Source organism: Sturnira hondurensis, unplaced genomic scaffold (genome assembly GCF_014824575.4).
Source record: "Sturnira hondurensis isolate 20B ecotype Veracruz unplaced genomic scaffold, ASM1482457v3 Scaffold0008196, whole genome shotgun sequence".
In the NCBI taxonomy this organism is placed as follows: domain Eukaryota; kingdom Metazoa; phylum Chordata; class Mammalia; order Chiroptera; family Phyllostomidae; genus Sturnira; species Sturnira hondurensis.
In genome coordinates, this window is record NW_028080827.1 from 24,566,395 (window position 1) to 24,710,573 (window position 144,179).

At 39.1% G+C, this 144,179-nt stretch overlaps 1 pseudogene; it reads left to right on the forward strand.

Annotated features, from left to right (window-relative positions):
• Positions 1 to 79,991: 79,991 nt before the first annotated feature.
• LOC118992536 (KRR1 small subunit processome component homolog) lies at positions 79,992 to 80,935 on the forward strand (annotated as a pseudogene).
• The last annotated feature ends 63,244 nt before the right edge of the window (positions 80,936 to 144,179 follow it).

Below are 144,179 nucleotides of genomic sequence, written 5' to 3' on the forward strand. Positions count from 1 at the left end.
ATTTTAAAAAATCTTTAACAAGAAAGAAAGAAAATGTTCACAATGCAATGTTGAAAAATTGGCTTTTTTTCTGGCTTAAATGTTAAAACATAATTTGATGTTTAAATGTGTGAAAATTCATATCAGAGAAGAGTATAAATTAGAAATGCAGAGGTTGATAATGATCCTTTAAATTTGTTCCTTCTATTTGTATTATTATCTCCTTGTGCATTTGAAAAACATGTATGGGATTTAAAAGAAAATACATCAAGTGTGACTTCCACCCTCTATTGTTAATGAAAATAAGTTGTAGAAATTATGATGGGTCAAATTATTAAGTTTTAACCAAACCCAGGTAGAAACAGAATTTGAGAAATGGAACTCATCCTACCTCTCATTTTATAAAAGAGTGAGCAGAGCACCAGGGAGACCAAGTGACTACTGAAGGCTGCACAAGTCCTTGTGCAGAGTGTGTGCACAGTGGTCACTCCACCACATGGCACTGCTGGTCAGGAGAAAGACAGCTGATAGATGATGGATGCATAGATAGAAGATAGATAGATAGATGATAGATAGATAGATAGATAGATATAGATATAGATATTTTGATGGCATTAAAAATAAAATCAAATCAAGTAGTTTTTTTTCTCACAGACTTGCCCCTTCTGTCTTCATCTTTCCTCTTAAAGGACAATGATTGTCAAGAATAAAAAAATTCAAGGTGAGATTTTTCTTTTATGAATTTGAGCTATTTCAGGAAGGTTTCCTGAGTGCTTGATCAGATCTCTTGAAGTATATACTGATTGGCTACCTTTTCTCCTCTGTTTGCCCTGGTTCTATGCCTTCCCTCTTAGTCAAAGTTTTACTCCCTCGATTCCAATTTATTAAGCACCTAAAAGGTGCCAGAAGCTAGGGATTTACGGGAGAAATGGACCCCACCTCCACCAGATAGACGGTATGTACATCAGATAGCTATGAAAGCAAAGCACTCTCCTCCCCTTTCACACTCTTCTTCCCACGGCACAGAGGGTCTCAAACTGCTGAGCAGTGAATTCTCCCAGGCTGTGCTGGAGACATGTGGGTGCTCAGGTGAGCATAATAGTTTGGCATACTTTCAAGTACTGTTCTTTAGATAGTTTCTGGACACTACCTACAAGAGCAACTACATGCCAGAGAGAAGAAGAAAAAGGAGACAGGTATCCCTGTTCAGAGGTTCCAAGATCACTGGGCAAACTTTGTACATTGAGATGGCCAGAAGCTGGCTGTGGGTGGAGCCACAACTTACTTGTATATTTTATTAGACCTTTACTTGGATGAACATTTTCTCTCTGAGGGTATGTCATGAATTTGTGGTGTGTTTGATTATGTTGGACAATGTTATGACAGGATTCTATTCTATATTCTCTCATTCTCTCTCCTTTCAATTCCTTCCATAATACAGAAAGCTTCTATTTCTCTAGAAGTTAAATACTTTGAGATCTTGAGACTTTGATTTCTTAGGCAGGAAACCACCCCAGACTGGCTAGGTCTTTGATTTTCATAGCTATCTGGTATACACATATGACAAGCTATTTGGCTCCAAACAGGTCAAAATAAATACGTCCTTCTCTAGGCTCTTTACTGACATTCAGATGCTTGGTCTGACTGGTGCGCTTACATCACTGTGGTCCCTTGTGATGATGGACCTTGTTTTCTTATTACCAGATTAGAAATATTGTGTCCTCAGAGGGATCATGGTTTTCTTATTCTTCCCGCCCATCACACTCTCCACTCTTGCTTCCTGAAGATATACTTGTTCTTTTGGCTACACACAATCCCTTGGATAATGCAAGGAAGAAGTTGTCTCACAATGATCAAACTAATAAAGTATAAAAGGTTATTAAGAGAAGAAAATTTCTTAAGTATCTATAGGGCAATGGGACAATGGGCAATAGGCTTCATGAACATAATAATAAGACTTTGTATTTTTCATGAGGCCCTTTGAGTGCTTTATGTATTTGTCAGTATTATTAGCCTACTTTAAAGATGGAGACATTGACACATAGAGAGATGTACATTCCCAAGTTCTCACACTGAGTCAAGGGAGAGCATACACAGAGCAACAAACAGAGGAGTGAGCATGCAACCTATAAAGCCATGTTGAAACCAAGTGGGTTTTGAAAAGAGTAGAACAAGGTATGTGAGTGAAAACAAAGCTATTACAGTTATTAGCACTACCTCCTTCTCCCATTCCAGACAAAAGTCTGAGAAAAGAGTGAGAAGAAAGAAAAGAAAGAAACAATGTTAAAGTTTACAATATATGATGAAGAAAATGATATTTATCTGACTTTGGTGTTAAAACATTTTTAGGCTATACCTATGCAAATAATTCCACTAACCCCCCAAAATTGCATAGTTGAAAATCAACTTATCTTCCCCCTGCCGTTTAAATCTTACACAGCCCCACTGCCTCCACCAAATCCACCATGTGCCAATCACAGCACCATGCTTTGTATATATTGGTAGTTCACTTCTCTTCATTAGTGCCTGACACAGCACAATCACTCAAAGAGCCAGTGAATGAATAAATTATAGGTATATATTAATACCTAATATTAATGTTAATATCGATATTAATACCATTTTAGTGATGCGTGATGTCAGCAAAGAACAGTTAATTTGAACAGAGTCACACAATTAGTTAATGGCAGAGCTGGGATTTTTAATTCTTCCTCCATTTTATCAGGCTAAAGAGTTTATCAAGCATGTACAATATTTCAACTACATACAATACTTGTGTTAGAAGAAAGGCAGAAAATATAATATTCTCTATTTTGTTCCATTTCCAAAAATGTTCAGATATTTTATGATCTTTCTACTACCCCTCACAGTCTAGGTCCACCTTAAATCACTCAACTCATAAAGGAATGGTTTATGTCACTAGTTTAGCAATGACATAGCATTTTATTATGACATCTCTAGTGCAATGATTTCATGTAACATTTTGTAACTTTAGTGGTAGGTTCTTTGAAGGCAGAGGTCTTGTGCTATTTACATTTTTGCATTACTCTCAGAGTCTTGTATCATGTTATTCACTACTACAGTTATTTAGAGTTTTTAGCAAACTAAAATGAAAGCACATTATTGATGATGCTCTGTGACTGGACATTAAGAGACACGGGAGAGTTTTCTTTAATTCTCACAGCCAGCACCTTACCACTGTAAAGGTCACTAAAGCAATAAACCATGATCTAGACCTGGCCCTTTGAGACAGGCCCAGAATGATAAAGAAATCTCATGTACCAAGATGCAGTAGCCTCTACCACTTGCTCTTTCTTCTTCCTCAGTAAACAATGACACAAATTTGAGTAAAAATGAGATAATTAAAAAATTCAATACTTTATTGGTCTTGCTACAAATGAGAAATGTTGAGGCCTTTAGGACTACATATCCAAATGAGATTTTAAAAAATAGTTCATATATGTTATTTTGGTTAACCAAAAACCAAGTAGGAGACCATTTCTTACATCTATAACATTATGGGCTGTTTCCACCATCCTCAAAATGACAGGGAAGCACAGGTTGTACCCAAATGGTGCCACATAGCCTATGGGCCCGCTGAGCTAAGCACAAAAGGCAATTTACAAAAGTGTCTGAGGACTGGAAGACTCCAAGAAAGTCGGTGGGCCATGTTTGTTAAGTGTGGAACCTTCTTGCACAGGTACTGACAGCTAGTAATGAGATGCAGAAACTTTTACCGTGTCAGTAGCCCCAGTCCTTCCTGGTCTGGAGCTGTCCCAAGATCTGTGCCCTCAGCTACTGTGTTGACGACACACAGCACAGCCTGGGCTGCTGAACGTGCCCACTCTTCAGTTCTAGGGGTGCCCAACCATTGCTTCTGCATCTTCACTCACAAGAAGTCATTTTCTAAGTTCCTGGATGCTGGAATTGACCCAAACATAGCTCACTAAACTAATTTATCTTAGAATTTTTAAGTGCATGTGTATTTGAGCATAAACACTATCCATATGTTTCTGATTCATTTACACAGAATTCATCAAAGGGCTGTGTTGTAAGAGTTGTTTGATGTCCAAAAATACTTGAGGGTTTTTTTAATGGAATTTTATACTTTCTTTCACCATTTTCCTTAGGAAGTCAAATGTTGTTGAGAGTAAACAAACTTGGACCCCCAAGGATCTTGGGTTTACCTTATACTCAGAACTCAGGAGAATGTAGCTTGGCAGTTTGGCAGGAAAGGCACCCGTAGCCTTGCGTGTATCTTGGCACTATTCCCCAAGGACAGGGGGGCCTACTGGTGAGCAAGGAAACCCCAGTCAGGAGATCTTCTTTTCTTCGGTGGTTTATTCAATCCCCAAAGACCATCCCAGACACAACTCTTGGAAGCTACTTGGGGTCTCTCCCTTGAGTTCAAGAAGGCTTTATAATGCTGCTGCTGCAATCGCCCTTCTTTTTCTGGTAGGGATCCAAAGGAGGTTTTTCAGGAAAAGAGTATTTGTTCACCTGAACACATCATGCCCTACATTTATACACTAAGAAGACAAGACAAGCATCTCTGGCGACAGCTGAGAACTAATTAAAATTGCTCTTTTACAAGCATTATGTGGTTCACTCCATTCTTCCTTGATTAAGAACAAAAGAGAAAGAGAGTCATTTATTGCCATGAGTCACTTGAGGTATAATGGAAGGAATTCCAAGACGCTGCTGAGACAAAACAAAACTGACATTATGAAAGCCATGTCTAAACACTAATTTAAACTGTCAACTTACTACCAAGGAAGACTTCTGACAGATGAAGAATTAAAGCTTTAAAAACCTCATAAATCACTGAGGAGATTAGCAGCAGCGTGAATGAGTTGAAATACATTTCTGCCTTCAGAGAGTTAGAGCCGTTCAAAGCGATCCTCTAGGATTTAATGGGAAAATTAGTTGTAATAACTAGGAAGAGAAAATTTCTCAAATACAGCTTCTTGGGGATTTCAGAGTGCAAGCTTCACCCACCACAGTCATTTCAGGTACTTGAGTTAGTGAAATACAATATAGATGCTTTCAGGATCCAGCATAAAGTGACTTGAAAAATGTTAGAATTCAAAAGCATTATTTATAAGTGCCAAACATTTTCCCAACCCCTGCAACACTAAAAATATCTAAAATGTCAGCCTAGATGTATGACTCAGCAGTGGGTTTCACACCACTTTGTCCATCTCTTATTTCCTATGTGAACCTCTCTCTAAGAATCCTACTGCACACATATTTACTCTCAGCAAGACCCATCACCGCCTCCTCCGTTGGGTGGGGTTTCCAAGCTCTGTCATCAACCCTGAGAAGTTTTCAAAGAAAACTTTGGTAGGATTACCATCAGTTTTTATATTTAACTATTTCCTCTTCAGAGCTTTTGAGTTAAGAATAAAAACCTCTTCCTTAAAGCATCCTCAACCCCACCTACTGCTGAAAGCTCTTGATCCCCAGTGGTCTGAACCCACAGGGGCTGGGTCACTGCTATGAGAGAGGAGCTACTGAAAGTTATGCAAATTTTCCAGAGAGAACAGGCAGAGAAATGTGAACTCGAGTTAAATCACACTGTACTAACTCTTCTCCCCACATGTGAGGTCTCACAAACCATTTCTATATGGGTTTGTTCCCAAAGACCCCATAAACTCAAACTGTGTTTCCTAAGTCACTCGTGCACTCCAGATGATCTGTTCAGCTTGTATCTTATCACAACTCTGCCTGTCCAGGAATGGCTTCTGAAATGGGTGTGTTGATCTGGTCTCTCCTCTTCTAAATCAGAAACTTTTACATGCAGTAATTTTATCCCTTTCTTTGATTTTTTTCCCTTTTGGCTTAAATCAAAGTGATACTGAAATACACATGGAGAAGACCAGAACATAATTGCTATAGTCTTGGACTCAGACAGAGTCCATCCTTCTCCAGAACATAGCTGTTACATTCTCCTTTTTTCTGGAGCAATTGGCTTCTCTTCCTCTGCTCACAAATGGGTTTAAGTAGCCAGTATAGGACACCAACAGAACATTCAGGAGAAGCATCTTGAGGGTGGTACCAGTTGATTCAACCACACAAATCCAGCTATGGGACACTCACTCTCAACTTTCAAGACATAAAACTTAGACCCCCCCCCACCATCTTGGACACAAGTCTGAGGACCTCTTTAAAGATGAAAACAGTTCCAGAAACTTTTTGTCCAGGATTCTATCTGTGTTAGTCTTCTGCCCAATGGGCATCTTAGTTTAACATTTTTATGGTGCAATAGGGTTGAATGACACTCATGGTACTCTAAATTCAGTTCTTTAATGCTTAGACTTTATTCTTTTTTGGAAGAGAGGCAGTAAGTATGCAAGATAATCAAGTCCCTCCTTGGACTCCCCTTACAGCTTCCAGCATAGAACTCAGATCAGAAACTGCAGAAGTGGTTTCAATAAAACTTGTGAAAGGCATTCTGCTTCTTTGGAGGTAGACTTGATTGCATGCCCATCAATCCCCACAGACTCATGGACACATTCCCAAACTACTCTTCAGCTGATCATACGATGAAAAGCATGCAACTCCATCCCTCGCTCACAGCAAGAAGACCATCGCTCTGTCTCATGCCTCCTGAACCTGCTCCAACTGGCAACTGGTGATTTCCACAAAACTTGCACATGTAAATCAAAAGAGGTGTCTTGTCTAAAGATAGGCAGAGGGACTCAACAGTAAGATCTGCCCGAGTAAGACACCCTCAGAAAGAAACTAAATTATCAAGATCTACTATCTGCTTCTGAATATCATTGTCTGATTTTTACTGATCACTGGCTCTCAAGTCCAAAGCTGTGGGAAAACCCCGTTAGCCCGGTTCAAATGGCTTGCTGTTATTTCCAGGCTCTTAATTCATCATCAACACATATATATTTCTTGGCTCCTGTGGCTCTTTTTAAGCTTTAGTCCATAAAAAACTATACCAGGTATTAGGCAGAAACCCTGGCATCAGGAAGGGGCCAGCTTGCCAGCACTTGAAGTGCAGATGAATAATTTTATTTGGTTACACTATATAACACTCTGAGTTCAGGGAACACCTTGTGTAGCCAGAATCCATGCTTTCTGTTTATAGGTCAAATGACTAGCCACTTAGAGAATCATAAAGATCATATTTGGATTTGGCCATCTCTTGCTGACTTTTTTCCTGTGTTTGTAAACATTGCTGACTTTGACCCCAGTCTCTCCCAAATCCATGACCAACACCAAACAGACACAGAGGAGCTGTAGAACATAATGTGATTCTGTAATGCAAAACAGGATGGCTTGCTAAAGTGCAGGTCTGGAGAGAATTCCTAACATAATTCTTCTTACATCTTTTATGATAATCGTTTCCATCTTCAGAACACATGCACACAGTGCTCCCTTGGATATTGTTTCTAGAGGCTGGTCTGCAATCCTTTCTGGGTGAACTGCTTATGCTGAGGCACTGGGGCAATGCATCTGGGAGCAGGGCACAGTATGTCCTGCAAAAACAGAAATAAGCAAGGCAAACCCAGAACCTGATTAGCCGCAGAGATGCCTTTGCAGAAGGAAAATGTGTAAATCAGCAACCATTCTCCCTACAACTTGGAAATCAGCTTCAGTCATAATTTACTCGTCTGTGTACACACTTAATGATCATTAAATGAAAGCCTACTATATGTCACAAGTGCACTGTATAGAAAAGGACCGTTTTGAATTAAGGCCTATGAGTGGAAATTTATTTGTAATCCAACATTCCTGATACTCATGCCAAATGAAGTCTTACCCGGCAGAGCATAGAAATAGTCTTTACAGTAGACTGGGAGTGATTGTTTAAAATATCTTTAGCAGTTTTAAGAAGGTAAAAACTATAGAACACTGGAGAGGCTGAAATAGGAGGAGCCTAAGTTGATCAAGTACATGAAGGATAAAGAGTCGGATCTTGACGCCTACCTAGTCCATACACTGTAGAAATGCAGTCTAGAACCAACATTTCCCAACTTCAATTGTCAGGACACCTGGAGGGCTTTTCTCTGGGGAGTCTACTCTGTAAAGCAAACATGTAAAGATCCTTGTATCTTATACTAAAAACTCCAGTCTAGTGTACTTGTGGGAAAACCACAAGCAGGCACAAAGCCAAAGTCCTGAGTTATATAACGTGGGTCATATATCTGGTGGACTTTAAAGAGAATTTCATCCTTGGGTCAGTCATACAGTCTTACAGAATCCCATGAGAAAACAAAGGAATATGGATCTGATTTGGGGCAAGGATGCAATCATGGGCACGTTTTATTTCTATAGTTGTCACTATACTTCAGGAATGAAAGAATTTCAAATCTTGAAAACCTTATAATCAGTCTAATAGATAATAACTATTTCTTGAATTCATTGCTGAGTCATAATAGCAGTAAGTATAGCCTAAAACAATAGAGGGGGAGAAGTGGAAGCTTTGAACCTAAGGAAAAATATAATAATGTGATAATAACTGTCCATCATGTGTAGAACACCCTACTGTGTGTAGCGTTGTCTTTGTTTGTTTATTTACCACACATTATTTCATTTTTCTCATAACAATCTAGTGAACTAGACATTATTAATCATTTCTGGTAGATGGGAAAAGAGTCTGATGGAGATCCACCCTTGCCTAAAACCCCACAGACCCCACACTTAAAGCTTCTGATTCTACGACCTATACTCTTATAATGCATTATGAAAGGTGTTTTTGGAGACTTGGCACAGTAAACTATTGATATCAGGGCAGAGGAATATGATATGCAATGCAGGAAAGATATTTCGTATTATTTTACATAGCCATAACATCAGCAGCAGCAGCGGCAGCAGCATCCCTAATCCTGATGTGCATTGGGGATTCTAAAATACACAGTGAAAATCACTTCAGGACAGCAGTACAATCTCCGCAAACTAAGACCCAAGCAGGTAATGGTTTTTAGGTGAGAAATGTGTGGCAGAAGTGTGGGCTCAACAAAACTCTACAGATAATACTTCACTATTGACATATCTTTTCAGAAAACTAGATTCGGAATGTTACATAGATAAAAAGAAAGACATGCACTTGAGAGTAAGTAGGTAATTTGAGTTTTCAATTTTCATCATAGGAAATCCTAACATTAGATGTCATGACTTTGTGAAAAAGAAAAGGCTAAGCATGAGCTGAACCTGAAATTTAAAAAGCACTTGAGATGAGAAGCGTCTTCAATGTTCTTACAGACAGTGTGTCCCAAGTCTGCTAAAATGAATAATTAAAAATTTGGTTCAGCCCCTGGCTGGTGAGCTTGGTGGATTGAGCTCAGACCTGTGAAGCAAAGTATCACGGTTCAATTCCCAGTCAGGGCACATGCCTGGGTTGCGGGCCAGTTCCCAGTGGGGGATGCAGGAGAGGCAACCATACATTGATATGTCTCTCCCTCTCTCCTTCCCTTCCCCTCTAAAGATAAATAAATAAATAAATCTTTTTAAAAAATGGTTCAAGTTAACACATTCATAGTAATGACCATACCCAAAGAATTATGCCAGATGCTAAGTCAAAGAAAGGATGCAAAGAAGTTTAAGATTTATATATTGCCCTCAAGGAACTTAGAATCTATAAGAGAAGTGACTATCTTCTTTTTGCTCTTCTCTCATCTAGTAAAATATGATAACACATAGTCAGACCAATTTTAATCAATTCATCTAGCACAAAATAGAGGTGCGATTTAATGGGTAAAGTCTGAATAAATAATTTGCTGAATTAGAAGCACTGTATTTTTTCTAGTTTCCAGGGAAAAACCAATCACAAAGGTCAACACTTATTAAGCCTTTTAAAATTTTGCTTTTCACTTTTCATCTTTAGGATGATTTAAACAACTTATGGCACATCTTTTCTCTCATAATGAAATAGCTAAAACCTTTGAATTTCCTTTTCAATTGAAACTTTAATCAATTGAATGTAATTTAATCATCAATCAAATAATAATTGCCCAATTAAAAAACAGAAGGCAAGAAAAAGAGATCTAGACACTCTCCAAATTAAGTATGTGTAGATGACCTAATAATGACTGAATAGCTCTTCTCAGCTTGTAATTCCACTATTAAAGACTGATTCTTATTATATAAAATTATGTCATCACAACTATTCTGTTCAGATTTAGAGTTTGTCTCAAAATACTTATAATTTTACTCCACTAAAGAAAGGAAAATTTATGTAACCAAAGCTAATTGTTTAATTTACTTCTTGAGATGAAATGTGGAATTAAAAGTTGAATAAAATCCAACTATAACAGCAATATTGGATCAGATGTTAAGTTGTAATGACAACTAGGACAGGGAAGGTTAAAAATGGTCTGAAAAAACCTATATCTACCTCCAGAACTATAGACACATCCAGGAAGAATATAGCGTGGGGTGGGGGGAGGACACCAAACTGGGAGCTATGAGAATGTCAAAGACTCAGGAGTCTTCTTCTTCTCAAAGAGTTTACCATCTATTTGAGAACAAAAGGTAACATATGTGAAACGACCAAAGGACAACTATACAGAATGGAGGTGAGGTGGAGAGGGGGGAAGAGGCAAGGAAGAGACAATCAGTGGGCTCTGTCTTCTCTTTTCCAATAATGTCAATGAACTTCAAAAATCAGGGGCCAGTACTCAGTCATAAGAAAAAAAAGAATGAAATCTTTTAGTCTGAGATACCATAGATGGACCTGGAGTATTATGTTAAGTGAAATAAGTCAGACAGAGAAAAGTATATCCTGAATTATTTCAGTTATATGTGGAATCTAAAAAACAAAATATTGCAAAAATCAAAATAAAACAGAAGCAAACCCACAAATACAGAGAACCTATGATTGCCATATGGGTGGAAGATGGGGAAGAATGGAGAAGGAGAAGGGGATTAAGAAGTATAAACTTTCAGCCCTGGCTGGTGTAGCTCAGTGGATTGAGCACGGGCCTGCGAACCACACGATTGTGGTTCAATTCCCAGTCAGGGCACATACCTGGGTTGCAGGCCAGTTCCTGGCAGGGGACACACCAGAGGCAACCATACATTGATATTTCTCTCCCTCTCTCCTTCCCTTTCTCTCTAAAGATAAATAAATAAAATCTTAAAAAAAGAAGTATATACTTTCAGTTATAAAATAACTTACAAAAATGTAATATACAGCATAGGGAATAAAGTCAATAATATTGTAAGAACTGTGTGTGGTGACAGACAGTTACTAGATCTATTGTGGTGATCCTTTTGTAAACTGTACAGATGTTGAATCACTATGTTGTACATCTAAAAGTAATATTTTATGTCAACTATAATTTTAAATGAATTTCTTTAAAAATTGGGCACCAGTGGTAGAAGTTTCCTGGGACTTTGAGAAGGAAAGGGTTCAAAATCTGTATATAGATATGAATTTTCCTTATGGAACCCCAGAACAAATTATAATAATAGTAAACACCCAATAACTGGATACTTATTAATGGTGAAAGACAAATACCATATGATTGCACCTATAAGTGGAACCTAATCAACAAAACAAACAAGCAAGCAAAATGTAACCAGACACATTGAAAGAAAGAACAAACTCATAGTAACCAGAGGGGATGGAGGAGAGGAATAATGGGGGAAATAGGAGAAGGGTTATCAAGGAATGTGTATAAAGAACACATGGACAAAGCCAAAGGGGGCAGGGTCGAGGGTGAAAGGTGTGGGTGAGTGGGGTGGGGGAAATGGAGGTGGTAAAATGGAGGCAACTGTACTTGAACAGCAATAAAATAATTTTTGAAATAAATTTAAAATTTTTTAAATAAAAAAATGAACATAGAAGCAGTAAAAATCAGACTTATCCCTGTAAAAGTAAAATCTGTGATCCAGAAAGCAGAACTAAGAAGCTCTCTGTGAATGAAAACAAAAGGACAAGAATATTAAATCAAGTGAAGATAATAGGTAAGAAAATTAACAAAGGTTATCTAATTAAGACATAAACAATACAAATATATTACATTGAATAATGAAAATATAAAAGAAGATGAGAAAGTTATAATTATATAAGTTAAAATATCTCACCATAGTCAGATAAATTTAATGAAAAGAATATAGACCTAGACTTTGGTAAAAATTATAAATTTTAAGAAAAGAAATAAACAATCTTAACATTATTAAAGGAGAAAAAACTTATCTTTAAAAAATTGGACATTTTGCTTAACATTAAATGCTAGAAGACCATGGAGTGATGATATTTGAAAAAGGGTTCTGACCCAAGATTTTACACTTAGCTACATAAAGAGATTCATATCTCAGACATATACATATTTATAATTATACTGTTTACATGGTACATTTTATTCCAAAATTAAATCAAAATTAAAAATCAGAAAATATAAAAATATGCATTAAATGACTTCTTGTGACATAGAAAACATGCATAAAAGTAAATTAAATGATATCTGTCTTACTAAAAGCAGTATTTTAACAATAACTTACCTAATCATATAGTTCCATCATAAATTTAATAAAACTAAGAAATGGGATATAGGAGTTTTAAAGCAAATAAAAGTACATATTTTCTCAACATAACATATATTTATATGATATATTTATATGATATATTTATATATTTCTATAAATATAGTATTTATACAATACACAATATATTGTTTATTATTTGACTCTTAGTTGTTAAAATTAAATTCTAGATGAATTAAAATAACAAAACTTTAAATTTTAAAACTAAATAAAATTAATATGGCAAAATACTGATAGAAAATAAAAAATCAAGGGAACAGCCACAGAAGTATAAAACGAAGGAATAAGATTAAGAACAAACATGATTATAATAATAATGATTAAGCTATCATTTAAAAATATAACACCCACACTGGGACAATTTCTAACATTAGAGTTTATAAAATCTGTGAAGAAATAAACATGACAGTTTGAGAAATTTTTTAAGTAATCAGATGAACAAAGATACACACAGCTACTGTAAACTAAAACATAACACATCTCAATATTTACATCAGATGAAGTCAAATGCAAGTCAAAACACTTTTAAGGAGGCCAATTGAGTCATTTTGTGTTAATACAGAGTATGTTTCTCAATAAGAATATTGTTAATACTAATATGCTAAAAAATGCATAAGAAGAACAGAAGATAATACATGTCTGTCAGACTTCTTGATGGAGCAAATAGAGAAAAATAAACAAGAGTGAAAACAATCTGGATTATATAATTTTTAATGTTTTTATAATAAATACTTATCAAACTCTATTAATAGAAAATATACTTCCTTTTCAAGTGTCCAGGTAACATATACAAAAAATGACTTTATAGCAGGTGACAAAGAAAACTCTAATTTTTAAAAGGAGAAATTACATATTGTATTCTCTAACTACAGTGAAATAAAACATAAATTACTAACAACGTGTAAGCAAATCAAAATGTCAAAACTCTTCTTCTTAACCTAAAGTTCTATATCAAGTCAAACTGTAAATCACAAATGAGGAGGGCAAAATGAAGATATTTTCAGATATAGGAGAATACATGTATGGCCCAGAGGAGTTACAGCGAGAACCTTGTCCAGTAACCTGAGAGTTAACAAGAAAGAAGACAGCTTGAAATCCAAGGAGACCAATAAAGAGAAATCCAGAATGACTGTTGGACAACAGGCCTTGAAAGCAATTATTCTAAATTAGAACAGTTGGCTCCAAATAAACAGGAAATTATAAACCCCAAATATTTTGATTTAGCCTTGTTTAAAATTACTGGTGGAACTGTATGTCATGAGGCAAAATGGTATTTAAACTAGAACCATGAAAGCCAAAAAGATTGTTGACACAACCTTTTGTTTTAAAGACGAAGGAGAAGGTTGAAAAATGTGCATAGAGGAACAAAGACCCATAGCCAAGCAAGTGAAGTTTCTGTATAATTTAATTTATACTTATTTGTATCTTGTCATCAAAAGATTTAGTTTTTATCTAGTCTGTTTACCAAGAGGGAAAAAGTTTCCAACAATTTTCAAATAATCATCTCCCATAGACTGTGACCTGTGATCTCAGGACTGTGTATCTTTGTCACTGGAAACTGCACTTGTTGGAATGTTTTGTCCTTAAAATTGAATTTGCCCCCCCCAATCTTGTGATAATTAATCCACCAACTATGTCCTCATGGATCTTGTTATTTTTTACTCTAACTAGTATATAAACTAGATTGTCTTGCAAGTTAGGAAACATGTTTTTAGATTTTCCTTACCAGACATTTTGGAAATAAAATAAATTTTATGGCAGATTCATTTTAAAAATACAAAGCAAAGTCATTCACAACTCAAAAAAATTATTGTGAAAAAAAGAGTGGATTTTAAGCAAAAGGCAGAATAACTAAGGATCTGGATAATATTAGTGCATAGTGAATAAAGCATACTTCTTTCCCCCCACCAAAAAAAGAATGGCAGGTGGAAATTCAAGAAAAAATATGACTGAATAAGAAAGCTATGATCCCATTCTAAAGCAAAATCACTGTGAATCAATTGCGGACATTCAGTGGAATGCAAGAAGAGGTCGAACTCCAAACTCTATCATTTGCTATTTGTTGAGATATGGACATAACTTTGGATCATAGAGAGGGAAATAAAATACTAGCACACCGCTTGGCTCCATGGTGAACAATATTTATGTGGTCATAATATTGTATATAAACAACATAAATTTTAGGTCCAAAGTACGGAATAAGATTATAAGGAACTCACTCAAAGCAAGTGTAGTTACAGATCAAAATTTGACAACGTAAAATTAAAGCGATAACTGATAAGAGTATGGGAAATGGAAAGCAGAGTAGGGGCTATGACTGTGCCTATTCCAATACAAGAACCAAAAAGTATGAGTTTAAGAATAAAGGTATAATGCAAACTAATAAAACAACAAATGAAGTGATCAAAAATCACAATGAAGTCAGTCCTTTTTAGTTTCTCCAGTATGATGACCAGCAGGCTGGTTGATAAGCCCCATCCAGAGCTACAGAGCTCCTGGTCATTCTTCTAACCTCATTCATAGGTATGCACAGACAACCAAGGATCACCACCAACTTGAGGAAAATCTGCAACATCAAAGAAAAATAGATATGATCTCTAGAGCAATGAAGAAATCTAGATGAATTGGGGGAATCTAGTAGTAATTAGTATCCTTAGAGAGAGTCGAACAAATATTTTATCCATGAAATAAAAAGTATGTGAGAAATAACAACCCAAAAAAAATAAAAAATAAAGACCTTGAAAAAATTGGCAAGGTGAATACTAAAATAAAATAGTTTAAAGTTAAAGAAGAAAATTGAATAAATGTCCAAAAAACAGATCTAAAACATGAAAATGCAGAATATACAGGAGAGGGGAAATAAGATACATAGATATCCAATCCAAAATGCACAGAAAATTAATCCAGAAAAGAACAAGAAACTCAGAAAAGAGAAACTTCTTAAAGAAATAATATTGATTTGATTAATATTAATACTATCTGCTTCGATTGTCAAGTGTATAGATACTTTGGAAAAATTCTGGTACTTCATTTTCAAGTTAAGCATTTACTTACCATATGACCCAGAAATTCAATGCCTGGATGTCTATCAAAAAAAAAAAAAGAACACATATACCCACACAAAGACTTGTACAAGAATGCTCACAGCAGAAAATTCGAACACTGGTAACAATGGGACTGTCCTCAACTGGTGAGTGGAAAAACAAGTTGTGGCTTATCTGTATAGTGAAACATTAGTCAACAATAAAAATAAGTGAAGTATGATTACACACAGCAGCCTGGATGATTCTCAAAATCATTAAGCAGAACAAAAGAAGCCAGTAACAAAAGAGTAAATACTATATAATTCCTTTCATATAAAATTTTAGAACAGAAAAAATACAAGTTACAGGAAACAGATGGTGATTGCCAGGGATGGGCAATGGAGCAGGGATAGATCGCAACACGGCACAGGGGCACTTTCTGAGGTGACGGAAATGCTCTCTATCTTGATTGCACTGGCAGTCGTATCTACAGGCATTTATGAAAACTGATCAAACTGTACACTTAAAATTAACAGATTTTATTATGCGTATATTATATCTCAGCAAAACTAATTCTGAAAGAATAAAAGTGAATATCTCTAGAAGCCAGCCTGTGGGTTGTAGAACTTCTTATCACTTGAAGTTCTATACTTTATTTCCATAGGCATGTATGACATTGGTTTAAAAAATTTTAATGGGGATAGAAAATTGAGCTCTTCAGATTAATTTCAATCACACCTTAATGTGGTCAATCTTATATGTGTTTTGTTTCAGGGATAAAATAAATAAATTTAGAATAATACCAGAGAAACAAACAGAACACATAATATAAATGTCCCATTCACCAGGGTAGAAACAACCTACATGAAAAACTTCCTGAGCTCCATGACAGAAGACTGGACGAATGTTGAGATGCGTAGTTACCATAAAATCACAAATTTTAAAAACATTTACAATATAATTCTAACATTCTTCTGAAAAAGTACATATGCAGAAAGAGTCAAGAGATGCCTGGATAAATAATTCCTGCCTCACAAAGCAAGGATGCTAGATAATTTTAAAATTATTCAGTTCCCTGCGGTTTAACATCATGGCCAGGTTTGGTGGCTTTGTATACGTTCATAGCAATCCCTAGCTAAGTGATCTGGATTTACCATAGATTCTAAGGAGGCAATACTGACTTCATCCTGAGCAAGAATCTTCCAGATTCATTCTCTTATTACACCATGAGATGTAGATAAACTGCACTTACTTACTGGACTCAGATTTTAAATATGTAATTGTGAACTAGATGCTTGCGGAAGGTCAACTTATATATTCTAGAGGATGGAGGCCTTGTTTGAACAGAACTGGAACGTGAAAATTTGTTTATCAATATACCCAAATCTCCTCCAAATAATGGGAGTTTAAGAGCTTATGAATCAACATGAACAGCTTGCTGATGATCATTTGACAGACTGTGTGGGAAATTGAGTTTACTTCAAATTTATGAACTGATGGAGCTATGCCTTCTAATGATTAACAATGAGTCATAGAAGAAACCAAGGGTCATTCTCAGGCACATGTGCCTCATGTCAGGTGTGGAGAGAGTGAGAACAGTTGTAGAAGAGGTAAAGGTCTTGTGACAGTCTGTTAACTAATTTTCATTTTTAAAGTGAAGACACAGACTGGAAAAATTTTAAGGTGAACTTAGTACCTAAAACATCTCCAAAATGGGTGCTTTGTGAAAAGCCTGGGTCACAATCCCCAGAAGATGATTACTAATATAAGAAAGCAATAACTCAGAGGAAGCTGTAATAATATCACAATATGTTTACTTTATTTGGAGACTTAGAATAGAATGTAAGTGCAGGGAGCAGAGGGTAGTGCAAACACCCCTCTGATAATTGATGTTTCTACCTGAAAAACACATCATACGCACATTCCAAGGCCCATATGTGCAACACTTAGAGAAGTATATAAAAAGTAAGTGAAGCAAATGTAACAGTAGATGGTGATATAAAAAGACACAGCATCTGTCTTCCGAAAGTGATTTTTGCAATGCAGGCCACATTAATCATATTAAAAAGAGTAATTAACAAATGAACCATATTTACTTGGAGTTCTTTCAATAACTATTTGTCCAGCAGATATTGACTGACCATCTACCGTGTGCAGAGACTGTGCTGAGCACCTTAAAAGGATGATCTCATTCTAAAATCACAAGAGTTAGAGGTAAATATTGTTATTTTTTATATTTTATAGATAAGGGAACCAATCATAGAGTGTAAAATTCTGTTCAAGTTCACACAGCCAGTTGGGTGTGGACTTGGGATTTAAACAGGGTTTCTGGTACTAAGAAGCACTGACTGATAAGCTAAAAAATAAAAAAATAAAAATATTTCTTTGTACCTTATACTTGCCTATATATGTATATGTGTATATATATGAATAAATATATACACATATATTTTAATAAATATTTTTAAAATATTTATTTTAAAAAATAAATAAAAATTTTAAAAATCAGAATGAAATACTTTTCCATTTAATAAGTTCCTATAATAAGCCTTCTGGATCAATTCTGGCTGTAGTAAGATCAGAAAGTGACATAACGTCCCTTTTATTTCCTTTTACAAAGAGATCTACTCAACACATATCAATTGGACAATAATTATGAAGTAACTTTGTCTGCATTTCCATGCCTATCATGCACACGGTGTTCAGCTCTAACATCAGACACTATGGAGAGTATATACACACACAGAGTAGTTTATAATCAGAATAAAAAAAGACTAATGTATATAAAACCATTAGAAATGACATTGGGAGTAACTGTGTAAATATCTGCCCCTAAACAATTAATGAATAAATCTTAATACAAACAGCACTGTGTATAAAATAGCAATTCTCAAAGTGTAGTCTAAGAAATCCTGGGGATTCCCAGTGCCTTCCAGGAGGTCTTCAAGGTCATCGTCACCACAGTCTTCATATGGTGTTTTACTCTCATTCTGTCACAACTACGAATAGGTGTTTTCCGCTTGTTAAGCACTTGGAATGTAAACTCCTAACTTTTCCAATCCCCACAAAGTGGTAAATCTCAGGGAAGGACCAGGGCTGGGTGGCCTGGAACTATGGAGCAGGCCTTCAAAGGTCATTAAAATGGTGCCTACATCGCTTCTTGGCCTTTTGGCTGAGATCAAGTGTAATATGCTCCCTGCACAGCCCTGTACACAGAACCTTCAAAATTTGTGCTGGCAGACTCAGCCATCTTCTACAGCAGTGGTTCTCCGGTGTGAGTGTGCACCAGGGTCTCCAGGAGGCCTTCTTAAGACACAGACTGCTGGGCCCCACCCCCAGATTTTCTGATTCAGTAGATCTGGGGTCAGTGCTAAGAATCACTATTGCCAGCTATAGGCCAGCAAACTCTGACCCCTGCCCAACTGGTAGGACTTCCAAGTGTATGACCTATTCTAACCTTTTCAGCTTCCCATGCTTTGTCCTCACACATTGCTCTTCAAGAACTCTCTACCCAGGTAAAATCACTCTCCAATAAGTACTCATGAAAAAGCTTTAAAAAATTTGGCATGACAGGTTCTTTCCAGAAGTTCATGCAGTGGAAATATTAGCTGGAAATTTTCGTCTCAGAATGATTCCTTGGACCTGCAAAGTTGTGCAAGTGAAACACTCGGAGCACAAGCAAACATCTGGGAGCCACCCTCAATACTGTTTCAGTCAGCGAAGGAGGGAAGGGTTAAAAAATATATCTGTGATGGCTAAGAACATGTGTAAGGTGCGTGCTGCACCCAAAAAAAATCCCACGAGTCGCAGAAGTCTTTGAGGGCCTGTTGTCCTAACAGAATGCCGGCCGGTATCCTGACAATGAAGAAGTCGTCCTTGAGATTGCCCTCTGGACATGAGCACGCACACAAAAGAAGGCTTCATGTGGAATCCTGAGCAAATAGAAGTCAAGTGAGGAAAGTGGAACTTTAAATTTCAGAATTGGCTAGTAGCAACACTTTGCAACTCTGAAAGTATTATTTCACTAAGAGTTGGAATGCCACAAAACTGCACATTTGACAACTAAATGCTCCCAAAGGTGAAAGCTTTACCTGGAAAATGATCTAAAATGCAGTTACTTAGCACTGGTCAATAAGCACTGAAGTCATATGTGACAAAATGCCTGGAGGAAAAGTAATCTGTAGAAAAGAAGGAATAGAGAAAATTTTCCTGAGGGCGTGGGGGTTGCCTTTTAACACTCCTTAGATGGGCTGAGTTGTAGGACCATTTTCCTTATGTCTCTACTTAGGTATTTAGCATTTCCATTGAGAGATCTTTTCAAAATAATGTCACGCCTCTGTGAGACTGTTGACATTGTTGCAATGATATTTTACCTGCTCTCTTTATATTTCCCTTTTCTTATATCTGGAATTCTGCATGGTTTCTAAACCAAGAACTCCAGAAAGATCCCAAAGCCACTCTCGCCCTGTCCTTTCAGTCATCCAAGATTATTCAACAGCAGAGTGTCAGGTGTCTGTTCTATATGACATCCCATATCCTATGCTTTGGGGAAAGAAGAGATGAGCCTGACAGAGATTTTGCCCCTCAAAAGTCTTATACATGATCTGGTTGAAGAGATTAGTTGCCCACATTTATTAGGATGGAATAGAGGTGCCAGCGCTGATGGCTGTAAGACAGGCAAGGGTAAGGCGCAATGAGAGTTGAGTGTGGGTGTGCAGGTCAGAAAGGCTTTCAGGAAAAAGGGCTGTCGAGACTGAACTTTGAGAGACAGTCAGAATTTGGACATGTAGACCTCATGGAGGGCAGGTTTATTAAATTTGCATGACAGTATGTCTATGCAAAGCAAACACACCTACCTCAATGGCACAGAATCGATACTCCCACGAATTAGAGCATTTCACGCACAGTCTCCCCAAATAAATGCCTTTTGGAGTTCCAACAATATCTTTGTCTTGAAACATTTTAGAAGGTTTTTTTCCTTGTCTCTTCTCTGGATGTGCAGTTTCCTGGTGTGAAATCCGATGCTCTGGAGCACACATTCATATTTGTGCCTTGTCTGGAGTAAATTCATGAAACAAGCTGTGCTGAGATTTATGTTATTTGTATACAAATGATGCATTTGAGATGGGAAATATCTCACAAATCTGGCTGCAGCCAGACTCTCTGGAGAATAACAGAGAAATCATTTCAGTGTAAACTTCACATCCTCAGGTCTGTCCCAGGGATACATTTCCAGTTGAATCATTTGAACTTCTGTCATAGAAGAAAAACACTTGAATTCAAAAGCAGAGAGGGACAGATTTAACAGAAGAAATGGGAAGGAGAGAATGAGGAGGAAGAAAAAGGGGGAGAAAAAAGCCCAAATGCAACAAATGAAGAAGGAATTTGTTTGGAAATGAGGAAAGCATAACAGGAGGCAAGGGGAGGGAAATAAGGTTGGGTGACAAGAAGCCTTTTTATGCAAACCCTTCTGCCTATCCCTACTGGGAAGTGCCAGGGACTCTTCTGGGGAGGTTGCTCCCCATGGGCACACCCATTATCAGGATTCCAAGCCACCTGTCTGGCCCAGCCTTTGGCATTCCTGTTTTTGTGGGATAGAGGAAAGAGAGACAGAATGCATGGGCTGGAGGAGGCGATGCATGCCGGAGAGGCCTGTGAGGAAGGGAGGAAATAGACCACACTGGCCCCAAGAGCCAGACACCTGTGTAAACTGCAGGAAGCTTAGAGGAGCCCAGCTGGGCTGATGGAGACACCACATGCATGTGGCTGCAGGAGGCAAAGTCATACAGAGACAAAGGCAGGCATATGTGCACATGCACACACACAAGACACACAGTGAGTCAAGGAAAGGAACAGAGGCAGACAGGTCTGGGAAGGGGCAGAGAAACACTGAGAGGGAAAAAGCATTCTGAAGACATGGAAAATTACCCCCAAAGAGGTGTCTAAAGAAATACAACCATTTTTAAAGACCCCAGTATTGCATTTTGCTGGGAATTTATTTGCTGCATCAAAAAAGTATAAACAACACTTTTCTTAAGGTTGACCACCCAATTAATTTAACTTAAGAATTTGCCAAATGGCTAGACAGATGGGAGCTCACATTAAAAACACCTAAAGGAATTTTATAAAATACCTATGTCCAGGCCCCACCCAAGACCTAGTGAAGCAGAATTTCCTGGCATGGGGGCTAGATGACCTAGGATGCTGATGCCCACTCCTGCTGTAAGAGCTTCTGAGAGGTTGGAAGCATCTTCATTCCCTTTAGAGGACCCTAGAGCCCGTCTCTAGGAGTGAAACTGTTTACCTGCTTTGCGTTTTAAAGGGAACACTTCCAGGGCCTTCCGGTGCTCACCTGACCATCTAGAGGGTCACCATGTAGTGATAAAGATCTTAAAATTTGAATTCTTAGAGAAAGCATATACAATATGAAAAACTGAATACCAAGGACATACACAAATGCTTGAGTCTAATATTATTAAGGTGTAGCAATTCTCACACAAGTGTATTTATTTTTATATGTTTGGTACCCGGGAGCAGAAGCAAGACAGTGTTTTCCAAAGTATGTTCCATGACATGCTGATCCCCTGGAAGGCTCTTTGGAGAAAAAAGTTAAAGGACATTGAGAATCCCTACGTATTTTCCCCAGAATCCCCACACATACGCCAACCACCACAATCCAATGAACATGATTACTACTTAAGACATTTTTTTTAAAAACCTATTTAATCTGTTTCAAAACTTATTTTCCAAATTTATGTGACCACAGAACCAATATTCAATATAATGCCTGTGAGTACCATGAGGAACTATACTACAAGGAATTCACTTTTAGAAAGCATTAGCATCTTGTATAAAGAAAGGTAACTGGTCACAAATTACAGCTTCATTTTTGAAAAAGAAGCAAAGCTGTGATCTGCAAAATTATGCAGCACAGCAACACCACCAGCCTGTGCTAAAGGCACGTACACTGGTATTCAGCATTTTCCATACTCTAAGCTCCTAAACTACCTTAGGTGAAGATTGAGTGAAATTATTTTTTGATACATTAAAGAAAAACGCTGAGGAATTTGAAGTAAACACAGAACAGAGCTCCTGGGCATATCAGATAGGAATATACATCTGGCTAATCTACAGAAATAAATTTTTTAAATATTTTATTTACTTATCTTTATAGGGGAAGGAAAGAGGAAGAGAAACATCAATGTATGGTTGCCTCTAATGTGTGCCCTGCTGGTAATTGGCCTGCAGGGAACTGGCCTGCAACCCAGGCATGTGCCCTGACTGGGAATCGAACCGCGATCCTCTGGTACGCAGACCTGCATTCAATCCACTGAGCTACACCAGCCAGGGCTACAGAAGTAAATTTTAAGCAAAGGGCAACATGAAAAGAAAACCATTAGCCGGAGAAGGGTAACTTGGATGAGCCACTTCTCAGGTGGTGAGGAAGATCTGCTGCCCGTTTGGCTGCAATATAGAGTTGGATATGGGTCCTGCGTGGTTCTGGTCCCTTCGCTTTGCAGCTTGTCTATGGTCCCTCCTTGTCTCCATCTCTCACACGGAGCCAACACACAGGAGGATGATTGGCAGTAGGTCAAATGAGCTATTGGTGAAAACACAGTGTTGATTCATAGCTGTGTAATTCACCAGCTCACACACATCTGTTACATAAGCTAGGCTAGCTTGATAGAAAGGCCTTCTGAGAGCCCCTGGAGGTGGGGCAAATCTGGTCTGAGAAAGGAACACAGGATGTGAGACAAAAGTCTCAGGAGGGGAATTGGGAAGATGGAAAGTTAACAAGAAAGGTAAGAATGTACAAACTTTTATTTCTAGGCTTAATGAGCCAAGAGAAGGAAAACTCCACAAGTCATTCCTGCATGGCATACATAATTGGTACTGTAAAATGAGCAAATCAAATAATTTTTTAAAGTTGGGCTTTTTATCATAGAGGGTGGCTTTTACACATGGTTTTGGAGCAAATGGTTGCTAGGAAATATGACAGAATGAGGAAACAGACTGTAAGTGATATTTGGGGTGTGTGCAAGATGATCTAATGTAACTAAATGTAACTAAATACATTTCATGTCCCTGGTTGATTTGGCATCAGTTTTAAGTCTTTATTTTGAAATTTCCAAAGCACACCTCTCTAACTTGGTTTTAGGATGTGAAACCTGATATTCACTCTTTAAAACCTGGTGTCCACACAGTAGATGATGGTGGTGAGAGAACAATACAGCAAGAAACTAATAAAAAATTCCACTGGGTGGTTTATCAAGTCAAGATTTTTTTATTAAGTCTCAGTTTTCATAACAGGTGTGGTTTATCCTGAAGTAAAAATATCAGTAACCTTCAGCCACATAGCTATGTAACTGCTGCTTGTAGGTTCCCATCGCCTTCTTTCTTGCCCCAAACCTCTCCCTGTCCCACCCCTGAATATTTCAGAGCAGTACTAAGCCAACAGCTGGGGGAATCAGGGCACAGTAGTTGGCTCTTCTGGGCGCTAAGAAAAAGAACAACCACCAATATTACCACCACCACGCACGTCAGTAATGGAAACGAGGTTCTGCTTGTCAAGGCCTCTTCTGTGTGAACGTGTCTCAGACACAGACCTGCATTCAGTTCTCCAACCTGGCTTCACTGAGCCTCAGAAGGGTCCTCGCTAAAAAGTTTTTTTTGAATGGTTTTGAATTGATTGGGTTTAGAAGTATGAGAGTATGTACTGAAAGAAGTATGTATTCATTTGTATAATATTGGTTTGGATAATATGATTAACTATAAAAAGCAGATCATCTAGAGATATGTGTAGGATGATCCTATTTAATTAAAATAAGTGTTCTTTTCATCCATGAAAAATACATTGTGGGTAACAGGTTGCTAAAATGATAGTCTCAGTGTATCAGTTTTTATAATTTTTTAAAGTTTATTTTTCTATTACAGTTTACATTTCCTATTATTTTGTATTAGTTTCAGGTGTACAGCATAGTGGTTAGACAATCCTATACTTTACTCGGTGCATTCGTTTTAACTGAGGCATCAATAGAGTATGTTTCTATTCAGAATGAGGATGAGACAGGCCTCCATAATTTCTGACTCTGGAAATAAAATGGTCAGGCACCCGTCTCACAATTCTAGGTCACTTGCTGAAGGACCTCTCACTCACATTGAGAATATGAAGGCATCAGGATCATGAGAAAGTTGGTCTCTCATACAATGCTGGTGGGAAGCAGTTGGGAACTTTCTTTAAACACTAAACATATACTTATCATGTAAGCCAGAAATTTCACTTCGGAGCATTCATCCCAGAGAAATAAAAAATTATGTCTGAATGACACTCTGTGTGACTGTTCACAGATTGTCATGCAACAAAAAAGAACAGGATATGGATGTATGCTTAGATGGATCTAGAGGTCATTACACTGAGTGAAAAAAAGACAGCCTCGAAGGGTTACGCATGATGTGATCCTATATTTATAACCCTCAAAATGATACAATTATAGAGATGGAAAAACAATTAGTGGTGGTCAGAGGTAGGGATGGTGGAGTGCGAGGAGGAATGTGCATGTGCTGAGGAGATCGTTATCACGGCAAAACGGTTCTGTATCCTGACTGCGCAGTGATGCTACCCAAATCCGTACCTGGTGTGAAATGCCGAGAACTCTACTCGCAGGTATCAATGCCAAATTCCTGGTTTTTATACTGTGCTACACTTAGGTTTGACCATTGAGGAACACTGGCTAAAAGGTACACCAGACCTCTCTTGTGACTCTATTTCAAAATTGGAAAAAAAATTAAAAGTCATGAGTAGGATAAACTCTAAAATAACAACCCTACAAGTTGTAAATCTATGCCACTTCTTAAAGTAAAACTATTTTTGATATAGTATACTAACCATTTTTTTCAGAATGTTTTTCAAGTCACAGTTTTATTGCAAAAAGATCATATACACACTTATCAATTGCATTGCCTTAATAGATATCCAACATGTCATTAATATACAGAATGTGCATTATGAGAAGCAAGAAATAGCACCCATGTCTTCTGCCCATTAGCAACTTGTCACTCCCCAGCTAGAGTGTTCATGTCACTAAGGCCTGGGAACAGTCACTTTGCTCATTCATCTGGAGTGAACAATGACTGAAGTACAAATGCAGCACCTTCTAAACAATTTCTTACAAAATAAGTCACAAATCAAACCAAAGTATTTTACAAAATTTACTCCAAACACGATAAAAACTGCCTTTACTTAAGCTCTCCCCCCACATATCCAGAGAGGCAACTGGGTGTCTTTGGGCGTGAGGGTGACTCTCCCCACGGATGGCACAGACGGTGTTCAATGAAACAGACCAGGCGCGCTTCCTCAGCCCCCTGGAGCGCACGGGCGGCGGCACTCCAAAACCTCAAGCCAGCGTGGAAATCCCGAGTCATCTCCCTCATCTACCTCTGGTAGGGCAGCTTCCCATCAGAAACTCCTCCAACAATTAGAATACCAAACCACTGCACTTTACTTATCATTTTTAAAATCCTCACTCAAGGATATGTTTACTAATATTTTAGAGAGATAGGAAGAGAGAGAGAGAGAATCACTGATGTGAGAGAGAAGCACGGATCAGTTGCCTCCAGCCTCCCACAGGCGCCCAGCCAGGGATCGAACCCACAACCTTTTTGGTGTACAGGACAAAACTCCAACCAACTGGACCACCCAGTCAGGGCTTTACTCATTATATTTAACAGTTGAAGGTAATGAGATATTGAAATTTTCCCAAGTTATGTGTCCTAAAAAATGAAGTTATTTCTAGAAAACAAGTTATTAGGGGAAAATGGTTTTTCTACTATACCTCTACTGTGCACAAGATGGTTAATGACATTATTAAATGTGGCACTTCTGTGTATTTTTTGCACACCAGCTTTAGGTCAAGCAGCCAGTACCAGAAATCTTGTTTAAAGTTTGACAGACCCAGAGATTAATGGCGAATTCAACTCCACTTCTGCTTTACTTGGCTGCCAAGAGATTTCTGGTTGTCACACAGCAAACTTAGTGAATCTGATTGAAGAAATATTTATGGGATGAAACAATCAATTGAGAAGAAAAAATCATGCAATTATCACTAACAATGAATCAACCACGGTGAAAGTTCTGAATGATTTAGGAAGGAACCCCAAGCATACAATGCTGTGTTCTCACAATTTGTGTCCATTTTTTGGTTGCTTCAGGGATGACAGTAAATCTACTTCCCGATATTCCGTCTTGACTGGAAGCAGATGTCCTCAGATATTTGCTTTCAAACATACTAATTCATGTAATAGAAACTTGAGCACGATTTCAGCAATTGTGATGTAATACAATGGGAAAACTGGTCCTTAAGGTAGAAGAGATTTTTCTGTTAGTGACAAGGATTTCTCTTTATGATTAACTTCTATATCTTTGTTCTCCATTTTGAAGCCTAAACACATCCTGAATATTTGAAGTTTTTATTTATAATGAATCCCATGTGGAAAGGCGGGGCAGGGTAGGCAGAAGCAGTTCTTTGTGAGTGTGTAAACTCTAAATTAGTAACAGCCTTTAATCTATTACATAAAGTTGAAGTTCTCTATGTCAGTTTTACAGAGGGGCACATTTATTCAATCAGAATGGCCTAATGGACAGGAGATTGGCAAGAACAAGAGATTCTACTTGTCTGGAGCCTGTTCCAGGTTCTACCCCCCAAACAGCCATGTGACCATCTGTGCAAGTCACGAAACTCCTTTAAATACTCTTTTTTCCCACCTGTCCAATGATGTGGCTAGGTAACATTAAAGATCCTCACAAAATAGCCACAGGATGTTTATTCAAAAATTGAATCACCAAGGCTTATTTGTTTATCCTGAAAGAGCTATATGCCACTGGGGATGGGGGTAGAAATTTTGAAAAAATAATGACAGTTTGGATTAGTCCTATGAAGAAAGGGAGAGTGAGCTGAGCAAGGGGGTGTGAGAGGACAGACCTGGACTGCTGCAGGGCCAGCTGTGGCTTTGGTCTCCACCTTCATTAAGGTATAGTTTGCTGCACTAGATCTTGGCAAATATTTTTCTTTTCTATCATGTCTACTATGTTTTAGGGACTGAAGAGCCAATATTAGACAAATGAATGAAGAAAACACTAGATGGGGGTTGAAAGCGTGGACTCATTAAAGTACCTTTCAACCCAGAAATTCTATATTTCTATCAAACACTAGAATGGAGGTGCAAAGGATTGTGGGAACAGAGATAAAGGAGAAATGGACTTTACATCAGGAGACTCAAGGAGGCCTGATGAAGACAGAGACTAAACCTTGATGTGCACATGCTATTTGATGGACTGGTATAATTGTATGCATTGCAATCAACAATCAAAATATAACCTCAGAAACATGATAACCAGTTCTTGAAGAATAGTATGTATCTTCACTGTAGGTTTTCTTAGATGCTGAGGCTGGAGATTTCATTTCACATAGCTCTTCACAGGTAAATTCCTGAAACACCTGTTTAGACATAAATTTCTAAGTCTTCCACTCACAACAGCTGCGATTTTTCTCCATCTCTCAACAGCACACTGCTCCCTCCATGCCATTGCTGTCTGGCTCTGCTGTCCAGGCAGAAAGATCCAGTGTGCCCCACTCCTACCCTGCAGCTTCACAGGTCCCTGTAGGAGCACTCAGGCATCCAAACCCTGTCTGGTCTGCCCTTTTCCCCATGGGGAAGGGCACAGAGCCCTTGTGACATGTGATTCATTTCTCACTAACTACTTTTCTCCTGAAATATGGTGAAGAACTTCTAGTGAAAAGACTCTTCATTGCAGTATAATAAAAAAGAAACTTAAGAGTCAAATAAATGCAGTTGCTTAAAACTAAAATTAAAATATGTTGTAAATAAAAATGTACATGCTGTCTTGGTAATTTGGTAGAGGGGTTGGTAATAGAGACTCCTGTAAGTTCCCCTTCACCACTGGCTACGAGTCATGTTTCAACTAACTCCGTTCAGCAAATGGACTCTTATTGTTCTGAATATGTTGTATATGTTGTCTACAACATCATTCTCGAAACGAAAATACTGCCCTCTCTGCCTTCTCCTCAAACATTTGTGTGTACAGCAGACTTCTCTGGACATTTAAGAATAACAGGAAAGAGGCTACATAACAAGTCACTCAACAGTGAACACCCAGCTTCACTGTTCTCAAATGCCCCCCAGCTATTGACTACAACTCAACACAGAGCCCCTTAAAAGGCAGAAGAAGGGGGATCCCAAACTGAAAAGATACCAAAAAAGGAAGGATTTTAGAAGACCAAGAATATAGAGTCATTTAGCCTAAAGGACTCCAAGAGCAAGAAGCAAGCTGAGAATTGACTTTTTATATAGAAGATCTTCAACTAAATCAACTGCTTCTTCTATTTTTTACCTATAACATTCTAACTGTTCAGAGGAAAATACAATGGGACTTAACAGATATTTCTCTGAACTACATTATGTATATATAAATCCAGTGTTTTCAGTAATAGTGTTACAGTTTGAAATTTAAGGTCATTGGCTTTCATATTGCTTTAGAAAACACAAGCCAAAAAAAATAGAAACTATCTCACAAATACACATAAAATCTAAAAGTACATTTACTTTTTATTTTACTATATAGCTGTCTACTTTTCACTGGTTTTATTTTTTCCTTTCAGTCTTTCTAAGTGCATACACATACATATATATGATACTGTTCTGCCATACAATAAATGTGTAGATCAATTACTATTTCAAATAAACCCATGGAGTTTCGAAAGAAAAAGCAATGGTTCCTATTTTGAGATTAAGGAAACTAAAGCACAGAGGGGTTAAATGCCTTCCTTCCCACAAGGTCACAGAGAGAATCTACGCTGTGGAGAGAGAGGAGGGGTCTTTCCCTAAATGCATACTGTTTTATATGTTAAACATCATGCACATGCTAAGTCAATGGATGCTGGCACTTTACATAAATATATGATGATGCAGTGCTAAATGTAATAAAAATCTGAAGCATGAAATGTGGAAGCAATTCAAGAAAACAGATCTCACATTTTTGCCTTTGTCAGAGTCAGAATCTGACATGCTCTGATTAAAACTCAACATCTGCAGGCATTTAAAATTAAAATATACAGGTATTCGTGTTTTCCTCCTTCCACAATGTTTTATTGCTGCTTTTTTCATCTTAAATATTAAAAACATTACATTATTTTATTTCATATGTCGAACTTCATGTCTCAGTATATTACACATTGCCCTTTCACCCCGCGCTCTGGTTCAAATCCAGCTCTTAGCGAGGAAATAAAAAACATCTGAAAATATTTAGTAGACGCATCTCATGGCCTAATGGACTACAGTTTACATTAACCTGACAAACACAACAAACAAACAGATTTGCCACAAATTAAAATGTTTATGTGAAAACATTTCAGGAATGAACAATATAGGAAGGCCTCTCAGACAGACCTGAAAGCTATGCCTTGATTTCACAGAGAATTTGAGACAGAGTTGGAGAAAACTCTGGGCTGCACCTGTCCTACCCAAAACAGGTGAATGAGGGATCCAGATCATAGAAATCCACCCCTGCCACATTGTGGTGGAAAAACTGAAGTTTGGAAAGACTCGGGGAGTGGGAGAAACAAGAGAAAACAGCTCTCACATGCAAAAGACTATTTACCGAGGCATGCACTGCACTGGGGCATTTTGCCTGGTCCTTTTTCACTGGTGCCTTCTAGCAAGTCAAGAAAATAAAAGTAACTTTGACTCAGAGACAAATCAAAGAAAAAGTATGTTTATTCTCTGGAGGACCAGCTTTTGTGAACAAATTTATACTTCATGACTTAAAAACAATGAGACAACAGTCCACTTAATGTTAAATCCCCAGGAGTTCAGGATCGTGTGCCTTCAGAGGCTAAAGGTAGAGCCTGTGGTGATGGGCTGAGGGAGGCTGAAGAGGACATGCTCATATAAAGGCCAGTGCTATGTAGTCCTGCACGTGCAGGCCACCAGTGTGTGACCTCTGCCCCACAGCTACTCTGGAGGCCCCACACTCGATGACTTCAGGATCCCCACTCTGACGGGTCTAGTAGCTGTCCTTTACTCCACCACAACCTCCTCCCTCCCCTATTGCCTCATCTTCAAGAAACACTGAAAAATTGCAACTATGAGGGAGAAAATTAATTCAAATCCCTAAGTCAGAAGTTTACACTGTATAAAAAGCCCCTGAGGAACCTGTTAAACTGCATATTCCCAAAGCACACTCCCAGAGATTCTGATTCTGAAGGGTTGACATAAGGCCCGGGAGTATGCATGTCAAAGGCCTGTCATATGATGCTGATGCAGGTGGTTCAATGGCCACTCTTTGGGGAGAATGGTGGATACTATAGCATGAACTTGACTCTTGTTCTCAATAGATTTATCAAAACATAGGGCAAGACCAACACAGTGGAAACACCCACACCCATCATTGCTTCCTTCTTTCTGCCTTGAGGGCTGGCATTCTAGGAAAGTTTCACCGATGACCCACATCGTCCTAGGCAGAGGATCTGATGAGGCTGGGAAGAAAATAGAGCATTGCAGGTGAGGGGGAGCAGTGAGTAGGTAGGGTCCCCATCCCGAGTCTCTCTAACCTGGCAGCCCACACCCTCCTTCCACTCCATTCTTAGTAGCACACCCCACTGTTTAATGTTCTCTACTGGCCAAAGTTCTTCCTCCCAACTCATCCACCTGCATAAAATTTAAAGCCATTTTTCTTTTTATTTTTCACCCAGTAGCAGTGGGAAACATCAGGCCCTATCATCAGGTAGGAGAGGACCATTTATATGGCGTGTATGCATGTGGTGATGCTCCAGCCGTGATGAGGGAAATGCTAAATTCGCTCATACTCTGAATCAAGCTTTTATGTTGATTATTCAGTGGTTGGAATTCTACTTTATGATAACAGTGTGAAATGTCTTCCATAGGTCCTTTCAGCTTCTTAGTCATGTAATTCAGAAATAGTTCATTCTCTTCTACCTCATATATAAAGTTTGTACCAAGTCACAAACGGCCTTTTCTTCTTTCTTTTTCTGACAAATACTTAAAGACAAAGCTGCCTTCAAGTATTCAAGTTTGGTGGCATTACTCTGCTAAGATTACTGACATTCCACTTATGGAAGAGAAAAAATCATAGAAACTATGTTTCACTTACTTTAATGATTGACAAGTCCCTTAAGGAATAAGTAGGGGGGAAAACGAGCAAGTGGGATACTCTCACCAAGTGCTTTCAGTCCTGTCTTCCCCCGTCCGTCCCTGGAGTTTGTCGGTGAGCATCTGACGGCACAATAAATCCTTCCTTCCTGACGCCCACGTCCCAAACAAGGATTGTGTCAGACTGACGGTGTTAATTATGGTGCTGACCCGACTCCTAGACAGACATCTCAGTGATGGGAGAGCAGTCAACTTCGTCTTCCATTGTCCTGTGCACTGACTTCCCTGTGAGATGCCTTTTAGTCAAAGCTGGTCAAACAAGGACACATATTCCCCTCCATTTGAGAATTTGAGGAGATCAACCCAAATTCAATTCATGAACTCGATGCAGTTCCACGTGATTATAAGTTGACAATCGAGTGACTGAGGATGGGTTTCTCCAGAAACTGAAACAGGGATAACTGTGGTGTTTTCCCCTGATGTCTACTATTTATTCTGGCAAGCGGTCCCAAATCAGAAATCTGCTATTCTTCTTACGTGGAGCAATGCTCTCTGAGCCAGTCACAGTATGCAAAGGCATTTCACACTTTCTGGGAAGGGTTTTGCTGTTAGAAATACCACAAAGTGGGATTGAAGGTATGCTCTCTCAAAGAGTAGTTTTCAAGGGCGAAATAAAAGGAATTTTTATTGTTAAAAGTTAGCTCACATTTACTTACTTAACCAATGAACCAAACTACAATCATTTATTGAGATTCTATTATTTCCCCAGTACTTCAGTCTCTATTAATAACCATATAACACTATAGCAAGCCCTGTGCTTACTTTTTCAAAGTCCAAAACCTGGGTAAAAAGGCAAGACTTACTATGAAGAAACAATTCTGATTCCAAGATCCAGCACTGTGTGTGCTCGGTCCATGATAGATATTTAATCATCTCTCACATATGCAGTAAATGAGGGTTAAGGTTTGAGGTACCGATTATAATTCCTATGACCCAATAAGAGAGAGCATGCAGGATTTCCTGAGCACCTCCAAATATAAAACCCCACTTTCAGGAAGCTCCTCAGGAAATTGTGTTGCACGAACTCACGTCGGGAACCCTAGCTCAGATGCACTTTATGGGACAGGTGGAATTCCTAGCGGGTGTTGCTAGGAGCAAAGAATTAGATGGATGAGGGAGAAATCAAGGCAGAGAGAATAACAGAAAAACGAGGTGGAAATCAGAATTAACCTAGAGCGTCAGAGGTCAAAGAAAGCTAACCAATGGTTATAGCCTAAATCACTAGAGTTAACCTGATTTTACAATATTCTCTGGCCAAATAGCACCTGTTTCAGCTGAAATAGACAGTGAAAGCCTGAGGTAAACTTGCGACAGTACAATAATCACTTAGATTTATATCCTCTTGGAAAACTAGCAGTCAGTTAAACCATGTTTGAGGTCCAGAGCACAGACCACCAAGCATAATGGCTTCACAGTTCTCTTATTAGAAGCATCTGGAGAAATTATGTAGGGGCGGGGGCAGGGATGGGAGAGGAATATGGGGGAAAGTTTTATTTTTACACTTTTTTAAAATTAAGAGACACAGGACAACATTTGAGGTTCTAGAGCTTTTTGTTTCTTCACTAGTTTTCTTATTTTTATTTTTTGCCTCTCATAATGGCCTTCTAAGGACATGCTCATTTCTTACATCTCCTTTACTTTCATCTTTTTTCTAGCTGCTTTTTCTTCTGAACGAGTTTGTCCAAAAAATTTAGATTTGCAGCAGAATTTGATAGTTAATCTTTTCTGTCCTGTCTTGGATGGGCACCTAATTAGCCATGCGTGCTGAGTGAATTTTTTGTTTCAATTTCCTCTTTTGCTCTAAAGAGAGTGAACTAGAAGATGGTCTTTAAAAATCTTATTTTTCTAAGAGCTATTTTTGATCCCGAGACAAGGCCTATCAGGTGAAAGAAACCCACAGCCAACCTAACCCCGCTCTCCAGGACCACAGCACCCTGGAGACAGGCCCTTCTCTGTGCGGTCCCCTTTCTACCCAGCACCATCACCACACCCAGTCACTCTAGATGCTCATGACATGTTTACAGGTCTGTCTTTCCTACCAGAATGGGAGATGCTGAGTCAGGGACCATATGCTTTTCATCTCTTCTTCCCTATTTCATCTTTGCCAATCCTGTTTCAGGATGCAACGCCCAGAGGCAGTGTGTCCTAGTGGTTAGGAACACAGGCTCTCACCCTGAGTGGGTGGGGTCTCAGCTCAGCCCCCTTACAGGTTGTAGGGCTTTTGGAAAAGTGCTTATGCTCTCTAGGCCTCTGTTTCTTCACCTATGAAATGAGGGTCAAAATAATAGTTGCTACTTTGTAGTGGAATTAAACAAGGTAGAGCATTTGGGACAATGATTTGAAATATTAGCTTCTTTTCAGGAACTGACAGATACTAGATATTCAGTAGAGGTTTGAATAAAACAAGAAGTTTACCAAAATAGAAGATTCCATGGGAATAGATTTATTATAGAACTATACATACAGAATTCACGGGGAAAACAGAGTTGAATAAGACACCGTCCATGCCAGTATGAAAAGCACAGTCTACAAGGGAAATGAAGACATGCACACAAGTCATTACAATACTAGATAGGATCTGATAAATACTCTGTAAAAAGAAACAAAGTCTAGCAGGAGTTTGGAGGAGAGGCGAGATGATTTCCGACAGGGGATTGGTAGAGGCTGCGTGGCTGAGTCTGACAGATCTTTCAACAGAACAGAACAGAATGGTGTTTACACAGTATCTGTTCTCTCATCTCCCCCATCCCTCTTCTCCCTGGAGATTAGTGGATTAACAAAAAAATCCTGCTTTGCAATACCTAGAAATTAAAATTTAGAGTCAAATTTGCATCTTGTTTGGGGCTAGTAACTTAAAGTTATGAAGTTATGTTTTCCAAGTTACATCTCTGAACAGTGACAGGGGGTGGGTGTTCCCAGAGGGCCGTCTGCTGTTCTTTGCAACCAGAAGCCAGTGGCTGCCAAGCACCAGAGGCATGTGCATGAGCGTAACACCAGGAGAGCGGCCAAGGCCCCACTTGGGCTGCTTTTATTGTTTGTCTAAAGTGGATGTTTTTCCAAGCAAACTGCATTGTGTTCCAAAAGGAGATCCATCATACTTGTCTTTGTGGTTACGGAGCAGGAATCAAAATGATGTGGTAATGGGTGCTTGGGTGCCTGGGCCAGAGGAAAAGATGCTGCAGCTCAGAGGGTCCTCCTTTGCCAGGTCCTTTTCAAGAACGAGAAAATCTTTGGAATGAAAATGTAATGACTGACCTTGAAGGAACCCAACCCAATGTTGGACTCTCAGGGAGTTTTAGACACTCAGGAAACCCAGCGCAGCCACTGGGAACTTTCGCCCAGACTACACAGAGTGCAGAACCAGTTTACATTTGTCCAGGGACATAAAGACTTCTCGAATACTGGAGCATTGAGTCACATTTTGAGTTTGGGCAATTCTGGAATATATATCCAGACTTCCAAATCCCTCTAATAATACGCACTCCTAACCACATCAAGGTGAATGTTAAGTATTTTTTCTGAAAGTTAAAACTGTAAATTCCTTGAAATTTGAGCCAAAGTACATACCTATCCTTAAAAGTTGATTTTTTTCTGCAACTCTTTAATAGCTTCGTATTTGAAATTATGATCCTTGTTTTTCAACGTCTCAACACACTTGGCTGGTTTCAAATTGCTGAAGCTGAGTCAAGTGCAGAATTTCAAGTACTTGCCTAGTACCATTCCCCACAGATCATCTCCAGGGTCTTCCGAATGCAGGAGCACAGGTCCTTCTGCACCATTTCTTCTTCAATGAACCCTCATCCCAGCTCGCTCCTAGCTCCTACAAACAGATCAGAGTCAGGCTGCGCTTACTACCCTTCCAACAGATTCCTTACCCCACCTCCCTCCCCTTTATCCTTGCAATTCTGGAAGAGGATGATTCCAATATCTTCAGAAATATTGACTTCCATTACTACTTTAGTCGTGCATCTCTTCTCCCGATAGGGAGGCCTGCCCCTTAGTCCTATTTCCTCTCCCTGACAGCGCCTCCTGCAGCTGTTTCTCCTTGGACCTACAACATACACATCCCTATGTCTGTCTGTATCTCATAAGGCTATCATTTTATCATCATCATCCTTCTCATCGTCTATCATTTATTGATGACCATACGTCAGGCACTGGGCTAAGAACTTTGTTATTATTTTATTTAATCCTCAAAGTAGTATTACAAAGTAAAGAATATTTTTGTCCTTGTAAGCTAACCTTCAAAACCTACCTCCTGGGATGGATTGTTTAATTTTACTATTTGTTTACTTTGTCCAATCCTCTTTCTTTACTGTGGCATGCTTTCTGTGTTCATATCTGTCTTCTAAAACCATTCCTACAAAGTATCTCCTGATAAAATTGACCCCTCTCCCCAAACACACTCTCTCATCCCCACAGATCCTTGGACCATTTCACATTCCAATAACCCTTTCCTCCTTGATGGCTGCTTTATAAATCCACACCAGGTTTATTTATAGACCCCTTCCTTCTATACTGACTCTGTTGGGGTGTTAATATACTTCACTGGTGTAATTCCCATGGGGGATATTTGATCTGTCACTCAGGCCTGAGTGCTATTTCAAATTTCTCTTCAACCCAATAAGACACTATTTTCCAAAGGCTGTACACAAATATCTTTAGTATTCCTATGTTTATGTACATGAATTTTAGGAAAACATGTAAATTGTCCATCAAGTTTTGGATTCCATGAATATTACTGCTTAGGAATTATTTAGGATTTTTAAATGATTGGTCAACGAATGCTCTGGCTGGTGTGGCTCAGTTGGTTGGAGCATCATCCCATACTCAGAAAGGTTGTGGGTTTGATTCTCAGTCAGGGCACATACCTAGGTTGTGGGTTCAATTCCCAGTCCAGCACATTCAGGAAACAGCCAATCGATGTTTCTCTCTCACATCAATGTTTCTCTTTCTCTCTCTTCCTCCCCTTTCCCATCCCTCTAAAAGCAATAAAAAATATGTCCTCAGATGAGGATTAAAAAAAGATTCATCAGAGATTGTAAGTAAATAAGATTATACACAGATACACAGAGAACAAAAATTGTGGTAGTAATATTCAAATTATGAAAACTGTTATAGAACATCTTGTTATGTTGCCAAAAAGGAAATAGCCCTCCAAATTTCTAATTTTATTTCCCTCTTTCTCTGAATTCTCTCTAGTCTCCAAAGTCTTTTACCTTACTTATTATACTCAGTGATATCCTCTAACTTCTCAGTCATTGAAACAATCCACATCTCCCTATCTTCTTCATTGTTCTGTTTGTCTCCAAACAGAAGACCTTCTGTAATCACATTTTTAATCCTAGAGACAAAACCCTACTCAATAAATTATTCAACCATCCACCTATCCTGTCATGCAGGAAAAGTTCTCCTAGAGCCATTTTAAATATACACCCAGGAAAAGCAAAATTTTGTAGCTGCATATGCAACTATTGTTCCCTCTCCAATTTCTGGTGCCATAGAAATTGGGAGAAGGCCTTTCACAGAGAGGTTTGATAGCTAGGTAGCTAAATTTGCAGGATTAGGTGGTCTCAAACTTCTGACAGTAATATCATAACAAGCCAGGCTATGGTTCTTTCCAAAATGCACACCTTCAGCTAGTTTGCCAGCGCCTGCCTCCATCACACCTGTTGTGTGCATCCATCTCCTGAGTGACCTCTTGCTCCCACCATCATCCTCCACCATCACTTCTAAGAAGCTTAGCCTGATACCTCCCCTTACCAGTTCCTCCATACCCAAGCCTCTACCAAACCTGGTCATTGCATCCTATGGAGCTCTTTCCTCATTGGCTGTCCACTTTTCTAGTTGTTTTCTCTATCTCATGATGATTTCTTTACCTGACATCATCTCTCCCACAGTTCTCAGAGAAGGATGCTTCTACCTGTAGTTTGTTCCAACTCTCTCCACCTCCCTATCTACAGCTTCTGGCCACAATTTGGTTCCACAACCACTCAGCAAACTGCATTGAACTATACCCTACCCACTAATACCATGAATTTCAGATTTCTACTAATCTCTCAATATGGTCTCATCCTCCTCAGTGTTATTAGAACCTAGCTGAGTTTTTCCTTTTTATCTTATTCAAAGCCAGTGCTGATAACTTTAATGTCTGGCATCCAGGACTTCTTTCATTCATCTTAACCCTTCTGTTATGTGACATAGCTGACTTCAATCCAAGCCTCCTTCAATCCAAGCCCTCCTTTCATGACACTCATTTTTCTGATTCTTCCTTCTTCACTGCAACCACTGCTTCTTTGTCTCCTTCTCTAGTTCTTCTTTCTGCTGTGTTCCCTACATTAATGTGTCCTCTATGACTGTTCTTATTTCTGTTTTATCTTTGCACACGAGAAATCTCATCTACTCCAAAAAATCTAACCTCGTAAAACTCCACACTGATAATTCTGACACATTTACAAAGCTTGATGGCCATTCTCATCTGCTTGGTGAGCAGTTCTATCTAATATGGATTTTTGGCATCTCAATGAAAAATTAATTTCTCTCCCCTCCCCCCATTTCTCTATTTCTGTTAGAGGTACATCTTCCAGTTATACAAGTTCAAAAACTGCTGCTTCTTTTCTTTCCCTGGACACACTTATTAATTCTTGTCAATTATTTTCTTGCTTTACCATTCAACTCACCTGTTTTCTTTTGCTGCAAGGTGAATCTTATTATTCCTATAAGGTGAATATCATCATTTTCATTTTACAAGTCCAAGTTTAGAGGTGAAGTATTTTTTCCAGTGCCATAAATTTGGCAAATGACAGTGGGACAGGATTCAAATTCAGGTCAGTCTTAGGCAGGAGCCTGGGCTTTCTCCCCTCATCAAACTCTTTCTTGACAATAAGAATAACATCAAGTATGTGTAATTAGATATGAGTGTTTCTATGTTTTAAAATTCCTTTCTCTTCTGTAAAAGTCTGTATTAATTAATTGAGTCCTTATTTCAAAAAATCAACCCTACACACATAAATTATAGATGCAACTTAGAGTGAGGTTGGTTGGACACCGTCAACTCCGGAACATCGACTTCAGCCCCCTCCCAGCTCCACATTCCAGCGGCGTAAACTCTGGCAAGTTGCCCAGCTGCTCTGTGCCTTGCCTTCCTTATCTGTGATAGTAGTGGTTTCCTCCTGCAGTTGTTGTGAGGCCTACAACTGCATGAAGTCTAACGTGAGCAGAGTATTTGGCAAATACTAAGTGCTCAAATATGCAACACAGATTATATGTTTAACTGGCTTTGGGTGAGCAGATGATGTGGTGAGATGCATCTTCCAGGACTTTCGTAGGTGAAAGGTACCTACTAGGCAGGGAAAAGCTCTGGAACACATACACAGATATGGAAAATCCAAGTGTAAGAAGTAGGAAGTTACCTCAACACTGTCATCAACACTAATGTTAGACTCAAATATATGGTATTTAGGTCTGTTTTTTTAATTGTACAAGCCAAGCATACAATTAGTTTTAACAAACATTTATCAATCGTATCCTAAGTGCCATATGACTAATAAACTGATTAACAGCCAATACCTGACCACATTCTATAACTTGGGCATCCAATCTCCAGAGTTTTCAAATAAATAGGTCTAGTTCAAATGAACCTAGTCACATGTGTATGTGAAAAGCAAAATCTAATTTCATAACATAAATGCTTCTCAAATCCATGCTTTATACCATTTTCCCCAAGTCTGAATGCTGACATGTTATCTTATCATCTGTATCCAAGTTGGATGACTATTCTTTCCTTTTCAATGGCACTCACCTTCAGTCAGCCTCACATTCTACTATAATAGCCATTCTTCTTCTTACCCATCAACATAAATTCACTTTCCATTCCTTTCTGAGCCAGCATTTTTCCCATTTCCCTTTCCGTTAGATGTGCCCACCAACCACCAACTCTGATTTGTCAGCTCCCCTCTTCTCTTCACAGTCCCTATTTGGTTTTATTCAACCTTTTTATTATTAACCATTCACAAACAATGTCTCTTATGTGACCTACTCTACAATAATTTACCCGATCTGACTTCTCAAATCAAAGATCTGAATATTTCTCATCCTCCACAAAGTCTTCTAGGGTCAAAGCAGGCATTAGATAAAGCTTCTTGCTCCCGTTATGAAATTATCTGGGAAGACAATAATCTGTCTTAGGCAGTGAGCATCTGAAGCATTGGCTCTTCACTCACACCTCCCAACTCTGAGGCATGGAGTCACTCTCAGTGGGTAATATTCATTTCTGCCAACTTCTGAGTGGGAGATTGAGGTGTGGACAGGACAGAAAGAAGAGATGGCACAAAAATACCTGAATACACTGAATATGCCTGTGTATTAGACAAAGTTTCCCCCAAAATATTATCTCTTAAATAACAGGATCATCTCATGTTAAGTATTTGTCAAATATCTTGTTTCACGGGGATGCTCTCTCAATTACTTTATTCTGAACAGACAACACCACTTGATGGGGATTCGTTAGGCTGAAATAGTCTCAATTAATGCTAGTCTTGGAAGCTTGTAGAAGCTATCTGATATGAGCAGCTTTTAAAAGAGAAAGCAATGCCATAGATTTAGTCATTATTGTTGGATGTTTGACAGTTTTGCGTGTTGGGTATCATGAAATGAGACCTTCAAGGTTCGCTCCAATGGTTCTCTTCTGTGGACCACAGGGAGGTTTTCTTAAAATCTAATATTATGCAATGGGTGCAAGTGGCTGGGATACAATTTGCAAAAGAATATTACAAACTCAGATTCAAAAATAAATAGAAGTTTTGGCAACAGACTCTAGAAAACTGTATTAGGTGATTCAAAAAATAGCTCTAGTGAAGATGAAGTTTCTGCCGCATCTTGACTGTCTCCAAGGTTACTGTGAAAGGCTCAAACAAAAATTATGTCAGATGTGAACTCAAAAAATCAGTTTAAATTAATGTATCAGTATATATAAGATGGTATTGCAAGTATAATACATTAGATTAGATTAGTAATTAAAGGCCATTAATAAAAATTTAACTTATTAATATCCATTATGCTTACCCTATTTAAGGTAGCCAAAAGGTTTACTTGGGGATTATGAAAAAAATAGTGTCTCATCACATGTTGTGGTTGGCTTTCCATTTGGGCATTTGTGGGGTGCATGAATGCATGTAATGTGGGTGTAGGTAAGTTTGGATGAACAGACAAATGATTGAGGGTCTGGCTCAAGATAAAAGATTGGTAATATACTTTCTTACTAGTTTCCAGCAACACCAGAAGCTGGCCTGTACTGAGAAGGACTGGGACACTCTGATTCAGAGAACAAAAACGAATTCACTTTGGTTCGCTTTGTTCTATTCCCAGAACCCCGCAAGCTCGCTGAATATTATTCACGGACAGTTAGGATGTGCCATGAGGCTGTTTACTGCCTCATCTTTCTAATTTGTTACACAACACAAAAGAATGGAATCTGAAAAACACAAACGGTGGAGAAATAAATGTTCAGCGTAGTAAAGTCATGTGTGATACATATTTAACCCCATCAAAAAATACCCTCTGCATTTGCTGAAGCCTACTGTTGGGCTTTTTCCTAGCTAAAAGCCTTTTTGTTGTTGGGCAATTTCAATGTATAGTCATTTTGAACTGTTGCCAGCTCAAATTCTTGCATTAGGCTCATGGCTGTCTGTTCCACCAAGACGAATAAGAACCAGCCCAACCCCTCATTTGAGCGCATTGTTCGTGGTGCTGAGCAGTGATTTTCCGTATCTGCCTGTCTTTGCGCTCACCCCAGGGGGAAGGGTGAGCCTGGTTTATTGAGTTCTCATTTCTCACGGAGCAGCAACATCTGGAGAGCTGAGCAGCTTGTTGGCAGGTCCAGCCCGAAGGAATTCAGCAATGGTTCCGATTGGCTCTTATCAGTAGGTGTCACTAAAGACAGCTTCAGAGACAGAAAAATAAATAGGCCAATTAAGCCATGCCAAGAACAGACGATTTTATAGCCATATTGTTATTCCAACTGCAGAAGTTTCACGGTTCAAATTATTCTCTGGCTCATATTTTTCCCTGCTGCAAATGAACATTTTTCCACATTCCAAATGCCTTGCTTTAGTTAGAGAGTGGGACATTCAATTAATAAACGTATTTTTGTGGTGCCTTGTGTAGTAGTGGGTTAGCAAAATGAAAACAGATGAAGGAGGTCAACTCTAACACTTCATTGCAATGAAGCTACAGCGGCATGTTCATCTGCACACAGGCTACTGGAGACTTCGGCAGCCCCTTTCTCTCTGCAGGATGAGACACTCGGCACAGGATGGAGACACACATCGCACCTCAGCCATGACCCTGTGTCCCCAGAGGATGCGGTATGGGAAGCCCTGCATGAGACCACACGTTTCTGAGGACGTCAGAGGGGAACGCCCGGGCCTCTTTCTAGAGAGGGACCATATTATTTACAATCACCACCATGCTCACAGGCTACATTCCTAGGTGACCGAGGCTTCCCCACTTACAAAGATATAAACCCACTGGAGAACTCTAATTTGATCTTCAAATCCAAGCAACAACATACATAGAGAGAACAGTTTCCCTAATATTCTGAATTAGCGGATACATTATGTATATTCATCTGAGAAAAAACCACTTGGTAACCATTTAAAGCATGGATCTTGTTTGCAAAACTGGCCGTGAGCAGTACTGATGCATGGACCCCAGTGCCAGCACAATGTCTAGCAGCTGACACATTTCCAGGCAATGCTGAACAAACGAATGAGACACCTGCTAACTCAGAGCATGAGTAAAGTGTTCTGGGAGGATCACACATACAGACTCTGCCACCCGTTAGGTGTGCTAAATGTGCATGCATTTCTGGTGCAGGCTTTCCTTCTTTCCGGTTTCAGGCATGTTCCAACTACCTCAGGCAGGTAGATCCTTAGGGTTGAAGACAAAACCAATGACTTTTAATTCCACTTTGTGATTGTGATTACTTATAATCGCAAATACAAAGATAAGTAATCATTAATAACAACAATAACCACAGCTGCCACTGGGTTCTATAAATTATTTCATGCAATTTCACCACAACCTATGAGACTGAAGTGATTATCTCTAACCAGGGCCTCACCTCACTGAGTTGTTTGTTTAGGGGGACACAGAAAGTCCAAGAGCTAAGTTTGAAACAGGTTTGTCTGACTCAAAACTGTTCTTTCAACCAAGTACTTTACAAACTTTCTTCTAACATGGAACTACTATTGACAAATAGTAATAAAGAGGACGAAGGGCATTTTGGGGAGGGGAGAGAAGAGGAGAATAATCTACACTGTGGGGTTGATTCCTGGGATTTTGGTGCTGAGAAAAAAAGGCGTTGCTTGTTTCCATGGCTGAGAATCATTTAGATTCACAGCACAGTCATCTAACTCCCAAGATCAATAGTGAATAACTAGTGGCCCTAATTTTCACCATAAACATTTGTCCCCGGAATCTTCCTGCAATTTTAGGCTCTCAAGTCCAAGTTATATGATGTCATTTTCATTTATTGGGTATAATTACTAAGTTATAATGGCTGTAAATCCACATTCTTGTATTCTCCAAGTTACATGATGTCATTTTCATTTATTGGGTATAATTATAAAGGCTATAAATCCACATTCTTATATTCTCCAAAAAATAGTTCTGTGAATTGAAAATTACACACCAGAACTCAGAACCCACTGGCCCAAGATTCTCCCACCTGCACAGATGCTCCACATAGAACCTACAGAGACCTCTGCAATAAGAATGGCAAAAGCCAATCTCACACTCCTATTTCAGATGTAAAGTTTCCAAACCTAGAGGAACACGTGTGCAACTTTTACGAAATACTGATGAAGGTATTGCTTACACATTTTAACAAATTTCATTTTTCATAAACTAATGAAATACTTGGTTTTTTAATGAGATTGTTTTTCCAGAAATATTTTATCATCTACCAAGGCATAAGGTGTCCACACCAGACACACATACACCATCACATTTCAAAGAATGTCACTTATCTATTTTCTCAGTTGAAGAATATCCTTGTGGAATTTCATTTGTAAGAGGCTTATGCTCAGAAATCTATCTTTAGAGTTAATCCTCACTACATTTAAAAGTCATTCTGCTGGCAAGTGAAAGAAGAGCATTTAGTGGGTGGTTATCATCCTTTTTGTCAAGATCAGTAATGTGTTTTATCCAGATGAACTCAAATATAGGAAAAGTATATCAGTCCACCAATAATAACACAACAATGTAGAACAGGCTTTAGTAGGATCCCTGATCTCTGAAGATTCATTTACAAAACCCAAAGCCACAAATATTGAAGACCTATTAAGAAGACTAAGACACTGTCTAATACTGTAAAAAAGATGAAAATAAGAGTATTTTTGCCTTCTTGTTTGGCACACAGTTAACATAAAAGGCAAGATAAGTGTCATGAAAAGATTTGCCTTTGAAGGAATGAAAGATGGGGGATCAGGGAAGGGTTTTTTTTTTTTAAATAAAAAGGTTGCATTTGAGATGAGCCTTAGGATATGCAGAAGTCATTGTTGAAAAGTCAATAAAATGGAACAGCACTTGGTTTAGAATTTGGCCCATGGGTTGTAAATCTGGGATCTCACTGTAGCAGTAGCCACGGAAGCCATAGAAGCTAGACGGTCACCAGGAGACAGGGTATGGAGAAGACAACCTCGTATGGGAAGTGGGCCAATCACTGGGGGATGGTGACAGAGCACGGAAAGAAAACATGTATGTGCTTTAGGATCTCACAGACCTAGACTCAAACCCAGAGCCCATCTTTCAATAGCCATGAGAACTTCAAGAGTCTTTTAGGAAAATTAAATGAGATGCACGTATAAAGCAACCAGCACAGTGACTGCTACAAAGTAAGTTCCATAAATACGAGTTAATTTTATTTTATTAAATTTATTGAGGTGACATTTGTCCATAAGGTCATATAGGTTTCGAGCGTACATTTCTGTAATACATTATCTGCATATTGCATTGTGTGCCCACCAAAGTTATCCTTTAAATATGAAGGAGAAATAAAGACTTTTCCAGAAGTACAGAAGCTGAGGGAATTCATTACCAGATGACCTCGATTGCAGGAAATATTCAAGGAGGTTATTCTACCCAAAACAAAGAAAAAGAAAAATACTGAAATATGAGTTAATTTTAAAAGCATTTCTAGTACTACTACCCATTCCTTCTGATTATCTTTCTATGAGACTTTAAAATTCCTATTTTCAGAAATTCAGTTTCCAAAATGATAGCTATACTTGCTTTGATATCTACAGAAAAGAAATACCTGGTTTTTATAAAAGTGATAAAAAATCAAGGATTGTTCTGGAAGGCCTTTAATTACCAATCAACTATAATCATCTCAAAAGGCATCATCTCAAATGACTCCTGAGAAACGGCAGGGCTCATGGTTTGACTTTCCAGGAGACCACCCTCCGTCACAATTCTCCACATGAATAATTAAAATAAGATGCATCTTCAGTAGCCACACAACAAGAAGGAATCTACCTGAGGCTGCAAAGCCATCCCATTCTTCTGTCTCACCAGTCACGTAACCTGAACAGCCCAGATTATTACTGCTCACCCACCACATGTTTAACTGGCCCTGAGCAGAGAGGCAAAGAGCTTCTTTAAGTGACTGAGACTTGAAACTCACCTACAAGAGTAGTCTGTCCCCATTAATAAATCCTAGTTGTTTGTATGTGGACTCATGATTGTGCTAGAAATCAAGACATCCTCAGAGGAAAGAAAACTAAGAGAATTTGTCACCAACACAGGTAACCTAACTAATGATGGAAGAAAGTTCTCTATACAGAAAGAAAATGATAAAAATAGGACCTTTGGAACTCTAAGAAAGAAGAACACAGTAAGAAAATATATAGATAAATAAACTTCTTTCTTCCTGAGTTTTCTAAATTATGTTTGATAATGAAATCAAAAGTTATAGCACTGGCAGATGTGATTCTGAACTTATAGAGGAAATATTTAAGGTAATCACATTATAAATATTATAGAGTAGACCCAAGAAAAGAGAGATAATGCTTTTATACTTTATCCAAACTTGTAAAATGTCAACAGCCATAAACTGTAATGATAAATTATATAAGATATACATGTGATATAAGATATACATATAGAGTTATGTATACCACTCATAAACTATATAAGCTATAACTTTAGGGGCTTTAAAACTTTTAGAAAAAAAATCAGAAAGAAGTCTTCAGAACACAGGCTGTGGAAAGAGTTCTTACACTTGACACAGAAAGCATAATCCATGAAAGGAAAAAGTAGACAAATGGACCTTATCAAAAATAGAAACCTTTATTCTGCTTGAGATCCTGTTAAAAGAAGGAAGACACAATCTACAATTGGGAGGAAATATTTGTGAATCACATATCCAACAAAGGATTAGTAGCTAGAAAATGTTAAAAAAAAAACAACTGTCAAAACTCAACAGTAAAAAAAAATCCAATTACAAAATGGACAAAAGACATTAACAGGCATTTCATTGACAAGAACATACAGATAGCAAATAAGCACATGAAGCTGAAAAGCTGTTGAGCTTCATTAGCCATTAGGGAAATACAAATTAAACCACAATGTGATGTCAATACACTTCTATCAGAATAGCTGAAATTAAAAATACTTACAACACCAAATGCAGACAAACTGCATAACATGTTATTCCTGACAGGAATGAACAATGGTACAGCCACTTTGGAAAGTAGCTTGGTAGTTCCTTAAAAAACTAAACATTCAATGATCATATGATTTGGCAATTGTACTCCTGGGCATTAATCACAGAGTAATGAAGACATGTTCACACACACACACCTATACACAATGTTCACAGCAACTTTAGTGATGATAGTCACAAATTGGAAAGAGCAGAGATGTGCTTCACCAGGTGAAAGGTTGGACAAACTTTCGTACATCCATACATACCATGGAATATTACTCAACAATAAAAAGAATCCAATTGCTCTAGCTGGTGTAGCTCAGTGGATTGAGCACAGGCCTGTGAAGCAAAGAGTTGCTGGTTCGATTCCCAGTCAGGGCACGTGCCTGGGTTGCAGGCCAGGTCCTCAGTAGGGGGTGTGTGGGAGGCAACCACACACTGATATTTCTCTCCCTCTCTTTCTGTTTTTCTTACCCTCTCTCTAAAAATAAATAAAGAGTAAAAATCTTACCTTTAAAAAAAAGGATTCAACTATTAATACATGAAATAACTTGAATGAGTTATGCTCAGTCCAGCAAATTATGCTCAGTGAAAAAACTACCCTCATGATTACATATTGTATGATTACATTTATATAACATTCTCAAAATGACCAAGTTATAGAAATCAATTAGCATTCACCAGTGGTTAGTATAGTGGGTAATAGCTATAAAAGGGTAAAGTGAGGGATTTTTGTAGTGATGGAAAGATATGTTCCATATCTTGACTGAACTAATGTCAAAATCCTGGTTGTGATATTGTACCATAGTATTGCAAGATGTTTCCATTGCAGAAGCTGGTAAAGCATACCAGAGGTCTCTGTATTATCTCTCACAACTGCAGGTTACTATGATTTTGAAATTAAAAATTAAATGAACAAAACTTCTGGCCTTTTAATTTCAAAATTCTCTCCTATTTAGCATACATTCACTAGGAAACCACTGTACATTAATAGGCTATTTGGAAGATAGAAGGGAGAGAGAGGAAGAAAAGAAGAAGGAAGGAAGGGAGAATAGGGACAATAGAAAGATTGGGACAGGGGGCGGGGTGGAGAAGGGAGAAAAATTAGGAATAGACCTTGGAAGGGATCATCTAAACTTTCTTCGAAACAGTCCAAGGATGGAAGCAGGAAGAACAGCCAAGAGGTTCCAATAGGGTTCTAGAAGGTGCAATATAATATCTTTGAAAACAAAGAAAACTGTTCCTTTCTCAGTAAAGAGCATGAACTTACTCAGTGTAAGTAAGAATTCCACTTGGCATGGAGTCTCTCAAGAATTTCTCTTGGCATGAAGTCCCTGGAGTGTCCAAGAAAAATTGATGGCCCACAGGGTATGATTTTGCAAATTTAAAAGTTAAAATGAAATCTCATATCTGTTCCAGCACATGTGTGTCCTTGCAACATGATATTTATGATGTGAATTGGGCTGATTAAATCCATTTTAGGGTTCAGGGATTTGCACAAGCTAAATATCCTGGTTCTCATGGAATGAAGAGCTTCATATTTCCTGTGCATATTTAGTCTCCCTGACATCAATAGGAAGCTATTAGTGATAAGGAGAACTTGGCACTGAGGGTGTGGGGGAGGAGGATTTCAATGTGCACAGCTGAGTGTCACCCTGAATTCAGGACTCCTCAGCTATGATTCCATGCAACCTCTCTATGAGCCCCCACCTGGGACTTTCACATGCAGATGGTATTTACAAGAAAGTTTGACATGAGAAGTTTCTCAAAGTTAGTAAACACAGAAATGATGGATGCTGGAAATGGGGTGAACCTCATCATGGAATCAGGAGGAAGCAACATTCCTACTAGAGATCAAAAAGAAACAATAAGTGAAGCAGTGTCCTGGCTGGTGTAGCTCAGTGGACTGAGCACGGGCCTGTGAAGCAAAGGGTCACCGGTTCCATTCCCAGTCAGGGCACATGCCTGGGTTGCAGGCTGGGTCCCCAGTGGGGGACACATGAGAGGCAATCACACATTGATGTTTCCTTCCCATTCTTTCTCCTTCCTGTCCTCTCTCTCTAAAAATAAATAAATAAAATGTTTTTAAAAAATAAGTGAAGCAGTGAACAGACTTCATGCTGAAACCTAAGATCATTACATATGCCAATCCTGAATGCTTATCCAAATTTTACAAAGCAAAACACGATACGAAAAATTACTACCTCTCTGAAAGTACAGCTCTGGTAGGCCCTATGTCACCTCATGGGAAGAGCCTAGTACCCCCAAAACAAGCATATCAGTTTTATTTATTTTTACTTTATCTTTATTTTCTTAAATTTATTGGGGTGACTTTGATTCATATGGCTGTATAGGTTTCAGGTGTACATTTCTATGATACATGATCTGTACATTGCACTGTGTGCTCACCATCTCAAGTCAAGTCATCTGTCACCAAGTATATGGCCCCCTTTACCCTTTACTAACCTCCCATTCCCTTCTCTAGGGTAACCACCATGCTGTTGTCTGTTTGCATCTTTGAGTTTCAGTTTTTATGTGCCACACATGAGTGAAATCATAGGGCTCTTAGCTTTTTCTGACTTACTTGTTTCCCTTAGCATTACAAACATGTCGATTTTAAAAGGAGACAAAGAGAGGTCCGTGCAGTATATTATCGTCACTCTGGGCAACTCCCATTGCGCTGTCTGTTTGAATGCTACGCAGACCTAGCAAATCTTTGGGTGAGGACTCTCCAGCAAAGCTGGACTTGTCAGGCTGTTTACTCTTTATTAATATCACACTGGAATTGCAATAGCAGGCCAAATAATGATGTAAAACCCGAAAGGAAGAATGCTGCTAATTGCCAAATTTGTTATGGAATTATCACATTTTCTGTTTCAGTGCTAAGCACTCACTGAATGAAAGCTCCAAAAAAATATAGATCAATGTCAGACACAAAGGTTTGAGGTTGAAAAATCTCAGAAAGCAAGTCTGTAAACCTGGGCATTAGGGCCTTTAAAATAGACACCTTTGGGAGGACAATCAATACAAACATATTTGCTGTTGAGCATAATCATCAACCAATTTCAGCATACAAACTCAGAGGTACAATGGACGTAGAGATGGTTCTTCTGTAAAGATTTGGCAAGTCTTTTATTAAAGGCTCACTTCCATCTTGACCTTCAACCTGTCACTGCTTCCTTTCTGCCTTTCATGTTCTCTCACCTTGATGCAAGTCAAAATACTGTCTTGCTACACTGCTGACATATTCATTTAGGTAACTGTAGAATTTAACTTTGCTCACAACCATTCTTAACATATGGAAACAATTAATTCATTTTCTCTGCCATCACTAGGATAGGAATCCTAGATACTCTAGATGTAACTCCACCATAGATTTTCCCAAACTAATTACATAATATCTAACCCATTTTCTCAAAAGTAAAACTTGCTAGTTAAGAAATAAAGAATGCCATTGCTTATAATAAACTCTGCATGCTACACTGTAATTTAAACTGCACTGTTATGTATAGTGAAGGACTGAAAGTTTAGAGTTACTCCCCTTGGCAAACATTTTTTTAAAGGATTGCTTAAATAAGCAGTACAGAAACCAGATGTCATTTGGTAAGAGTATCTGAATGACCAAAAATTTGCTGTCTGGGTATTTTTTTCCTTTATAAAAACAAGAAAAATTCTTTGGATTTATATCATATTTAGCAGCTGTGAAACAGTGCAAACATCTGTTTGTACCTATGGGGAGCTGACCCGCGGGGTCCTCATCTCTTAATCACCGAGCATCAAGCCAGTCTCACATGCACAGTTTATTGTTTTCTTTGCCGTTGCCTCCCGCACTTCAAAGTTTTCATATGTTCATGTTCTATTGGCAGAATGGAGGAACTAATCCATTCATTATAAGACCAGATGATTAGAATTTTTTGAGACATGATCACAGCATTCTCTCCACCCGGCCTGTGCCCAGAAACACATTCGCATTTGCCTCTGAATTCATTTTGGAGTGTCTACGCTCACTCCAAATAATACAAGATTTATGAGCCTCGAGCAAGATCATAGTAGCACATATACTGGACTGCACGAGGCCTGCGGTCACCCTTTGGGGCCACAATCTTTAAAAAGTCATTTAAAAATAATTTGTTCCTTTTTATCTGCCTACAGACATTACCTTAGCTCTTATTTGGAGTTTTTCTATTAGAATTTTACTACTTTTTTAAAAAAGAGCAATATTCATAAAAACAAAACAAAACAAACAAAAAAAGCCTTACCGCATTTGCACACCCAGGGAATATCAGTTTCTAAAGGCCAACATTTTTACTGCACTTTATAAATAGGGAAAGTACTCTGAATTGGAATTGAAGCTTGCCAGGTCAAATCAGCTGCTTTATTTATACATTCTTTTTTTTACATGAAGTCTGCCAAATAAAGCATTCCTATTGCAAAAAGTGGAAATCAGGCTCGCTTTTCTATATTAAAAAATACTAATTAAAACAAAGTCTCATTACAATGAGTTTCATTACAAAAAATGTGCTACATGTTATTTATGAGGATAACCCATCATAAAAATGTTCTATCATTAGGGGGATAAAAATTTTTCATAACAATAGATTTTTGATCAATGAATGCCTTTGGTGGTCCCTCATCCCAAAACAAACATTTTCTATAGTGTGTGCTATTTGCATTGTACTTTAGAAACAAAGAGGAGGTGGTGTCAAAGCTGTGTTCTCCCCATGTGAAAATTCTCCTTTATTGATTCCTCTACTTCCAACATTCCCACTGCCACCACAGGGTGGAAGGGGAGGAGAATGCACCCAACAAATTAAAGCCATAGGAACATCCAGGGACTTGATAAAAGACACTAAGGTAAAAAAACCACATGCAAAACACCTCCCTTTACATCCTGCTGTGTTCAAAGGACTTCTAGTAACTCAGTGACACACTAAATACTAGACCTTGGGTTGGTCTCATCTCTATAAGCAGTATGGTCTAACGTACATGTTCTGATCTGGGATCCATAAAACAGACCAATCCCCTAGGTATCAATGGGTGTTCTTGGGAAAAGAAGATTCCATGCTCGATTAAGTTTGGGAAATATTTATAGAATGCTCCCTGTTTTGGATAAAGACAAGGTTCATTGGCAAATTAAAGGATCTGAGAGTTACTGCAGAAAACGCATCTTGTATTGTTATTGCAAAACAATGAAATAATTTAAGACATAAAAATATGTAAAGAATAATAAAATAAACACAGGTACACACCTAGCAGCTTCAGAAATATTACAAATACAATGCAAGGCCCTGTGTGTCTTTCCCTCATTGTGCTCTTTCCATCTCTCAGAAGTAACAACACTCTGAGGGTGGATGGTTCCTATGCGTTTATTAATATATTTACTGTACTTCCATATATTCCTAAACAATGATAATTATATTTTTTACATTTCTAGGTTTTCTAAAAATGATTCAATATTCTAGGTATTGCTTTGCTAATTCTTTTTGGAGGGGGCGGACATTATAGTTATGAGATTTGAACATATGTAGCTCTAGTTTGTTTTTTCACTGTTTAATAATATATAATTGTATGAATAATCACAATTTATCCATCCAGTCTCCTGTTGGACATGTAGATTGCTTCTTTGTTTTTTCGTTTTTTATATCAATTACAAATAGTATTAGTATTACTGTATGAATAGACAGNTTTACTGTACTTCCATATATTCCTAAACAATGATAATTATATTTTTTACATTTCTAGGTTTTCTAAAAATGATTCAATATTCTAGGTATTGCTTTGCTAATTCTTTTTGGAGGGGGCGGACATTATAGTTATGAGATTTGAACATATGTAGCTCTAGTTTGTTTTTTCACTGTTTAATAATATACAATTGTATGAATAATCACAATTTATCCATCCAGTCTCCTGTTGGACATGTAGATTGCTTCTTTGTTTTTTCATTTTTTATATCAATTACAAACAGTATTAGTATTACTGTATGAATAGACAGAGTGGCAAAATGGAAGAGAATAGACAGGCCAGAAACAAGTTCACACATGTGTGAAAATTTCACATGTGATGAAGGTGACCCCTGAAGAGGTTATCAAATAGTGCAGGGAAAATTATTTATATGTGTCAAAAAAGGTTAGATCCTTACCTCACACCATATCTCCAAATCAGTCCCAGTTATATTACCTTATCAGTTTTAGGAACAGACTTAAGTGTAAAAAACAAAACATTAAATTTCTAATAGAAAATATATGGGAATAGGGAGAAATCTTTTTTATTGTTATACAAGTATAGCTGTCCCCATTTTCCCCCCACCACTCCCCTCCATACCACTCATCCCCACCTCCCACCCTCGATCCTATCCACCTTTGGCTTTGTCCATGTGTCCTTTATGCATGTTCCTTGACTATTCTTCGTCTTTTTTGCCCTGTAAACCTCTCCCTCCTCCCCTCTGGTTACTGTCAGTTTGTTCTTTATTTCAATGTCTCTGGTTATATTTTGATTGCTTGTTTGTTTTGTTGATCAGGTTCCACTTATAGGTGAGATCATATGGTATTTGTCTTTCACTGCCTGGCTTATTTCACTTAGCATAATGCTCTCCAGATTCATCCATGCTGTCATGAAGGGTAGGAGCTCATTTCTTCTTTCTGCTGCATAGTATCCAATTGTGTAAATGTACCATAGTTTTTTGATCCACTCGCTTACTGATGGGCACTTAGGTTGCTTCAAACACTTGGCTATTATAATTGTGCTGCTATGAACATAGGGTGCATAGGTTCTTTTGAATTGGTGTACCAGGATTCTTAGGGTATAATCCTAGCCATGGAATTGCTGGGTCAAAAGGCAGTTCTTAAAATCGAACCTCAAAAAGATCAGATGTTTAAAAAATAATAAATTACTCTATAGTTTAATTTAAAACTTCTAGCCATCAAAAGCTACTGTAAAGCATAGGAAATATAATCAGTAATATTGGAATAACTATGTGTGGCGTCAAATGGTGGCTAGGCTTATCATGATGATCATTTTGTAAGCTGTGTAACTCTCAAATAATTATAGTGTATACCTGAAACTAATATAATATTGTATGCCAACTATACTTTAATAGAAAAAAAAGATGCTGTAAAAAGTGGAAGGACAAGACCCAGAATGAGGAAAGATATTTACAAATCATATACTTTATAAAGGATTAGGATCCAAAATATATTTTTAAATACTCAAAATTCTACTCAAGCCAGCATTTAAAAAATGATTGGACCCGTGTTTAAAGGAACACCTATTGACACCTATGAAAGAAGTATCCCATGCATACAATTTGCAAAGTTTCTGTATTATGGTAATGCATGAAGCTTGGGAGGAAAAAAACCTTAGCTTAGGTCTCTACCCAGCTCTTTTTTCCTCAGCAACAGATACAAAAACATTTACTTATCTGGGTCATGGTGTTTAACCTGCAGTGTGGAGTTGGCACTGTCCAAAGTTCACAAAACCATGAAATAGCATGGGAATCTGGAAATGGACTAACGATTACAGCCGGAGTGACCTGTAAGCACCTCGTGGTGACCTTTCAGAAACCCTTTAACCTCACCAACAGTGGCAGGAGGTACTTTCAGGGGTTGGCTAGAGAAAATCAATTCTGGCAAATTCTGTCTCAAGGGTTTTCTATTCTTATATAAATGTCTTCTCATGGTACTCATTCTATTTCTCACTACCAAATACTATTATTGTAGATAGCAAAATACAAAATGCAAGCTATGCCTGGGGCTAGAATTTAACAAGACTATGCTTTCAAATTTGGTTGCTTAACTATTTCCTGAAATCTACACATAGGCCAGATGCATATGGACACAACAAAAATCTTGTGGGAAATAAGCTTCATGAGAGTTTGAAACATACATAAAGGAAGTTAAAACAATTTCGCCCATATTTACAACTCCAAAGTGTTCCTACTTAACTGAGGAAAACTATTTCAACAAGGAGACTAGTCTAATACAGTTTTATTCTTGAAGATTGATTCCATAATCTATGGAGATGCCGTTCTTAACCGGAATTTGCATCGTGTTTCTCTTCTGTTCTGCCATCAAGGAAGAAGATTACAAATGCTTATGTGGAAAACCATTTTTGTATACAACACAAGAACAGAATCTTCCTTTGCATGATAAATCATCTTTTTTATCCACTTGAAAGTCTTTTTAAAAATAGAAAGCTATATTTTGTAATACCAAATTAGAGAAAAGAATATAAAGGAACTGCTTGCAATTCTGATATTGCAGACCACAGAAGAATTACAATAAGACATAAGCTTGAGATAAAAGGTTGGCTTATGTTAAGGTCTGTAAATTAACTTTGCAATTTCAATTTCCAGCAAAATCACAAACTAGAATTCTGAGATGCTTTTGTTTTTTAAAATGGTGAATAACATATACTAAATATTTTATTTTTAAAAAATGAAGGCGTTGCAAAGGTTAAAGTGAAACAGAAATTCGCTGAGGTTAGTGAGTATTAATGACTTTTATGCTAAGGATATCTACTGAAACTTGACCTTTCATTTTGATGACTTTCAGGGAATAATTCTGCAATAGGTCTCTCTCATTTCCACATGTTTTGTGAAAAAGGTTCTCATTATCCTTTGTTCTAAACTATTTTTTCCATAATGTTTATTCACTGGGCAGCCTTAGAATGTACTGATAGTGTCTCCCTCCAGAGCGAAACCAGGCATGCTTAAATGCCATTATAAAAAGTGTGGGTTTTCTAAGCTCAGAGTTTCTATCTAACAATCCAATCCAATGAATGCACAGAGGTCATCTGAAAGCCCACTATGTCACCTTGTGGGGACTGAGGCTGGGGGATGAGTGCAAAATGTGATGCTCTGGCTACTCCTATTGCTACAAAAAATAAACTATCCTTTATCTTTGACTCAGGTGTCTCCAGTCTTGTATCAGCATCCATAAAATTTCTTGGCTTAAAAATAGGGTAAAATCAGGATAAAAATAGCAGGCCCTTCTCAGCTCTTGATAATGGCTGCATCAGATGGAACATATTTTAAAAAGAAAGGCTGGAGGACTTTAAGATTGTTAAAAAGCTGAGAATGCAAATGACTACAATCTTCTAGAAATAAACTCATTGGGTAGAAGGGATATCGAGGAAATTTGGTACTGGCTGAAGAAGGCGAACCACCCATAAAAACTCATAACCATAAGCTCTCCATCACATGGGTGTTCAGATCAATTTTACTATGTATGTGGGTCCAAAGAAACATAAATGGAACATAGAACTTGAAGATCCCATATCAGCAGTAACCCCTATGGGACTAGCAGGTGTATAATAAATCAATATTGATCCAGGCCTTACAGAATCCCCAATATTTCAATAATCAAAATGCACTGGGAAGCCAAGTGCCATGAGAGAACACAAGTACACACAACAGACAACAAAACCTGATGCACAAAGATACGATAATCATCACAAAATAATGAATGTTAGTTCAATATGTTTAAATAAAAAAGAGGGGCTGTAAAATGTAAATAGAATGAAGAAATAAATGAAAAGTTTTCAAGAGCACTTGCAAAGAAACAAATAGAAACAAAAAAACCCTAGAAGTAAAAACTCAGTTCAGAGGTGAAATACTGTATCAGACTACACTGGGGACAACTACTAAACTGAAAGATAAATATAAAAAATACAGAAATGAGAGGTCAGGAGAAGGAAAATGTAAAAGAAAACTTAAAGGAAAACAGAAGATAACATGAGAAAGTGTAATATGTGTCTCATTTCCAGAAACACTACAGAGAGAATGGGGAATAAACAACTTTCAAAGATATAATAGCTGAGAATTTTCCAAAACTGTTGAAAGTTCTTGGATTCAGAAAGCCCCAAAAAATTACAAGCAAAAAGAAAAAGATATATACTCCTAGACACATGATTATGATACTTAATACAAAAGACAAAACTTTTTATTCAAATGAGCCATAGAGAAATGAAATATTATCTAAAACGGAATAACAATTAGCCTTTCTTCTCAGCAGCCACAATGTCACTGAACAACGGGATGATTTGTCCAGTAGGCCGAAAGAAAATAACCCTCGATCTAAAATTCTATACTCAGTAAGTTATCTTTATAGAACAAAGGCAAAAAAGACCTTTATCAGAATTACCAAAAACAAAGAGAAAACAGATTTGTTACCTTGCACCCTACAGACTTTACTACAAAAAGTTCTACATTGCTTGCTTTAGGCAGAAGGGAAACAGAAGGTGTGAGACATGACAGAGTGTGGGGAAGAGATTTTGTTAGAGAAGTGGATAGATCTAAATCTTGACGTGCAGCGATTTTTCTCCGCCAGGCAACATTTGACAATACTGGAAGACATTTTCATCTGGGACGGCTGGCGGGGGCGGGGCTGTGCATCTGGAGTGGAGACGTTAGGCGTGCTGCTGAACACCCCGCAATGTGCAGACCAGCTCCTCGAAACAGATTTATCTGGCCCGAATGTTAACAGTGCTGAGGTTGAGAAATGCTGAGGGGAAATGCTCCAAAGTATCGCTGTGTACAGCACTAATAAAAATTTGTCTTGCAGGGTTAGAACTCAAATATACTACAAAAATAGAGTATAAGTAGGGAAGATGGTGATTAAAGTATTCTTAGATCTTTTTCTAATTTGGAAGGAGGAGAAAAACTAATGGTTTGTAAGCTTTGGTAAATTAAGTGATTGTATTAAAATAACAAAGGTGGCCCTGGCTGGTATAGCTCATTTGGGTGGAGTCTCTTCCCACTGATCAAAGGTCCAGTTAGAGCACATACACAGGTTACGGGTTCAATCCCCAGCTGGGGAGCAGAGCAGAAAGGAGTCAGCTGATGTTTCTCTCTCACATCAATGTTTCTCTCTCTCTCCCCTCCCCCACCACCGCCTCTCCCTCTCTCTTTCTACACTTTCTGAAAGCAATGAAAACAAAAAATGTCCTTGGGTGAGGATTTATATATATATATCTATATCTATATATATATATATATATATAGAGAGAGAGAGAGAGAGAGAGAGAGACTATTTACAGTGATTACTAAATAAATACACATTAAAACATTAAAAATTATTTTCTCTAACCTAATAGAAGGAGGCTATAGAAGGCTATAGAATGAGAACAAAGAGAAAAATACTAAAGAAAAAGCATGAAAAGGGAAAAAAATTTAAAATGTGGAAAAAAAGAGTTAGGAATATAGCAGAAATAATGCATCAGTGATGAAAATAATTATAAATAGACTAAAACTCTGCAGATCAAAGAAAAAGCTTGTCAGCTTAGATAAAATAAGAATTCCAGATCAATACTGTTTACCAGAGATACTTACAAACCTCACAACATGGATCTGTTTGAAGGATGGAAGGAGATATACAAGGAGGCCATTGTCTTCACATAAAAGGTTTCTGTAGCTATACTGATATTAGGCAAAGTAGACTTAAGGCAAAAGCATTACTAAAGATTAAAAGAAAAGGTCACAGCATAATAATACAAAGTTCAACAACATGAAATTAATTCTACACTTCATTGTACTTACTTATATAGCCTTAAAATGTATTTTTAGTTTTTATTTCATTTTAATTGTTGTTCAGGTACAGGTTTCTGCCTTTCCCCCCCAACCCCAGCCCACCCCTCCAGCCCTCCCCACCTCCCTCCAGTGTGTACCGCCCACCCACCCCCGTATTTTTAAATAGGCAAAACTACAAAGCAACTTAACAAATCCATCATTATAATAGGTGATTTTTAATATACCCTCTCAGTAATTGATACAGAAAGCAGAAATTAAATTGGTAAAGGTTTGAAAGAAATTTTATAGACTAACTTACCTAAATTTTGAGAATAAATTAATTCTTATGTACATTTTTAATATCCGTATGCTATTGCAAGCTATCACAAATTATGAAAGGAATGGCATCACTTCCCACAGTGAAAATAACATAAGGCACAATTACAAAAAGATAGCAAATAAAACAATACATTTGGAAATTTTAAGACACTTATAATTCATTGACCAATGCACAAAAAGCAATTAGAATTAGAAAACAAAAATTATAGGACAAAGATAAAGTGTAGCTAAAGAAAAATGTATTGCCTTAAATTATATATAAAAATATCTAAAAACTGAGACTAAAGAATTAAAATAAAGCCAAAGAAAGCCATTTTCTTTGTAATATAATGTAATGTAAAAATGTAAAGACAACAGAAATTAATGAAATAGAAACAAAACAGAACAGAAAAAAATTAACAAAGTTGAAAGGTTTTTATTTTTAAAAACTTTGTTAAACATTGTAAAACTTTATTTAACTTTGTTTTAAAATGCTTTAAAAAACTCATGACACTGATAATATTCTGATAGGCTTGATCAAGAAAAAAGAATTTCTAAATGAATAATCTTAGGAATAAAAACAGGGACATAACTGTAGATTCTTCAGGAAACTAATAACAAAAAGAATGAACAAAGTTATGCTAAAAATAGGTCTAAAATTGATGAAATGGTTAAGTTATTAAAATGGAAATCACCAAAACCAACTCATGAGGACATTGTTTAAAAGGATAGTACTATAAAAATTGAGGAAATTGACTGGTGTGGTTCAGTGGGTTGGGCATTATCCAGCAAACCTGAAAGTCTCAGGTTCAATTCCTGGTTGGGGCACAAGCCTGGGTTGTGGCCAGGGACCTGGCTAGGTCCTATGAGAGGCAACTGACCAATATTTCTCTCACACGTCGATGTTTCTTTCCCTCTTTCTCCCTCCCTTTTCCTCTCCTGAAAATAAATAAATAAAAAAAATCTTTTTTTTAAAAAAAGTAACTGAATTAGGGGATAAATTCTCCCCAAAATGAAAATATCAGGCTTAGATAACTTCGCAGGAAAGCTCCTTCCAATATCCAAATAATAGATTACTATACACATATACAAATTCTTTTAAGAAGGTCAAAAGAGGAAACTCTCCCCAGTACATTGTATGAGGCTAATATATCTGTAATATCAAAATAAAGAAGGCATTTTTTTAAAAAACAGTATCCCAGGCTAATCCCAGTAATACACACACCATATAAAAAATTCTAAGCAAAAGATTAGCATCCAAATGTGGCAAAGTAGAAAAAATACATTTAATAACCAAGTACAGTTTTTCTCCAGACATGAAAAGTTGGTTTAGTGATAGAAAATCTATTAATTTACCACATTAATAGCTTAGAAGGGGAACTACGTATGGTCCTAGGTGGGTCCTGGACATACCTGGGGGAACACTTTGTAAGTATAGGATTGTCTAACCACTATACTGTACACCTGAAACTAATACAGAATAATATTGAATGTAAACTGTAATTAAAAATAACATTTAAAAATGTTTTTTTAAACCTTAAAAGAGGGAAATATCAACTCAATAGATGCAAACATTTATTTGATAAAATTTAGCATATATTTATGATTCAAACAAACAGAAATAGAATAAAATGCTCTTAAATTGATAAAGAACACCTATAAAATATAAATACAACAAATGACACACTAACGCTTCAAAATCAATACAAATATGCCCACCTTCACCTCAGTTCAGCAATGCACTGAACAACCTAGACAGTGCAACAGAACACGGGGAAAATAGAGAAGAATAGGAGCAGAAAGAAAAAAACTGGTATTAATTATAGATGATATGATTGACTTCTTGGGAAATCCATAAAATTTCTCACATAAATTATAAGAATCAGTAAGAAACTTGAGTGGATTTTCTAGACATGAGATGAAAATTAACTAGATTTCTAGAAACCAGCAACAGACTGAGGAAAAAATATATAGTTTTCTAAAATAGTATTTACTACAGAAAAAAATGATAAATTTTACATAGGGAAAAATACCTAGAAATTAATCTATCAAAATATGTTCAAGACCTTAAGGACCAAATTATAAAAGGGTTTAAAATACGTTGAACAGACCTATGTAAATGAAAAGAGGTATCACATTCATGATGTGACATACGACTTTTTACCAACATGTGCTTTCCTCTTCCCCCACAGAAGCACACCTGAGTCACAGCCTAGACGGAACAGGAGAAGCCTCTTTGCGTTTGTGAGAGAATAGGGGTGTTGGTAGAAGTCCCCACTTCACAGGCCAAGGAACTCAGTGAGGAAAGACATTTCCCCTGCTGATAAAATTCTGGTTGGCCCACTTGGAATTTCCTTACTTCTGTTTTTTTCTCCCCACTGTTGTTGATCTCCTAAATTTACCGGGCTGCTCAAAGTGTGGGTCTCAGACCAGCATCACCTGGAAGCATTCTAGCAACGCAGAATCTAGACCTAGTGAGTAGAAGCCAGCGTTTTCATCATGTCTCAGTGAGTTCTCTACGTGCGAAAGTGTGAGAAGCATTCTCTAAGAGGCCCTCAGACCAGGACAATCAATCTACTTGGCATTCTACTTGGCAATCTACTTGGCAAGGGTTGCTCTTCCCCCAACCCTTCTCATCAGTGAGAATTCTCCAAACCCACACTGTCCAATACAGAAGCCACCAGCCACGTGTGGCTATGAAACATTTGAAATGTGCTGTCAGTATATAATATGCAGTGGATTCCAAAGACTTAATACGTGAAAGCAAGTGTAAAATACTTTCCTTTTCATATTAATTATAAGTTAAAGTCATAATATTTTAGATGTATTGGGTTGAATAAAATATATTACTAAAATTAATGTCACCTGTTTTTTCTTACTTTTTTATTGTGGCTACCAGAAATTTTTAAATTATACATGTGGCTTGCACTTGTGGCTTGCATTATATTTTTCCTGGCCAGCACTGCTCTGAATCCCATCCTCTGCCTCCTGGCTTGAAACTGTTATGACCCACATACCTAGTCCCATGCTAATTAGCTTCCTGGCTGCAATCCCGTAATAGTCACCCTTTGATATAATGAATAGCCCTCTAGCTGGACAAGCCTTTGGGTCCTGTCCATCTCCATCATGTTCCTGGTGTTCTGGTGAAATGTAAACGTTTTCCTCCCAGAAGGGTAGGTTTTATTGTGGTTTAAAAAGGAGCCATAAATAGGAGAAAGGAATTAGGGCTCTGGGTCAGCCTATGACTTTAACATTCTCTATGATGTTGCCACATCACTCCCACTCTTTTTAATCTAAAAAGTGAGAAGTTTGAACTAGAGTCTTTAAGATTCTGGAAATACAAAAGAACAGTCTTTCACTCTCAATTATCTGGTACTATCACTGCAATTAGATTTCAGACTCCTTGAAGGCAGGCATTTGAGCTTACTTTTAGTTGGTTTTTTTTTTCAGCTTTATTGGGGTATAATTGACCAATAAAATTATAAGATATTTAAAGTGTACAGTGTGATAATTTGATACATATATACATTGTGAAAGTATTTCCTCCCATTAGATTAATTAATAAATCTATCACCTCACATATTTACCATTATTCTTCTTTTTAGTGAGAACATTTAAATTGTATCCTCTTAGTAAATTTTAATTATGCATTATAGTCTCATGAACTATAGTCACCGTGTCATATATTAGGCATTTCGTTTTATACTTCCATTTCTAACTTCCAGTGCTCTCACTGAAAGTCCAGGATTTCAACAATTGAACTTGATAAGGACTTGGGTGTCAAAGAACAAACCATGTGTTCAGGCAGATCCAAGTGTTAGAAAGAACTTGAGATCCCATAAAGACACAGAAGTAGAGATGTAATCCACAAGCAGTTGCATTTGAAGTGAATCCTGCCTGCAAATTTGTGTCCGCACCTTTGTTTTTAAAAGTTTGGCCACCTGACTGTAACCTGAGGAATCTTGGTTAAACATTTCTTTATGGAAAAACAAAGAATGTTGAGCAGTTAAATATTTTACCTCTGAGGCTAAAATTGTGTTATTATTTCCCTCCCTGTTGAATGTTTAAGGTAGAAAACCAAGTGTAAATGTTCAAAAGATTTCCAGCCACGAAAATCTCATCACCTATGAAAAATAGTGGCAACCAACACCTTGGAATGGTTAATTATTTAAACAAGCATGTATTAAGCATCTTCTGCTGCCACTGAGTCAGCAGTCTTTGTGGAGCACACAAAATGTGGAGAGAGCTCAGCCAACGAACAATGGAAGACCTGTCATTCCCTTTTCTTAAGCATTTTACTACCTGGTTGGGGAAACCTGGACATACAAACTGAAGAGAACTAAATGGGAATTCACACAACACAAAGTAATCAACGAACATCTGTTGAGCTCCTGTTCCATGCACAGTGCACAGCAGATACTCATATGAATGAGGCTAATACACAAGCACTCTCAGCATAAGTGCTAATGGCTCAGAGGGAGATCAGATTACTTTGGTGTTCCAAGGATTCAGGAACTGTTTGAAAAAAGAAAAACAAAACAAACAAACAAAAAAACCCAGACAACCAGGAGAGGGTGGTTCAGGGCAGTTGCCAGAACCTCCAGGTAGAAGAGCAGTTCTCTCCTCCCACCAGAAAAGCTGGGAGAGCCGAGAAACCACAGGGAGGGGAATCAGCCATCTGAAAGTCTTATGAAGGCATGTGGTTTGTGGACCACCTGTGAAATCACCTGGACATCCGGTTACAAATGACTATTTCTTTGACCTACGGCAGAGCCCTCTCATCACAACCTTTGAAAGTTGAGCTTCAGAAGTCTGCACTTTGAACACACTGCAGGTGATTCTTCTGTATTCTGAAGTTTCTGAACCAGACACTAGATGAGAACAAGGGTGTCAGATTGATACTGACCTTAGTCAAAGACTAAGTTTCCCTATCTGTTGAGTAAAATCAATACAGACTATCTACCTCTAGTTCTGTTGTGAGGATCAAATGATTAACAATCTAAGGTTATTAGGCATATAGCAGGTGCTCAGTAAATGCAATAGAATTTGTAATAAACTCACGAGGAATTTACCAACTATAGCCAATGATGTTATACATTTTTTAATTTTGTTAAGAGGATCAATGTCATGTTAAGTGTTCTTCCCACAAGAAGAGAAAAAAACTTCACCAAATGTGACTAGATGAAGGAGACTTAAGGAGGAAATTGAACAGAAGAAAATTCTAAAAGGGTGGAGTCAGAGAGCAAGCAGAGATCTTGCCCCTGAGGACATGTTTCCAGGGATAACCTCTACTTACTGGCTGCTGTCTCTATGCCAGGCCACTTTCACATTAACTCAAAACTTCCTCATGATCACCCTATGAAGTAGAAAATTAGTACAACTTGAGATGAAGGTCAACTAATTGAAGAGTCCTGAGCAAAGCCACACCACTAGGAAGTCACACAACACAGATTAGGCAATGAATTGTGATGTAGTCATATTGACAGAGTCTAGCATGTGAGGTATCCAGCACGCCCTCCATGGGCAGAGATGAGCCAGGACAGGATCAGGTGTGCCCAGGAGTGAAGCCAAGTTCAGAGACCAGATAGTACACAGATGTCAGGCCTCAGGAATGTGGGGTCAGCAATGGAGTTCCATCACCTATTCTCCCAGAACCTGCCTTATTGCTCCAAGCTATTATTAGTAACCACAGACAGAGAGAGAGAGCAGACATTTATTTCTGCCACATTTCTCTAAGCGAGAAAATCTCAACCATTGCTCTGTTACTCTGCAGTCATGATTTGCTATTAGTATTATATGAAAACACTTTAATCTACAGTATTTTTGATAGCATTCAAAACCCAAATAGAGAAACCAGGATTCTGAATGGAACATAGTGTGCCTTGGAAAGTGATCATGATGAACGCCTGTTGTGTTTGCCTGTCAATACCCAATCCATTTCTATACTACCACCCTGATTTTCATGTGGGTACCACTCCTCCTCACCTAAGGCCTTGCAGTTCTGATGGGGTTGATCTCCATTCCCAGAATCCAAGAACAGACACATGACCCAGGCTTGCCCAATTAACATATTCCATGGCTTTGGTAACAATCATTGGCTCAGAGATGGCAAGCGATCTGAATTGGTCTAATCAAGAACTGGTCTGAGAATTTGCACTGGAATATCAGGGGCGGTGGCAGGGAGGGAAGGTCTCCTGCTGGAATTGAATTTGCCAGGTATTAGCTAAATTTTCCAGGACATACCTCATGGAGGAAGCTGCTGTGTCATTTGTACCTCTGGATCCTGGCCATCCAAAACTTCTCTAGTTGTTTCATATGAGCCCATTATGCATCTCTCTCTCTCTCTCCCCCTGTCTCCCTAAGCCTGTTTAAATTAGTATTTTTGTCACTTAGAAAAAAAGTACTAATCGTCAGCCACATATAACTCAAAGACCATCAAACTTTTTAGCAGTTTCCACTTAAGAATGAACAGATTTTGTGAGCATAGTGCAGATAGTAAGAGAATTGGAGTGAGGGAAAGAAGATTGGTCCTGAATCCATGGGCAGGGCTAACGACATCAGGGGAGAGGGAGAGCTTAAAGCACAAGCACACACACACAAACACACACACTAGTGAAGCCAGAAACAACACAGGTAAGATTCATCAGGAGAAAACAAATTGGAACATGCACCCTTGCTCTCTGAAAAAAAGAAAAATGAGAACAGAGGCTTAGCAAACAACTATGTCCCTAATCTAAATTATGGAGGAGAGAGAGCAGTGGGAGGGGCCATGTTTTTTTTAAAGAGATAGGGAAACTATAATGGGGACGGAAAAGGACACAGCATGTTACTACAGGACGTATTTGGGACAATTTTTAGCAGGGAAAGGCATTAAAATCTAGGATTTTGTTTCTAAATTTAAATTCAGCATTTAATTCAATTTGTTGCTTAGTGGACCAAATTAGAAAATCTATCCAAAATTATCTTTACCAGCAAACATCCAATTTTCACATATATTATAGTAGAGTTGGGAAAATAGCCAGCACAAAATTCATAATGCTTGGATGCATTCATAATCATCCTGCTGACAGACACAAATGAAAACAATTTAAGCATATAATTCCATTGTAATACAAAAAAAATTAACCTCTAAATAATCCTAGGCAAAGAAATAGTCTCTGTCCACATAAGTGCATTTTGTAATTCTGTCTGACTCAGTAATGTCTGCTTTTAATTTTCTTCATGAGCAACAATTAATACATCATAAAATTCCATGCATTTCTTCAGGTGCCACACGGTCAAATAAACATAGATTACGTATGGGACGAGTGAGAGGAGAAAGCCATTTAGTCCGTTCGTCCTCTCCAACTGGGAGTCTGATTCAGGGCCTAAGTGTAGCAGGATGGCATGAACTGCTTTATCTACATGTAAAGGACAAGGACTTAACTGCAAAATAAAATACAAAGAAAAAGATGTTGAAGTTAAAGAGACAATATTAATAAAGAAGTCAGATAACTAGGATGAAAAATGAAAAACCACATTGGCACGGTGGTGAAATTTCATTACATCTCTCTCAAATTCTCAAAGTCCAGGTATATTTGGTTTGTAAACTTGAGTGACTCTAAGACACAGCAGAAGTTAATGTATAATCTTTCTAAGTGACTGTATTAACTACTGCAGTATTATTTTATGCAAATTAAGACGTGGGCATTGGTGTTGGGTTTCCCAACAGCTACAGTTTTTCCCTCTCTGGTCATTGATTCCAGTGGGTTTTATCTGTGAGTCTTCGAGCTGGGCACCTGCTGTGTATGGTCAGGTGTTCACATGGTGGATGCTTCCCTGGACTGCACACCCTCCCAGAGCTGGAACCACCTCTTGCTGACTGCCATTCACACTGCTCTAGCACAACGCTAAGCCAAAAATAGCCTTGGCAAAAGCAAACTAATGTTTGTCTTTTAATTCATAATAGAGTTTGGTATTTTTGCCAATAGTTAAAGCAAGAATCATTTTAAAACCAAGTTGCCGGGATTTCTTTGGTACACTAACATCAGGACTATGCCTGTGAACCTTATTTATATAAAATAGTAAAATGCAGAATAAGATGAAATTTTTATGTTCGTGAATTTGTTAAGTAGTTATATTGTATCACTCTTAAAATAATGTACATGTACTTTGCTTTATTTTATATATGCCTTTAAAAATGGTGATTAAGAATAGTTTAATATTATTTTTATTTTTGTTATTACAGTATTTATACTATTTAAGTAGTAGTATTTTGTCATTACAGATTTTTGATAAAGCAAAAGAGTGAACAAATGCTGGGATTTCAATACATCACAAGAAAATTCATGGAAGACCGTGAGTCCTTAAAGCCAAAAGCTACAATACATGCAGTAATTTGGCTGAATTGAGAATAGAAACAGAAAGAAACAGCATCATCTTTAAACCTGCTAGAGTGAAACAGATAAAAAAATGATCGGAAGTCATCAATCGCAGCCATTGTGACTGAGAACTCTGTATCTTCAATCCAAAAGCCATCCCTGTGCCTCAGGCTTTGTGCACAATGACCGGACTCGTTCCTTGTGGGCTCTCCATGATAAACTGCCCCCATCTACCTTCCGGTTGGCAGACTCAGGAGGCAGAGTGCCCAAGTCACGCCCGGCAAGCTGCTTAACCTCCCACTGCCTCAGCTCTACCATCTGGAACATGCGGTCAGTAAAAAGCTCTACCTCCCAGAACTGGTGGGAGGACTAACATAGAGCCTGGTACATATAAAATGCCATGTAAGTGTTTAGTAAACAGACACAATTTTTTGTGAAGCTGTGGGTATCTCAGTCCTACCTACTTCCCAGTGGTTCATACCGTCCACTTTCTTTTATTTTCTTCCAAATGCCAAGCTCTTTCTTGTTTCAGAGACTTCATCTCCTTTTTTGACTTTTCTGTCAGTTGGGTTTCTATTTTTATCCCCTGAGGCCACCAGAGACTTCCCAAAGGGATAGCATTTTATCTGGCATCCAGGTTTTTTGCACAATGGCTTCCATCTCAGCAGAGTTAAGGAAAAGAACAGGGGCCTCTCAACAAGGTGGATGTTGTCCTTGAAGACCACTGATATAAATGCTATAAATATTCAGGAGTCATACAGTCATGGATCCAAGTTCTGGCTCATCTACACATTGTCCAGGATATCCTGGGTCAGTCACTTAATCCCCCACCCCCAACACTGTCCTCTCAAAAATTAGGACAGGCTATAACCACCCTCCAAAATTGTTGAAAGGATTTCATGAGGCAATGGATGTCGAAGGGTCCTCTACACCAAACTAGGTTCACAGTTTAGTGTAATTATTATTTTTATTATTATTAGTTGCTATTTTTCTGTCCACAGGATGACTAGCATTCAAATACATCATCTCTCAGTGAAGCATATGCCTTTATCTTGATAAATACATTTTATTTTAGTTCGCCACAGTTGATCCATCAGTTGCAGCATTGTATGACACAATAAAAAATTATGCCAGGTGTAAAGACAGTTTCTAGGTGTTATGTTGTCAGAGACCTGGGCTCTTTCGCATCGGACAGCTTGACAAAAGCAGTCGTTTGATAGTATGATTGGAATGTGTTAGGTATGGTTTTTTTGTAAACATTTCCTCATACCTGACAGAAAAAGAATAGAAGAAAGAGGGAAGCAAAAAAGTCACATTCAAGGACCTACCACATGCCAAAAACTCATGCCAAGAATTAAGTCCAGCAGCTTTCACGGCCCAAGGACCAGGCCGGAGGTGTGGGAGAACCTTCCCCAGGTCTGGGCAGGGTTACAGAGACTGTGGCCTGTTTGAAATGGTTTGCATTTAACAAATCAATGCCTTTTACAGGAAAAAAGAATCCAGTCTGCTATAATTAAACTAGCCATAAGATGGTCATTTGTTTTAAATATCAATTCAAAGTGCACCCCAGGGCATGTGGTTTGACAATAGGTCACACATACCAGGGCACTCGGTGAGAAACTTCTACCTTCAGTTCTGCATTTTTCAGTTCTACTTTCTGCTCCACCCAGGTAACTACAGGTATATAATGTCACTAATTTTGTGAGTTCGAGGCTGGAGCCAGCAGTGCGGGCGGTAGGGCCTCCCCTTGGGACAGGGCTGGTTCAAAGCAGGGTGCTCTAACTGAGCACTTTGATACAGACATTTGATGTCAAACTTCCTTGTCAACATGTAAAATTATCATCTTTTCAGAGCACATAAAAGAGTTATCCCCTACCAGTGTTGGATTCAGTTCTTATGTTAGAAAGAAAAAGATTAAACTTGGTATGCAAGTGAGTTATTTATTCAGAATGAGGAAAAATACAGCAAATGACAAATTTTACAAATATTGAAGAGCTTCAAAAGCATAAACATTAAAAACCCAGAAAAATAACTTTTTTATTAATAGCCTAGCAGACCTCTAAAGAACTTTTTTCTATAATTTTTGACTATGTACTTCTTAGTCATCCTTTCATGTGCCAATGTAATTATAATATCAGACCTTAAAGAGAATAAAACAATAATTCTTTCTTTTAGCATCATTGATCCAAATTTGTTTTTAATTATTGATAGTTCAGAAAGGTCACTGAAAGTTACTGATCATTTAGCATTACAATTTGTTACTGGGAAATTTGGGGAAACTTCTACCAGCTTTCATGGGAGCTGTAAGATTTCAAGGCATCTCAAGCCGTCTTGTGCAGAGAACAATCTTACTCTTTGAGTGAATAGAACTAGTCTGTGAACTTGTTATAATAAATGCATTATAAGTTCTATGTTGTCGTTGTTGATGTCAGTATTTTATTTTTACATCAGTTACAAGTGTATTTTTTGTATATACAGGTGAAATACGGTATAATAGTAATACGTTGGGATACATAAAACACGTTTGATACAAACACAGTGATTCTGATAAATATCCTTTTGAGAGATTTTCGAAATATGTCCAAATGTATCAAAACATCATCAAGTATATTTCTGGCAGCAAAGAACTTCTGTTTTGATGAGGCATTGATAAAAACTGAGTGATTCTCTTACAATTTTGTGTGACTGATGATTGGAAGAATTTTCCACAGACTGACTTCTGGCTCCACATACTTGAAGCCGTGTTTGTCCTCCACCACCTACATGCTGTTGGTGGTAGGAGCTGTAGCTCACTCATCTGTTGCTATGCAAGCTCTGGGCTTACACTTTTGTGTCCTCACATTGGTGAGTCAAAGCAGTGGATTGTAGGACTGATACTGGGAGTGAATACTACACCAAAGCAGTTAGCTAAATAGCTTTCATGGATATGACTGTAAACAATGTAAATATACCCCTTTGATCTAACTGTAAAGAGATCCCCAATTCAACTTTTCTGTACTGTTGTCCAAAAGGCCTGTGGCACCCCCAGTGCCACTCAACATAACGAAAAACGTGACAAGAGGAGGTGAGGGTAGAAAGAGAAAGTGGCCTTCACTACCTGGAGTTAAAACACTTCACATGTACACATTTCATAAAAGCAAATGACTCTATCTACATACTATGAGCGCCCTCCCAGGGTTTTTGAAGGGTTTTTGCCCATGCAAGTGAGGGGCCTTGAAGCTTATGCTTCAACATTTTGCAATGAATCTGCCTTGGTCTCTGATTTCTACTCTATCCCTAAGTTTAAACTTGATCATGAAGAATTTTATTCTTTTAAAATTTTATTTCTGTATTATTTGAATACAGAATGTTATTCTATTTGAACAAGCTTTAATTTTTAAATCAGAAGGACAGCACAGATTTTTAGTCTATTGGAATCAATCAAGTTAGACTCTAAGGCTAATCCCCCAACCTCCATTTTGAAGGAGTTTAATAACTAGTAAAACGTCTGTGTATAATGGACTACTAAACCATTAGAAATCTGAGTGTTTTCTGGGGAATATGAGGCCCTATTACGCTACAGATATCCTTTTCCTATTTCCACCTCCACCTTGCCTAGTGGATAATACATACACCCACTCAAATAACATAACACAATGAAGAAGTCAACCTAAAGGTGTTCATCCTATAGCTTTCAAATGAGAAGACAGGAAAAATACTTAGTTATCCCTGAGCAATGTGTCTCAGTTGGTTGGGCATCATCCTGCAATGGGAAAGGTCTACACTTGATTCCTGGTCAGGGCACGTACCTAGGTTGCAAGTTCAGTTCCATTCGGGGCGGGTGTGAGAGACAACCAATTGATGTCTCTTTCTCACATCAATGTTTCTCTAGATTTCCTTCTCCCTCCCTTTAAAAATAAATAAAATCTTTTTAAAATACCTCAATTAAATGATCCCACCTATTTATTGATTAAAAGGAAATGATCGTGACAATTATCACTTCAGAGATAAATTTAAGGTATTGAGATACAGATGATACAAATAAATTCTCAGCAAGTGAGCAAGTGGCCCTTTATGAAACTGGCAAATGTGGTGAGACTATGACTCCTTTTTCCATGTGGTTCGCGGGTCGTTTGGGATGATGTTCTGTACCACCTGTCTCCCAACCCTGACACTAACCCAACCCTGACCTTGTCTCATCCCTGATTTCTACCTGAGGGGGGATAGGTCGGAATGGGATGAAGTTCAAAGATGAGGCAAATCTGATTCGCGTACTATTCCTAATTGAAATAGATATGCTTTTAGGGTTTATTTTTTAATTAGGTCAAAAATTGCCACCTCAATATCAGTGAATCAAATAGCTACATCCAAACATCAAAAACCCTAGAGAAATAAATTATGAAACAAAAGTCATGGAGGATTATGTATATTTTGGATAAATTCTTAAGGAATAAATGCATCCCCATATTGCACAATATTTCTGGATAGAACACCAGAACACATACCTATTACTCTTCCTTATCATTCCTTAGAGCTTATCTTATGGCTGTGCCTCAATAGTTCTTTTTTTTTTTTGTGGTTGTACCAGTCTGCAATCCCACCAACAGTGGACTAGGGTCATTCTCTTTTTAAATCAACTATAAGTTTATCACTTTCTTAATCTTTTTAGGAAAATAACTCTTGGTTTCATTAATTTTCTTTTTTTTAATATAATTTTTATTTAATTCTTGTTCAAGTACAGGCTTCTGTCTTATATTCCCAACCCTGCCCGCCCCCGCCCCATGCTCCCTGCCTCCCTCCCCTTTCCACCCCCCACCCTTAGTTATTGTCCATGTGTCCTTTATACTTGTTCATGTGAGTCCATCCCCTTTTCCCCTATGATTCTCTCCCCTCTCCCCTCTGGACCCTGTCAGCCTGTTCCATATTTGAGTGTCATTGGTCGTATTTTGCTTGCTTGTTTGGTTTGTTTAGAATCCTGTTAATGGTGAGATCATATGATATTTGTCTTTCACCGCCTGGCTTATTTCGCTCAATAGTTCTTTTTAACGAAACTGCATTTTAAAGAGCTTTAAAAGCATACTCTCTTTTTCCATTCAAATGTCAAATTATAAAATATAGCAGCCCATAGCAACTATTCCATTCTTGGGTGCTTTGGGACAGCAGTTTTACCCTACTAGGGAAGAGGAGCTTAAACATGCCAAGGAAGCATCTTCTGGTGAGACAAAGTTAAAGAAATCCCTGTTGCACCAAGATGGGTGGCTAGGCATTCACATGTCACACATACCTCCACTTCAGGGGCTCGTTGCTGAGTCAGTACGGGGAAATCTGGTAAGAACGGATCCACAAGCCTTCCATTGGCATTTGTGTCCTTAATCTTACCTTTATTGCCGTGGATGTCTCCATTTGTTCATTTATTTGTTGAAGAATGATGACTTTCTATACACGAGGAAATGAAGACACTGCTTTAAATGAAATAGGCATGGCTGTTGCCTTTATGAACATAACAGTTGAGCAGGAAAGGTAGAAAGTAAGCAAAATATTACTCAAACAATTAATTAGTAATAGAGGGGATTATCCCCTGTTGCCAGGAATACTGGATTTTACTCTGTGACTTGGAAAGGAGAAACAAATGTTGGCCAAGAGCTCCAAATCCATACCCTCTCACCATGAACCCAAGGCAAGGCTGCTTCTACTCTAGACCCAAAAGTATAAGGAAGGTAGACCCCAGTTAACCTGGTAGGCCTGGATCCCTTAGACCACCCCTGGGACACCTACCTGATCACAAGCCCACCCTGTGGTAGGAGGCATGTTATCAGAAAAGTGGAGATGAGTAAGTTTGCTGATCAGACCAAAACACAAAGTCTATAGCTCTATATCCACATCTTTACAGGCCATAATGATCTGGGACTTGTTCTAAAAACAAGCATAAAGGCAGGGTAATATCATAATTAAGAGAGTGATGTATCAGGTCAGATTTTTTCTTAAATCACCCTGATTGCATAGTGAATAACAGTGTAGGATGTTATTCACTATGGGACCAAAAATAGAGGCAAAGAGAACAGCTAGAGGTTATTTCCAGCAAGAGATGATGATGTCTTGGTTTAGGGTTGTGACTCTGATGGTGGAAAACAGTAGACAAAGTCTGGAGCTATATCAGCAAGTGGCTGATGGATTTCCAATTTGAGTCACTAGCTCAGCGATTCTTAACCTGGGTGCTCACTAAACTCTACAGAAGACCCTCATCCCTAAGATTCTGATTTAATTGGTTAAGCAGGGTGCCCAGACATGGGTGTGTTTTCGATGTCTCTTAGATACTTCAAATGTGAAGCCAGGTTAGAGAATCCCTGAATTAGGTGTCTGTTCCCAAGGAAGAAAACACCCAAAAGGGAGAGAATTTGAGGAGAAATTCCATAAAGTTCCACTCTTATGTGTGTTTTGTCAGAGGAGCCCACAGATGTAAGAGGTTTAAAGTTGGACATACAAGTCTGGATGGGAGAGGAAAGATCTAAAGTAGAGACAGGTGAAAGGGATTGACATTTACATTCTAATAGAAGTTATGGCAGAATGTACAGTTACCTAGGGAGAAAGTAGGAGGGGCCTGAAAATACCCTTCACTCAAGATAGAGGGGGATGAGTCAGCAAAGGAGACTAAGAAGGAGTGCCGGTGAGCTAGAAGGAAACCAGGAGAATGGGGTGCTGCCAAAGTCAATGCAAGGGGATGTTTCAAGAGCGGAAAGTGTGAGTGGGTTGAAAGCTGCATGGAATTTTGTCAGGCCCTGGAGTTCCACCCTCCTACCAATAGTCTAACCTCTGGGTTGATTTTGGGACCTCCCCATGGTAAGTCTCCATTTTGGCAAGAAAGCTATTAGCAAGGAATTCTTATTTGAACGTCAAATTTAGGAGATGTCAATGCCTCGTTTTTCAGAATTTGGAAAATAATTACAATATCAATTCAGGTACTAAACAAAAAATGACATTCTCTGTGCACAAGCACATGCACTAAGTGCTTAGGTTTCTAGCACTTAGGCCTACATTATGTTCACTTATCTGTGGGTTTAAACTTGGCAAATATTGCAACTCTTTCAGGGTTCAGTAGCATTCTTTCTGTTGCCAAGCATGCCCAGGGCAAAACACCAAATAATCCGTCAGGACTTGCCTCCCCTTTGGGCCCCTACTGTCATATGTACAGATTGTTGTTATTATCATGGTGTCTATACCATTTAACTTTATTTCTCTACATGTGTGTCTCCTTCTGATTTTTCTGGAGGTGGGTGATAGTCTTATATGAGCTTGTATTCCCAGCACCTATCACAGTGCCCAGCACTTGGTATGTACTGAATAAATGTTTGCTAGATGAATGGAAAGTTGCATGATTTTTTTCTGAGTTCAAGAACAGCCAATCTGGAAATTCCATCCCTAAGTATTCTTTCATCATAGATTGTAATGTACTGTTTAAATAAAGGATGTGGTTTATCCATGGTAAAGTTTTAGGTCAATTTCCTATGGAGTTAGTAAATCTCGTTCCAATACAAATTATTGAATCCCTTGGTGCCTTGGGTTTTCCGCCTGTAAAATAAGAACAGCAATGCTGATTTCTCTCGGTGCTGCAGTGAGGATTGTTGAAGTCAGAACACTATTTGCCCATCGGGGGTACTCCTTGCGTTTGAGGACTAATGACGATTGTTTCTGCTTTGTTCCGTCTCTGAGTATATTGTCCAGATGCTGTGAAGGGGCAACAGGTAAGTTTGCCATCAGTTTACAGTGAACCTGGAACAGTTGCTAACAGGCCGAATCTTACGACCAGTGGAGGATTCCCCAAACAAGGAACTGCCTTAATCCTGCCATTCTTTTCCACAGGGATAATTTTTCTGGAGGGCTCCACCCCTTTCTGGACTGGAGCAAATAAAGTATCGGTGGCCTTAGGGCAAAGCTAGGCCGTCGGTGGCAAATGTAATCAAAATTGCCTTTAAGGTCATGTCAGCCTTGGATTAGTTTGTTCAGATGTTCGGAGCTCATCTGCCTTTGAATTCATGTCTGCTGTTAAGTTAAGGGTCTCTCGGTGAAAAATCTGTCAGAGAAGAGATTACCTTAACCAAGGGCAGTTTTTCTGACTGCAATTTAAATAATGCGTTTTCATTTACTATACGTCCACTTGACACACAGTACATCCATTGACTGAGTGCTGTTTATATGTCAGGCTTTGGGATATTGTAACTATCTCTGGTTTTACACATGCAGGGAGTGAGGCTCAGAGGTGTTAAACAATCTGCCCAGTGTCACACAGCTGGTGACAGGCAGAGACACCAGACAAACTCCAGGCTCTCTGACTGCCAGCTTAGCGTCTTTTCCACAATTCAGTATTGCTTCATAGCCACTCACTTTCTTCCTATAGGTCTCTAATATGCTTTATTTTAAAGCTAACTTTCAAGTTGGCTGAATATTTGCAATCCCACCTCAAAGGATATACATATGGGTCTCCTGGTCATTTACGATTCTTTTGAGGCAAAAACAAAAAATAAAATTAAATAAAAGTAAGTATAATATATAGTTATCTGACTGGGAGCATTCACATCTGTGATCACATTTCTTCCTTTACTTAAAAAAAAAATCTGTCTTCCATCGCCTTTCAATTTCTTTTTTCTATTTCCCACACAAGAGGCACATGATCTTATTAGAATTGCCAGGAATTGAGCTCTTTGGGTTTCAAGTGAATAGCCAGAGCATCAGCAGTTTGGGGAGGTTCCCTCCTCATGACCAGATGACAGCAGCTCTCATGCCAGCAAACTTTGTACAAGCCTTGGTTTCTTGTGCTTTTAACATTATACCCAGGAAGGTTTTCGCAGATTCTTAAATTTTCGTCCACAAAGACCTAAAATCTTCATTGGAACAAAATAGAAATTAATAAAAGTCATGACGTGGTCCCTGGGGAAAGACAGTTCCATTGTCTCCAAGAAGTGCTAGGCAGACTATACAGCCAACATAAGAGCACAGGTTCATTTGATTTTCCTTCGAGGCAACAACTTCCAGTGATTGATAGTAGCTGCCTAAATTACTGGGTTAAGCAAGATTCTGAGGTTGTGCCCAGGCTTAGGGACAGGAATGCTACAATCTATTTGTGAGGTCTTCCACAGGCAGTAGGGAGTTGTGTCAAGGCTGTGCACATGCCAAGATTTGCCACTCTGAGAAGGCAATGGCCCAATTTAGAACTCAAAGGAAAATTGGGTTCCAAGTAAGGCGTACATCACTTTTACAATGGCAAGACACCCATTTTGCAAATTGCCCCCAGAGAAAATTTATGAGTGGCATACTTCCAATTAAAAAAAACAACTAAAGCATGAAGAATGAAGAGAAGGGCATATTATTCAGGGAGGGCACAAACAGACCATGTTCCTGGGGTACCTCTGCATGTGCAGCAATATATGGACTATGCTCGGTTCATAAGGAAAGACACCAGATCTGGCAAAACTCACCCTGCTTTAAACTTGAGGGCAGCATAGTTGGTGCAGGGAATGGGAAGCCTCAGTTCACATACTACAACTGAAAAATACAAAAGGACCATCCTGACAGGACTGACATTTGGTATATGGGCTGATCACACCAGCAAAACAGATGTCTGAATGTCATGGATACCTGTGGAAAGCTGCTCTCATTGACCCCGAACAGGGCTTTCAGTGGGACTTATGGTACGATTAATATTGTTATTGGTGGTCTTTTTGGTATGGACAACTCCTCCTAATACACTGCGTCTGTCTGATAGGTTACATTTCTCTGCCTTGAAACATTCATCATGGAAGGAGGGAAATAGACACTTATTAACTTGCAGCTTGAAGTGGTGACCATTATCACAGAGACATAGATGAGATGCCATCAGAGGCAGGGAACCTAGCTCTGTCTGGGAAGGCCAGGGAAGGCTTCTTGGAAGAGAAATTAGAGCCAATTTACTGGGCAGAAAACCGTGAGGAGGCCATGCTGGTCATAGAGAGAAGGATAAGCAGGGCATGGAAGCAACAGCACAATGAGCTAACTGCAACTAGTTCGAGGTCCCTAGAGCACAGAGTGAGAGAGAGGAGGGGGTGGAAAGTCCAGAGTGTGATGGGTCTGAAAGTCACTGAAGCTTTTTAAACAGAGATGTGGCATGGACATCTTTATTATTGTTGGTAGCAATGTAAAGACTGAATTGGAAGAGAGATAAAGAGACAATGCTGGTTAGAAAATTATTGCAATCACCCAGGTTAAAGGAAAAAGAAGGAGAAGGAGAAGAAGAAGAACGACAACAACGATTCAAGAAAGGAATTAAAATGACCAGGACCTAAAGACTGATGGGTGTGAGGAAAGGGGAAGAGAGGAAAGAGAGAGGACCAGGTGATGTCCAGGTTTGGAAAGATAACGAGGCTGGAGGAGACAGGAGGAGCAGCGGGGTTTGGGTTTTCCTGCATGCCTCTTCCAAGAGCAGAGGTAAATCAATAGTGATCAGTGGACAGCAGGCGCTTTGAAATCAGAGATTAGGATTCAAGTCCACTGCTTTCTCTCCCATTCGAGAGCCTCACGGTGTTGAACAAGTTAGCTAGCCTCTCTGAGTCTCAATTCTCTAATGGCAAAACTGAGATAATAATAGTGTGCAGCTCATAGTCAGTCAGTGAAGTTGAATGAGAGTATGTATATCTGATACTTAGTGCAGCTCCTGGTCGTAAGAACTCAGTAATGCTAGCTATTTTTGAATCAGTAAAGACATTGCTTTTTTTTTCCAAAGTAAACAGTAGGATAATACTTTTTATTCTCTTGGTCACATAAAATTCACTTGCTATTTTTATTTCACTGGCTTAAACCAGACTTCTGCTAAGGCATTTATGATATAACACATGAAGGCAGCTCTTGAATTGGCCTCCAATCTAAGGGCTCACCATTGGCTTCTTGACCAAAAAGTCAACATGGCCTCCTGAGAACCTGACCCCTGGGGGCCCGCACATGAGAGGGGATTAGGCTGTCTTCTTTGGATCACACTGGGACTGGTCCTAATCCAATCAGTACCATGACTTGATTTCACACCTCCCTTCACACAACTCTTGTAAGGGATCCCTACCAATCACAAGCAAAGGACAAAATTGTTAAATCCATGAAGCAGACATTGGTATCCACAGTGTCCAACATGGGACCTGGCATGTGGCAGGTACTTGGTACATTCGTGCTGCATAAACATATGCACTCTCTGTACCAACACTGCAATGTCCAGCCTCAGGAAGCAACACTTGAACCATGCTGACCCCTAACCCCTTCTTCCTTCTACCCAACTATCCCCTCATCAGCATGAATTGTTCTTTACAGACCTTTCGGAGCATGCAAATAAGTGTTTAACCTGCCAATCACAAAGTGAAGACTACAAAACAAATATAGATTATGACACTAATGCAAATAGGGGTATATTCCTTCAAGTATACATGGATAAACTAAAATGTTTTTGCCCTGCAGTGATTCAGTAGATTGGCCAGGTTTCTCTCTCTGAATGTGAATGTGTCCACCCAGACAATTTAAGGCGGTATGAATTAGTAGAACTTATGGGTGCTTGTGTTTTTTGAACCCATTGAAAAGAACCTAATTTAAGGATCTGTGATTTAATGAGCCTTTCAAAGCTGAAAACATATCCCACTGAGATTTAAAACAGAAAATAGATTTAAAATAGAAAAAATAAAACAAAGCTAGTTTTGTGTGTCATGGACGCAGAAAGGTGCTAGAATTATTTACTGCTTTCTGGGCTTTGCATTATGACCAAATTGATATTTTCCAGGTTTTTCATTAACTTAAAATGTTCGGAGGTAAACACATCATTTGCCATGATTAAATCCAAGGCATTTCTACAGCTTCCTCTGAGCAGCAAAAAATCAGGCCGAGCAGTGAGAGTTCCAGTCAACCCCTTCGCGAAAGCCCCACTGACTTCCCCCCGCAGCAGGGCTGAGACTCTAACGGGCACAGCGAGAGACGGTCTACAGGTGGAATCTCACGGAAAATGTTCTGGTCCAGAACTTTCTCACCTCCAAACCGAATTCATTCTATCTTGTCTTAAAAAGCCCCATGGATTCTCCAAATTATAAAAGAACATAGAGTTGACCTGTCCGCCTTCACCTGGGCCACATCAGCCCTCCATAAAAGGCTCTGCAAGGGGAGAAGCTTCTACCACCCCCCTGGATGATTCAAAGCAGATCCCAATTAATAGAGATACAACTCGCAGGACTTACTAGGGTTTCAAATTTCCTCCTTAACCTGAATCAGACTGGTTAAATCAGTTTCCATTAGCAGCTAGTCTATCAAAACAGATGGAAATTTTAAAATGAATAGAAACCCCAATTCAGTATACATTTCTCTTTTCACTCCCTACACTGCACCCCTCAGTCTTAGAGATAGGACATCTCTAGGATCACCCTCCACTGGGTTCTGATGGACAGACAGAGAAGGCCAACTGATGGACAGACAGAGAAAGCCATAAAACTGGCTCTCACCTGCCACCAATGTGAGAGGCCCAGCTGGTCACCCAGCAGAACTCTGAGTAAACTGTCAGGGGGAGGTAGTAAAGAACACTCAACAGGAAAGCCCCGAACAATTTTTTTAAAAATCCTTTTCCTGGCCCTGGCTGCCGTAGCTCAGTGGNATAAAAGGCTCTGCAAGGGGAGAAGCTTCTACCACCCCCCTGGATGATTCAAAGCAGATCCCAATTAATAGAGATACAACTCGCAGGACTTACTAGGGTTTCAAATTTCCTCCTTAACCTGAATCAGACTGGTTAAATCAGTTTCCATTAGCAGCTAGTCTATCAAAACAGATGGAAATTTTAAAATGAATAGAAACCCCAACTCAGAATACATTTCTCTTTCCACTCCCTACACTGCACCCCTCAGTCTTAGAGATAGGACATCTCTGTCTCTAGTTCCCAGCAGGGGACTCACAAGAAGCAACCATACATTGATACTTCTCTCCTTCCCTTCCCCTCTAAAGATAAACAAATAAAATTTATTTTAAAAAATCCTTTTCCTGGATCCCAGTATCTGATTTAGCATGCAGCTAAATGTTGAATGCTCACTTCTTGACCCTCCCAAGACTGAGTCACAAGCTAAGATATTCATTTGTCTTGTAACTATTCTTCTAACCACATCCCCTTTCCACTTACCTTGTAACCACATTGCTCACCCCATACGTTCGCTGAAGATGAGGCCAGACCTTCTCAATGCTTGTCCAGAACAGGGTGTTTCTCTGACTTTCCAAGAGGCTAGTGTATAGTGAGTGGCTGGTTAAAGCTCACTAATATTATCTGGTTCACGTACACAGATACAGCCTCTTATAATATCAATTAATTTTAAAAAATCAGAGGAAGGGATTTGAAGATGGCATCCTCCAAACAAGGGCCAGCCACAGAGGCTAAGAAAAGTGGACTCTGTAACCGGAAGCCAAAGTCAGAGAACCGAGATAACTAGAACTCCGCACTATTCCTGATGATTGGAAGGAACCAGCTATTGCCAAAGAGGACAATCCCAGGGGACTCTTAAATGAGGGCAGTTTTGCGACTTTGTTCCCAAATCATAGAGAAGCTTACTTAAAAGAGTGCTGGCCACTGGTACAGGAAGTCTTGAACAAACATCATGTTATTGCAACTCTGAACCTTATCAAGGGCAGCATGACTATTTGTAAAACAGAGAAGATTTTGATCCATATTATATCATTAGAGCCAGAGACCTGATAAAACTATCAGCAAGGAGTGTTTCACTGAACAGGCACTGGCAACTTTAACAAACTGTTACATTATTGTTCAGGTAAACACAGGTACAGCAATTTGGACTTTTTCGTGGCTTAAAGGACACCTTGATGATTAAATAAGAGTTGGCAAAAGATTCTGAATTATGATCACAAGATTGAGATTTTTGCCACAGTTCAACTCAAAAATGTGAGTAAAGGTAAGGAACTAAAGAAAAAAAACTATTAAGAAAGAGTATACACCATTCCCCCCATCATAGCCAGAAAGTCAGATTGACAAAGAATTGGCTGGTGGTGAATGCTTTCTGGAGGCAAGTCAAAACAAAGTGACGGAAACGACAGCAGTGAAGGTTAAATGAGCAGAAGCTCTCAGTAAGAGACAGGATGGGGAAAACAGAGTTTTGATTCCACCTACAGAAAAACCAGGTGTAAAAACGGAGGAAGCTTCTTCTGAGACTAAAATTGGTGTGGCTGCCATCAAGGAAAAGATTAAGAGGCAAAGCATTAAAAAGTGGGAGCTCTTGTAGCTGAAGAAGTTAAGCATAAAATGGAAGCAGATGAAAAGAAAAAGAGGAAAAATGAAATTTGCCTTAAAAAAAACACCCTGAACTACAGCTCATTAGGCTATCTCCTTTTGTAAAGAATTTTGAGATATTAGGGCATTGGTTGCCTTATATGTAAGAAGTAATACTCTGATTATTTTTTTCTGAGTTTGTTTTATTCTTTATAACAGTGCTTATATAAACAGCTGTTTTTTATCAATGTTATTATATTCACAAAAAATAACATCAACACAGGCTACAATAGAAGGAGGGAGATGTTTCGGGGAAAGTGAGTGTTTTTAAGACCATTTCATCTTCTAATACACATGTACCTCACAGGAACACCCACTATACAAATGGATCATTCTAATCATTAAATAGTTCTTAAAATTGAGCTGAAATTACCTTCCTTATATTTTCTACTCCTTCCTGGAAACATATCATGGTACCCTTCCTACTTGGAGATATTTTCCTAAGAAAAGATTACCAGTAATTCCCTGCTTGGCAACTGTAGCTGCTCCTTTCAAAGCAAGGCTTGAAATTTTAAATTAAAGCATTTGGCGAACCATCAGTCAATTCATCAAAAATCTTGACTACCTACCAAATGCAAGGTACGACAACACTCAACATTGGGAATAATCAGTAATAATTAATCAATTTGTTCCTAAGAAGTTGTTTCCACTGGTTCTATTGTTCTTGTTTTGTAATGCCTCCTGTGAAGAAAAAAATCAAAGCTGAACAATTTGGTGGGGGGTGGGGGAGAGAAAGACATCAAAATAGTGTAGTGTGTGCTAGTTAGTTACCAATGTACCTGGAGAAAAAAATGGGATTAGGTAAAAGGCAAAAACTAATTACATTACTTTGACTCATAGCAGCTCCGGGTGCTTTATATTTTATTTCATTTGATTCTTATCATCACTCCGTACTTCCCAAAAAGCAACTGAGGTTTTAAGAGGTTATTTAAAGTGCCCAAAATGACGTGTGTGCTGTGGGAGAGTCAGGATCCACACCCAAATCCAATTCCCAACTATAGGTTCCTTGAACTGTGTGGTGCTTGTTACCTGCAGACACAGCAGTACGAGAAGCGCATTCGCACTTATCTTGGAGTTGGATACTGCATGTGGGTGGCTAACACCCTGCTACTTTCTGCTATGTGTCTTATATATAAACTAGCCAAAGAATGTAATTATTTTTCTAGCTTTAGATCGTGCTTAGGTCATTGACTTGCAATATAATGGTATATAATTTTTAATGTCATACATCTTTTTAGTGGGTGTTTCCAAATTGGTAAGTTACCAAACTGTTACAGCCTGATAATTAATCATCAAATTTAAAAAAAAACACACACACAAAAAACAACATGCCATAGCGGAGAACTGTGGGGAGAGAAAAATCACTTGGTCACCTGTGTTTCAGGGTAGTTTAAAACTGTCAGAAGCAGCGAGTGTGGGGAGTGGTGAAAGTAAATGTAGGGGGAGACAGGTTGCCTGTGCATCCCCCATCACTGAGGGCAGGACTTTCTTAACAGTGAAATCGCAGCTCAGGAAATGATGGTGGGTCTCCTCTGGGTCATTCAGTTTAACACTGACCAGGATTCTCCTTGGCCTTCCTGCTCCTTAGCCAACTGGCCACCTCTCAACAAGAGATGGCTTAAGTCCTGTCACTCGGGCACCCATTTTCCCATCATATTCGTTTCTGCCACAGTTTAAAAACAACTGCAGCTCTGGTTGGTGTTCAAGATGCTTCTCACATTTTTCCTGTGATGGGAGACAGATCCACTCAGCTTGTAGGCAAGGCACTTGAATTTTAACATAAAAGAGTAGATGACAGAGAAATGTGGTTTTCCTCAGTGTGCCACGCCATCTGTGACATTTGTCATGCAGATCCGCACATTCCTTTTGGAAGCCAAGGTTGCACCCCATTGTTCTGTCTCAAAAATAATTTTCAATGTGGATGCCTGCTATTAACTTCATGTATTGACTTCACACGTGGGAGGTGTAGAGAGGAGCTCCATAGTGCTCTTAACCCTGTAGCTAGCAAACAGCCAAGGTAAGATGCTTGCACACGTGTGTTTTCAACTCCCCTATAAGGGTGGAAAACTTGAATGGGTCATTGTGTTAGAATCTCTTTTAAAAGTTCAGTATGAACTTTGCATCCGACAAGCAGCACTTCTGTCTCATTTTATCTTGGCTCTTAGAGATGACATCATGAAATGGCATTGAATGTGTGAGCAGAACCAAAACGGACCACATACAAGTGTCAAACATGAGGCAGAGCCCTGGATCCCTGCAAGGTCTGTGCTGGAGTGATCCTGAAAGCATGCAATGAAATAGTATCACCCAGCTTCATTGCTCTCTGACCCACCAGTGCCAGCACCCCCGCCAATAATTGCTGCTCTAGGAGCCTTTTGGTTGAAACAGTCATTCCCAAGGGCTGTGCATTCTTCCTTTCCCGACCCAGTCTTAGCTTGCTACCGCAAAAGTCCCAGTTCCTTTCTTGCCCACAGAACAGCTGTATCAGCTTGATATCGTGCAAAGAAAGTGTGATATTTAGTGACTGCTGGTAGCAAAGACTGTGTCCGTGTGTGCAAGGGATGGAAGCTGGAGGTTAAAATGTTGATTTACTTCAAAATCTTCACCGCCATCCAGGACACAAGCATAAGTAGAGAATGTAGAACACAGTGAAAAAGAACTTACTCTGTAATTATCCTTTACATCTGATATAGAAATCATTTTTCTCATGTAATATTTTAACCAGTATGCTTTTGATTATAACAGAAACCAACTCAAGCTAAATAAAGCAAATAATAATGATAACTGGTTATGTAGATACCAGGGTTTCTCACTGCCTCAGGGCAGGCATGTGGGGGTGAGGAGGGGCTCAAGAATGAGGAAGTGGAAGGTTCTGGCCCAGGCCATCCTCAAAAATCCTCTTTCTTTTGTCTTTATTCTCTTTAACTGCAGAGTCAATTTCTCTCTGATTCAATTGCACGATGGGAAAAAAATGTCACCAACTAAATTTTTTGAGTCTGCCTCTTCTTTACTTAAAAGAACAGCCAAATGAAACCAAAATTTTGGGGTCTTAATTTCAAGGGTTTATAGTGCCTCCTTGGTCAGGTGCCCAGGCAACCTCCATCAGTCACCTGGGCAGGGGAGCTGGGCCAAATGGCTCAAATGTTTCTGGCAGGAGCGCAACCATTGTAAGCCATGCAGATGGGAGTGGGCCAATCAGTGGAGGGGAAAGTCACCCCAAAAGTGAAGGTCCAGGACCAGCAACCCAATGGATATATATATATTTATTTATTTATTTATTATATATATAATTTACTTGAAGTTCTGCACTACCCGCCAAAATTATTATTATTATTCTCATTGTACAGATGAGGAAACTGAATTTCAGAGAGATTATATAAACAGAAAACTGAACATGGAGTCAAGGTCTCTTCATTGCCTTCATTGACCCATATGGGATAAATAAACCACTTTAAGAGAAACTTAAGGACAAAAAAGGTACACAGGTGTCTACCCTCTACCTTCAGAAGATTTTAAATTTAAGTGGAAATTCAAGACAGACTCATACAAAAATAGTTTAATAACATTTTGAAATTGCAATATAATAGATAAAACAACATGTAAATATTTCAAACTATTGAAAATAGTTAAACTTGGATTCTTTTTTGGAAGAAACCTGGGAAAGGGAGTGGAGAGGACATTTCAGACATAAGAAATGGAAATAGTCATACATAACCAGTAGAAATTCCCATATTAATACTGAAAATTTGACTCATTCATTACCTCCTACTTGCAGGAAGGCATGATTGATGCCTTTCAAAGAAGGAGAAGATGAGAGTAGAATCACAAAAAGCCCTAGACTTCCATATTTCCAAACATGTGCAGAGCCCAGGGTCAGCTTACCATTCTCTTCCTCAAACATAGCCAATTCTTTAGAATCTGTTTTCTGAGGCAGTCACTGAAAAAAGGGGTATTTTAATCTCAAGTTCAATAGGATTGAAGCAGAAATCCTTCTCAGATCATCCTCTGAATAGGATTTCATTTGTTTTCACACCACTGCTCTTAAAACCAAGAATTACTTCTAAGAATTAGTTCTGCACGATTTTTTCTGATCCATGTCCAATGTCATTTGTAGTACCTAGACTTCAGAAATGAACTTCAGAAATGACAAGCAGATCTGAACAAGACAGTGCCCAGTTACAAGAGAGCTCAGCTGAACAGCCAGGAGTTTAGTCCGTTACTTCATTGCGCGTTGTGGCCGAAGCCCTCTGGATGGGAAGTCAGGGACACCAGCTCTGGATTCAGACTTTCCACAGGCTCATCTAATGACCAAAGGAAGCCCTTTAAGCTTCTGAGACTTCAACTTTTTCACTCAGTTATCAGCAAATATCTTTCGAGTTCCAGCTGTACTCCAGGCTCTGTTCTAGTTTCGGGAGGAGCAGCAGAAACCAAGCAAACAAACAAACAAAAAAATTCCCCATCTGCATGGAGCTTGTAGTCCATTGGTCAGAGACAGAAAATAAATACATAAGAAGTAAATTACGTAAAATATTAGAGGAGTACTATGCCAAAAATTAAAGCAAAGAAAAGGGGGATGGGGAGTGCAAGAGAGTAGTTATAATTTAAAATAATATAATAAGAGATGGCTTCAATTACCAAGTGACATGTGAAGGAGATATGGGAAGCAGCCATGCAAATGTCCAGGGTGAGGACATTGCAGACAGGGAAATGGCCAATATAAGCGTTCTGAGGTGGAGTGTGCCTGGCATGACTAAGAAACAGCAGAGAGGTGGCTGGACAAAGGGAGAGAAGAAAAGGAACAGAAAATATGCTTAGAGGGCAAAAGGGAGCAGGTGGCACAGAAACTTGTAAGGACTTTGGCTTACTTTGAGTAAAACAAAGTCCATTGAAAGGGTTAAAACAGTGTGATATGATCTAAAACTATAGCCGAACAGGGGTGCTCTGGCTGATATATTGGAATTAAACTTCAAGATAGCAAGAGTAGAAACAAGATGAGCTAAGAAGAGGATGACCACACCTCCTGTTTGCCCAGAAGAATCTCAGACAAAGTGTCTCAATACCATTGTTAATGCCCCTCTCCTTGAGGTCTTCGAAGCCTCCCAGTTCAGATAATAAATTATGTTATGACCCTAAAGGACCATATTATTGCAATCATCCAGATGAGAAATGATGATGGTATGAGACAGGGAAATAGCAATGAAGGAGAAATAATCTGAGTCAAAATATGTTTTAACGGTGGAGTCCGAGGAATTTCCTGATGGCTTGGATGTGGACCATCAGAGAATGTTGTCAAGAACTCTGAGGATCCAGCAACTGGAAGGACACAGTTGCCATTCAATAAAATAGAGCAGGCTTTGAAGAAGGTCAAGCATCTTATTTAGGCCACGTTCATTTTGAGCTCTCCATTAGCTATCTGAGAAAGCTTTCCATTAGGCAGTGGGAAATATGTTTGGAGTTTAGGATAGAGGTCTAGGCTGGAGATATACATTTGGGAATTAATAGGATGTAGGTGGAATAGAAAATCACAAGATTGGAAAGAATCATCAAAGATGTGACTGTACAAAAAGGAGAAGTTCAAGAACAGAGTCCTGAGGAGACCCAGTAACAGGAAAAAAGCAGGACCCAGCAAAGGAGATTGAGCAGTGGCCAGGAAGGCAGGAAGAAAACCAGATATTTCTTCATCTTTTCAATGAATTTGTTACATTACACCAGTGATTTTTTTAAACTAGGACCAAGAGATACATGAAGGGCAGCTGTATTAAAAGGCGGCTATACTGCAAGAGCAAGCAGAGAGGATGAATTTTAGTCTCTTCGTCTCTACTTCAGCCATAGCTGGTCTGGGTTTTCTTGCTCCAATAAAGGGGTGTTGCATGAGATTTTTGTTTATTTAAAGATGGCGGGGGTGGGAGGCAGTAGAGTCCCATTATCCCTGGATAATCTTTAAGGTTTATAGACACCTCTGACTCTAAAATGTACTTGAATCTGCTCAATTCCTTAAAAACAAAGAATTTTTTCATAATTCTAGGTGCCACAGTCATCTGATAGACATGGAGCATTTGAATCATTTCTCTTATCTGAGATTATTACCCATTTGCTGTAGGAATTAAGTCCTATGAAAATAGGAAGAGAAAAATAACAACTGGCATTGAGAAGTGGGAAGTCAGTTGAGTTTTAAATATAAATCCAGGAAATGTTTTATTAAACAGCTAAGGCATTTACCGGCTTAGACTGAAGAATAAGCCTGCTCTAAACCCCACGAGCCTCGTGAGTGCTGCATTTATCTAAGAAAGCCGCAGAAGCACATTCCAAGAACGTTTCTTGCTGTACTACACTGACAGAGCAAAACTAACACAGGCTTTTACCCACAAGTATTATTAATCATAATAAATAATAGTCGCTGCTTATCCAGCATTAAACGTGTGCCAGAGAGTTAAGGTACTTATGAGTATTCATTCACTCAACCATCACAGCACCCTCCAGGTAGGTGCTCTCAGGCACTTGTTGAAAGAATGTCATGGCTGAAACTAAGTACAGTTAACTTGTCCAAGGTCACCTCACAGGATAAGTAGTTGAACAGGGTCTCTCTGACCCCAAGGCCAGTGTTTGTAACCATGGTACTTTGATTAATCTACTGGATCTTAATAATGGATGAAGTATATACTGTGGTATCACCCACCCAGCTCCCACTTTATTCTTCCAGCTTCCAGAAGTGTAGGCTACTGATGGCTCATAGCTGAGTGTCTCCTTGGCGGTCCCTTCTGCCAGAGGGATCTGCCAGAGGTTACTTCCCCTCCTTGGAGAAGCTTGTAGCCAGTAGTCATCATGCAAGGAGACAAAAGCCCAGCCTTTTTTGTCAGTTCAGAAGCCCTCTGAAGGGCTATTCAGTTCCAGCATTCCCAAATCAACTTCCCACTCTGCCCCATCCTGCTTTCCTAGTTCCCTCCCTGAGAATCCTCCCATTAAATTTCCCACACACAAATCTCCATCCCAGAATCTGTGTCCCAAGAACCCAAGGAAGACATTGACATCAGCAGCAATCTGCTTCAGCCACTCATTCTACTCATTTAAGTACCAGCAAATGTTTACCGAGTTCCGGGAACCTGTGAGGTTTATTCTTTTGAGTATCGCCTGTTCAAAACACGTGTAGTTTTGTTTGGGTTGTCTTGTTTTAAAATTTACAGGCGTTCTTTTACATATTCTGGATACTAATCTTATGTTAATTATATGCATCACATATTTATTCTTCCTGATTGTGTCTTGCCTGTGTCTCTAGCTCTGTGGTAGCCTTTGTTATTCAGAAGTCTTCAATTTTGGACTGTCAAATACATGGATCTTCTATGGGTCTTTCATGCTTGTACTTCATATGTCTTGCCCAAAAAAGCCTTCTCTACTAATAATTTTTTAAAATTTTTTATAAGATAAACTTCTTCACTTTTTTTAAAGATTTTATTTATTTATTTATCTTTAGAGGGGAAGGAGAGGGAGAGAAACATCAATGTATGGTTGCCTTTTATGCATCCCCTGCTGGGAGTTGGCCTGCAGGGAACCAGCCTGCAACCCAGGCATGTGCCCTGACTGGGAATCGAACTGCGATCCTCTGGTTTGCAGGCCTGCGCTCAATCCACTGAGCTACACCAGCCAGGGCTTCTACTAAAATTTTTTTTAAAATACAAGTTAAAACAATAAGCCCTAACTTTGCACCACTCATATCAGCAAAATTTTAAAACTCTGATGATCACAAGGGCACATGAGAGCGTGGAGAAGCAGGAGCATTCCTAGCCTGCACATTCCTCATGTGCAATTCGAGGAGCACGTTAGCAAAGTCTAATGAAGCTGAAGATGGCCACACCCCTTAATAATGAAATTTCACCTTTAGATATAAACCCTAGGCCAACGAGGAGGCACAGGATTTTGAAAAGGCAAAATATTGAAAGAGTGAAAGATTACAAACAACATAAATAGCCATCAATTGGAAATAGATAAGTAAATTGTAGAATATCCATATAGAAGAATTTATAGCCACTAAATGAAATAAATATGGATAAGGCTGAAAAACAATATGTAGAGCAAAACAACTGCTAAATTATAACTTTTACATCAAGTTTATAAACCTGAAAAGTAATAAAGTATACTTTTGAATACATAAATATATAGTTTAAACATATGTTTGGTAATAATAAACACTGAATTCACAATAATGGGTTTTTTTCCTGGGAAAAAAGATGTAAGGAAGAGAATGAAATGGGGTTTTCAGGGGCCTTTTCTGTATCAGTGAAGTTTGCTTTCATAAATTAAAAAAGAAAACTCTGAAACAAATATAGCATAAAATTAGGACATGATAAAGCTGAATAGTAAGTATATGCTGTTCACCATATTGTTCCAAAACTTTGCCTTTTTGAAATACTACACAGTAAAAAAAGCATTAAAAGAAGAAAAAGTATTCAAGATAGGCTTCTTGGTATTATGTAAATAGATCTTGAGGGATCACAATGGTTTGATAGGAAATTCAGCATAAATATCAAAGAAACAGAAAAAAGTGAAGAGCTGGTTAAAGAGTTTTTACTGAATTTGCTCAGCACGTGAGAGTTCTTGGAGGCTCTTGAGCAGGAAAGTCATAAACGTGCTTCTGTCCTCTGGAAAGGGAGGTCTGGCCAGGTGTCGTAAGGAGGTTAGGACAAGAGCAGGAGGAGGGGAGGAGCTGGAGACATCCGTCCGTTGAGTTGCTGTAAGATCCCCAGGAGACAGCAGCCAGCGGGAGGCTTTGCCCAGTGATCTACTACCTCACACTTAGAATCACAGGGGAAAAGGGGAAGGACTCACATGAACAAGTATAAAGGACACATGGACAATAACTAAGGTGGGGGACAGAAATGGGATGGAGGTGGGGAGCACTGGGGGTCAGGGCTGGGAGTATAAGACAGAAAACTGTACTTGAACAAGAATTAAATAAAATAAAAATAAAAATATATAAAAGAATTAGTTCATTAATTTCGAATGAGGTAAATGAGAGTGGGAGAGGAAAGCAGAAGGTCAAAACTGGTTCTGAATACAGCTGCTACAGAGGCTGGTGTGATTAGCAGAAGCACCAATCTTAAAAATAAGAGCTGGTTGTGGGGAGCTCTGGTTTTCATTCTAGTTTTAAATATGTTGACTGAGGTGCTGATACTTTTAGGGAGAAAAAATGAGATGTCAGTTGAAGGAGTCTGGAGGTTAGAGCAGTTAGTGGAGTGGTTTGGGTAGTCACCTGCAGAGAGATGAGAGGTGAAAATATAAGAATGCTGGTAAGAGGGGAAAAGAAAGTGGAAGGAGAAAGGAGAGAAACTTGGGCAGCACAGTGGAGCCTCTAAGTTCCATCTCTCCTTTGGCACCACACAGCAGGACTGCCCCTAACATCTCCTGCCCAGGGCAAGAAAATACGTGGAGGTCTCAGGTATTGGCCTCTTGCCTCTGTCCCCATCACTAGCTCCATCCTGCACTGTGAGGGTCTGGGGTGCAGGTGTGTAGACCCTTCATTCCTCATGTGCAAACTCCATCCTCCCAACACACACACATACACACACTCGTCGTCCCTCAGGATGACAGATGAAGAATGAGGCCTTCATAGGCCCTGAAAAAAGTATTAGGGTCATTTGGGGCAGGACTTCTCTAGTCCTGGGCACCCAGATTATGGAGGGGTTGAGCATGAGCTATGGGTACATACTTTTTAACCCCCAAAATGTCTTGACCCATTAGTTAGAAGCAAAGCATGGAAGGTTCTGAGCTGTGTTCTCTAAAGCAGGGGGTCACAGAGCCCAATGTCCAAGTTCAAGGGCGGTACTGCCCCACCACCAGTGCAGGACCAAATTTGTGGGATATTGCTGAGCAACATTAGATATCATTTTCAACCTTTGCATTTCCACTGGAGTCATTGGGAGCCTGGGGTGGTGGTCTGGTAGGCGGGCAGAAAAAGGAGAGAGATTCCAGGGCACCAGTAACACATTAACTCTCTATACATTTCTATCAGCAAAGGAGAATGATCTGTTGATAATTCACTCAATAACTGGCTGAACTTGCAAGGCAAAGGGAGTCACCTCCTCTCAAGGCCAGTGCTAGACCCAGGCCACTTCTCCTGGGCTTTCATGGGAGGCCCCAAATTACCCTGAGTCAGCAACTCCCTGGACTTCGACAGGAGCCTGCAGACAACACAATACAAACTGAAGGTCTCAGAGCTGGCCAGGCTAATGTGTGCAACAAAAACAACATTTTGTAAATTAAAAACTTGAGATGGGTATTTCAGTCAAGAAAAAGATAAATGAGTTCACCACTACCAAACCAGTAGAAATGTTACAAGAAATGTTAATGAAACTTTTTTTAAAAGAAGAAAAATTCAAAAATATAAATTAAAATGGCAATGACTACATACCTACCAATAATTATGTAGATGTAAATGGATTAAATGATCCAATTAAAAGACATTGTGTGGTTGACTGTATAAGAAAACAAGACCATACATATTCTACCTACAGGAGACCCATTTCAGATTGAAAGACACACACAGACTGAAAGAAAAGAGATTTTTAAAAAGGCATTTTATGTAAGTGGAAACAAAAAAAGCTGTGGTACAATAGTTACATCAGATAAAATAGACTTTAAAACAAAGGTATAACAGGAGACAATGAAGGACCTGGCAATTCCACTTCTGGGTGTTTATCAAAAGAAACCTGGAATGCTAATTTGAAAAGATACATGTGCCCCTGTGTTCACTGCAACATTATTTACAACAGCCCAGATATGGAAGCAACCTAACTGTCCATCAGTAGGTGAGTGGATAAAGAAGTAATGGTGCATGTATCTGCTTGAATGCTATTCAGCCATAAAAAAGAATGAAATCTCGCCATCTGCACCAACATGGAGGAACTTACAGAGTCTTAGGCTAAGGGAAATAAGTCAGAGAGAGAAAGCCAAATTCCATATGATTTCACTTATATGAGGAGTCTAAAAAACAACAACAACAACATAAAGGAACGAACAAAACAGAAACAAACTCATAGATACAGAGAACATTTTGATAGTTGCCAGATGGGAGGGGGATTGGGGGAGTGAATGAACAAAGGGAAAGGATTAAGATGTAAAAATTGACAGTTCAAAAAACTGTCATGGGGCCCCTGGCTGGTGTAGCTCAGTGGATTGAATGCACGACTTCGAACCAAAGCATCGCCAGTTTGATTCCCAGTCAGGGCACATGACTGAGTTGCAGGCCACGTCCCCAGTATGGGGTGTGCTAGAGGCAACCACACATTGATGTTTCACTCCCTCTCTTTCTCCCTCCCTTCCTCATCTCTCTAAAAAAAATAAATAAAATCTTTTTAAAAAAACCTGCCCCAGGGATGTAAAGTACAGCACACAGACTACAGTCAGTAATATTGCAAAAATTATGTGTGGTGTCAGATGGGTACTAGACTTAGAGTGATCACTTTGTAAGTTATATAACTGTGTAACCACTATGTTGCAAACCTGAAACTATAATAAAATATTGTACGTCAACTATAATTGAAAAATAAAAAATATTTAAAATAATAAAAATTTTAAAAATAAAATTTAAGAATTATAAATAAATAAACAAATAAAACCTGAGATGAATAACAATAATAATACTTACTATTGGTTAAATATGCTGTTTAGACTCTAGCAAGAAAAATTGTACCTCAAAGGAAAACAGAGAAATATTTTTATGCAATCATCTGTCTTTTGAAAAGAATAAAACTACTGAATTCAAAAAATATGTAAGAAACAAAATTAAAATACACTAAACTTTCTGAGACTCGTTTGGGTTCCAAGATACTAAAATTCTGTTTCTTCTGTGTTGATGAAATGATATACTTTCTCCTATCATCTTTCAAGTTTGTACTGCAATGGTAAGACAGAGTATCTTACATTTTGAAGCTATGAGAAATGTGTTGGCAAGGACTGTGTAATGCAGATTAGTCCCTAACATAAATCAGCACTGGTTAAACACAAGAAACAGAGATGGCAATACAAGTAATTTTACAATTTTGCTGTACACAGTAGTAAGAAAAACAGGAAGTAGGTGTTTATTAGCAGTTCCAAAAATACTAGCCAAAATACAACTCCCCATGGAGTCTGAGTTATTCAAAATATAGCAAAGAACAGAATTCCTAGGATTATAAAAGGGTAATTAATCACAAGCAGTGTTCACAGACCAGTGATTTGGAAACTACCTCCTTATTGAAGATCTGGATCAAGAACAAACTTCAAAGCAAAATTAATTAATTGATCTCGGATTCACTGCATTTGCTCAATAAACCCTCCCCCAAAAATGTTACTTTGAGCCCAATCAGAAGTCTTTAATTTAACAATTCTGTGTACAGTGCACTAAATAGGTATTTCTCACCTAACTTGGCTAGAAGACCACGGCCTCCCCACGTAAGCTGTTTGCTCGAAGAGTACCACCTCTTACTGATAATCTGTCCGTTGCATTCACAGATCAGGCATGTTGCTTGGGCTTGTTTCTTAGAAACAGACTCACCATGAAGCCACACTCGCAAACCGAGGGGACCCACTTGCTGCACAGCTAACATGACCTTGTGACTTTCAAAATCTTGTCTTTGAGCAAACTCTTTAAATAAACGTCCAAATCATTTCTGCATTAGGACAAGGGGCCTGTCGTTTCAGTGGAAATTATTTTAGAAAGCATATTTAAAATACACAAAACTTAAATATGCTTTAGGTTTTTCAGGAGTGACATAAGGGTTTTAAATGCACATTCTGATCTGCTTTGGGGAATTAGATGATTAAGAGTCTCAGGAACTTCTAGCAATAATGATTACTTATGAGAGTAGCCATGAACAAATCCCTTAATTCTGTGACTCAGTTTCTCCCCTATAAACTAAAGAAGTTTGATGCTTGACTCAGCTACCTCAAAAACTCATTAGGATAAATATCGAGTTAATTACTCGTGAAGCACCATTACGTCCTCTGATGAAAGCCACTTTGCAAGTGCAAAGAATCAATGAATTAAATGATTTGTCTTCATCATGAAAAGCTAGGTATATGTTTAATTGGAATTGTCTACATACATCTTATATCGGCCTATTGCTTTTATGAGTTTAGACTTACTAAGGAAGAGAAGGAAGAAGAGTTCTTTGAAAACAACTCTATCAAGTACGAAATTAGTGATAGGCTAATTAGAGACACATTGGCTCTAATTAACACTCAATCTGAATGAGACCATCATGCTTCTTTCTTGATTTTTGAAGTCCAACCTCATAGAAAGCCAAACTACCAACCTATTATTAGTTGGCTTCACTGTTTTTGTAATTAGCTGGTAATAATCAGCATGAGAGAGAAAAAAGATAAGGGAGAAGAGAGAAAAAGAGAGAAGAGGCAGCGTGGGGGGGGCGGTGTAGGAAGGGAAGGAGAAAAGAACACATTGGCATAGTTCTCCCTCCTTTGCTCAGATGGTCAATAGGCAGTGTGTCAGGAAGATTTCATGTTCTCACACATTGTTTCCTCCTCCATGGTAAATAGTCGGTAAACAGCTTCTTCCCATATGACTAAGTTCTAGACAACAAAATATGACAGAAGCAAAGACTGTGACTCCGAGGCCTGCTCTAAGCTAGGTCAGTCAATTCTCTCTCTTTGCTTATGCCAACAGAACATCAAGACAAACTTAAGGGACAGCAGAGACTCTAACAGGGAGGAGCTGGATCCCAGAACCTATGCTTAAGGGAGAGTCCCACAGTAGCTACCCTCTGAGCATCCAATGAACTTTGCATTAAAAAAAAGGAAGAAAGAAATATATTGTATTAAGCCACTGAGGTTGGGGTTTATTTGTTATAGCATCAGGTAGCTTACCATATCTAATACAGACTGGTGAAGATAAACTCATTAAAATCAGTTCTCTTTGACCTATCAGCTCTAGGCTCTGAGGCATCTGGAGAAGTTGGAAAAAAGCCTTTCTTGTTCCCTGCCTTGTTTATCTGGCAGGCCAAGCTTCCTGCTGACCAGCTCAACCCGTGGTGGCAGCCAGAGCCACAGCCTTCTCCTGGAACTTCTGAAATAAAGAAGGTCACAGATGTTCTCCGCAGGTCACACCCTAAAAATGTGCTTTTTACTGACCAGAGTAAAAAGTCCATTTTCTCTTATTCCCAGAGTGATATCAGGCCTTAGTTCTCCACCCCTCCCCATGACTTATAATTAAATATATTGAGGTCAGGTAATGTGGTTCCTTGTGATCGTTCCCAGAGCATGGGCTTGTTGGTACCTCCATCGACCAACAACTAGAAAGATCCATCACACAAAAGTATTTTAAACTCTTTCGATTACTTGGGAAGAATTGAGCACAAGCAGCTCAGCCCTGAGATTTCTGGTATCCTGGAGCTAAGGAGGTACCTGCTCTCAGAAGACAAGAGAAAGCCAAAGAGAGTCCAGAAGGATGAGTTAGAGAGCACCCAACATGCGTGCCGTGTACCTCACAGTCTCGCATATTCTCTAAGTGATACAACCAAAAGAGTTCACAAATGTGGACTGAAAAGAATTTTTCCAAAATCATTTCCTTCGAGTTGTTTTCCCCAATGCAGTCCCCTTTGTTTTCATCTAAGCAAGAGCTATAAACTAGCAGGCTTGGGCTGCATCTGGTCCACAGATATGTTTGTTTGGTCCTCCTCATAGTGTTTTAAAAATAGTGATAGCAACATTTTTAAAATGAGATTTTTAAAAAATGGGATTTCACACACAAGTCTAAATTTCTGGCTCCTCTTGAAAAATCCAAAGATTGAGCAACACGGGACCCATGTCTCCACCATGGCAACACTGAGCTGCGGCTGCCCATGAGTGGGGCTCATGCTGCCCACTCGGCCAGCTTTGGGCACTGCCCATCTCGCCAGCCACTCTGCTCATTTGTGTTTCCCACTTGCCTTGTAAAGTATTTGGCTTACTCCTTGGACAATATTTTTATTAATTTATGCAGCATATTTTTTATGGCTTGCTATGCCTCGAGCACTGCTTATAGACACATCTGGAAAAATAGGACCACGAGTGGGAAAGACGTTCTCTTATCATGTATGGACTCTTCCTTCCTTTCTGCTGAGGGTCCCCCACCACTGGCCCTGGGTGACTAAGGTAAATAGGCTCAGTGTCACCACTGAAGGGTTCTCATCAAGCAAAAGTGTATTGAACTTGTAGCCCAAAGTTGCCCTTGCAAGATGAAGGGGAGGCCCCTTCTGTGCTTTCTCTGTGGCTGCCACAATTCCCTTACCTTGGCAGGTGCTTGTGTGGGGGAAGGAACTCCCGGAAAAATAGTCAACATCTCCATCCTGACCCAAGCCTTGGCTCCCACTGCTCCCTGCTCTAGAGTATCCATTTAACAAATAATGTGTGACAGGGTGTCACAAGGGGGCCCAGGAGATTAATTAACACAGTCCCTGAATTTCTTTTTGGTTTGTTCTTGGTTTGTATCTTAGGCATTATTTTCTCTCATTTTCTTCTATTTCTTTTTCTCTCCCTTTTTCTCCCCTTCCTTTTCTTCGTTATTACTACTAAGTGGTCTTCAGCTTCTAAATATAGTATTTGGAAGAATGAGAGATCCTAGTTGTTTACAGATAAATGTTTCAATGTTAAACACAGCAAGTTCAGGAAGGTAGGAATCATGTCTCTCTGGCCACCGCCTGGCCCAAATACATACTAAATAAACATCTGCTGTATAGACATATGAAAAACACAAAGACCTAGAGGCATATTCTCATGAGAAGGGTACACGTCCTATCAATATTTAGGGACATGTGAAAGCATTTCCTTTCCTCACTATAAATTATAAAATACAAGCATATGGAGATTTCACCAAGCTGAGGATACTTTCATGAGGCTCAAAATCTGTGGCTTCCTTTTGCCCCTACCATTACCGAAATGTCAGGATAAACTCACCTAAAATCTGGTGTTGACTGAGCTTCAGCCCGTTGCATGAGACAGATGGAAATCACTTGGTGCAAGTGAGGATAAGCCCTCCCTCCCCACAGCAACCTGGAAGTCCAAAATCACTTTTCTGTTAACTTCATTGAAGAGAAAAAAGAAATTCGCAGGAGACTTGCTCTGTGCCCAACCATAATGAACTCCTTTGGAGGAAATCAAACAATGTCCTCCCTCTGCCCTACATCACAAACTGTGTTTTTATTAAGTGTGTGCCTCCAAAGAAATATTCGCCTTTATTTCAGTGGTTTACACAATGCCAAGCTAGAGGGAGGGAGGTGAACTAACTTGACCTCAGGCGTCATATGACAGATATTGCTTTGGTTCAATTGTTGTCTGGGAAGGATTGGGGGTTGGGTGTGACATAATAATATTAAAGAAAACAATGGCCATTTGGTTTATATAGAGTCTTTCTTCCTGTGATTTCAAAGCAAATTTCAGGCCGAATACAAATGGCATTAAAAAAGAATAAGCCAAAGACTTGCAGGCAGCTTGCAGGATAACTAACTCATTCATCCATTTGCCAAGCACCCACCACCCTGGGGATGCAGTGGACTGGAGGACCACAGTCCTGGCCTGCTCAGAGCTCACTGTGCTATTCGTTCTGGCGATAATCACTTCCCCCACCAAAGAGTATGAGCTGGGTACACGTGAACCAGTTGTCTACATTCTTTGGTTGAGCATTTCCAGTTTCCTCTTCAATAGGGTTAGTCAGAGAAGTCAGCCATGGTTTTTTGATCTTTTTTTAAAAAAGTTCCTTTAAAAAAAATCTTCCTGCCCTGGCTGGTGTGACTCAGTGGATTGAGTGCTGGCCTGCTGACCAAAGTGTCGCTGGTTCAATTCCCAGTCAGGGCACATACCTGGGTTGCAGGCCAGGTCCCCAGTATAGGGGGCAGGAGAGGCATCCCCCCATTGATGTTTCTCTCCCTCTCTTTCTCCCTCCCTCCCCCATCTCTAAAAATAAATAAATTCTTTTAGAAAATCTTCCTAAAGCAAATAGTCAATAACATTAGTGATGAGAAGGGCCCACCAGAGAGGGGTTAAATATTTGTTACCCTTTCCATCACAAGGCACTGAGCCAGGAACTGGGAGATTCATGCTGCATATGTAACACTGAATCCCACTCTGAGCGGAACCTTCTGGAACCTCCCTCTGTTCAATACAGCTACCTCACTTCCCTAGAATGTCTGCTAATTTTCTTTTCTTGGGATCCTTTTTCTATGAGCATCTTCCAGCCAAGTCAATTAAAAAAGAAAACTTATTTACCATCTTTGAATGAATCCTGAGAACCATTCAATGCTAATGCTAAACACAGTGGAGTGGTAAGTGTTTCTGGGGGGAGATTGGGGAACAAGGAAGTAAGGCTTATCCATTAAGAGTGGATTCAGAGGTGGGAGGGATGTGGCTACCTTGAGGTGAAAAACTCATTCACACGAACCAAAACCAAAATCTGCTAAATGCATCTGGAAAGAAAATAAGATGTGAAAGGCAGAGAAGGACACGGAGAACAATAAAGGGGGTCCTTGTGGGTATTTTGCCTTTTCTGTTAGTTGAAAAGGGTATAAGGAGGTAAAAATGTGTAACTCAAAAACCCCAAGAATTTCTTGATCCTTCAAGAAATTTTGCAGAGATTGTCTAAGGATTTATGCCTGTGCTCCACGGGGAACAAAAATTTTAATCCTGCTATATGAACAAATGAAACATTTGTTCAGCATTTTCCTCTATGGATAATGTGTGCTTACCTTTCTTACTTCCACCCCCCATCGCAGCCCCCACCCTCTACGTTTCTGTTTCTTTGGAATTCTGCGGCCAAATAGCAAGAATCTCAGAGAGGAGCCGCCCCTCTGGTCCTTGACTGGTCAGATAAAGAAATCATGGGGGAGGCAGTATTCACTTCTCAGGACTTCTCCAAGTTTCTAACCCACATATTTGAAAAATAGACACACACACATACACGCACATTTCCAATAGCTCATGAGACCCAAATATTTTGCTTTTCCCCCTCCTAAAGACTTTTTAACCTGTTTTACTCAAAGGTGAGTACTAATAATCACACACACACACACACACACACACACACACATCACTGCCTTTAAACACAAAAAATTTGTTTCCAATTCCCAGCCTTCATTATGACATAACCTATATAAAAGGCAGGCAAGTCAAAGACATTCCAGAGGAAAAGTTAGCCCTGCGCTTTTAATTATCTTTCGGTATTTCCTCTTTTCCTTAAAAGGCTTAAATAAACTCACCCGTGTTTAATTTTTGTAGTCTTTCTCAAAATTATTGCTACAGCTTTTTAAAATTGGGGAACACTATTTCTGTTCCCAGTTAACTAATGTTCTTCTCTGTGTCATCCAAATTCAACAAGAAATAAAGTGTTGCTCTGAACAAAACCTTTTACAATGGATCAAATTTCATCTAAAAGCATGTAATTCTGCATAGCCAAAATCAGCTTCTAATCTTTATATATAGGAGCTTGCAAAGCAAGGAATTCAAAGTCATTGGATTCAGGGGAAAATGTGAATGAGTAACTACAAGCCCTGCTCAGCTGACACAAGAAAAGCCCTGTAATGTTTTCTGAGTTAATCATTGCTGTGGGTGGGAAAACGTGTGGAATATGCCTAATAAGTCTTGTAGGTCATTATTTACTGAAATGCTACACTGAATGGTTATTTCTTTTTAAATACTAATAACGTAGAAAGCCTGGCCTCATTCAGTGAAAGGGTCAGCACAGAGGCATCTGATTAGTGTCAGAAATGACTGCCTCTCTTTGGTAAAGGAATTTCCTAAAGGAAACATAATTCACAATGACAAATGTTGGCATTTTTAGAATTACAAACATTACCTACAACTTGAATTCAGGTTATGAACTCACAACATTCAGTGCTTATTTAGGAGCCAGCAGACGAGTCCCGGTTTAAAAATGTGTAAGTGTGCATGTAAATATATCAATAAGAAGCAACATACCAAAAGTCTCTGCTACTTGGAGTAAAAGACTGACAGAACAGCCATGATAACAAGACTGCTTCCTTCCGATAACCTGTGGTTTGGAGTTTTGTCTACCAACTATTTCTAAACTGGTTCTTTCAGCTCAAATTTCATGAAAACTGTTAGCACAAAGGTCTGTTAGGGAAATGTGTGATATTGGCAAATAAAATATTCTCATCCTAATTACTCATTTGTTGAGCATGTAAAATAGATTTCTTAGCTGCTTTTATTTTGAGAAACATGACAGTGTCTGTCTCGATTTCAGAATGATCAACTTGCCATTAATATAGTCATATGGCTGGATCTGGCTTGCTTCTTAATACTTTTTGCTTGAACAGAGACCAAAAATAAGACAACTGCCTTAAAAAAACACTACCTATATGTTTATAATTAACTTATTAGTAGATCTTCTTGAAGGAGGAAATCGTTTGAAGTTCTCCTTAAGCATCTTTAGAGCAATCTAAGTGTTGAAGCATTTTATTTATGATAACCTTAATTTTAGAGGTTATTATACATATATATGTAACATGTATAGATGTCTCATAGTCTAAATACATGTCTCCAGTACAGGATTATTGAGAACATTCTCCAGAACTGTGGGTATAGTGAATTATATGGTTCAGAAAATTTTATGAACCTTTTTTTAAAGTAAGACAAATTTTAAATAGTCAGGAAATATGAAATATTTTTTGAAGAAAATGAAATATTATTTACAAACAAACAGGAAATATGAAGTATTATTTGCAAAAATAGTATTATTACTTTTATTATGCGTTTGTCATTTCTAATTATTATTTAGGCTAAAGAAAACATGAATAAAATATTCTGTGCTTAGTATATTAATAATGTTTATACTTATTGTACAGTTTCAAAACTATTTTAATGTACTTTTTCCACCAGAAAGGAATTTGGAACCTTAAAGATGGCTCAAATTCTCAAAATTGTTTAGGTCTGCAGCAATACAAAGGGTAAAACTTTCAACTTAAAACTCAAGAAACTATTGTAAATGAAATGAGAAACAGACATATACTGTATATCAAACTTGTTCTCACAGGTGTGCTTTCTTCAAGTTAAAATACCCGTGTGAATTTTTAGTTTCCCATAATGTAATGGGAGACAATAAATTCTGAAGTTACCCCATTCGCCTTCAGCCCTAACCACAGAAGAAGTAACCTCTTGTCTATTCAGATTTGCTGAGTATACCCATGTCCTTCTGTGTGTCATACCAAAGCAAAGGTTTGTGTTGCAAGCCAGAGCTTACTGCAAGATCAAAGCCCTGGGCCACTCACAATAAAATAAGAGGGTAAAGTCCAAAGAATCAAAGAAACAAAGGAAACGTTTAGGAGATAAGGATTAGTCTCAGATATGACATTTCATCCAGATCAGATCCTGTGCAGAAGTTCGATTCAAAGTTTATAAAATATAAAGCAATAAGCTTTAAGACTAGGTTGATTCTCTTTATCTGCATGTCACCAGTTTTCTTTCTCTTTTTTAGAATCAGAGAATGTCCTTCCCTGAATAACTGAACTCATATCAGCTTTAAAAATTCTGTGAGCACATAAGGTTATGTGTGAATAGGTAAGATTATCTTTGCATTAAAGTACCTCCAACCTAAACCTTATAAACAAGTATGATATAAAGCATTACTATAAAATACTTTTAAAAACCAAGAGTTTAATTAAAAACATTCTCTGAAATTAATCTATTCAATTAATACTAATGGAAGTCTTTATAAAATGTTAAATACAACTTTTCAAGATAAACACAAAAATGACATATAAGCACTTAAATAAATTTTAAATTTCCATGGGAATAAAATATAGATAAATATACTTTGGGAAGGCATTTTAAATACTGTGTTTTGTAAATTGATTAAATGGTTTACTGAATATCCTATTCAAGCACAATTTCAAAGCATATGTCAATTCTGCTATAGAAGCCAGAAGTTTTTAGAATATGTAATTTTACTATTTTAGTATATATACAAGCATTAATAGAGTCTAAGCCACGTGCAAACAACCAAAATGGTCATTTCACAAAATTTGGAAAGATTTTTCTAAGCTATTTCATTTTTTTTGAGCATACAGCTGTATGAAACAGAATACTTCAGCTATGTCATCTTTTTTTAAAGATTATTTATTTATTCTTTTTAAAAATACATTTTCTTGATTAGGTTATTACAGTTGTCTCATTTCTTCCCTTCATTCCCCTCCACCCTGCACACTCCCTCCCACCCACATTCCTCCTTTAATTCATGTCCATGTTTCTTAAGTTCTTTAGCTTCTACATTTCCCACACTATTCTTGCCCGCCCCTGTCTGTTTTCTACCTACCATGGTACCTACTATGGTACTTAGTTTCTGTACTTTCTCACCCTCTCTCCTCCTCCCACTCCCCTGTTGTTAACCCTCCATGTGATCTCCATTTCTGTGGCTCTGTTCCTATTCTAGTTGTTTGCTTAGTTTGTTTTTGTTTTTGTTTTACATGTGGTTGTTAATAATTGTGTGTTTGCTGTCATTTTACTATACATGTTTTTACCTTCTTTTTCTTAGATAAGTCCCTTTAACATTTCATATAGTAATGGCTTGGAGATGATGAACTCCTTGAACTTGACCTTATCTGAGAAGCACTTTATCTGCCCTTCCATTCTAAATGAAAGCTTTGCTGAATAGAGCAATCTTAGATGTAGGTCCTTGCCTTTCATGACTTAGAATACTTCTTTCTAGCCCCTTCTCGCCTGTAAGGTCTCTTTTGAGAAATCCGCTGACAGTCTGATGGGCACTCCTTTGTAGGTGACTGTCCCCTTATCTCTTGCTGCTTCTAGAATTCTCTCCTTCATTTTAATTTTAGCTAATGTAATTATGATGTGCCTTGGTGTTTTCCTCCTTGGGTCCCATTTCTTTGTGACTCTGAACTTCCTGGACTTTCTGGACGTCTATTTCCTTTGCCAGATTGGGGAAGTTCTCCTTTATTATTTGTTCAGATAAGTTTTCCACTTGTTGCTCTTCCCCTTCCCCTTCTGGTACCCCTCTAATTCAAATGTTGGAACATTTAAAAATGTTTTGGAGGTTCCTAAGCTGCTCCTCATTTTTTTTAAAATTCTTGTTTCTTCCTTCTTTTCTGTTTGGTTGTTTCTTTCCTNAAACTGTTAGCACAAAGGTCTGTTAGGGAAATGTGTGATATTGGCAAATAAAATATTCTCATCCTAATTACTCATTTGTTAAGCATGTAAAATAGATTTCTTAGCTGCTTTTATTTTGAGAAACATGACAGTGTCTGTCTCGATTTCAGAATGATCAACTTGCCATTAATATAGTCATATGGCTGGATCTGGCTTGCTTCTTAATACTTTTTGCTTGAACAGAGACCAAAAATAAGACAACTGCCTTAAAAAAACACTACCTATATGTTTATAATTAACTTATTAGTAGATCTTCTTGAAGGAGGAAATCGTTTGAAGTTCTCCTTAAGCATCTTTAGAGCAATCTAAGTGTTGAAGCATTTTATTTATGATAACCTTAATTTTAGAGGTTATTATACATATATATGTAACATGTATAGATGTCTCATAGTCTAAATACATGTCTCCAGTACAGGATTATTGAGAACATTCTCCAGAACTGTGGGTATAGTGAATTATATGGTTCAGAAAATTTTATGAACCTTTTTTTAAAGTAAGACAAATTTTAAATAGTCAGGAAATATGAAATATTTTTTGAAGAAAATGAAATATTATTTACAAACAAACAGGAAATATGAAGTATTATTTGCAAAAATAGTATTATTACTTTTATTATGCGTTTGTCATTTCTAATTATTATTTAGGCTAAAGAAAACATGAATAAAATATTCTGTGCTTAGTATATTAATAATGTTTATACTTATTGTACAGTTTCAAAACTATTTTAATGTACTTTTTCCACCAGAAAGGAATTTGGAACCTTAAAGATGGCTCAAATTCTCAAAATTGTTTAGGTCTGCAGCAATACAAAGGGTAAAACTTTCAACTTAAAACTCAAGAAACTATTGTAAATGAAATGAGAAACAGACATATACTGTATATCAAACTTGTTCTCACAGGTGTGCTTTCTTCAAGTTAAAATACCCGTGTGAATTTTTAGTTTCCCATAATGTAATGGGAGACAATAAATTCTGAAGTTACCCCATTCGCCTTCAGCCCTAACCACAGAAGAAGTAACCTCTTGTCTATTCAGATTTGCTGAGTATACCCATGTCCTTCTGTGTGTCATACCAAAGCAAAGGTTTGTGTTGCAAGCCAGAGCTTACTGCAAGATCAAAGCCCTGGGCCACTCACAATAAAATAAGAGGGTAAAGTCCAAAGAATCAAAGAAACAAAGGAAACGTTTAGGAGATAAGGATTAGTCTCAGATATGACATTTCATCCAGATCAGATCCTGTGCAGAAGTTCGATTCAAAGTTTATAAAATATAAAGCAATAAGCTTTAAGACTAGGTTGATTCTCTTTATCTGCATGTCACCAGTTTTCTTTCTCTTTTTTAGAATCAGAGAATGTCCTTCCCTGAATAACTGAACTCATATCAGCTTTAAAAATTCTGTGAGCACATAAGGTTATGTGTGAATAGGTAAGATTATCTTTGCATTAAAGTACCTCCAACCTAAACCTTATAAACAAGTATGATATAAAGCATTACTATAAAATATCTTTAAAAACCAAGAGTTTAATTTAAAAACATTCTCTGAAATTAATCTATTTGATTAATACTAATGGAAGTCTTTATAAAATGTTAAATACAACTTTTCAAGATAAACACAAAAATGACATATAAGCACTTAAATAAATTTTAAATTTCCATGGGAATAAAATATAGATAAATATGCTTTGGGAAGGCATTTTAAATACTGTGTTTTGTAAATTGATTAAATGGTTTACTGAGTGTCCTACTCAAGCACAATTTCAAAGCATATGTCAATTCTGCTATAGAAGCCAGAAGTTTTTAGAATATGTAATTTTACTATTTTAGTGTATATACAAGTATTAATAGAGTCTAAGCCACATGCAACCAAAATGGTTGCACAACCAAAATGGTCATTTCACAAAATTTGGAAAGATTTTTCTAAGCTATTTCATTTTTTTGAGCATACAGCTGTATGAAAAAGAATACTTCAGCTATGTCATCTTTTTTTAAAGATTATTTATTTATTCTTTTTTAAAATACATTTTATTGATTATATTATTACAGTTGTCTCATTTCTTCCCTTCATTCCCCTCCACCCTGCACACTCCCTCCCACCCACATTCCCCGCTTTAGTTCATGTCCATGTGTCATAGGTTCTTTAGCTTTTACATTTCCCACACTACTCTTACCCTCCCCCTATTTTCTACCTACCGTCTATGCTACTTATTCTCTGTACCTTCTCCCTCCTCCTCCTCCTCCCACTCCCCTGTTGTTAACCCTCCTTGTGATCTCCATTTCTGTGGTTCTGTTCCTGTTCTAGTTGTTTGCTTAGTTTGTTTTTGTTTTTGTTTTACATGTGGTTGTTAATAATTGTGTGTTTGCCGTCATTTTACTATACATGTTTTTACCTTCTTTTTCTTAGATAAGTCTCTTTAACATTTCATATAGTAATGGCTTGGTGATGATGAACTCCTTGAACTTGACCTTATTTGAGAAGCACTTTATCTGCCCTTCATTCTAAATGAAAGCTTTGCTGAATAGAGCAATCTTAGATGTAGGTCCTTGCCTTTCATGACTTGGAATACTTCTTTCTAGCCCCTTCTTGCCTGTAAAGTCTCTTTTGAGAAATCCGCTGACAGTCTGATGGGCACGCCTTTATAGGTAACTGTCCCCTTATCTCTTGCTGCTTCTAGAATTCTCTCCTTCATTTTAGTCTTGAATAATGTAATTATGATGTGCCTTGGTGTGTTCCTCCTTGGGTCCCATTTCTTTGTGACTCTGAACTTCCTGGACTTTCTGGACATCTATTTCCTTTGCCAGATTGGGGAAGTTCTCCTTTATTATTTGTTCAGATAAGTTTTCCACTTGTTGCTCTTCCCCTTCCCCTTCTGGTACCCCTATAATTCAAATGTTGGAACATTTAAAAATGTTTTGGAGGTTCCTAAGCTGCTCCTCATTTTTTTTAAAATTCTTGTTTCTTCCTTCTTTTCTGTTTGGTTGTTTCTTTCCTCCTTCTGGTCCACTCCATTGATTTGCATCCCAGTTTTCTTCCCATCACTACTGGTTCCCTGTGTATTTTCCTTCATTTTGCTTAGCATAGCCTTCATTTTTTCATCTAATTGGCAACCAAATTCAACCAATTCTATGAGCATCCTGATCACCAGTGCTTAGAACTGTGCATCTGATAGGTTATCTATCTCTTCGTCACTTAGTTATATTTGCTGTGGAGCTTTGATCTGTTCTTCTGTTTGGGCCATTTTTTTTGGTCTTGTTGCACCTGTTATATATGAGGGGCAGAGCCTTAGGTGTTCACCAGGGCCAGACAACCCAGTGGCTGGGTCATGACATTGTATGTGAAGGTGGGGTCTTAGAGGGAACAATGGCACTTGTTCCACTCTCTAAGGTTTCAGTTCTTTCTACCATTTCCCCCAAGCAAATTGAGCCTTTGTGGTGCTGGCTCCCATGTGGATTGGCCTGTGTTCATTCTAGGATTTTGTGGGTCTTTCCAACCAACTCTCCTGTGAGGCTGGGAGTCTCTCCTGGCACCTCAACCCCCACAGTGTTTTCAATTGGTGTTTTGAGGCTTTATTTCCTCACGCTGGGACCCTGGTTGTGTGGTCTGTCTTGCTCCCCAGTTTCACCTGGTTTATCTACCCAAGAATGTGGGACCACCTGGTCAGCCAGCCACTTGGCGCACAGTGCCTCACTTCACAATCGCCACCTCACTGGGTCTGCCTGTTGCCATCCCACACCTGGAGTCTGCCAGCCGCCACCTGCGCACCTGGAGATCACCCACTGCCGTCTTGCACACCTGGGGTGCCTTGCGTACCCAGTGCCACCACTTTTTGTGCCACAACCCCTCTCCACTTGCTGCCTGACGCTGCCCCGCCTACTGGTCTGGATGAATGTGTGTATTTTAACTCCTTGGTTGTCTGACTTCCATACAGTTCAATTTTCTGTCAGTTCTGGTTGTTATTTTCTGTCTAAATTGTAGTTGTCCTTATTTTGGTTGTGCGAGGAGGCAGTGTGTCTACCTACACCTCCATCTTGGCCGGAAGTCCTATTTATTTTGCTATGTCATCTTATAGAAGTAAATCAACTTGCGGCGTTTGGAATGTTTAAAAGACATATTTAGGTTATTTTAATGTATTTAAATAATGTTTTATAACTAAAATTATTATTTAAAAATCTTGGGATGATAGTAGAATCACATTTATAATCATTCAAATCAAATACTCTACCCTGGCTGGTATGGTTCAGTGGATTGAGTGCTGGCCTGTGAACTGAAGGTCACCAGTTTGATTCCTGGTCAGGGCACAAGCCTGAGCTGCAGGCCAGGGCTCCAGTTAGGGTGTGTAAGAGGTAACTGATCAATGTTTCTCTCCCTCTGTTCCCCCTCTCTAAAAGTAAATAAATAAAATCTTTTAAAATTTTTTTCTTTGTGAAATTCACATACTCTTCACAATTACAAATAAATTCACAAGTCTGGTTACATAAATAAATTATATAAATTGTTTTAAGGTCTGGTATTATTACAAGACAGCCACACATATGATGTTTAAAAAAATCAAATAGGTCTTATCTGAAATTAACATGCACTTTGTTTTTACAAAGCCAGAAAATTATATTTCAGCTTACAATTGGTACATTTGTGGCCTTAGAAATCCTGATGAACATTTTTCAGTTCCTCTTCAGTAGCTCTGATATTTTATCAGTTTCAAAGTGAAAACTTTTATGTAAAACCTGATGCTCACTACAATGACAACACCATTGTGGTAACAGTTATCACTCTTTTTTCCTGGGCATCTATCTGTGTCTTGCCACACACTGTGATGAGGGCTTTACACTGGGAAACTCCAGTCATTAGAACAGACCTGGAGGGTGATAACATGGTGCCCAGCCCACAGATGAGGAACATGGAGCCTCAGGGAGGTTAGGTGATTTCGGAGAGTCGCATGCTGATCCATGGCAGAGTCCCAGCCACTTGGATTCAAAAGTAGGTTATCTTTCTCCATAACTTTACTACTCACAGGTAAAAGCGTCTGTGACCCTGTGTGAGCATAAGGAATATGCGTTTCTCTTCAAATGTCCTTGTTTCCTCTTACATTAATGATAATTTTAAAAATAAAATAAAAAGCAGAGCCATAGTGGAGACTGGCGGTAAAGATAAGGACCCACGTCAAATTAATGGCCAAAACATTTCGCGTAACTGCTTTCAAGGCTATTTCATATGTGATTAGACAGCTACCCAAACTCTCTGGAAGCCCATTCCTGTATTAAGATAACCTCTTACAAAGTCTCACCAAGTAAAACATGCACATACAGAAACTTGCCAAAAAAAAAAAAAGGACAAAACCCAACTAGAGTTCAAACACTTCGTTTGATTAAGAGTTTTCTTAACTAAATGGAATGTTTCCTTCGATTTTCTCTTTGGAATCTAAAGCTATATTATGAAATTGCTTTTCAATTCCCCATACAGTGATTATTTAATCATGCCTTTCCCAGCTGTGAACATAGCTTCTCTCCTGATAAGAGTTTATTTTTAAAGGAAATTGTCTTTGAAGAAAATATTTTGATATTATGCAGCAAAATAAGAGTTGAATGAAAGAGACCAAAAAAAAAAGTCACAACAAAGATCACAGAAAGAATGAGTTCTAGTTGGTCTACGGGGGAAAAGGAGGACAGCGGCTGCTTAAAGATAAAACAGAACCAGCCACTCGCGTGGGAGGAAACAATTGGCTTGTTCCACATAAACAAAACCAACTGGCAGCCCCCTTTTTCCATGTTCCACGGGTGTTATGATATCCTTTAGACACAGTCGAATGTCCAGGCTCTCCGGGACTCTCTGTCTTCCACTCGTTCCCTCGGCCCCACACACCGTCTTGAGTCTGTCAGGTTGTGCGTGTGAGCTGCAGATCTTACACGTTGTTCAAAAACCTTCACTTCTTGGCATGTGAATAAAGGGGGGACCTCAACCTTGGAGGGATGCCGGCGGAGATGAGGTGCAGAGGAACCTCCTCAGACCGCAAAGGGAAGCAAAGGTAGAGAGAGAAAGGAAAGAAATTAACTTTTTTCTTCTGCTCCCAGGTACAGACTCACTAGACCATGGAAGAGGGAAAAATAGCCAGAGAAAAAGGCAGTAACCAAGGAGAGGATGAGACCCCAATGTCAGCAAGTACAGAGAAAGGGACCTTCCACTAAGGCTGTAGGCAGGGGGGCTCAACCTCAGCACTGTTTGACAGTTTGAAACAGATGATCCCATGGGCGCTGCCCTGTGGACTGTGGGATGTTCAGCCCCATGCCCAGGCTCTACCCACAGCATGTCATTAACACCCCCGCCCCCTCCACCCATTCCACAATCTTGACAACAAAAATTGTCTGCAGACATTGTCAAATGTCCCCTGAGGGAGCCTAATCATACCAAATAAGAACCACTGCTAAAAGAGAAACCAACGTGGGAAGGCTCGGAGCCAATCAGAAGTCAGTTTCTAAATACCAGGACCGCATCTCAGGAGGCTCATTCAATATTTATTAAGTACCTACTTTGTTTCAGCTTCTGCCCTGGGTGCTGGGGACTCTGAGTTGAGAGAGGCTATATCCTTGCCTTCAGAGAAGCTACAATTTAGAAAGAGAGAATATGTACTAAATGCAACAGGCAATACCATAAAGGGTGGGAAGTAATGTGATCAAGGGGGAAATCGAACATATGAAGTGATGAACCCCAATGTCTAGTACCAAAGCATTAGAATGGCCCAAGCATTAAAGTAACCCTTTAATTGTTAGATCATTAGAAGGTCTTTGGGTTCCTGGGCCTTGTGGAAGTACTCAACTATTTAACAACCTGTCCAGTTGTCTTAGGGCACAAAGCCTGGAAACCCTGCCCAGAAAACGAGAACCCAAAACAAGGGAAAAGCAGAAAGAATAGCTTGGCAACTAGAGATAGTGCTTGGGCTGGATCTCAAAAATTAAGAGTTTACCTGGCGGACCAAAAGAGGAAGAGAAGAGAGATGGCACATACACAGAGAAACGTGAAGGTAAGACTCACCAGGGGATTCAGAGAGAAGGTAAGAGACCTGATGTGGCGGGAGCATCCGATGCAGGGCATGGAAAGGCAGGGATGGGGCTGAGGCGTAGGCAAAGCATGAATGAACTCCTTGAATGGGCGTTTCCCTACAGGCCCTGAAAAACTGCTGGATGGTTTTAAGTAAAGGAGCAACAAGATTACTATGGCAGGAGTCTAGCACATAAATCGAAGCAAGGATGGGTCGAATAAGAACTCAGAAGGGAGATCAGTAAGAAGCTCTAGCTATTGCCAAAGGGGGTATTAGGTGACATTAACAGGAGCGAGTGTTCAGTTTGACGGAGGAAGAAAGACAAGTCATTACAGAAAGAAGAGAACAAACCTCGTTAATACATAATTTCTTACATATATCCTCCCACAGCCACTTGAGAAAACTATGAATTTATAACTGCAAAATTGTGACACCTAGGAAAAAAGCATCATGTCTACATCAAATGTGCTACAAACAAAGCAGTTTGAACTAGTGGCTGTCATAGAAACATGTTTATTTTTTGGAAATTGAGAAGGTTTGTACACATCCTAATTTATACTAAGGGACCTAAACACCTGAGGACATAGAGACAATTCCAATTTGAGTTTGTATTGAGTAACCGTGACCAGACTTTGCTTTATTACTTAGATTTAAATTATCATCTCTAATAATAACAACCTTCAAAGTAAGAGAAACCTTTTAAGGCCTTTGCTATAGTTAAATGTATCTAAAAGGCAGATCTTTTCATCAAGGAAATTGAAGATAAGCAAGGCTTCTTCCATACACTTGACTTAAACGCTTTTCTCCTTTTTCTTTGCAAGTATCAATAGCTTAAGACAGAAACAGCATATGGGAAACCTAGAAAACCATTCACACTCAGCAAACATGTCCAGCTGGTGTCCACCTCAGCAGAGGTTAAACATTAACAGGTGTAAGGAGAGAATTTTGTTAAAACACCCTTTCATGTGACTTCATCTCACAAAGTGTTAAGGTTCATATACCTTAAGGTTCATGGTATATCCCCCTACTGTGGAGCAGTTTCACTCCCTCCCCTATTCATTTCAGCAGCCTTGTCTTCTTCACTCTCTGTTTTCCATTTCACTCCCCAGCCGAGCCCTAAGACAGGAATATTCATGACTTCCTCTTTCCGCACTCCACACTGTATGCTGGAGTAGTCTTAGGTTACTTTGCATCCAGCGTGAGATGATGATGTCATCACTGTATACCTTAATCTAGAACTGGCAAGCACATCGTTCCTATATACCCATCACTCTCCCCTTGCCCATGGAAGGACTCGATTAAAAAAAATATAGATTGTAGTAGTGCCTTTGATTTTTTCTCAACATATTCTAGGCAAACATTACAGATTGGGAGGAATAGGAACTTGAGGTAAAACCTAATTACCATCACTGTCTGTGGGGTCTTGGTTCCCCACTTGTCTGTATGTGTAGTTTTACCTTCACAGCTTCTTAGGCAGTAGAGGTTCATGCTCTATTAGGGCTTTAACACACACACACAACTTTCCTTAAACTCAACCCCCAACCCTTTATCAAACCAATTCCAAAATATGCCAGGTGCCTACCCCTATAGACTTTTATTTTATTCCTTTCTTCTTTTCTATTTCCTCCTCTCCAAGTCCCCCATCCCTGCTTCAGTCAGAGTGCTGGCCATTGTTTCAAAAGCATGCCCACTCTGAGAACCTACTGAATCAATGAGGCCATGGATACTGCAGGAAACTTCGTGAACTAAGGGAAGGCCATTGCTTCCTTCCAGAATGACTTTTAAAGAGACTAAATGTGCTTGTATCCATTTCTAAAAGAAATGCAAAGTGCTTCTCACCCATTGTAGGCAGCTCTATACCCTTGGGGTTTTCCCCTGTTACTTGCTGGTGCCACAGACATAGGACCTCTGGACTTGTCTCCCAGGTCAAAATGGGAAGTAGAAGAATTGACAGTGGGCGCAGGGACTCAAACATCCCTACTTAATATCTGACTGCTGGTCCCTTTAAGATTCTGATTTACCCAAGCTGCACAAGGGAGTATACAAGGAAGAGGAAGGGATGAGGGAAGTTGGGGGTGGGGGAGGAAATGTTAGGGTAGCAGAGAAGACTATGAAAGTGGAGGAGAGAAGAAAGGAGAGAAAACAAGGAAGAGGGGAGGTAGAAGAAGATAAGGAAAGAATACGAGGTGCTATGCATGGATTTTCTCATTTCACCCTTTCCCTCCAGTGGGAAACTGAGCCTAAGAAAGCTTAAGCAACTTGCTGAAGATCTCATAGCCAATACGTCACAAAGCAAGGATTTGAACCCAAGTAGTCAGAAGCCAGAGGAAGAAAAAAGCAAACCAATCGAGAGGTTAAATGAGCATCCTAGAGAAGTGTGAGCATCTTGGGCGGGAGGGAGACAGAGTTAATGCTACCCAAAAAATAAGAAATCAAAGGTACAAGGATTCTGGAGATTTCCTAGTATAATTGGGTTATTTTTCCCCCAAGGATTTTTTTATTTGTTTATTTATAGACAGAGGGAAATGGAGGGAGAAAGAGAGGGAGAAAAACATCGATTGCCTCCTGCTACCCCTACTGGTTGCAGGCCCGGTCCCCACTAGGGGTACCAACCCATGTGCCCTGACTGGGAATTGAACTGGCAACCCTTTGGTTCACAGACCAGAGCTCAATCCACTGAGCCACACCAGCCAGGGCTATAACTGGATTATTTTCAGGGGATGAAACAGGTTAACAGAGGCTAAGAGATTCCTCTTGAGTCAGACTATGAGGGGAGCCTCTTTCCTCCCGACCCGATAAACTGTCTTCATAAACAAACATAAATGATTAGGATGGGCTGGGGGCAGAGGGACAGAGGGGTGGTGAATGGGTAGCAAGGGAAAAGGGAGGACTGGAATTGGCTATTGCAGGTGTTGCCCCCATAGAGTTCACTGCAAGTGTAATGGTGCCAGGAGCCTTCTCTTCCTCTGCCTCCTGGGAGGCCCTGGGGTGAGTGCAGAGGGATTCATTCAGTGACAGTGGATCAGGCAATACTCCCAGTCTGGCTAGCTCGGCTAGCCTATGTTGAAACAAGTGTTCCAGGGCAGGCATTCCATACAAGCAGTCATAGCATTCTGCATTCTTGGAAGGGACCATCACTTAACAGGAACGTGGATGGCTTTGTTATGTCTTATCTCCTAATCTGCAGTTGGAGGTTTTCCTTCCTTTTGCAGGTGCTCTCATTTCCTTCATTATTTGTTTATTAGAAAATCCTGTGGCCTTCCAAAGTCATTCTTATGCTAAGGAAGGTCGAATGTGATAACATATTTGTGTTGGCCAAGAGTGAGGACATAGCAAATACCGAAAGTCACATAATCACATGTAACTGAAAGTGGCCCTTGGTGTGTAAACAAAGGCTCCCTGCCCCCCCTCAGCAGAGGTCACAGAAGTTCCAACAGCACAGAGAGAAGGCTGGTACCATAAATCAGGTTGCTTGAGTGCTGTAGAAGCTATGGCTGGAACTATTTTTAAGGTATAATTCAGGGACAGCATGGGTCAGACAGCATTTCTCAAGTCAAAAGCGTGCTTGAGAAGCTCTGGACTGGACCAAGCTTTCCTTGTGGGAGACAAGCTCTCCATTCATTAACATCCCTGAAGCTTGGGGGAAAAGACAAAGCAAAACTGAGTGGTGGGCCAGAGATGAGCCTGCATTACCCACATCTCCAAAAACTAAAGGGATGAGAGAGCAGAACAAAAGAGAATGCAAGCAATCTGTCTGACCAAGCACTACTCAGATGACTTTATTTCTGACACAGCCTTTAAACATTAAGGAGACACCATAGGTCCACATTTCTATCAAGTTACACAATCTTAACTTGCTAGGACCGAAGAATCTCATCTTGAACATTGGTTTTTATCATTACTTCACTCTGAAAAAGAAAAGTTGAAATAAATTACTGTCATATGAAAATGTCCCATTCTCAGAAGTCTGACTTGTTACCTGTTGCCACAGTCCATTAAGAGCCATTCATATAAGCACTATGTTGTATAACCTAGTGCCAAATAGAATTAAGATAATAGCACAGGTCACATAAAATATGCAATATAGTGAACAAAAAATGGTAAAGGAAAATACAGAGAAAGGAAACCAAGGAATGGGAATACAAAACTGTAAGCAGGGAGGTGACCAGTGCACAGAATATACAGTGTGAAGTTCTACACACCTGCGAAGGGTCAACCACAATTTCTTTCAAAGCTTTCTAGCTGCCAACAGAAACAGGAGAATAAGAACAGATACACAGCTGAGAGTGTCTACGAGCTAAAAACAAACCAACTGTTTTTGGAGAAGCAATGTTCTTTGCAGTAGTGATACCACAAGGGAATTTCTGGAAGCCTCGAAAAAGGGAGACTTATGTCATGGAAGGAGCACTGTCCTAGATGCATTTATTCATCATCTCTCAAGGAGTTGGGGACACAGAGATGAGCAAACAGGCTGGTCCTGCCCTCCTGGAACCTAACATCTAGTGAGAGAGAAAGGCATCAGGTTGCCAAAGAAATTAACATACAAATACAAGTGTGGCAAGGGTCACAGGGAAAGGAAAGCAATGCTGGGAGAACCTCTAACAAGAATCTAACTTCACAATGTCCTCAGGAGTAAATTAGCATTGGGTTTCCTGGGACTGCTGGAGTCAGGAGTGTCTCACCTCCTGCAATACTTTGAGAGAAAAATACAGAAAATTTATATTATGCAAGCCTCAAATTAAGTAGTGTCCGTGAAAGGCTTTGAAAATTGCAAAGCGGATTTCTGGTCAAGTTGTGCCTCCTCACACAACCACAGCAAAATTACAACTAAAATATAGAACAACCATCACTCGGAACTGACAGAAAATCAGGCGGTATGGAAGTTAGATAACTGAGGAATGAAAGAAACCACATCCATCCAGATGAGCAGGAGGGACTGAGGGGCAGAGGGGTGGAGACACGGCACCACCTGGTCCCAAACCCACTTGTGGATATAAAGTGGAGGGATATCTCGGGACGGAGGGAGTCCACCCCGCACCAGACCACCCAGCCCGGAGTCCCAGTGCCAGGAAGATAAGTCCCCATAACTTCTGGCTGTGAAAAGTACAAAGCACTATGTGAATGTAAGGCATTTAATTTTAAAAAATAGAGAAAAAGCTGTTCTGTATCTTAATGTAGAAGTAATCTGAGTGAGTAAAATACTATATAAGCCTGACTAACTATAATTAATTATAGAAATTTAATCCTTATAATTTAGTAATTGTAAATAAGTAGAATAACTGTACAAATGTTACCTAAGTAGTACGAAGCAACCATAATTCAGCTCTTTAATCACCTTGACTATGAATTAAAGGGCTGCAGATAAAACATGCTACAACATGTTTACAAAATAAAGCAGTCTTTGATATTTATATTGCAAACTTATGTATCAGTTCAATATATTTCTATTTTATCACACTAATAAATCCTATATAATCAAACATGGTTCATACAACATGAGGAGCTCCAATTTATATGATTTTACCTTAAACATTATTTGAACAGAATTAAATTTTCTTGATTTTTATCTTATACTTTACAATGGCCTGCTCTTTCTAAAATTATTTTTAAAAGTGGTGAAGTACCTTAAATTTGCATAGTGCCTACAGCCATTCTATGAAGTAGGCAAAGCAGAAAACTAAGGTTCGGAAAGGTAAAGTGGCAAAGTCATTCTCTGCGAGGGAGAGAAGCCAAGAAGGACGTGTCCGCCTTTTCTTTAGGGCCCTCCCACTGTTCCACTCTGTAAATTACCAACAAAACTACTTGGAAAGGATTTTAGACACAAGAAAGTGCGTGTACGACTCCTCACCAATGACAGGAATAAAAGATGGAAGCTGGGACAGTCCCTCCTAAATTCAAGCTACACTACTAACAGAAAGTACTTAAATGAGAATCCTTTCACAGAGACACAGACGATTTGGTTTTTCTAGGTTTTATGGTTTCTGAAGTACTCTGTGTGCATCATCTCTCTGAGCTTCACCAAGATCTCCCCTGGGTCTTCCTCACACACAAATGAACAGCCAACAATCACACAACCCCAGGCTCACCTTCCCTGCGATAACGAATGATTTTACCTCCACACTAAATAGAACAACGGCCCCGTGCCTCCAGGCACCACTGTGTCTTTTCTTTTCCATGGAATTTCTTGGGGATACCATCTCAATGATCCAAACGTAGGTGGGGTTGATCAAAGAAAGAAAAAAAATAAGAGAAATAGTCTTAATACAATGAAACTGTTAGGTAGGTACAAATCAGCATCACCCTGTTAGTAAGTGTTCTCTCTCTGTTTTGTTAGGGTTTTCACATTTGTTTATTTTATATGTAAACACAACTAAAGAAGCACAAGAAGAAATTACAGAGGACCAAAAGTTCGAATGACAAGCCAAGCAGATCGAGTTTTTTTCCAGCCACAACTGGTCTTTCCTCCACATACGCAGTGAATTCAATGGACACTTCAAATCAGCAGCTAAATGGGATTGAAACTTCTGCACTAACAGAGCTGGGAGCCAGGTGATGCACCTGCCCAAGCAGAACCAATGCAGGGTATTGCTTTCAGAGCTCATTTATAGACATTTTCGGAGACACAGGCTTCATAGATAATTTTTTAGAAGTGACTAGAAGACAAGATCTACAGGGAGAAATTTTGGGTTTATTTCCCGTTTCCATTGATTCAACTGGTCACCAAATATTTCTTTTTTGAATGATATATGAGGCACAGAGCTAAGTACTGAAGGGAATCTTTAGAAACCAAAAACATGGCATCGTGTCCTGATGAAGAGCAGTCTTGTACTTTAACATCTGTCCTGAGATCTCAAAAGGGAAAGCCCAGAGGTCCTCTCGAGGACTAGCGATTCCCGGACATGAGCCTGCTTCTAGCTGATCAGAAGCAAATACTTGCAGCCACATAGCATCGTCTCCTCCTCCCTTCCTACCTTTGTTTTTCTAGGTGATCCTAAGTAATTTGGGGGAATAATCCTGATACAGTTTACAGAAGAGAAGAACATTTCTATATCGGGCCTTCAGGAAGACGGGGGAAAAAAACCCTTGCTATATTTCTTTTCCTTTAAGAGTGTTGGTTCAAGAGTGAATCAGACCTGAGTTTGAATCCCATTCTGCTACCTTCTAGCTGTGTAAATTTGGACAAGTTTCTTAACTTCTTCAAGAATTCTCCTCTGTAAAAGGCAGATGAGAGTTTGAGTAGAGTCAATGGTTGTGAAGGACAAATGGGGTAATGCAAGTAAGCACCAAGTAAGGTCTGGCCAGATTGCTTATTCAGCTGATGTCAAGGTCACTGGCATTGTTATCCTCACCTGCCCAGTGCAATCTCCACTCTCTCACCTTCTACTGCTAAGACATACTGAGGTTGGTCCCACTGTGGTACAAACATAGCCTATGGGCCCTACTAACAGCTGTCCTTGACTCTCTCCTGTAAGGCCATCATTTCACAAACACTGGTGATGCGCTTTCGGAACAGGTCTTAGAAAGTCAGTATTTTTCCTTCTACCTATCCTCTACCTTCTTCTCTACTGTGCTCTAGCTAAAAATACACTTTCTTAAGAATAATGTTTTAGAATACATTGTTACTGTATATTGGTTCACAGATTATAAAGCCCTTTCACATCTGGTGTGTCGTGTAATTGTCCCAACAATTCTCTCAGGTAGAGTTCTCCTTAGGATGTGCAGAGAGATCTCATGACTTGGCCAAGGTCACCCTGCCAACAAATAGCAGAACAGGAATTGATCCCAGTTGGCCCAATAACAGCCTGAGGGGTCAGAGATGGGTTTCTCAGGTTCTTCATCTACTGGACAGGTGGCTGCCTACAAACGCTCAAGTAAACCCCTGGGTCCCTAATGAACCCGTTAGAATCCAGGTGTTGCTGGCCCTCCTTACAAAACAGGCCCACCGCTTCCCAGGAAGCCATCTTAGCAGAAGTCCATTTCACTGCCCCTGCAACCCAGGCCCCGTTCACATTAAATGCCTGGAAGAGCCACGTAAACAGATTTAACTGACTTACCTGTTTTCCTTGCCAAACATTATAAAATGAAGTAATGGGTAACCTGCATTAATTCTGCTGGATTCTCAGACTTTCCTTTCTCCCCCTGAGGAATGGAAAATTATTTGAACGAGATGGGAAACCAGCTTTTCCTCTCTCTTTTTCAGAACTTCTCAAAACACATTACTATGCTACTGGAAGCCATTCAATTTAACTAAGTCATTAAGTTAAATCATCTGCACACATTTTCTCAGTAAGATGAGTTTGCATGGTGGACTGATTTCATAGAACAGTTGCATGTAAACATCTCCAGGGAAAACCAGATGTCGGTGACACATCAGTACATAGTTAGTCCTACAAAGAGCATGGCACTGGTTCTGGACATCATCTTTCCAGGAATCCTCTAACCCAGGGTGGAACTTCACTCCAGAGCCCAGCTGGTGGGCAGTGTCTTCCCCTCCTCCAGAAAGGCTCTTTGCTCACAGCTTTATCACACTCAAAGCAGAGAAGGCAGGCCAGGCCACCCAGTGTTCCCCAGCTGAGATCTCTGGAAATCCAAAGCCTAAAACTCAACAGAGACCACAAGGCCCCTAAGGGGATGGGAGGATAAAACCCCTGGACCCACTGCTTGTTCCAATACATCACCCAGGGAGGTGGGCCAGGAGAACAGAGGGCCCACTGGGAACAAAGGCTTCTTAATTATGGGTCCCCTGGAGGCATAGTCCCGGGGAGCTTTCACAACAAAAGGAGAAGGGCCCAGAGGAAGATGTGGCTAAAATGACCCTGGCCAAGGAGAGCTCAATAATGAAGTTACTTAATTACTTACTACATCTTTTTTACTATAGTAAAGACTTTATGTATTTTTATGTATTATATGGATCACAATAAACATAAAACACAAAGGAGGGGCAAACTGCAAGGGATTAGTCTAATTAGTGAAAAAAAACATTAAACAGCTGACCCTGTAAATATTCGCTTTAAAATCTAAAACTTAAAAAACATGTTACAAATGTCTTTCAGAGTCTGCCAGGCTAGAACAATAGGCCACCAATACAGCACTCCAATACAGCACTCCTTTACTCCTGCTTGCAACTGGGTAAGTAGGGTAGTCAAGCATTTCCAATAAAGACAGGACCGCCTCAGTATCTGGAAGCAATAAGCAATGTGTTAAGGTTTAAAGGTGCGTTAAGAACTTAGATGCCCTGGGAACCAAAAACAGGGTCCCAGAAAATTTGAGTGATGTCAAGACATTTTCAGTGGCGGTAATTTCTACCCTTACATCAAAGGCATGGTAACACCATGTTTTAAAGATTGAATATCTGTTTTTAAGCATTAGAAAAGAAGCCAATAAAGTTAACAAACCTCTAGACCCAGTGCTGGAGTAAAAGAGAAGTAGACACCATCAGCTCTGCCCTGAAGGGGCTTCCAATAACGCTGAAGCCAACTGAGGAAAATAATTGACTGCTTCTAGTGACTTTACCTCTGCAGTCCCCAACATGTGTAGAAGAAAGACCATTAGGAGCAAATGGGCGTTGTTTTTACCTGCCTCTCTGTAACTGTAAATGTAGTAACTTCTACTTGGGAAGACAATATGTTTTTTTCCCAGTTCTTTACAACCCTAGAAGAGATTTCAATCCATGGGGGAAAGCCACACGCGTGAGAATAAGTTACAACACACATGAACGAGACGTCTGAGAAATAAAATAAAGCAAACAAATACTGATTGGGGAAAGAAGCAAAGAGGATCCAGTGCACCAAAGGGCACTCTTTTGTGTAAAAAACCTGAATTTATAGATATTTTCAACAGAAGACTCAGCCCCATACCAGGACTTGGCTTGGTGGGACACAGCATGATTTCAGATCTTTGAAACTTGCCTGAATGCTGCGATTCAAACAGATTAGCTGTAGACAAGAAGGCAGCATGCCTATCGGCAAATTTTAAGGGGGAACGTGTGCCCAGAGCAAGTTTTCATTTTAACTGAAGGGTAATGTCTCTAACAACTAAAATCTTAATAAGAAGGCCACATTTGTGCGCAAAGCCCGGAGCCTGTAACAAGATGTAAGAGACAAAAGAGGAAGAAGAGAGGGAGGAGGAGGAAAAAGAAATATTTTTTGAGTTTTTATTTGGGGCCAAGCGATGCTTTATATAGATCTGGCTACTGTGGAGGCAGATAATTAAACTTCATAACTATTTTTATCTTCATTTTATAGATGAGAATATTGAAACTGAAAAAAATGGAGGTAACTTACCGATAGCGGCCATACTGGGAAGTAATTTCCTTTCCCTTGAAATGGGGCTTCCTCACACTATCCTTCACTCCTGTTATCTGGCTGCTTCTTCCACCACCCACCGGCACTGCGACACATTGCCTGTTCTGATGTGGTACACTTTCTCTCTGGCATGTCTGCAGATATCAGGGGGATGCTTCACTCTCTTCCTAAATTGCTCTCCTTTCCTCTGAAAGGATAGAATCATATGATTCTCTCCTCATCGTCCTGCTGATATGACATGCATCGCGATCCCAATCTAGGCTGTCTCCCAGGCATGGTCTTTATTCCATCTCTCTATCTTTCAGTGCTGTTGCAGGGCCTTGGCTGAGACTGAAATAACAAAGGTAAAGACCAGGGGAAGGAGTACTTGCTAGAAACATCTGGGCAAGACATCAAAGCCTCAGTTGTGATGTCAGAGAGAAGCTGGGACACAGCCAGAGGATCACAGCAGAAACCTCAGAGTTTGAAAACGCCACCGCTGCCCAACCCCTTGTGACCTGCAGAAAACACCAGAGAAGCTTATCTTTTGATGGAAGGAAGATGAAGAATGAAGGAAAACCAAGAAAAAAAGAAGAAGGAAGGAAAGAAAGGATGGAGGGAGGGAGAAAAGAAAGAAGAAGTGAAAGAAGAAACCAAGGAGGGAGGGAGGGAAGGAAGATAAGCAGAAAGGAAGGGAGGAAGGGAGGGAGGAAAGAAGAGTTTTTTATGCCCCACCTCTGGACATTAATCACCAGGTTTGAGGTAAGACCTGGGGATCTGAACTGTAATGAGCTACATTAGGGACCCAATGTAAGCAGAAGCATGGAGTTCCAGAGTTGTCTGTCAAACCTGAGACCTAAGCTTAAGGAAATTCACAAGGGACCAAAATGGCCTGTGATCTTCCAAGGCACTGATTTCTCAGCCCACTGCTTTTAAAAGGCCAGGGATCCGGGGTCCCACCATCATTTGATTCGTGATCCCACCCACTTACACAGTTGTCAGCGTGGGTGGTGCAGGAGCTCCAAGAGGAAGCTGTGGTAGAAAGCTGCCTCTCGTGAGGACAGGGATGTCACAACAGTTTTCCAAGCTTCGGGCCAACACCCCTCCCAAGCCACCAGATGTTGCAACTGGACTCATGCCTGTGAGAGTCCAGCAACTTGAACTGGGCCCTCAGACTGCTCATTCATCTCATGGGGCAGAGGATGGTGGAACATGGGGTCCTCTTGGGGTGGGGTGGGAAGGACTGCATTGCAGATGGATACTACCCTAGGTATGTGGATTTCAAGTGGTTGGTAGTAAAGAATAGCCAACAAACAGAAGTGCTCTCTACTCTCCCTTGAACATGATTTCTTTTTTTTTAATTTTTTAAAAAGATTTTATTTATTTATTTTTAGAGAGAAGGAACAGAGGGAAGAGAAACATCAATGTGTGGTTGCCTCTCACATGGTCCCCACCAGGGACCTGGCCTGCAACCCAGGCATGTGCCCTGACCGGGAATCAAACCAGCAACCCTGTGGTTTGCAGCCCATGTTCAATCCACTGAGCTACACCAGCCAGGGCTGAACATGATTTCTTTAAGGCAGATTTTTTTCTATGTCTTTTCCAGGTTTGTGTCTTAAACAGAATCTGTGTGAACGGTGTCACTGAGAATGACTGTGTCAGTTCTGGTTCTCACGGAGAGCAAAATACAACAACCTGTGTAGCGCAGATAAATTGTGCATTTGGACTTCTTGCCCGAATCACCAAAGACCTCTTGAATTTCTTAGGAATTTTCACCTTACTCCCAACAGCCTAGGTTCATGGTCAAATCTAATTCATTCCACCAGCTAAGCACAAGACACCCAGGAAATTGCTACTGTGGACATGCAAACACTGTCTGGCATTTTCCATGACTCTGCCCCTTTGCCTCTCTCCTGTTTTTCAACTTCAGGTAGACCCTAATATCAGACTTCTGGGACAAGTTTAAAATTTACTGATTCACCTCAGAAATACAAAAAACCATATTTTATTTCTTTCCAACTTAGATAGTGCATGACTTAGATTACAAGCCCAACTTCTGGAACTCTTGTACTTGCCAATTAAGGTCTCTAAGGGGGCTCAAGGCTGTGTAGGAGGCTGTCCTCCACTTCACTGACCCACTCCTCAGGGTCTGCTGGCGTGGGTCTTCCACTCTCCCTGCACTAAAATCTTAGGGATAGAGCAACTGTCCTCTCTGCCCTGGGACCCCTTCCTAGGAACCCACGAGGACCTCATCTCTCACTGTGACTCTAATCCTCCTTCCCTGCCGCTAGACGTACTCCTTTACAAGCTGGAAACCAGCCATCCAGCTCTGTGGCTCGTAGTAAATGCTCTGTGCTCTCAGCCCACCAGGATTCTGATATTAAAAGCAAAGAATTTGGAATTCAAAATCCTTCGTTTATCCTATAAGGGCCTGTTTCTGAATTGAGAGCTGTACAGTTTGGGTACGAATTAGAACTGTCTGGTTGCTTTTTATTTGTTTATTTGGTTTTTGTTTTTTGTTGTTTGTTCATTTGTTTTGCAAGCAGACATTTATTGAGGACCTGGTCTCTTCCCTTCGCAGGATGAGACATGCAGAGATGAATTAAGCAGGTCTGGCTTCTCTGCTCTGTGTGTGGTCCATGGCTCAGCAGTGTGGGCATCATCTGAGAACTAAGCCAGAGGCAAAGCATCTCAGACCTCAGCCCAGACCCACTGAATCAGATTCTGCAGTTTAACAAGATGCTCAGCAGATCTGTGTGCATGTGACATTTGAGGAGAACTGGCCCTTTAACCTTATTCACTAGAATACAATATATAGTCATGTTTGGGGGATGCAAAAATATATCCCCACCATAGGTGAGGACAACACCTGGAAGCACCGAGTCCTGCCTAGAAACCAAGGCCTCTCCACCGTAGTACCTCTCCCCACCCCTGTCCCTCAGCATATTACTCTCTGGAGGTCCCACACATTTCAGTCCTGACACTAAGCAAACTCAGGACCCCCGCTCTTGCTCCATTCCTCCGCTGGCCTGATGAACACAGGGTTATGTACAAAGCAGAGAGTTATTGAAGGTCTCGTTGGCGCCAATGAAGACCAATGCAGCATCAGTAAAGGAAGTGCATTCCCAAGCCTATTTTAAATATGTTTATTTATTTCTAATCCATAAACATTTTTGAGTGCTCACCATATGCAAAGCCCAGGGCTATGTGAAGAGGGTGGGGTGGGCAAAATGGATGTAACAACCCTCGAACACACCCCAGGCTCCCAATCTGGTTGGCGAAACAGACACTATCAATAATTATTCTAGGCAGCCTTCATGGAGATGAGGGGTTTTATTTACATGACAATGAAGTAGACACAACATTTGTCCCTAAAGGTAACCACTAGATCAGTCAGTCACATTGGACTGTTAATATAGACACTGAGAACCAGGTCTGAGGTTAAACAAGGCAGAATCTAAACTGTAGTGGGGAGAACACAACTTACAGAAGATAAAATTATTTAACTAACTGATGGAATGTTATCAATATTTCATTGTGTTGGTGCATTCTGAATGGAAGAATGTTTATTACCCAGCCTGGGGGATTTGTCTCTTCTATTGTTTGGGGATTGGAAATGGGATATCCTAGCTAATAGAATTTTCTGGCAGACTGAGTATTACTGTATAGAAACTGTGAAAGGAAAGGTAATGAGACTGAGTCCACAAAAGACATGAAATCCAGATTCAGAACATTTTATTCATAATTTGCATACCATATTAGGAAAAATAACCCATAATCCTGAACCTATCTTGAACATCATTCTCTTGAAATGCATTTCTCAAAGCAATTTGAAATATTACAACATTTCAGAATCATTTTTAAATGTTAAATGTTACTAAAAGAATGTGATCTTTTAAATGAATTATCTTTTTAGTTATTTGGAGTCTAGAAACTGAAATCTTGCTATATTTAAGTGCAACTTACCAATAAGAAACAAATATTTTGGTGACCAGAATAGCTAGAAAACAAACTGTATTCCGATCGATAAATTATTCTAATTTTTAATTCACAAACAAATAAGCTTTCCAAAAGCAAATATGACCAATATTGGTAGCTAAATTGCATCAAGAAAATAGGAGAAGTTATTTCCAAGACTGTAATTATAGAAAGAAGCCATGAGATCCAGAGTTAGAAATCTATACCCAGAGAAAAATCTTCAATGCTAAATTATTAGCAAAAAAGTCAAAAGAAACAAAAATAATGATCTAGAAATAACTGAATATAAATCACTAATGGTAATACCCGTTACCATCTCTCCAAAGAGATGGGTAAAAAGACATGGTTCTAACCATTAAGGGAAACTAATCTCAAAGAATATCCAAGAAATAAAAATAAAAATTGCATACATATATTTTTTATTCCTTTAAAATTAAAAAAAACAATGCTTAATTCTGGGGGAGAATATCTCTAACATCAAAATGAGAAACTTTAAATTAAAATAAATATGGTCAACTTGAGTGTTCCTAAGAGAGTAGATTTTAATCCTCTCATTACAAAAAAATAATAATAAAATAAAATAAACATATGGCAACTATGTGACAGGATGGAGGCAGTTGCTAATACTATGGTGATGATCATTTTGCAATTTATAAATGCATCAGATCAACAGGTGGTGCACCTTAAACTTCCACCATGTTATGTGCCAATTTTATCTCAATAAAGCTGGGGGCGGGGGAAGATAAAGATCAGGCAGGCTTTCAAAATACCAGCCCTCAAGAAGAGAATATATTTTTTTAGTTTAATTAATGAGTTTATCACCTTACAAACAATTTTTTTAAAACTCTGATCTCACCAAAAGAAATACTGAAGCCCACAAGTTAATTCCACCTCCTGATGTAATTGCCTGCAATCAAATATTTGGTGTATAAATATAAAATGTGATGGGTTTTCTAATAGCACAAAAGTACCCCAAATCATGTGTTATATGATTTTTAAGTTCCTCTTCATTTAATTTTTAAAACACTAATATTATATTTTTAGCCCTGGCTGGTGTGGCTCAGTGGATTGAGCGCCGCCCTGTGAACCGAAATGTTGCTGGTTTGATTCCCAATCAGGGCACATGCCTGGGTTGTGGGCCAGGTCCCCAGTCAGGGGCATGTGAGACCAACTACGCATTGATGTTTCTCTCCCTCTCTTTCTCCCTCCTTTTTCCTTCTCTCTAAAGATAAATTAAAAAGTAGTGTTTAAAAATATGTATTAATATTATATTTTTATGAGGAGCATGGATCCACACTTGAGAAGGTTGAAGCATATGTTTGAAACTCCTAAAACAACAAAATAATAAAAGGATCTTGTACAACCTGAAATCATCAAGGATTGTGATAGACACGATGCTTTTCCACAGTGAGCCTCAGAGAAAGGGGTGAAAAGTAAAATGTTTTGAAGTCAGGACTGCCACAAGGAAAAGATCAGAGAAAAGTGACTTTTCTCAGGACCTCTGCCTACATTTACACACAACCGCCAGTGGCCAGGCAAGAAAGTTGGGGTGAAACCAAGCCCTGTTCACCTGAGGAGGAGGCACCTTTTCTGACTGGTCTGTGCAGACCAATGATTCTGTATAACCTGGGGCAAGCCACTTACTCTTCGTAGATATTGATGTTTTTTGTTTCCCTTCTATCCTCTTCATAAAAATGAAGGCTTCGGAATCTGTGATTACTGAGATTCGTTCTTACTTCGAATCTATGGCCCCACCGTCTCATTGCCATTTTGTAACTTCTTCCCACTCACCTGACTCTTCACGGACGATCATTCCCATGAAGGCGCTGTGGGTGTGACGCTGACCCTGCCTTTCCAGCCTCAGACTGAGCAATGACTAAAGGGTGGTCTTCTTAGCACACCTTTCTCCCCACTAAAATTGTTAAACGCCTTTCATTTGACAAAGTGTTGGTCACATAGTGTGTTTCGAATAAATATGTAGTGTTTCCATGAGAGAGAGAGCTTGCATCAGTGAGTGTCTTGCCTGTTGATCAGCTTTCTTTTGACACGATTCTAATATCAAAATTTAGCAGAGTACTAGTCATAGAAATATAATGTGAGCCACCTACATAATTTTTAAGTTTTAGTAGCAGTATTTTTTAATGTAAAAAAGCAGTGAAATTAATTTGAATATATTTTATTTAGTCCATGTATCCAAGGTATCATTATTTCAGCTTGTAGTCAATATTAAAGCCATTTGTAAGATAGTGGAAGGTTTATTTACAATAAATCTTTAAAGCTGAGTGTGCATGTTGTAACTGTAGCATGTGTAGCTTTGGATGAGCCATATTCTGAGTGCTCAATAGCCATCAGCAACTGGTGCCCGATGTACTGTAGATACATCAGTATCTACAGTATCTTATCAGTATCAGTATCAGTATCAGTATCAGTATCTTACTGATCTGATAAGATCAGTAAGATACGTAATGAAAGATACATGTTATCTCTTACAATTTCACAAATATATTTTTACAGAAAAGATTTTTAAACCAGGTTTTGTGCTTGAAGAGAAAGGTTTAATGACTGTGGCCACAATGGTCCGATATAAATAAAAGAGCCTGCAAAGTTCTAAGCAGTGCCCTGATGCCGTTCACTATTGGTGTGCAAGGTGCATTTGTGTGTGGTGAGGGGCTCGGCCATACTAAGGCTGTGTCCTAACTCCGGGAGACAACTCCTCAAGGTCCCATTTCATAAGCTTAACATCAATAGGAGCTATTATTTTTAAGATAAATACTCAAGGACCCCCCGCCCCCGCCCCCAGTGGCAATGGGACTATTATAGGGGCCTGTTAATATCCTGAGAGGTAACTGTGATACCTGGTAACTGAAAAGTTTTGAGACTCATAAAGCACAATTAGTTTTTAAATCTTCTGAATTACTGCCAAGCACGGCCTCCTTACACATCAAGAGGAAGTTATGTCTTGCTCTCCTGCCCCTCTTTCCCTTCAAACTTGCCTTCACTGTCCTTTTTAACTTTACCTGTACAAAAACCTGCACTGGAGCGGCGGATGTAGTCTGCCAGCACGACAACACGTACCTCCCAAGCGAGCGTTCATTTTCTGCCCCCCAAAAGCCTATGGGTCAGCTTCACAGTGACCTTCACAAGGATTCTGTCCTCTGTTCTCCTCTAGTCTCATTTCTTCCCCATCATTCTTTCTGGAATTCAATCTCCTGAGGCCTGACTGTTAGTAAAATATGAACGTAGTTCTGGAAATCGACAAGCAGTTGGGAATGGGGGACTGTGATGGAAACAATCTGAAAGAGAGGGGCAAAGTGGGAACAACTCCCAGCACTTTGCACCATAGAGAGGTCAAAATGGGGGCTACAAATCAAATTTGTCCTTGGCTGGATCCACAATTATAAGACACCTGAGCCCAAGGGCTTTAGAGCATCTGTCTGCCATTTGAGCCCAGAACAAGCTGCCTGGATATTGAGACTGGTCCTCCAATTAGCAACAATTGAGCTCAGGATGAGAGCTGTGCTATCCTTTTTCCTCTCCTCAATTTTGTTATTCTAGCAGCTGTCATCACCATTCACATCCACTCACAGACTGTACAGAATAAAGGAGCTCCATTCAAGTTTTGAATCCAGATTAACTTTGCAGCCCGGCTAATGTGAATTTCTGGAAGCCAATGGTAAATATAAATGCTAGCTGCACTCCCACTCACCATGGGATGTTAGTAGATATTTACATTTAGAAGTTTAACACATCCTGGCCTTAATCCAATATTCTCTAACATTCTCTAAACAGTCCCAGTTTTTCTAAACCCTATGGTTAGCATGTCTAAAGAGAGGACCAAAGGAGGGACGACATTAGGAAGTGGTTATAAATATAAACCACCTTTTAAGATTTACACAGGGATTTTGTTAGTAAACTTAGAGAGTTGTGTACGCTAGAGCTAAATTTTTGCCTATATGCTTAGAAACCAACAGGAGCATGCAGGGACACCATCTATTTTGCTGGCGCTCACCTCCACCCCCAACCTCTCTAATTTTCAAATTAAGGAAAGAAGGGGGCCAGCCAAAGGCAGTGGTAACTGCATTACTTTTCAGTGTTAACCACCAGTAAAAGACAGAGAGCACAAACAAAAAATAAAACCCCTGAGCGTTATCAGTATTTTAACTTTTCTCCACATGAGTTTAAAACATTAAATGGCAGCACATTAGTCATCAATGTTTAAAGTGTAAAAAATATCCTCTCTTCAAGATTGTTTTGGTTATCCATTTGGAATTTTGATTGGTCTTACATTAATTGTACAGATCAATTCCAGGAGAATTGACAGCTAAATAATATTAGACTCCTGACCCATGAACTAAATATATGTATACATTCATTTTCTTTTTTTAATTTATTTTTTTATTTAATTCTTGTTCAAGTACAGTTTTCTGTCTTATATTCATTTTCTATTTATTTAGGTCTTTGTTCATTTCTTTCAGCAGTGGTTTGTACTTTTCGGGGTAGATGTCTTGTAAAATTTATTCCTAAGCATTTTATGCTTTTTTAGGTTACAGTAAATAGAAGTATTTTTAAATTTCACTTTTAAAATATTTGCCTGAGGAAAATCAACCAGTCCCTGGAACCCCCTGCAGGCCCAGAGCTAGGCCCCCTCTCCACAGGGACTCCTCGGCCCTCCGAGGTAGCTCCAGGCCAGGTCTCTGCCTAGCCCCTCTCACTCCTCGGCTGTATCTGGAACTAAATCCCCCCTGGGCACGAAATTTTGCTGATCCTATCTCCTTCCTGTAGTTTGCTGCCAGTTGCTAGTTTGCGTTTTGTTTTGTTTTGTTTTTGTTTGGTGGGAGGGCATGCACAGGAATCCTCGGGTCAGATGAGAAGATTCAATCAGCACCGCTGTAAGAAAGCAGATGAGTGCTCGTGTAAACATATTCCGATGCCTCGAACAGACGCAGGCTGGAAATGTATAATCAAATTAGGAAATGTCCTCTCTTCCTCCTTGTGCGTTTCGCAGGAACAGCCCATTCCCAGAGGCATGGGTATCGCTGAAATAGCTCTTTGCTGCCTCCATTCTCTGCAGAAATGATGAACTGATTACTTACACCTTTGTGTAGGAGTCACTAGCCAGGTAGGATGGAGCAAAACGTGAAAGGTAAATAGGCTTCTCAGGGTCTTAAGGTTACATTTCAAAAGCCAAAATAAGGTTTGTTAACTTCTTCCTAGCAGATAAGTTTCTCCCAGGTCTAAGTAAGGATGGACCAAGAGCGAAGGCAGAGCTCCCTAGTTAGCAATAGTGTCATTTTAAACAGCATTCGTTGATGTCACCTCTGCGCAGCTCATGGAGCAGTGGTGAAGGAAGGACCTTCCCAATTCCCATCCCCGTCTACACACACACACACACACACACACACACACATGAAACTGGACAGGACAAGCCGCTGTCTGGCTCCTGATCCGCCCCGTCCTCACAGACGTAACAGCTGTCCAGGAAACTGTTCTGTCTGGGACGGCTGCTAGAAATTTTTGAGAGCACCCCACGGCCTTCTCAGTTCCCCAGGCCCGTACCCGCTAGCGTTCAGAGAATCCTCTTCTGGGAACTGGCTTACTCCGCACGTTACATTTAGCATTTGTAGTTAGCACTTATTTCTGCCATCCTCTTCTGTGGCTTACAGAGGTGAAATCACCCCACACTGAGAGGAGCTCGCATTTGTGTAGCACTGAAAATGTGTCAGGAACTCCTCCAAATGATTCTAATAAAACCAATTTAATCCTCACAGCAACACCAGGAGGCAGGTACCATTAAAATCTCTATTTTATAGATGTGAAAATCAAGGCACAGAGAAGTTAAGTAACTCACCCAACATCTCACAGTTGGAAAGGGGCACAATGAGAATTCAGGTAGTCTGGCCCCAGAGTGTTTACTCCTAACCACGATTTTGCACTGCCTCTCCCTACATATAAAAAAAATTACTGCAAAGTTAATCCAAAAACATTCCCCTTTATAATCATCACACTCGACGATTTATATTCATTAGAAATATTTGCACAAACATTTGGTGCCAGATGTAGAATCACTACAAATATTTTGGCCCTGTGGGATTGGAGGGAGGATTGCTCCCCAGACCTCTCTGTACAACACCTACAGTCCAAATGGGAGGGAGAAAACAAGAGAGTGAGAGAAGGGGTGGGGGAAAGGGGCAGAGAGAGAGATTGAAAGACACATGAAGAGAGAGACAGGGACAGGGAGAGACAGAGAGAGAATTGTGAGAAGTGGCTCAGCCAGAGGTCAAAGAGAATAGCAGCTAGAACAATCAAGGAGCTGCCCAAAAGGAAACATGATACAAACCTGAGAAAAACTCTGTTACACACAAAGCGCAGTTGAGCAGAGAGAACTGAAAGAATGTGCTACTTGGACTTGAGACAAAAGATGGACCGTGAAGGAACTTTGAATATGAGAGGAGGCCGAGAAGGGGACTAGACTCGGGGGCAAATACAAAGATACTAGTCATTAGAGGGCTATCTGAGTAAGGTGCTTTCTGTGTTGGAAGTACAGCTCCTGGAGATATGATATCTGTGGATGTGCATCCCGTGGGCATCCGTTCACGTGAGTGCCCTGGCAGAGGCCCACCCAGGTATCAGCCAGCTCTGCATGGTTGGCATTGGCCGAGTGGCCACTCACATGCTTCCCGAAGGCGTGGAGGCTGCTTTGCTGGCTCTGGTCCCCAAGACCAGACAGAGGTCTCATGCCCTGCATGGGTGTGGCATCCAAAGTAGAACAAGTGGCCACTGTTTTTGTCAACAACAGGAATATATTTCTTAGGGTAAGTATGTATGCTCTTGAAATTTAAGATAATAATTAGTTGTTTAAAGAGAGACAAAACCAAACAAGTCATTTGGAAACACATGTAGGCATATACAAAAAAGACCGGCGTGACATAGATTAAAATGTCACGGTTAAAGTTTGGGATGCAGTAATTTTTCCCCTACATCCACTTTTTCTTTTTCAAATATTCCACAATGAGCATCTATTAGTTTTTCTCTTATTTTTATTTTGAAAATTATTTTTATTTCAGAAATATTACATAAACTGAAAGAAAAATTGAAATTATGCAATGACTTTCCACTTGAGGTCATTTTTAATATTTTTGTGTATATTCTTCTAGAGGAGTATTTTCTTACTGATCTTTTTATTTACACACAGTAGTTCCCTCTCTGTTGATGTCACTGTTATGAGTTTTGACAAACACAGTTATATATCCCCCATCAAAATCAAGGTACAGAAAAGTAGAAAAGTTCCATTATCCAAACAAATTTCCTTCTGCTGCCTCTGTCCCTTGTTCCTATAATTTTGCCTTTTTCAGAATGTCGCATAAAAAATTACACTATAGTAGCCTTTGTGTTTGCTTTTATAACTTAGCATAACACATTTGAGATTTATCCATGTTTTCTCAAGTGCTAGTCCATTGTATAGATGTACCATCATTTATCTCTTCACCGGTTTTAACCTCCAGGTTAAAATGTCTTTAGGACATTTAGATTGTTTTCAGGTTTGAGGGATTATGAATAAAGCATAGTTTTCATTTTTCTTGGATGACTATCTAGGAGAGAGATTTCTGGGTCATCTAGTAAGTGCATGTCAGTTCTGTACAAAACTGAAAAACATTTCCCAAAGGGGCTGTACCAACATGCATTTATACCAGCAGTGTAAGAGTTTGTTTGCACCACATGCTTGTCAGCACTTGTTAGTTGCTCTTATTTTATTTTAGCCATTCTAATACATGTGAAGTGGTATCTCATCGTAGTTTTCATTTTCAATTCCCTAAGGACCAAAGATGTTGATTACATTTCCGTGTGCTTATTTGCCATCTGAATTTCTTCTTTGGTGAAGTATCTGCTGAAATCTTTTTTGTATTTTCTGTATACTTATAACTGAATTTTGTAAGTGATTTATATAAGCTAGATAGAAGTTGTTTTGTCAGATATGTGTTTTGTAGATCAATGATGTTGATCTACATTGTGTGGCTTGTCTCTTTATTTTCTTAACAATTTCAAAGATCAGAAGTTTTCAATGCAGTCCACTTATCAACATTTTTCTTTCATAAAAAATATTTTTGGTGTTGTATCTAAGAATTTTTTGCCTAACTCAAGGTCACATATATTTTCTCTTATATTTTCCTCCAGTTTTATAGTTTTAGGTTTCATAATTTTAGGCTTTAGGTTTTAGGTTTATAATTTTAGGCTTTTAGATCTTTAATTCATTTGAGTGAGCTTCATACTTTTTTATATAAAGTATGAAGTATCAGTTGAGGTTCATACTTTTGCATATGGCTATCTAATTTTTCCAGCATCATTTGTTGAAAATACTATGCTTTCTGCATTGGATGGACTTTGCATCTTTGTCAAAAAAAATTGGCACCTTTTCAACAAATGATACAGGAGCAATTAGACACCCATAGACAAAAGAAAAGAAAATTGAACATTAACTTCATATCTTATAAAAATTAACTCAAAATTAACTCAAATGTAAAAGCTTAAAACTATAAGATTTTAGAGAACACATAGGAGAAAATTTGGGGCATGAATATTGGGCTAGACTGGAGAGAAAGACCATAATTTTGAAAATTGATAAATTAGACTTTGTCAAAATTTAAAGCTTTTAGTATGCACAAGAAAATGAAACAACAACCTACCGATTGGGAGTCAATATTGACAAACTATATATCTACTATACATTTAACAAAGGATTAGTACCTAGAATGCATAAAAAACTGAAAATTAACAGTAAGAAAAATCCAATGAGAAAATGGACAAAAGACATGCGAAGACACTTTAGCAAAAAGGATATATAGGTAGTAAATTAGCATATGATACTATGTACAAAATCACTATTCATTGAGAAAATGCAACTAAAACCACAATGAGATCTCACCACACACCTATCAGAATGGCTAAAGTAAAGAATAGTGACAACATCAAGCGCTGGTGAGGGTGTGGAGAAGCTGAGCCAATCATATCACTGATGAGAATAAAAATGGGACTGGAAAATGGTTCGGCAGTTTCTGAAAAAACTAAACATGCAGTTACCATACAACTCAGTAATTACATTCTTAGATGTTTATTCCCCCCCAAAATGGAAATTTATATTCACATAGAAACCTGTATAGGAATGCTCATTTCAGCTTCATTTATAATAGCCCAAACTAGAAACAACCCCAAGGGCGAATGGTTACACAAATTGTGGTGCACCCATACCATGGAATAGCACTTAGCAGCGGAGAACAAGTTACTCAAACACAAAGTGACTTGGATGAATCTCCAGCAGAAAATTATGCTGAGTAAAAAAAAAACCCCAAATGTTAAATGCTATATAATTTATATAATAGTTTTTAAATGACAAAATTATAAAGAGGGGGAACAGGTTAGTGGTTGTCAGAAGTTAAACACAAGAGTAAAAGAAAAATATCAGTGTGGTTACAAAAGGCAAATATAAGGCATCTAAACTATTTTGTAAGTATTTTGTGGAGGTAAATACACAAACCTAGATGTGTGGTAAAATTGCATGGAACTAAACACACACAGGTAAAAGAAGGGCTATCTGGAGGAATTGATGAATTGAATCAGTGTAATTTAATCAATGATGTTACACTACAGTTTTGCAAAAGATTGTTATGGAGAGAAGTTAAGATAATGAGTACCAGGAATTTATCTGTATAATTTCTCAAAAATGCACGTGAACCTCCAATTACAGTGGTACCTTGGTGCTCATGGTTACTTTGTTCTGGGATACATGACAAGTGCCACCACAAAGGAGCACTGAACCAACTTCTCCCATAAGAAATTTTCTCTTTCAGGGAGGAGAAATTTACTCTTTCTCTTGTATGAGTCGTGACTCATACAAGTTCTAGCAAGTGTGACGAGTCCCAAGCAAGCACCAAGTGCTGAAACAGAGTTTTCTTGTCAAACTGTGACAAGTACCAGGTTTGACAAGTTCTGAAGTTGACTAGTACCAAGGTATGACTGCATTTCGAATTTTAAAAAAAATCAATTGGCCATGTATATACATGTAAGTCTATCTCTAGAAGCTCTATTTTGCTTCATTCATTTATGTGTCTATACTTTTGCCAATACCTCACTGTATTAATTACTGTAACTTCATAATAAATTTTGAAGTCATATAGCATGAGTCCTCCAAGTTTGTTCTTTTTAAAAATTACAGTTTTGCCCTGACTGCTGAGGGGCAGTTGGTTGGGCCTAGTCCTGCAAGGCAAAAGGTCACAGGTTCCATCCCCAATCAGGGCACATGCCTGGGTTGCCAGTTCTGTCCCCAATTGAGGCTCATACAAGAGGAACCAATCTACGTTTTTCTCCCACATCAGTGTTTCTCTCCTTTTTTCTCCCTCTCTTCCTCTTCTTTAAAAATAAATAAATAAAATCTTCTTTTTAGTTATACTTAGTATCTCAAAATTCTACTTCTTCTGACTTTTTATGGAAAGTTTAAACCAGCATTTTCTCCGAAAAGTGCTGCTAGAATATTGATTGGTACTGTGTTGAACCTATAAGTCAACTTAGGGACAATTAATATCCTCACAATATTACATTTTTCAATTCATGAACATGATACAAGGTCCGTCCAGTCATTATTAATATGAGAATGGTTTGTGCAGCATCAGTATAACCTGGCAGCCAAGGACAGTGGACTGTAATGCACATGTGTGAACAATGACTTCACTGTACTAGTCAGTGGGGGATATAGACGCTGTTAAGTGAGGGGTATAGACACCACACTGAACTGTGTGGCAGTCCCATTCAAAATGACTCAGCAAATAGAGCAATGAATCTGCATCCAATTTTGCATTAATCTTGAACGTCCCTCCACAGAAACTATTCGGATGATTCAGAAGGCTACAGCTACGGGCAACTGCTGATTGGCAGCTTCATCATGAAAACAAGCCAGCTCATGCATCACATCTCATGCAGAGTTTTTGGCAAGACGTCAAATCACCCAGGTGACTCCGCCCCCTACAGTCCAGATTTGGCACCCAGCAACTTCTTGCTTTTCCCCAAACTAAAAAATCACTAAAATCACTTTTGAAAGGGAAGAGATTTCAGACTACCAATGAGATTCAGGAAAAGCAAGGCTTTTCAACAACAACAGGGCAGCTGATGGCGATTGGGAGCACTCTATGAGGTCCCAAGGTGCCTACTTTGAAGGGACTGAGGCATCATTGCCCTTTGTGCAATGTTCCTTTTATCTTTTCTCTTCTTGAATAAAGAAGAGACAAGATAGAGACAAAAATAGAGACATGATATCTCTATTTTTTCATAGGACATAGCTGGATACCTTCTGACAAACCTCATCTATTTTTCTTTATTTACTTAGGTCATCTTTCTTTCATCAGTGTCTTGTAGCTTCTGGCATACAAATCCTGCACCTATTTTTGTCACATTTATGCCCAAGTATTTTATGTTTCTGGTGCTATTTTAAATGAAATTAATTTTTTTAATTTTTCTTTGGATTGTCTGCATAGACAATCAGATCACCTGCCAAACAGAGAATTGCTTCCAATCTTGTCTGTTACAAAAACTACTTCAATGAATGTCTGTACACATGCTTTTTTCCCTTTTGCTCACTTAACTAATTATACCCTCAACAGATATGCACATTTTAAGCTTTGACACAATATTACTAATGCTAATGTATTGATATTTTCCAAAATTATGTCTTCTCTCAGAACCGGAACCTGAGGAGGTAGTCCTTTTCTCTGTGAGAAGTGCCTCTCCTCCGCAGCAAGGTGGAATTTGAGTATCTGCATACTTATTGATATAACTTTTAAAGTCTAGATAACATCAGTATGAATATGCTATTCTCATTTTGTAGAAAATCCTTTGCCCTCCTTTCGCCCTCACCCGAAGACTCCTACAGCTCTCAGACTGGTGCAGGAAGTGAGGTGATGAGGGAGAGAGATGGTCGAAGAGCCTTCAAGGTTGCATTCCTGGGTACGCTCTGACTCCTGGCTCCTGCTTCCAATTATTAATTCCCTCTATGAATCATTTAGATAGTGTAGACATGCTGTTTCTCTTCTATAACACACCGACCCAGTCAACTCAGGCCGGTTCCTGAATTTCCAACAATAAAGTAATAACTTAAAAAAAAAACAACATACTCACACAAGTCTGTGTGTGTGCAGGCAGATTTGACTGACGTCTTGATGATATACAGAGGATTTAAATTGCAGATTTGCAAACAGCGTATGATTAAAAATTAGTCACCCTGCTCTGAAAGTCCTCTCAGCCACAACCATTTCATGCCCGGGCCACCCGCACAGAGCACACCAGGCTGTTCCCACCTTCCTGGCCCCTTGTCCTTTTCCACATCTGTCCTCCACCATCACCGCCTACCCACCAAGTGTCTCTAGTCAACGTGACTTACGTGACAGGATGGGGTTGGCTTCATAGTCTTGTCTTTAAGTCCTAAACATTCTTGTTCTAATTGTTAAAGTGAACTTTAACCAGGCTCTTCTTCAAAACAGGATTGGCAACACCACAGTTACAGTAAAGACACTCCTGTGACCCCTTGGCAACAATGCTTTGGTTCATCTGAGAGACATAAACTCTACCTCTATTTGCATTTCTGCCTAACCCCACTTCGTAGGGTTTTCCAAAGAGTGGTCCGTGTTTGGAAAAGTGCACTACAGTCATAAGAAGCTAACAAAAAAACACACACAGAAACCAAAAAATAATAATTTTTTAAAAATTGCAGTAATTGTTTGTACCCTCTAATAGGTTAAAAAGAGATTGGTTTTATGTTTGATCTTTTTTTCTCTCTCTTCTCTTTTTTGATTAATGTAAGATAAGACCTGAAAAATGCTGCTTACAGTGATAGGACGAGAGAGGGGAAGAGGAGGAGGAGGGGAGAGAGAGGGAGAGAGAAGCACATATCAGTTACAGAGAAAGCCATAAACACAGGTGTGTTATCAGACTTACTATTAATACAGAGATGATTCTTTTTTCAACAGCAACGCATTTAAGGGGTCATTTTTTCAAAAGGCTACAGGCCAAAGTTCTGTGGATTATTCAAACCATGAATTAAAATGATTAAGCCCCTAACTTCTACCAACTATGACAATCAAAACGTCATGGCAACGAATCTTTCTCCAGCTGTAAGTCAGAGCTCAAGGGTATAAAATTATTTCCCATTAAATAAAAATCGTTCTTTCCCTAAAATCTTAGTCTCGTGTTCTTGGAAACTGAGTTCCTTCCTAAGCTTCGTTTTAAGCATTTTCACCAATTCCAATTCCCAGAACTGAAGATGCTTGTCTGATCATCGAGAGTCTGAAAAGAGAGATGGAATCAGAACTGCTTGCACTTGCTTTTTCATTTCTTCCCCAATATGTGGGAAATGGGCCAATCTGGCGATAATCTTGCAAGGTACTGTAACCGTCCAAAAGGAGACCACCAGGAAAGTGCTTGGTCCCAGGGTTGGACAAGTTGCATGCCTAATTTTTATGTCTTTCTCATCAGCCAGAAATAAAACTGGTGGCCTAACACACATGTAAAATCTGCTTATTAAGCTCACCCACCATTCAATAAATACCAATAAAAACAACATTAGCCGAATGAGGAAGCGCGGTGGTACGCAGTCCAGCCGATGGTGTCAGGGTAGGAGCCCTCTAACAAAGCGTTCACGGGGACAGGAGGCGCCTTGGCCTTTCAGAGCCCAATCTCAGGACCGATGAGATAAATACATGTATCCAGTCATCCCACTTTTAGAAGTCTGGCCTACAGATAAAAGAGAATACAAAAACACATGCTGCAAAAATGCATTGTTGTTAAAAATTGGGAAAATGAATGCATCCATTACTAGAAGAATGAATAGATAAGCTATGGTAGATCTATGCACGGAAAGATCGTGCAAATACTAAAGAACACGAGAGATCTATAAAACTGCCTTGAAACCATCTTGAAGTTGTCCATGATATTTGGCTAAATTAAAATTCTCTGTATAAAATCATTTGATTTTTCTAAATTACCAAAAAACTTACCCATGGTCACTCAGTATTACTAATTAACAGAATTTATATCTCAGCCCAGAGACAACTGTCTCTATATGTCATGTTCTTCCAGGGGCCCTGCTGCCTTCCCCTCTGCCACAGCGTCATGGCTACGTTTTGTGACAAATTCTCAGAAGGGCTCTGCTTTTAAAAATTCACTTCTTTGAAAGGCCAAATTTGCACCATAGATTAATCCAGAAGCAATTCTTTCTACCACAATGGTTTAGTTCACTTGCAAGTGGATTCAAAACAAAGATCCTTTAAAAGGCAAGATTTCCTGGTGCTTTCAAAATATGGCTTCATTTACACAAACTTGAGGGGAATATATGTTATGTAAATTGAGGAATGCAAGCAATAAAGGCTCTCTGAGAGTCCCTTTTCAAAGAGCATTTGGAACAACCTGTCTAACCTGTCATCCTCAGTTTGCAAGGACAGAAGAATGACCCCATCATCTGCCCTCTAGAAGTTTACAATTCATCGCCTTGTACTTGGTAGAATGAGTGAACTCACAATTAACATTTAACACTAAGTGCTTAACTTTTCTCACTGAAAACCACACAGGACATCAGTTACCACTTACCCACGGGTTGGAGCAGAAACCTTTCCTGATATTCCATGTTTTTACTTATTCCTCAGGCCCCTTTTGTTCTCTTTAAAAATCATTCCCCAAAATACGATTCGATGAACTGAGATTTTCTGGAGACCCATGAAATACACACAAATCGCAAAGCATTTTGGATTCAACTGTCTAGCCATTCATTAAAGACCAAATGTCAGAGATCCATTAGATGAACAATCAAGGCCACTGTGGGAGAGATGCAGGGGCATTATTCAAAGAGCTGGTGATGCATCTGAATTGGACCTCAGGAGTGGCCTGGTTCAAGGCCGGGCCAAAACATCCCCCTCCTCTGTAGCCTTGGGCAAAGCTTTTAACAACAACTTCAGTTTCTTCCCACCTGTAAAACAGATAATCATCACCTTCCTTTGAGATGTGTATAAATTAATTAGTTGAGGTTTGGAAAGAGTTGTGAAAGCAAAATGATACTCATAAATGTTAAATATTAGCTGATTTTCTTTTCAATTTCATGGTTTGAGTTTGGCATCATATCATATTACACACACCGAGAAGCAGGAAATATCACCACCTTGTATCTGATTATTCTTCCTTAAGTTACATAAGGGCTAACCTCAGGGATTAAAAACAATTCCACAGGACTCATAAATCATCATGCGTTATTAAGGAAAAAGATTATTACTTGCAAGGCACCTAAATATCCTATAACATCTCCTGCTATTTTTATTAGTCATGCTTCACAAACACTCATGGAACTGGAATAGTAGTAGTTCTGTCGCCATCGTACAGCCTAGAAAACAGGAAAAGGTTGCACACCTGCCTTGCACAAGCCACTTCCTGTAATTAGAACTCACGGTTTCGAAGTCACCAATCAACGACTCCTATGAATCACATCTTCTCTACGAAAGAAACTGTCCAAACAGGCATCGTAGGCATCCAAGAAGAGAGTGTATGGTTTATAGAGATTCTGCAAATGTCAGAAACAGTTCTAGGAGCTCCAGAGTTCTCTCTCAGCCCTTTGAAATTAGGCTATGTACTGGAAATTGCCTCTTCAAAAATATATTTTTTAATATGGAAGACTTCGTGAATTCATAGCACCATTCAGTTTGCTAAGAAGTGATTTGCTACCTTCTTCCAAAGCTAAGCAAAAGCCAGCATCCAGAATGATGGGGACTTTGAACCTTATTTGAAGGACCCGGGCAAAGCCAGGTTGGCAGGGAAGGATGCGGTTACGGGAAACTCTCAGGTGTACATTTTGGAAAATTTAGTCGGGCTTCATGAAGAAGGATGGTCCGGGAAAGGCAGTATTATGTACAGAACAACAATTAGGGGAGCTGAGAGGTTGTGAGATTGCACTGGCCTTGATGAAGACAGAGGCAAAGATGGTGGAGATTTGAAAACATCCAAGACCTGCTAAGTAGAGAAAATTAGAAAACCATAGAGGCCAGATGGGATGGCATCCAGAACCTACCAGCATGTTAACAAACATGTTAAAAGAATGAAGGAGGAACATGCCAAAAACATCAGTGACAGTCAGTGGAAGATGAGACAAAGGTGGTCAGAAGCTGGAGGTTAGCAGAAGACAGCAAGGCATCCAAATGATCTCAGGAGAAAGGGGCACTGGAGAGGCTATCAGGGGATGCGGGAGGAGGAGTGTGGCAGGGCAAGCAGCCGGCACTGGGGAGACCCCAGAGAAGGAATCCTGGGGAGCAGTACCGTTTGAGTTAAATCGGAAACGGGGAATGCTCTGTGAGCCAGGGAATGTATCTGCCATAGACCAAAGCTTTGCTCTACTAATACTTCAGTTTCTAAAATATCCAACTTACTCTGAAGTCTAATTCTGATCTCAAATGCCCACTTTTAGTTTTCCCTTTTAAGGAAGCGTCCCCTGTAAATTAAAGGGGCAATCTTTCCAGTCCTACTCACTATGGGAAACAGGAAAATACCTGGCGGTGGGGAGCACTGAGGCTGCTTTTAAACCAAAGGTGGCAACCTCAGTTCCAAGACCTGTGTTCTGGGACATGCAGTCTCTGAGCACTGGTCACTTAGGCATGACAAGTAGCTTCAAAAGTCTTCTAAAGCCAAAAAAAAGTATGACAAATTTCAGAGATCTCAGAGGTCAGAGCACATACACACACACACACACACACACACACACACACACACAATGGTGTGAGCAAAAATAAAATTAAAAATACTCTTTAAATAAAGGCTAATACTGAGTAAATGTCCCTGTGACAACATGAAATGCTTAGCATTTCAAGTATAAATGTAGATAAATAATATATCAATATCTTAGGGAAACTTTGTAATGTGGCATGCACAAAACAAAAATTAAAAGTCTTGTTCTCTGGCTGGTATGACACAGTGGATTGAACTCCAGCCTGTGGACTGAAAGGTCACTGGTTTGATTTCTGGTCAGGGCACACGCCTGGGGTACAGGCCAGGTCTCCAGTTGGGGGCGGGCAAGGGGCAACTGATTTGTTTCTCTCGCATATGTTTCTCTCCCTCTCTTTCTTCTTCCTCCCACCCTTTTTTTAAAAAGATTTTTATTTATTTATTTTTAGAGAAGGGAGACAGAAAGAGAGGGAGAGAAACATCATTGTGTGGTTGCCTCTCACATGACCCCGACCAGGAACCTGGCCCTCATCCCAGGCATGTGCCCTGAATGGGAATTGAACCTGTTACCCGTTGATTCACAGGCCTGCGCTCAATTCACTGAACTACACCAGCCAGGACCCTTTCCCCTCTAAATAAATAAATAAACAAACAAACAAATAAATAAATAAATAAAATCTTTAAAAACCTCCTAAATTTGTTCTAACATCATACATGTCTAAGAATCTCCACAAGTTCACTAACAAAACCCATGAGACAACAGAATGCCAGGGAGTCTTCAGAGAAACATACAGCGCTATCTCTGTTCAGAAAAAAATAATGTGTTTATTTCTATGCCACAAAAGGTCATCAAATCCAACCAAAGTCTTCACATAGAGGTTCTTGCAGCCCACTGAGTCCATTTTGGCAGGCTGGGCAGGTGTCTCCTGCAGGAACCCTTCTATTTGGGGACTCCCTTAACATTTCTCTCCTTGCACTCAATCTTGCTTGTTGCAGTTTCTCTGACCAAAGTCCACGCAGTCAGAAGGTGCTATTTATGAAACATCTTTAAAGCTTAAAAATTTAAATCTTCATATCCAAGTGAAATACTAATGGTATCAATGTTCTTTTTTTTAATTTTATTTATTTATTTATCTTTACAGGGGAAGGAGAGAGGGAGAGAAACATCAATGTATGGTTGCCTTTTGTGCATCCCCTGCTGGTAGTTAGCCTGCAAGGAACCGGCCTGCAACCCAGGCATGTGCCCTGACTGGGAATCGAACCGAGATCGTCTGGTTCGCAGGCCCGTGCTCAATCCACTGAGCTACGCCAGCCAGGGCGTCAATATTCTTTTACGACTGAAAAAATTGATGTCTTCTCCTGGCTTTTTGTGTTTGTGTTTTTTATCCTTCTGGAAGACTTTCTCTCCCAGGACACGTAATTTATATACAGGGTGGGGCAAAAGTAGGTTTACAGTTGTTCATATGGAAAATGATACAATAATTAACAAACACAAGAATGAACTGTGTTTGGCATTCTCACACCTGTAAACCTTTTGCCCACCTGCGTACACAGGGTCAGACCCAGCGGCTCCACCATTGTGCAGGAGGGGTCGTGCAGGGCCAAGCTGCCTTGTTTGTTTTTCCTGGCAAACTTCCCCAGGAGCACAGGTCTAGAAGGAAAATGCATACTTCTTACATCCAAATTAAAATAGCAATCCCTAGAATTTTGTTTTCTCCTTCAATTCTTTTTAACATTGAAGAGTAAACTCAAGACAAAGTTGACAATGGTGTTTCTTCTCTCAATCAGCTCATAGGCACAAATAAGCATTTTGGTTTGGGTTTTTTTTTTCTTAGGTATGAGAGAAAAATCTAGAGCTTCTCCATAAAGGAAAGGAAACAAATTCCATGCAGCCATGTGATTATAAAAGGAAGTTTTACTTATGTCCTTCTCTATATAGATTTACGAGGGTTTCTGCTGACATGAAGTATGTTCTTTACTGAATTCCTCAAGTGAAGCAAAACCACACATATCTGGTTCTAAAGCAACATACTGAGTCACTAGTTTACACAGTAAATGTGAAATAGTCATTTGCAAGCCTCCGCATACCTGTGAAGTGGACTGAACCATAACAACTGTCTGTGAAAAGAAAAGAATTTTTAAATGCAAAAAAAATTAGACCAGCAGTCAAAAAATCAGCTTACAAATCATCTCCACAACTAGTCATGAGCAAAAATGTTTTAGCAGAGTAGACATTGGATAGAAAGCAGAAAATTGTGATGAGTATGTTTGTCTAATGAATGAACTCTTAAACACTTCTGTGGAATGGACATTTGATGTAATTATCAGTTCCCCCTTAAATTCTAACTACTGGCTATTCTGAAATACTTGGCCGAAGTGTCGTGGCTGGAGCTAAGGTCATCACAGCCTTGTCTCTCTGTTACCATTGCCTGGAACCAGGCATCGAATTCCTAGCAAATCTACTTCTGTAATCTTAGCCTCCAGTCCATCTTTCCTTTCATTCCCACTGCAACAGCCTGAGTTCTGGCTCTCATTATCTCTCACAAATTTTACTGCAATCTTTCTAACTGGTTTTGGGTGCCCAAAGTTCCCCTTGCACACAGACGCCAGACCAGCTCCGTCAGAACACTGGTCATGGCTGAAAATGAAAAGCCTGCACTCCTTAGTCCATCCATCATTTTCCCTCTCTCCTATCTGTCTCTCAGCCTTCTCACTCACTACCTGCCCAGCACATTCCTTATCGTTAAGTCAATTGGATCACTTGGTATTGCTCAAGCTTAGTCTTTTTCTACCTTTATGCCTTCATTTCTGTCTTGCCCTCTGCCTACAATGCCATTCTTTATCCCCCCAAAACTTCACCATCTGCAAAGGGCCAAGATCAATACCACTCATTGAGTGAAGTTTTCCGTGAAAAAGCAGGATAATCTCTCTTTCCTTTTCAACACTTTGCTGTGTTCATGCCTCTACTGACACCTCTAAAATAGCTTCCAGTTTTTGTTTTTCATGTTTGTTTCCACTCCCATCTTATTCGTGCATACACATTGAGATTTAGCCAAATTTCAGCCACCATGTTAAAAGTTGAGAGTGCT